The sequence below is a fragment of the Solea senegalensis genome, linkage group LG11 (assembly GCF_019176455.1).
Source record: "Solea senegalensis isolate Sse05_10M linkage group LG11, IFAPA_SoseM_1, whole genome shotgun sequence".
NCBI classification, from domain to species: domain Eukaryota; kingdom Metazoa; phylum Chordata; class Actinopteri; order Pleuronectiformes; family Soleidae; genus Solea; species Solea senegalensis.
The window spans coordinates 7,395,024-7,515,729 of record NC_058031.1 but is presented as its reverse complement, the minus strand read 5'-3'; the positions used below and the strand labels follow the sequence as shown (position 1 = coordinate 7,515,729).

Genomic DNA, 120,706 nt, shown 5'->3' with positions numbered 1-120,706 from the left:
GAGTGATTTACAAAGATGAGGTTTATTTATTTTATTTGACAGGAAATGAAAAAGAAAAGCATCCAACTTTTATTTTCCCTTTTATAGTTTTCCCTACTTTGACTTTATATTCTGTGTGCTTTGCAGGGACAAAAACAACCAATAGCTTATATGTTATTTCTTTTATCCATCTCTTTCTGGGTTGTCTTCTCGTATTGAACATTCAAGTAAAAACATACATTAAAGATCTTTGTAATATTATTACATGTTTTTATGGTTTGACATACCAAGTGTCTACTGCAATGTTGGTATGCTATTATTCAAAAGGTACAATGTTCCATTGCTGTATCTTTCACAAACTCAAAGAAAATTTTCAAAGTAAATAACGTGTGTGAGGTTTTATAGTTAATCTGCAGTATTTTACATTTCAACTGAATAAAAATGACATTAAAATAGATCTTGATGTAGATGTTGGTGATTGTAGTTTTGCTAGTGATGCCACAACTTGTAAAAAACAAAAAAAATATTATTTTGCAAACTTAACTTCAAACTTGCCTTTTTTTTTACATACACCATTCATCACACTTTGACCTTCCAAGTTGTCACTAAAGTGCAAATAATTCATGAATCAACAAAGAAAACTGAAAACTGCCACAATATCGTTCCGACGCATTATAACTCCATACTGCACATGCAACGCTCTTCTAACTCATTCAGATTAAAAACATCATTAACAAAATCTTAATTTGTAGTTACAGATACTTCTTCTTTTTTAGTTAATCAATTTGATTGATATTAAGTTAAGTAAAAGTTTTTTAAAAAAAAAGTTACACAAATGTCACACACGGGCTGTCAAATCATTAAGTGAGGAGACAACATAGAACAGAGAAAACACAGCATACTCTCAGAGTACCATATAAACACGGGGGACAGAAATCATGAGAAGAGGACACAGAAAACAGAATGTGTTTTAGCTCAGTCACCAACATACACGAGAAACAAAGCAGGGCATACATTAAGTGTTTTTTTTCTTTCAATAATTATTATAATAATTTTAGCCTCTTAAATGTGAATATTTTCTGGTTTCTTTGTGCCAAACAAGACATTTGAAAACATCATTTCCAGTTTACAGACCAAACAAGTACTCTGTTAATAGAGAAAATAGTCATTAATTGTAGCCCTAAAACAAAGTATATTAGGCTAAAGTAAGTGGCCCTAAATGGCAATAGCTTGAGCCACACTTTTACTTTGAAAAGCACCTTTTGTCTGTGTAATATTAGAAATGTCCCTCTCATTTCTGATTTCACATTTTAAGCCCATCATTGTGATTATCAATATCAAAATGATGATTGTCCATAAACATTTGTCACAAAGTTATGAGTCGATAAAGAACAAAGGGATTTTTGGCGTTCATTAGAATTCTGATGAAAACTGGGATACAGATGATTTTTTCTTTTTTGTCATTACTATTTATGTTTGCAGCAGAAAGTCAAAAGCACATGATTTAAATACAAGCATAATGTCAGCCATTGTGCAAAAATGATATAAATGTAATGAAACTCAACGTTAATCAGTGCTTGTTAACTTAAAATAATTCAGAGGGGCAGCCTATAAAACCACATGTTCATCAATTTTTTCATCAACATGACCTGTTTTAATCACTGTGTATGAAAAGCAGATCATGCAGTTTGACCTAAAACACAAAAGGAACCATTTTGAGGTACTCTCCTAAGATGTTAGTCATGTATTTTCCATGATTTTCTCAGAAAATGTCATATTCTATTAGCTTTAAAAGCATTTAATTCATATTTACAACACTATCTACAGCTGTGTCATTGTATTAAATGTTCTGCTTTCCAAAAAATCAGGTGGGAACCTGGAAGACATTGATCTTGCTTGTGTTTTTCAGTGTCTGTCGTCGATTGCAGAACCATACTCGAACAACCTCTCTGTCGTAGTTCAGCTCCCTTGCGATTTCAGTAATCTCTTGACCTGTTGGCAGTGCGTTCTTCTCAAAGTACGAGTTGAGGACCTCTATTGCCTGCGGAGTAAAACTAGTGCGCCGCTTGCGTTTTTTGGACGGTTCTCCGCCTACAAACTCCATCAGATTCTGCTGACCTTTCTGATTCCAGTGCTCAGCTTCAGCCAGCCACTTCTCCAACACTGGCTTTAGCTTCTGAGCACTCTTGGGCGTTATATCCAGCTTCTCAAACCTGCAGTGCAAAGCAAAGTTATTTTTTTAGTAAGTAGGCATACATTAGGCAACATTAGTTTAAAGCTGTAGTGCTTAATGTTATAATTCTGCTTCTGTTTAGTCTGTGACACTTAATAACATTATTTCTATGACGCGTCCATCATCTGAAAGCGGGCTCTGTCAAGCAGTACTATCAGACCTGACTGAGGAAGTATCATTTAGCCTTTATACCATTTAACTGCAGAACAGCCGGTAGAACAGAACAGAAAGTATTAATTTCTTTGTGGGTGTGTCTTTACAGTTTTACTAGCTAAGTGTTGGTGTCACCGGGCGACACAAGATCTGAACAGTATGGGCTGTGAGAGAAGAATGACGTCATTAATTTCTCACAGCCCTCGTTTGGGAGTTCTTGCAGCTTGTGCTTGACATCATCTTCACCTGGGCAGAACTTTTTCTTGTGTGGTGTCTCACAACTATTGTGTGATTGGCCAGGAATGTGAAGTGGGTAATGGTTTATGTGGAAATGTTGTCATTCCCTATGAGGACTTCCCAGGAGTTCTGCACTTGTGTTTCTCGTGAAGTATGAAATGTCCTGGTCAGAACTTTGTTCTTGTTCTTGAGAAAAAGAACACGTTTTTCTGTTCTTGTAGAGTAAGTACAGGGCTTTAATTAACATTGTGGAAAGTAATTTCACAATGGTTTGAATAATACATCCTCATTTATGCTGTATTGTCACTGACAGACTGGCGATCTGTCCAGGGTGTGACCCGCCTTTCGCCCTATGTCAGCTGAGATTGGCACAGCACCCCGTGTGACCCTCATGTGGAGGATAAAGGGGTAGAAGATGGATGGATGGATAGCGGAAAGCAGAGAAACCAAACTTTGGGCCCATATACGTGTCATTACGGTAGAACCTTAGGACTGTCCACTCACAGACAAGATTCACCAGCGCGTCACACGTTTGTGATATCAGCTTTTCAGTACTGCGATTACTAAACGGTTGAATAACTGCCAGATATCGAAAGTGAACGCTATCATGGAAAAAGGGGACGAAAGAAGCACTCACTCATTTTTTTTTACAATACATCAGCCATAAAATCAAAATAAATCCAGTCAGCCTGATTATCATGATGGTCATTAGAGGGTTAAGGCCTAGCTTCAAGTTATGCACTGCAAGGAACTAAATTCTAGTCTGTTGGACCTTTGAATGACTACCACACCGGTCTACCAGAGAAGAAGAAGAAAAAGGAGCAATGCCACTTATCACACATTTTCATCACTTTACATACCAGACTTCTCTTGATAAATATCATGGAATGTGTTACCTTCTATCACAAAGTATGTAGCAGGAACTCACAATGATTCTTGACCCTTGGTGCTCACACGGCACAGATCTGTGCAGCAGGTGAACATCCTGGTGGTGTGTGTTTACAGGTAAAACAAAATGTGTTTTTTTCGTCTTGTTATGTGTCATTGAGTCAAAGCTATGATTCATTTTCAAACATTTTGAGTACTTTTTGCTCAGTTGTATTTATAAAGTTGGTGAAAATTATTATTTTTTTCATCAGATTGCCTAAGTTGTGCTGAAAAAAGGATATAAGACACTCTATATTGCACATTCTTTTAGCCTCTGTTTATACTATATGTTTAAACATAGTAATGGAAAAAAGCAGCCGGAATGCTCTGTGTTCTAAGGGTTAAAAAACTCCTCATCACACACAAAGGAGTGTGAATTGCACAGTCATACTGACTTTGAAAGTTAGGCCTCACACTCACTCCACCAAGCATGCTTGAAAGAACAGATCAGTCGCCCTGATTACAAGCAGTAATTCACCTGCAAATGGCAGACTGGCTGTAGGCCGGACCCTCCGTTGCAGTCAGAGCCTGCCCTACTTGTGTCTGCGTAAGCCCCAGAGACAGCCGACGGATCTTGAAATTCTTGGCGAACTCTCGAATTTCCTCCAGGTTAATGCCTTCCTCGCCGCTGACTACCTGCTGCGGTTCTACAAATGTGAAGAGTCTGGTTAAAAATATCCACCTACTTGCAGTGGATCTATGTTTAGATAAGAAAAGGACTTGTACGTACTGCTGACAAGCTGGCCCACTTTGGCGATGTCTCCACAGGTGATGGGCACCGTGGAGGAGAGCGTGGGGGCAGACTTCAGTACAGACGGCTGTGGAGCAATGACAACTGGAGACTGAGTGACAGTAGTTACCGCAGCCTGGGAGGGAAAAATGAAGAATATTCATAAATGTAAATGTGTAATAACACAAATGACAAATGTGATAACGGATAACAGAGTTTAAACATAGATCTTGCAGTTGTTCTGTTTCATATTTTAGGTAGTGATTTAGTTTGTTTACCTGTGTGTTAGGTTTAGCAAGTGTTAGAGGAGCAGTGGCTTTGGGCAGAACTGCAGCAGAGGTCACAGCTGTGGCAGGTCCGTTCCCTACAGTGGCAATAATCTGACCCTGAGTGTTAAGAAGCAGTTGTGGGGAGACAGTCTGGACCTGGAGACCCTGGAGGGGGAGAGTGTGAGTTGCAGCCCCTCCGGCTAGAGAGGCTGGGTTCAGCAACAGTGGGAGGGTTCCTATAACCTGTGAATGTGGTTTGAATTTTGGAGAAATACACACAAATAATTGAATGAAACATCTGTGCCAGTTTTCAGATTCAAGACATTTAACAACCTGCCATGGCAGCATGTTTAGCTCTGGTAAATAAGGCTTAATACTGACTTCAATAAACGTAGGACTAAGCGATGGAAGAGCCTTTTCTTTTTGTTTCACAGAAAGTGTGCTCCACTGACTTTGAAAGCAGTGCTGAATAGTGTCAATCAGAGGTTGGAGCCCCTTATTTCCAAAAACAGAAGCACACTATAAAAGAAATGTAATTGTTCTGAGCAATGTGATGACTTTCTGGTGTCATGAGCATGACACCAGAATCAAACCAAACAAGGCAATCAGAAATGGCAGACTTCACCCCATTTACGCAACAAGCCTCTGTCTGCCTGTATGTGCAACAGACTCTGTGGCCGACTCCAGATCAGAAGGTTGTGTGTTCAAATCCATGTCAGGGTCAAAATTCTTGGGCAACGTGTGTGTCTATCACAAATTCTAACAGGCTTCTGTTGCTCGTATTGCAGGCAAGTGCGGAAGCACAGACACACAGACAGAGCTCCGTGGGTCAGTTAAAAAGACAAATCTCAAAAAAAACATGCATTAATCCAACATTTAGCAAGGATTTCTAAAATGATGATATTCTGGTGAAAGCTGGTGATCATGAGCCAAATCACAACCCGTTTTTTGTCCAGCGACTGGGTCAGACGGAGCCTGTGCTGTGGTCATGCAGGAAGTAATCTTATTGATTAACTGATTCTAATGATTCAGTACACCGGAAGAACAACCGCTTTGCTCGTCACTAGTTTGTGCCACGTATCAAAACGACATTGCGGAATTTTCGCCCATAACTCCGCCCATGTTGAGGAGGTGTTACAGTGATGAAAAACGACCCCATTCACGTAGTCGAGCCATGCTGAGCCGTGCTACAACTGTATAGTGGCAAAGCACCAATACTAAACCCCCCTAAAAGTCACACACTGGAGGTTTAATAGATCTTCCCTTTGACTAGAACACAAAAGTAGGGAGAGCATTGGCAGCTAGAGAAATCACACACAGAAAACAGCAGTAATAGCTATTGCAGTGTGAATGGCACACACCTGTCCCTGGGCATTTGTGATGATTTGGCTGGTGATGCCGGCCATGTTGGACATGGCATTGGTGAAGATGGGAGTGGAGGCGAGGGAACTGAGGAACTGTGGCTGTGCTCCCAAAGAAGTCGCACTGATCTAAACAGAGAATGGGCAATAGATCACAGGGCAGTACAATTAAACGACTGAACCTGATGTTCACAGCACAGCAGCTGATTACACAGGAGAATCATTGCGGCATCATTTCTTACAAAGGCAGGGTTGATGGAGAGTCCCGCGGTCTGCAGTGCTGCCACAGATATGTTGGATTGAGAGACGCTGGTGGCCGCCGAGGTGGCTTGCGCTGCAGCCATCTGAGCTGCAGTGACCTGGGCGTTGGTGACCTGTGTTGGCTGAGACGTCACCTGCTGCACGGCGGCCTGGACCTGCTGCATGGAGGCGGCTTGAGGCTGAAACATTGTCTGTGCATTTGTCTGCAGCTGGGGCTGGACAGAGTTCAAGACTGTCGCAGCTGAAAGCAAAGGAAAAGATCTTTATTGTCATTACACAACAAAATTACAAGGTCGGATGGACTGAGCACACGTTTGGATGGTGAGAGGAAACAGTCCCAAACTGGGAATCAAGCCTAGCACCTTCTTGCTGTGAGGCAACAGTGCTAACCATTAATCCACCGTGCCAAATGAAGGTATGATTATTTGTTGACATTAGGGTTGCCAACCGTTCTATAAAATAAGGATTTGTTCCATATTTAAAAGATATGTACTGAACAGATAAGGAACACACTTTGTTGCATATTTTTTTTTAATCATCAACTCAGTGCAAAACCATGACAGAAAAAATGACAGATTAGTCCACTAATGAAGAGTGCACGGTTTGTATTAGGGAAATAAAACCCTCCTGCTGTCAGGCCCTCTCCATCTGTCTGTAATTAACTATATTACTATAACAGAAAATGGGCTCTTTTAATTTGTTGTTCAATTCGCTGTGGGTCGTGTGCATTGTAGCAACGGAGACGCAGCAAGATCGGGAATATACTGCTGCTCAGGTGAAAAAAGACTGCGTAAAAAGTTATTACATCGACTTTAAACTCATATTTGGTTGACAACTGCATCTTTTACTCTACTGTGAAAGTGTGCAGTGTGTGGAGTTGATGTAGCCTATGCAAAGTGCAATGTGTAGTATGTGTAGTAGTAGTAAGAGTATAACTGAAGAGCGATTTGTTGTGATTTCAGTTCCTTATTTTATTTTCCTATCAGGAGCTTGGCAACCCTTGTTAACATGCTGGCATTTGGAATTAGTAGTAAGGACAAATATTCCGGAAGCTTATGTCAAAAATCTTACTGACCCTTTTGATTTCATGACGGCGCTTCAATGAAAGAATGCAGAAATGTAGTTTTTATTGTCACTGCATTCCAAATAAAAAAACAAAGGGCATTTTTCAAGTTTAAAGCACAGGTAACTGTGACAATATTATTGCTGCCTCAATTCACTTTGACAGGTTGCAATAGTGTAAATAATGAAATTAAAGATGGCTGAGCTCAATTCAACATTCTCAGTTTCAAGGTGCTTGCAGTCCATGTGCTTCTGACGCACATGGACTGAACCACCTCAGCCATCATTAATGTGATCTAACGCCTGCGCTTTTCCTACTAAAACATGTCGGATGGCTGCTGTGCAATAAGCCCCTTTCATCGGGACAGCAACAGTAAACCAACATGCACCCTGAGGCTAAGTACACACACACACACACAGCTAGGTATCTGGAAAAAACACATTTCATTTAATGTGTTTTTACCTTTCCTCCACACAAAAACTCCTTTTTAGATCACTGACGAAGGAATAACTCTGAAAACTCTGGGCCAAAGTGGAGATTCGGGAAACCCTACTTTTGTGTTTGCGTGTGTACAGAAGAAAACAAGTCACCTGAATCATTCATTGTTGTTTTTTCCAGTCTGCAAAGGCTTTACTTGGCCAGTGGAGATACAGGTACCCCAGGGTTAAAACAACAGGTTTAAATTCTCCTTTGTCCCTAACTCGCACTCCAGTCTCGACTGAACTGTGACTTTAAACAGAAGAGCTTGTTCTTTTTTTTTATTCTATTTATTCCTTTTATCCTTAAGGATGTTTTGTGATACGTTGTGATGTTGTGTTGTTCTACTGCAAATCAATTTCACTGCAAAACAATAAAGATCTTAACTGAGTTGAACTGACCTGATTCTGATTGGCTAGCATGGCCATGGCGTGTACGATGATATTATTCAAAGCACAGGGAGGAGAATATTTGTTTCTATAAATACCAGGCTCTGCGTGTGTACATGGCCTAAAACTGAGCTGCCATTAATTTGAATATTTACACCCGTGCTTATCCTACTGTGATCTGCCATGAAAAAGGCCCAATGACCAACCTGCTAATGTTACCATCTGTAGAGCCAAAGTGCAAGCACAGTTATTTTTAATGACATCAAGAGAAAATGATGTGTGTGTTGTGATTCTGTGGCGCAACAATGCCAATTATACAGCAGGATTAAGTGTCAAGGAGTCAGATAACAATTCAGTCAGCTATGATCAGTGTTTTAATGTAACAAAGTACAAATATTAGTTACTGTACTTACGTACAAAATTCACGTATCTGTATTTCTAGCAGCTTGTACTTTGACTTCACTACATTTCCTCTAAATTTCTTTGTTACTCGTTACGACCAAATAAAATCAGAAGAAGAAGAAGACTTGGTAACAGTCTGTATTTACTGTATATAGAGCTTCTCTAGTCTTGATGAACTGCTTTACACTTCAGTTTTCACATTCACACGCTCCAAAGTGTCAAGTGTCTTTCTCAAGGAAATATATCCCTCAAGGATATATTTTGACTTCTAAAATACAGTAAATGTCATAAACTTTAAGACTTTTACACAAGTAATATTATATAAAAGTGACTTCAACGTCTACCAAAGTCATTTTCTGGTAAGCTATGTGTACTCAAGTATCCCTTTGAGCTACAAGACTGGCTATGATACAGCCAAATTACAATCTTTTAGCACACATGCATGGACATTTTGGTATTTTACCTTGAAGGCCAGCAAACGGCAGCTTGAGGAGGTTTCCAGCCGCGTTAGCTGCGGCAAGCCCAGGGAGAGTAGCCACATTTGTGGTAGGGAGAGTGAGAACAGCCAGGCTGCCTTGGCCACCGATGGAGCCGGCCATACTCAGGGGGATGAGCAGGGGCTGGCCCAGCGAGCCTGTCTGTGCCATCATACCAGTCATCAATGTGGCCAGACTCTCCTGCGTCAACACCTAACAACATATTGGAAATTATTTCTGTGACAGAGATATGTGATGTTTTTGAAAGGGTACTTTCAGTATGAGGTATCCAGCTATACAGTATATCTTCACTGCCTTTGGACCGAAATAACTTTTCATTCTCTGCTGCACTACTCCTTTTTTTTAATCTTTTTTAACAACATAAATTTAGCAGCACTGAAATTGAATTTCTTCCAATTGCTGGAAATTTTATGGCAACAATTTCTGCAGCCTCAGGTTGTGTTGAAACGTTTAGGATCAAATTTGTTCCATTTCTCATATCCACATTGCACAAGAGACATCTGCTTCAGTCAGTAACAGGGAGTAAATCACCTGCAGCCTGTGGGTGGCACAGTGACAGTAATTCATGTCTCAAATGAGTATAAGACAAGAAATTGCAAACAGGGTGAAATGCATACAGCCTGTTTTGCCTCAGCACTTTATAGTTTAGACATTTTCTACACTTTTAAAGGGGGAAAAAAACTTTTTTAATATTGGATTGGATTGGATTGATTTGGATTGGTGCATTTGTGATTCACTTGTGAAATAACACACACAAGGAAAGGATAAAACAGCCAGATGTTTCATACAGCAGAGATAAGTAAGTCGACAGAAATCAAATTGCCCAAAATGGCCCATTACCGACCAATGTAATGGCAAGACACTCATTATTTTTAGATATTTTAATGCACAAAACCCAAAACTCCATGGTTCACCATACCTGTGGACAGCCTTGTACAGTGATGGGCATGGCAGCCTGAGGCTGTGACAGGGCCACACTGATGGGAACAGCAGGAGTCAATGTTTGGACAGTGGGGGCTGGAGCCTCGACAGACACCACCTGCTGCTCACCCAGCACTGCAGGAGAACAGCCAAGGGTAGGTTCTTACTGACATTTTAGTGGGTTTCACAGCTGCCACTGGCATTTCAGTACAACTGTGTCATGTACACATGAAGAATAAGTCATCTTTTATCCTTTGCCATCTGGCAAGGCCATGATTTACCTATTCCCCCAGTGCTCTGGGGCACAATGGGGCCATCCTGGGTGCTGCTGCTGCCCTCAGGTTGATCTGCGGCCTGTGCCACTCCCTCCTCAGCTTTGCCTTCACTCTTCCCGTCGGTCACTGAAGACGGCAGAGACGCATCGACCTCTACCTCTAGCACACGAATAGTCTCATGGCCAGACATCACAATGACCTATGTGGTGATAATGGATTGAAGCAAATGCAAAATTAGGTGTCGGTATAGGTCCAACACCTGAAAGAACATGAAAAACTTGCCATCTCACTATATGTTTTTGAACTAAACAGTGGTTTAATGATATGCAATAATGAGAGGCTTAGAGGAGAGGCAGCGAGACAACCTGGGCTGGAGGACAAACGCAGAGAGACAATGCAGGAAGAGAGAGGAGGATGCATACCTGGTTGTCTTTGGCAGGGAATTTCAAAGTGCAGGATTTAAATGGCTGAAAAAAGACTTCTGCTGTCAGACAGTGAATGGCTAAGGAGAACAGAGAAGCCAAGCACATATTAGGAACCAATGACCAAAAAAAACACACACACACACACACACAGACACATACACACAAAAAGACAGAAAAACACAAATGAAAAGAGCTTGAGTACACTCAAACAATGACGTAAGCATCAGCCAACAAGCGTATCAAGCAATGCTCTTTAGAGAGAGAGAGAAAAACAATTAATTATTAAGCACGGCTGTTAAACGACTGGTACACCTCACAGGCATAAGGGCGGCATGTTATTATTAGGCAATACAACAAAAAAGGTGGTTCCTGATCTCAGTGAACTGTGCACATGGAGGTTATATCATTCCATTGTGATATGGTATGTTGACACATGGAGGGTGACAGGAGCAAACAGCAGCAAAGAACCTGAAGACGACATGGAGTTACAAAAGGTTTGGCTCTGAGGGAGGGCCTTCTTTTTTTTTCTCTTCTCAGACAGGTGAGTTTTTACCTGCTCATTCACAGTAAGCGGGGCATCTTTGGCAGGGAGACCCTGGGAGTTCATGGCTCTCTGCACCACCACAGTCACTGTCTTCCCGGCATCCTGAGCAAACAGGCAGCACAAACACAAGCATCAAATGCAGCAAATTCAGGACTTGGATATGTGGGGGGACCACAAAACCTTCAAGGCAAACAAATCTATTAATTTGAAACTCCACTATCGCATTTATCTCAACCCTTCATTTAATGGAACGCTCTCATGCTATTTTAACTTCAACAGTAAAAACCACAGGAGCAGTTTTTATTCACACAATATACTGCTGACCTAATTCTAAATTATTTGGATGACACTGCCCTTAAATGGTCTAGTTAACCAAGGCAATGATCCAGACCACAACAGAGAAACTTTTTCATTAGCTTGTTGGGAAGACCAAAAAATTAATTGCTTCATTTCAGATTTCAGAAAAAAGGATGAGGATGTCTCCCCAGTAATTATTTAGGGTCCGCCGAAATTGTGCAGTCTGAAAAAGTATTTGGACAATAAGTTAAGTAGGAATAAAAAGAACAGTGTCGCTGTGTTCAAAAGTTGCTCACGAAAGATTATTCTTCCTGAGGATACAGAAAAGGACAGGGTTTCAAACTCAAATGAAAAAAAGGCCAACTTTATGGGAAAAAAGTATCAACATTTATAATGATATTTCACATCATTTCAAAATAAAAGTGATTGTTTTGATATGGAATGATAAATAGTTCACAATATAAACATATTTATGATGCAAAATTAATCTATTAATGTACAAAAACAGACAGAAATAACTCATGAGGGCCGTGAGTTTGAGACCGCCTTGACAAGTTTTTCAAAACAGTGGCCTCACCCCTCACTCACAGTGGAAAAGAGAATCAAAGCCAAAATAAAATAATTCTAATGGACTTTTAATGGACACAGATGCTCATTTAGTGAGTGACTTGTGCTTCAGTGTTCTCAGGAATAACTCATAGTCTTTTATTCCAGAAGCAGTCGTATTCTTTAACACACACTTTTATCTTTACAGCTGATATTTATGTCCTAAAATAGCTTTTTAACGTGTTCTTTTACAGTACGCAATACTGTTTATACGTTTGTATTGCCATATAACGTCCTTCAAGTGCAACATAAAAAGGGTCATTGAGTATCCATATAATGTTTATATGCACTGTACAAATGCAACTCGAGATACAACATAATTAATTTAATATTTCTACTTCAGACTTCTAAAAATGTTTCTCTCTCACTCACTCATCATCGTCTGCCGCTTTATCCTCCACATGCATGAGGGTCGTGGTGCCAAACTCAGCTGACATAGGGGCCAAAGACAGGGTATATAAATAGTCTATTTATTATTATATATAACATTGTTCTCTCTTAATGCCTTACATAATCGATTGTATTGAAGTTTTGGGGGTAACACCTATAAAAATCAAACAAAACCTATTTTTATTTAGTAAAATAAAGGCTATGAAAATGATCACTTATTCTACTTATAATGAACCAAGTAGTGCATTATTCCCGAACCTGTGCACAATACAAAATGTATGACTTTGTGGACCTGTGCACTTTGAACATGTGAAAAATGTATGTTTAAAATAAAATAATACAGAATCTGTTCACAGGGCCATCACAGAGACAAACAACCATTCACTCTCACAGTCAAAGTTATCCCCAAATCTGCACGTTTTTGGACTGAGGGTGGAAAGCGGGGAGAACACAAGGAGATCCTTGTTTTCCGACCGGGTCACGAACCTGTGTCTTTTTGCTGCAAAGGCAAGAGTGCTAACCACTACACCAACCACGTGGCCCCTGAATTTATTATCTCCACTTTTATCTAAAATATTGACTTTTTATGTACAATACAGGTTTGTTTGGAGAAGAACAGTTTCAATATTTGTTATTGGAATGAAAATAATGTAAGCTATTTATTTCGTGTGTGTGTGTGTGACCCTACTGTCAACACTTCATTTGCAAATGTTGACTTACAATGCAGTGATTTTTTTTTAATTTATAATTCATGGCTATTTCTGTCATTGCAGGACCAGACTATTTGGAGGGGGCCTATAAACAGGCCACCGTGTGTTACACTTGGGCTGCAGAGACAATGTGGGGGTGAAAACAGGCTGACGATCACGAACATTCACAGATTTAACCCCGCGATCGGCAGAATCACATGGAAGTTGACGCGTTTCGCTTGCTGCAGTGTCCCGTCAGGACTGAAAAGATCTGTCAAAACTTCAGCGGCTGTTGGTGATGGTCTCCCCACCCCCAACATCATCATCCTGCCCAATAAAAGTCTCGCCGCCTCGGCCACTTTTGAGGACAAGCACGAACCACCGAGCACAGGCGACGGAAACCACCCCCGACCCGCGCCTGGAGACCGAATATTATATATTTCCCTCTCTTTATCATAAATATATAAATTATGCTAATTACGAACATTGCATATTAACCAAAACTCATTTCCTCTCGCCATTTCGTTCGCTGCCGCCGCTGTGCGTAAAGCGCAGATCTACACACCAAAGTGTGCGGTCATTATGTTCAACTTACCGCGTGTGTGCAGCTTATTTTCTGTAATCCCCCGCTCTTATAAAAGGTCCTTGTCACAGTTTGTTTCAGTCACACATAATTAAAAATTCATCTCAGCTCCCAGACAGGCGCTGTGACTGCACACAAAAGAGGTATTTGCATTGATAAGGAGGGGTTGCCAATGTTAGGCTGAGCTCTCCTCTTAATATTTAATGACGATGCCCTCTCCGCAACAGTTCGGGTCCTCGAGAATCCTCCGCGGGGTCTCACGAAATCCCATTTGAGCCGCAAAGTCGCGCAAAATTGCCTCAAAATTGGCCTTTTTGGTACTACGTCATGAACATAATTTATGCAAGAAAAAAAGCTTGCATTGAAAAATGTCTGCCTCGACTTCAGAGGTGCCATGGTTCTCTTAAAGGGGACGTGTCCGAATAAAAGCTGGGCAGTGAACCGCTGACACACACACACACACACACAGGAATAAAAACATGAGACACTGTTCTGTCACTGCAAATGTTTCATTTTAATTTTTTCTCCTGTTGGCGTCCATCACTTACTACCAGTGTTGTCATATGACGATGTACAAATACTCCATTACTGTAGGTAAGTACAAAATGCATGTATCTGTGCTTTGTTATTTGTATTTCTAGCAACTTTTACTCCACTACATTTGCTCTAACTGTCTTTGTTACTCGTTACTACCAAATAAAATCAGGAGACGAAGAGTTGATAATGGTCTGTATTTATATAGAGCTTTTCTAGTCTTGATGAACTGCTTTATATTACAGTTTTGTCATTCACACATCTTTCATAGCCATTCACACTCTACAACATGGGGTTAAGAGTCTTGCTTAAGGACAAACATAGACTAGCAGAGCCAGGAATTGAACCAACAACCTTCCAGTTGCAAGACAACTCATCCTACCACTGAGCTACCATTCATTAATCCTCACTTTCTTGACACTTTTACTTCCAAAACTGAAGTATCGTTAACATCAGGAAATGACTTTTGATACTTGAGAACAGTCAATGCCATATACTTTAAGACTTTTACTTAGTACTTACTTTAACATTACTTAGTAATATTATAAAAAAAAGTGACATCAACTTCTACCAAACTCATTTTCGTTTATACTTATACAAGAGCAGTTACTACAGCATACAATATAGAGTTACATAGAATATACATGTGGTATAATAATATATAGATTAAACTAAATGTATTATTTTCTCAAACAGCCAAGTTAAAAACCAATGCTAAATTGACAATAAGTTCACTTGAAAAATCACATTAAAACAAGTAATTGCAGAGGGAATTAAATGTTCTGGGTTTTAAAAAAAACCCACAAATAACAAGAAACAGCTGCACAGAGGAATTCAAATCAACTACTTCAATTTTCAAACTTGAAAATCATGAACAACTTTGACTATTAAGAGATTTATGAAGAATAATATTTTGTTTGGGGATAAATGTTTTTTTCTTGTCTTGATTCTAAGGGTTTTGTTTTATAAACCATGAAATACTTAGGGTAGGCAGAATAAACTTGAGCTTCAGTGTACAGCTTTTCAGTTGATTTCCTTATGTGCAGAATGCTGCTGTTTAATTCATCCGATTGTGTTTAATATGTAACAAGACACATGTAATCTGCATTTATTTGTGTGACCGAAATAAACTAACTAACTGACATTTTAAAAAAAACACATCTTATTATGTTACTATGGAGAGTGCAATATTTTTCTCTTTGTATGTTGAATAAAAGGAGTCTATTCATTGATCACTCTAGGCTGCACTTCCTTCTGCTCCAGCGCAGATGTCTGGCTCTCTATTTGCTGTTATTGCACCAATATATTTTGAGTTAAGCAAAGCTTTGTGACATTGTTAAAACCAACCAAACTAGCAAAAAAAACACACCAATGTTTTAACAATGTAATTACAGAGCCACACAGAATAAATTAATGAATACATAAATAGTATAAATAAGGTTTGAACTTGTCAATTTCATAAGTCATGAGGTACAATAGCATAAGCAGCATGACTTTGAACGGATAAATGGTAAAACGTCTAATCCAGTCAAGAACACTGAATTCAAGTTTATGAATTCAAGTTTAAAATCACATCATTTTCAATATATATATGGCTGTATAATGAATAAAAAAATGGCATCTGTGTGTATCTACTGTACAGCATATGAGACGATTGACAGAGAGTGAATCTCATAATATGAGGACACAGCGGTGGTTGTAGAATGATATTAATGGCACTGGTGTTACATCATCATGAGTTAAAGAACCCGGACCCTGGCAGAAACCAGAGAACCTAAATGGAATTCAGCCATAATTACATTTGACCATTTTTCCAGATTGACGTGTCACAAAGTTCTCTGTGAAACCATGTTTGGACTGTTGCATTATCTCATTGGAAGCTGATACCGTGATATATACTGTACATGACTGTATTAAATGTTTGATAGTGTTGTCATTTTTGTATTTCCTGATCTCATTAGAGCATGTGTAAATACTTTTATACACACACACACACATATACAGTATATATATATATATATATATATATATACACACATACAGTAAGCACATTATGGCAAAAGGTCTATCTGTGTCTCTAATTATACCAGTCACCCCTTGTTGGGATTTTTGTCAATTTTGATACATGTTTGTATGAATAACCACTTAAATGTGAAGATGATGTTGTTGCTACCGGTGGAGAATGTTTAATTAAACATTGTGTGTAAACAGAGAATAGCATGTTACTGTGAGCTAAAACACAATCTTTTAAGACATTGTTTTCAGAGAGACAAGTAGGATATAATTTAAAAAAGGGGTTAGCTATATTTATGTGCTGGGACAACTTTAAAAAGTATGTGTGTTGAATTGAATTGAATTAAATGAATGAATTAAGCAGACATAAATCAGTTATATAAAAAGAATATACAAAATACACATTTTAAATAAATACAAGGATGAAGAACAGCAGTTTAATCCAGGTTGGTGATGGAAATGGTCGCTTTTTAAGCCAGACATGTTGTGTTGTACTGAGAACATTGTATAAAATACTGTAAATGTGTAAATATTTGGTGATGGGATAAAGTAGTCTATAGATGTAAATGTGTTGTCGGTGTGAATGTTGCACATGTGTTTGAAATAAAACCATCTATCATCCATCATCTATCTTATTGTGTCAGTCATCATTGATTTTATTATTGACACCTGTGTTTTTCCTACTGCGGCTGTGAAAAGGGCCCTTTTCTTTTCTAGATTAGACAGACCAACATTTTTTTCTCCCCTCTCTCTCTCTCTCTCTGTCGTGAATGAGACAACAACAGTTCACCTTCAGTCACTCGCCTCAACTGTGCTCCGCGACAACCTGTAGGGGGCGCGCGAGCGGGCGAATCGCCGAGTGCGCGAGTCGAGAACGACTTACGTCACCACTTCCACAACAACAAGAAGCACAGAAACAAGGAAGTGGGTGATCGCGAAGCAGCCGTAACCAGTTCGTAAGGCCGTGACTACATACGCAGCGTCTCTGTCTCTCTGTGTGTTTTTAACCTGATATTGCCCAGCCTCCGGACCACTACACAACAATGAACAACAAAGGTATTTGTGCACACACGGTTGCGGCGATAAGTCAGTTGTTCGCTACGCGACGCTGACGTTTATTATAACAGAAGAGCCGTGGTGCTTGTGGCCATCTGAAGCAGCGGACTTCACGTTTAGCTACGTACATGACAAACCGACGCTTTTCTGGTCAACACACGTCCATGTTTAGGTTGCCCGTTTGGCTCGTCGTCTCATGCTAAAGCTGTTAACGACACACAGCTTGAAAAAAACTGTCAACGTGCGTAATTTAGTAGCGTTAATGGCTAAGTCCCATATTTTCAGTTAGCTAGCATCCCTGAACACATATAGGGTTTGAAAGCAAAGATAAAGCCTCGTGATTCCTCTTGTTTTGTGTGACGCAAGCATGATCGTTTAATCCGTGGCATGTATTTTATTTTGTTAATGTGCTCGTTAGATCAAGTGTCTGGTAATTATGTTTTTTTTTTGTGTATTTATACATGTATTATTAAACAAAAAAACGTGTTTGGTAACCATTTTGATCATTTCTAATTGTAAAATAACGTGTAAGACCACTGCAAATGTGTTTATTCTTAAACTACTCAAATGTGAATAATTGAAATAATCTATTGTTCTATTGTTAGACTTACTTGAATCCATTAAAACTACAATAAAGGATGGGACAAACCACGATGTAATCGCGATATAATGCGTCGATCGGATGAATTACCGTATGTGTGATACTCCTGATTTGTGTGTGTGTGTGTGGGGGGGGGTTACACTCATACTTGAGTGTAAATGCTGTCTAGCTCACCAACATGCAGTCCCAGTGATTTAAAAGTGCCACAAGGGGCAGCATGCATGTGTTATAAATATTTTATTTATTTATTTTACTTTATAATGCACAATCAACATATATCCCTACAAACATTTTATTAACTTATTTATTAAAAGGGAATAAAAATACATTCCTATAGTTGTTTTTTGTAATATAACCCTGATTTGTTGTTTGGACAGGAGATATTCATCTTGTCAACAGTGTAACTACAACTGAAATACATTTTTCTTCATGATGTAGAAGCAGGCTATTGGCAACAAAAGTAGAGCATCATAACTGCAAACACGTAAAACATTCAGTTGTTTAATTAATTAAGTAATTTATTTATTAATGAATTAGTTGATTGGTTGATAAATTGATCAGTCAGATTATTTAGCAGCTAATTACACTTCCACGGCACATTACAATGCCTTAAAGTCTTGTTTTCTCTCAACAGAATACGATTAAAAGGAAAATAAATTTAATTTTTAGTGGGTATAATAAAATGTACTTTTACACAATGTTAAATATATGGTCATTTTCACTGTATTCATTATGTATGTAAACAATAAATGTCACTCACTCTGTCCGGGAGCTCAGTGTTAGTCGTCTGTTAACAGTAAAGGAATTGATTAAGGTGAAATGATGTTTTGCAGGTTCTTATCCGCAGCAGTCTGTGTATCCTCAGCAGAGCAGTGCGCCTGTATATCCTCCTGCTATGCAAATGTCCCCTCAGGCACCTCCATACACAGATACACCACCTGCTTATTCTGAGGTAAGTTATCAAGACTATAGGTAGATCCAGGTAATATACACCGTAATGGCTCTGATCATGTTTAAATCTGTGTGTCTCTGTTCCTGCAGATATACCAGCCCAGATACATGCTTCCACATCAGGTGCAGGGTCAGATGCATCAGATGTCCTCTCACTACCCTGGTGCTCAGGTGTATATGCCCATGCATCAACCACACATGGCTGTTGGGCCCGTGGGTCAGAATGTCCCCATGGCCTACTATCCCATGGGAGCTGTGTACCCACCTGGTTCCACAGTTATGGTGGATAGTGGCTTTGATGGTGGCGCTCGCTTCACAGCAGGCAGCAGTGTTTCCATCCCAGTGAGTACCCACCAAGTAAAGAGATTTTCTTTTAAAAGGGTCCACATCAGTCACAGTTAGCTTGTTATTGAGGCTCCATACCACTACATTTTCATTAGGAAAAAGGTGTTTTCTGATAAAAAAAACAATACACGTCCAGCTGAGCATTTCAGCGCCGCATCAGAAGTTATCTGCATCCATGCTAACACACCTAAAAACATTTATTATGTGACCATTTGGGTACACATGAGTATGTCGATGTAAACAGGAAGCCGAGACTCTCGTCTGCTGTTAGTTTCAGAAAGTGCAAACTCGTGAGAAAAGTAAGAGCACAGATGTCTCTTATGATACTGACATGTTGATGAAATTGAAACAGAAAGTAAGTGTTTCAATTTGCTGGTTGTGACTTCATCCATGAGAATCATATTTCCGGTTTCAAGGTTTCACCGGTGTCCACTCATGTGTGCCAAATGTGAGCTAGAAACATGTTCACGTTTTTCTCTGCCGGATAGTATGGACAACAGGTGTATGCAGTAAACAAAAACAGAGTAGTGTGGGTCTGATCTGCTGTGTCCTCACATATTTGTTTTGCTTGTTTCTCCTTTTTTCTTTCCTAGCCCCCACCTCCTGGACATCCCCCCAACGCAGCTCAGTTGGCTGCCATGCAGGGTGCCAACGTTGTAATGCCACAGCGTAAGAATAACTTCTTCCTGGGTGGATCCGGTGGAGGATTTACCATCTGGTAACAGCAACTCCTCCACCATGCCTAAAACCACATCCCCGTCCCAACTGATGCCCCAGTTTTACCCACATCCCTTACACCTCTTTCTTCAGGCTGCTTGGCCACGCCACAATACTGATATCACCTAATAGAATGTAATATTTTAGAGCCCTTGTAAAAGGTACAGTACTCCACTTGTGACATAGAGATGAGATGATAAATGCCACTGCCTGGATTGAATAACCGCAATTTTTTTTTAATGTTGCCAAATTCATGCCCACAATGTGTCATTGGCTCTAACCTCTTTGGTCATTCCAGACTGGACGATTTCTTGAGCATACCTGGTCTCTTTTGATTAAATGAATTACTAATTAACTTTGAAATGTTCTTGTTTACCTTTTAAATATTGAAATATGAGCCCTGCATTATTTAGTCTAGCTGCTTTATGGTGAAAGTGAAATGCGGTAACAAAGTTGTAGGTGAAGTACAAAAAAAAGAAATCTCCACATGTCTTTTTTGAATACTTTTAGTGTAGTTAAATTAATATCTGTGTAATAGTTTCATGTAAATACCAGTATAATGACGATCAAGAGAAATTACATCTTGACTACACTCAAAAAAAAAATCTGCATCTCGAGTGCTTTTAGTTAGAATTGTCTTGTCTTTTGCACAGTATCCAAAATACCACAGTAAATCTCCTGCACAGTGAACTGCCCATCTGACAGTTGCATTTAAATCATGTGTAAATTAAATAAATTTAAGTGAAGCAAATAATTCAAGAAAAGATTTCCATGCAATATTGTAAGTGAATTACTGTACCTTGTTGGGCAACTTGTAGATGAACATAGTCAAGTGCCAAAGAGCACTGGGGATAGCCCTAATTTAAAGCAAATTAACTTCAGTAAACTTAAAGGAAAGAAATTTAAAGTAAATCCAAATAGTGAGATGAGTGGGGAAAGTGGTGGTTGGTGTAACATTTTAGCTTTTTTGTCTCCTGTTTCTGTTTCACAGTCGGATACCCAGCGTTTTATACACTAAATGTTTATTGTACAGGTTTCATCTGTTGATTCTTCCTCACACATGTTATATAATTTGGTTACATCAAATGGACTTTTTTCACCATAGAATGAAGGATGTCACCTTTGTGACAGCATTCGTTTTGTTGTCAACATTCTCTGAGGTTGAGGGGACTATATTTCAGTGTTTATTTTATTCCTTTGTAACTTTTCCACCCTCAAGTGATTTTTCAGGAGTAGTTAGGTTTTTTTTTTAAAACAAAAAAGTCATTAGTATAACCAATGAGCTGGTTGTACCAAAGATTTGGTCGACAATGCACTTATGTTTGGTTGTGACTTGATGTTTTAAACGTCACAATTTAAAAGCAAACATATCCTCGAAGATGCAGTCATGAGATGGTTGGTACCTCGAACCATCTCATGTGACTGCAGTTGTTTTGTTAATGTGTTCATGTCACTTTACGTGGGTCAGCTGCGTCTCCTAAGTTGTTGCATACTTTTGCACCTTTGCTGAGTACAAATTTGAATGAATACTCGATATTTGAGATGCACTGTTGAGCAAATCTGAGAGGTTGCAGACAAGGGGCTACTCTTTTTTTTTTTATGATTCTGGTTTCATGTCTTTTTAAGTGAACGCTGTGAACATTTTTGACCATTTATTTTTCCGTTTAAAAATGCTTCTTTTTTCGTCAAGTCTATTCCATTTTGAACAACAAGACGCGTCGAGATGTATCGTGATGTTCAGTAGTTTGAAAACAAATGCAGACTTTTTTTGCAATGAGGCTAAATCACTGTTGGTAAAAAAAATCAGTTTCCCACAATATTTCTGTGCTGCTAATTCAACCTTCTTTCCGAATATTTACACAATCGTCATGCAAACTTAAATATTTGGAACTAGCCAAGTCTGTATGATATTAGTGGATATTCATTTTGGTGTCTGGTAGTGTCAATGTGTCACTGGGTATCCGACATGCCGTACTAAGTTTTAACAGCTGTGGCCTCCGCTTAAACAAATGCTGTCTGCCAACATTGAGTGATTTCAGTGTTATTTTAAGTGGGTGAGAGCAACTGTCTTTAAATCCTGAGTGAACCTCTCGTGTGTTGAATCTTACCCGTGCGACCCACACACAAAGCTGCTGTACCATATTTGACTGACATGTCACTCAAGTGTTTTTAGAAATGGCTTGGTGTGTGTATTCTCACTCGTGCTGTCATTGAATACAGCTTTACTGGGGAACAGAGGCCACAGCTATCAAAACTTGAGAGAAAAAGAGAAGAAAAAAAAAAACATGATTCAAACTTAAATATTTTCTTGAATTCCATCTCTGCTCTGATTGTTTAAGCAGCATAACAGTGACTTTGTCCCAGCAATATGAAGTACTGTAAACCACAGCTGACCAGTCGATGCTATGCCAACCACAGCCAGCAAATGATCACTCTCTGTTGAAGGATTATTGACATTTATAGTTCAGGGATTCTCTTGACAATATTTTGTAAAAAAAAAAAGTAAAAAAATAGATGTATGTACTAAAGTGATGTGATGGGACTTTGGTACACATTCTATCTTTTAAGATTACTAAAGGAGATGAGTGTCACTCCAGTTTGCTGAGACATGTCAAAGATGGAATACTTTGGGGAAAAAAAGAACTTAGGTGCACTTAACTTTTTTATACTAAACTTAAAATTTAAAATGTAAGTTTAGAATAAAGGTTATTTTGGAAATTTGAAATGTGGTGTGTCATTTAATTTCTAGAGATTCATCCGAGATTTGGGTTAAATCGTCATGGCCACAAGACCGCACTGGTAATTTATAGTTTAATCAACTTTTGTGATTGAGTGGGTCCTTGTGCTTCCTTGGCCCTTATCCCAATATCACTTAAATTTTATCCATCCATCAATTATCTTGACTGCTTATCCTTTAGGGGTTATGAGGGGAGCCGACGTTGACTGAAGCATGGAATAACCAACATTCAAACAACTACACTGGTCTTCTGCTGCTGTAGTCCATCTGCTTCTGTTTGACATGAGCATGTGTTGGTTGTAACAAGTGGTTACTTGAATTACTGTTGCTTCTCTATCAATTTGAGCCAGCCTTTTCATTCTCCCCTGATCTCATCAACAAGGCATCGGCAAGGCATCAACAAGGTATTTTCCCAGAGAACTGCAGCTCACTGGATATTTTCCCTTTCCTTGACCGTTCTTTGTAAACCCTAAAAAAAATAAAAACTCCAGCACATCAGCAGTTTTTGAAGAACTCAGCCCTGCCTGTCTGGCACCAACAAACCTGCCACATTCAAAGTCCCTTAAATCATCTTTCTTAACCATTCTAATGCCTGCTTTGAACTTCGGCAGGTTGTCTTGAACACGTCTACATATCTGAATGGTCTGATGTGCTGCCATGTGATTGGCTGATAAATATTAACGTGAACAGGCAATTGAACTGGTGTACCTAATAAAGTGGCTGGCGAGAATGTACAAGTGAAAATCTCAAATTTCACCTCAAAACAATCTGCATGTGTTTAGCTGCAAAACACACACCTCCAGCTTTATCAGGATTTAAACCAAGAACCTCCTTGTGATAGTTATCTTTGTAAGAAAGAACTGCATGCCATACCCAAATACAAGGATGTGCAATTTTGGAAAAACTGACCTGGCAGTTTGCTGCCCACAATAAATCACACCACCGTGAGACTCCTTATACTTAATGCTTTTTAGGGGTGGGTAAAAAAAAATTTTTTTTAATTAATATTAAATGAAGGTGCTCTAAACAGTCACTGCCACTTTCACTCACCGGGCGTCGCTACTTGACGTCTCCTTGTGCTGGCGCTGCTCAATTGAATGAGGGAAACTTTCTTCCATTCCAAGTTACCTGGCCGAAGAAGAGGGAGTTTACAGCGGGATGATGGTGGAGAAAGCTACGTCAAAAGATGCCCCATCAACGTTGAGTACATAGACTTTATACATTGTGTTCTCTAGATTTGAATAAATTGTAAAATCTGTCATGTATTGCTTGCAATTGTCTTGCAAAATATGACAGAATCGTATTGTGATATTATTGGTACTGTGGACCATGCATCGCGTTTTCAGCTCTCGAACAAAGCACAAACAAAGGCTGAACAAAAAGCTTTTGTGCTGGGCTGGTTATTGGGTATGGATGTAAATAATTGTTTGCTGAACTATGTCATCATTGATCATCACAAACAATTAGTACATTGTCAATTTCAAAATACATTGGAAATCACTGTGAGCTGACACTTTATAAAGACACTAGACAGGTTTTATTGTCTTCCTTGTTTATCTCAAACAGGGAAGTCACCAGTAACAATGTCTGCAGAGGAAATATCGTACAAAAAAAAATCCATGTGGAACAAAATCACATGCAACAAATACAGTTTGCTGTCCTTGACTCAAAAGGAGGACATTGTTTTTGACTAGCTTATAAAAGAACAAATATAATTTTAAAAGCAAATTAAAATATAAAAAGGTTCCTACCCTCATTGGCACCAGAACATTGGCAAACAAAACATCTTGTACAAGGATTGTTTAACAAAAAACATACAGTATGCCTGAACATTGTAGATACTGAAAACTGAAATACAAGTGATAAATAGTGTAACATCCAGGCTAATCTTACATTTTAACAGTTGCTGAACGTTAACTGATCATGTAACGGACTGTAGACTCTTTGAAATCCCACCACCTGTCTCACGCCCGGGCTCCACTAATCTGCACACGCCTGTCGTATGTCACCTGCTCCACATCCATCAAAATTCACTCTGACAGTAACTTCATCTTTGGTTTAACTTGTGCACTTAAAAAAAAAATTTAAACAACGTATTCCTCTAACCAGAGTGCGACAAGTTGCAGTTCTTCCCTCAAAATATGCATACAACTAACAGGGAAAAAAAAAAAGGTTTATTGATGCCTTCACTGTTTTCCTTCCACAAGCTAAACTCAGTACGTGCAAGACATCCACCGTGTTCATATGAAGTATTCCTTTTTCTCACTCACTGCCTGGTTACTTTGCTCGTCATCGAGATCCTCTCCTGGAGCCAGCTCCCCCGTCGTCCTGTAGTCTCCCTTATTGTGGCAGAGGTATCGGTACAGCAGGAACCCAAAAACAGCTAGCGTCAACAGGATGATGGCAACTACCACTGGAAAAATAAGGCGATTAAGAAATGGCTGTCGTGGGATATGTATTTCTTAAAAACATTCTAATAAAATACTTCCAAGATAAAACTAAAAAAGCAGTTACCTGCAATCACTGCGCAGTGCGAATCTGGGGGGACTGCTGTTGTTAACACTGAGCAGAGAGAATAAAACGAGTGGATTACGTTTTAAACCACGAGAAGACAGTTTGAGTCTCAGCCATAGAATAGAGAACAACAATAATGTGCAGTAGTTACCCTGAATCACTGTGGTGTCTGCTTGTGTGGGACGTGATGTTAACGCCCCCATGTCTGATGGTGGAAAAAAAAAAAAACATTCAATTCATACATATGATCATGACTATAGTACTCAAATCCAACAAAGCAGACTGTACTTACTCTCGGTCACATTGGTGCCTGGCATGTCTGTTGTTAAAGGCACCTTATCTGAACCTGGAAAATGAAAAAAGAGCATGTTAAAAAGGTTACAAGCCTATGTAACTGCATAGCTACAGGCCAAGGAGGGAATACTGAGTGTTGAAAACATGGTAATCTGATTATTAAGGTCTGATGTTGAAACAAAGCTGTCAAATCCCTTATTTATTTCAGAATACTCTTGTGATGCAAGGTCTTAAACCAGAGAACATGCACCAGTTCTACTAAGATCTTTTGTAGTAGCTTAAGCACAATTGTAAAAACACACAGTGACAAAAAAGCCTCTTTTTCTAAAGGAGTAAACATGTAATCAGCAACAGTCTGTTAACTGGTCATTTGACAGAAAATCATATTTATACACAAGTATAAAATGACTTTCCTCAGTGCTTTGACTGTTGGCACCATTAAACGTATTTTCAGGCTGTAGATATAGGTATATTCTTTATTGATTCATAGTAAAGTATTCCAGTCAATGAATACACTTGTACTTGATCAGGAAAACTTCTCTGCTCCAACTACAGTGATCATTAGAGACAAATTTACCTCCTGAGATTGGACCTGAGCACCAAAAAACACTCAAATCACTAATGGGGACTTGTCATTTTGGTGAAATTTTATGTTATTTTCAAAAGGTTACAGAGGAGAGAAGTGATGCATGGCTCCAGCTGATCTGACAAATGCTCTTTAGAGCAGTAGAAAACACACATTTCTGTTTTCCAGCCTCTGTTGAAACCTAAAGGCCCAGAATGTAAGATTTAGGAGGGTTTATTTGTAGAAATCAGTATGTTTGAATTGTTAATAGTCAATTTAAAAATAAAACAATTGAATAAATTGTTTTCAAAGCCTTAAATTATGTACTTTACAGCCTTGTTTTGTGTCATCATGTTTTTACAGCAGCCCGGATTTCGAAGCAGAATCTTACTACGCAAACATGAAAGAACAGCACTCTTTCTGCTATGACAACGTCGTTTTCTGACATGTGTGGGAAAGAAAGGTGTGAGTGGAATCCACCATTAGATGTCACCAACTCTTATACACTTCATCTTTAAGCACTAATAGCCTGATTCAAGGACTGTGAGAATACAATTAAATTGAAAATGAATGGAGTATCTTGATTATATGATACAGTTTCATAGGTTTTAACTTGATATCGCGTTTACAATCTGAGACGGATACACTCCTCAAAACAAACAAAACAGGTCAACAACGCACAAATAAAGATTCTAGTTTTGAGCAGAGTCATCCATTTTATTACAATCTGCAGTCTCACCATTAGATGTCACTAATTATTAACACCCCATTCAAGAGTTGGTATGCGTTTGTTTGCCTATTTGAAATCCGTATTATATCTTATTTTTTCTCCACCATTGTCTCTGCTAGACGAATAACGTCATGCACAATGATTTCTGAACGTTTTTACATGAATGACACGTATTTGCACAGACCAAACAACCACAATAGGATTAAATTCAACAACAGGTGATGAACAGCTGGGGTGAACTTTAATTCATTGACAATACAAACAAATGGAGAAAGATGATTATATAAGCACTTACTATTCATGGCTGCTTTATAATGGAGTGACAACCTGGAAGAAAAAAAAAACAAATTTGTAGAAATTATAGTAAACTAATATCTCTATATTTAATACAGGGATTTTTTTTTCCCAGACTCAAGATTCTTATAATTGAACGAATCACAAAGTTTTGTTTAAGTAGAAAGTTTTTTAGACTGATTATATGGGCTGGGGGATGTTGAAATGACTTATCAATAACATCATTAACTGCTTAATCTTGAAAATAATCGATTTATTAGATAAAGTCGTGGTTGAATCACGTTTATCGAAGCCCTACCGTCACGTCTTTGTTTTTAAGGTTAACACACAGTCGCCTGGTGTCTCAGCTGACTTTCTTTGTCTTTTCTTTGTCACTGTAGGTCTACGCTCTCACTCTGACCTTTTAAAAAAAACCTCCATGTTCCTACTCGTGTTCTCTGGACGTGAAATGAACTTGTGAGACGTGATAGCTTCCACCGGGGCGGCAGCAGCAGCGACAACGGCTGAGCTCACGGTGAACTCGCCATAGTTTAAGAGTCTGAACAAATAACCGGACATTGTCAATCACCATCCTCACCGTCACCTCTGCTGCTGCTGTGGAGTGAAGAGCTTACCTGGGCGCAGCGGAGCGTCTCACGAACGCACAGTTCCAACTTTTACCAGAAGAAAAGTTCCGACGTGGTGGGGAAGTAACGCACACTGTCAAGTCGCCAGCGTGAAACGAGAACGCTGCGTGTGACACCGCGGAGTCTGTGTGAAACGCGGTGAAGAGACGAAGAGCTTCACTTTACTTCACCACGCCCCTCCCAGGCCTCACCGGCCTCCTCCCCCTCCCGGCATTCGTGAGTCATTCAGGACGCGCTCTCGATTTCCGCCCCCTCCTTTTCCGTCACGTTAAGTGTGGAGTATATGACATCAAGGTTAATCACAAAATTGGTAATTAACAATAATTTAAAAAAAGCAGTAAATAATTTCTTATACATGTCATTCTCACAACTTCCGGGTTTTGCAGGGGGCGCTCGCGAGGTAACACCGAATGATTTAGACCAGGGGCGTGCACGGAGGAGGGTGGGGGGGCTTTTGATTCACAAGATGCACAATAAAGTACCATCCAGAGTGGTAAAAACATGGCTGCCATTCATATGTGGCCTCTAAAACAACATATATATATTAAAAAAGATAATTCATGATTCAGTGTCCTATACTTTGTTACCTATGGGTGTCCTTCCAATCAAAAATGTTATGTTATGAAGTTCCATACTGTCTCTACACGACAGTCAGTGTCCCAAAGAGTGTCCTTAGTGGAAATTATATTTTAGTTACCTCACTGTAGGAGGGGTAACCACAGATATATACTGTAGGTCCACTGGATTAGATTTGTTAGTATTGTGGCCCTTTTGCATGTCAGATATTTTGATGGGTTTAAAAGGTACAGGTGTTAGTCATTACCACTGATTACCAATGATTACCAATTAACAATGGCTTTGTGAAGTTCATTTAAGTCAAGACAGTGTGTGTGACAGTGATCCAGTATGTGCCCTGAAACTGAGGAAGCTAAAAGTAACAGTCATCATTTATTTGATTGTTTACACGTGGGACTTTCCCACTGTGATCTGTCAAAATGGCTAGCCCACTGTGGCCATGTATACAATCAGCAAAGTCAGCAAGTAAAGATATCTGTGTAAATGATAAATTGATAAAAAAAAAAACAATATGATGATTTATCCACAACACATAACAGAAAACTCACATTTACAGTGATGTTTTCTCAAAAACATACAAGCTAAAGCAAAACTATTATCAATAGATTCATCATCACTAAACAAACTAGTTTAACCCTGGAACTGAAGAGTATATTTTATAATTTGGTCCAAACCTTATATGAAGGATCTCGCAGCCATACATTTATCTGTCTGATTGTCCATTAATGCAATCTAAACCTCTATTAACACAGAAAGCCACCACAACTTTAATTAAACATTTGTATTATTTATTTATGTTATAATGAAAACATTTTCCCACAATAATTATATATCTAAGCCTTAGGTGTACATGAAATAGTGAACTCAAATTTTGTGAGTAGAAAGGATCGAGCATATCATTAAGAAATCAAGCTCAAAATGAATTCCCTGCCATCAAATATAAAGGATAAAAAAAAAAACCTAAAATGTCAGTTTAAATCCACTCTTTTGGTCAAAGGCAACATTTGCATGGAGTTCAACTCTGTTCTCTGTGAAACTGAAACCGAAGCCAAAATTTTATGTAATGTAAACCTAATAGTGCAACATTAGACAAACTGATTTTAAAACCTGAAACAAGAGAAGGCTATTTCAATAATTATAGTGAAATCTATGTATCTGCAATTTAATTAAATAAAATATAACATATATTTCTTAAATCTAACAGCAATATGTCTCAGCACAGGACATCATTCATGACACCAGTTGGACATTTCAGTACAGCTGTATCCAGACATTTTTCTCTCTTGTGCAGCTGTTCACTTGAGTCTCCTCTGTGCTTCTGTTCAGGGAAAGAAACATCAATGAGTAAAACAGAGGAGCAACACAGAAGAGGGGTAATGTGACATGAGGAAAAATACACAAACCTTACGTCAAAAGTTAAACCTCTGTGCTTTTTGGGTCTCGGGTTTCTGCAGGAGCATCCTGCATAGACCACAAAGAGAAACAATGTAAAAACAGATACACACAGAACAAGGGTGGAAATACAGGAAACACCTGCAGGCTGTGTAATAATCAAGTGTCAAACCTTCAAATTCAGGTCCTTAGTGTCAGTGTTGAATCCAGATACTTCACCATTCTCCAGGCCATTTGATTTAGGAGAGTTGAGGATTACTGGGCTGTCTTCTCTTTCTTCGATGTGCAGAGGGCCGTTGTCTGCAGGAGACAGCTGCAGATCCAAACTCTCTGACTCATACGAGTTGTTCAGTTCGGAGCTGCTGTCACTGGCTGGAGCTTTCCGACCGTTTCCTTTATCATCACATTCTGCGGGAGGCTCAGTCTCTGGCACCTCTCCTTTCTCTACATTCTCCTCTTCCACTTTATTGATGTCGTCTCCTGACTTCATCTCACCTCCAGACGTCCCTGCTGCATTGTCGTCCCGTGCAGCATAGCTGTGGATCTCACTATGGCTCGATTCAGCATCCATGTCCCTGGAATCGCGCGAGGGGTTCAACAGAGTTGGAGTTTGCGGGGAGACGGCGAGGGTGCTGCTCTCTCTGGACAGAGTGCTGCGGCGAGGTTTGTCTGGGGACCTCAGGCTAAACCTTTGGCCAGACGATTTAGGATTGTAGCCTCTGTGAAAGTCAGAGAAACTGGATTTCCAAGCCCTGGGGGACATCAGGGTCCGTCTCCTCAGGGAGCCGTGACTGCAACATTTAGCAGAATAATAATCAAGGACATGGTTTGAATTGACATCAATCCACAACAGTGAATCATACGAAAAAATAAAATCAGTGTGCATTCCAAAGCAGTGAGGAAAAGAACAGAGGAGAATAGAGGAGAGCTTTGGGTCCACAGAGCAACTGTTTGCCCACAAAACATCTGGTTTTTCAACATCCCATTATTTTTGGAAAAGGCCGAGAGAAAAAAAACAGAGGGATAAATTATAGTGTTTTATGATCTGTTAAGTATATTTGAGCTTAAACTGTCATGAATGGATGACATCATTGAGTGGCAAACAGTTTGATTTGATTTTCTCCAAACAAAATGGGGTTTTAGGAACTTCAGATGAAAATAAAAGCAACATTTACCGCTGCATTCCTTTCACCGCAAACTCTTTGTCGGGATGCTGAGCCTGCAGCTCCTTCATCACATTCTGCAGATCAAAATTGAGCTGAAAGAGAAGATGTAAGCGAAAAAAAGTAGTTTATGTCAATAAATATGAGGTGCCAGCTGAGTGTAGCCGCTCACTCGACTCAGGTCAATACGCACCGTGCACATTTCTTTATAGAAAGTTTCTCGTAGGTTTGACACGGCTGAGAAGACGGCGACGTAACATCCAATACGGCTGAAAGATATTGACACATGATATTAAAGAATCATATATATGTATATATATATATACTGTATATGAATCCATACAAATTCACATAGTGATAAGTGTAGTATTTCAGACCTGTCAAAAAGCACAGGCAGCTCGTGTTTTAGCTCACTGTTGATGCCTTCATAGATACTTTTGGTGATAATCATCTCTTCCTTTGCCTGAAAAATGAAAGTTTTTTTTTTGAAAGTTAAGCTTGAAACACACTGTAAAAAGCAGTTATGTGTGTAATTTTTCAATGACCTTATTTATCTTGACATCATCCCTCTTCTTTGCAGTCTGCAGCGCCTCCAGATGGTGACGGGACGAGTCATAGTCCACCAGTTTTCTTCTTCTCTTTGCAATTTTCTCCTGCAGGTTGTAAAGAAACACGATACGCGGTATGTGTGTGTTGTGAGGACATTTTGGCATTATTTTGAGGACATTTTCCACGGGATTCTTGAAGGTGAACACTTGGTTTTCAGGTCAGGATGAGGTGTAGATTTAGGGGTTAAAAAAGGGGACTATGTCACAGTGCACTTAGGCAAGCAGAGGTGGAAAGAGTACTGAAATATTCTACTCAAGTACATTTTACTTGAGTACAAGTAAAAGTACTGGTCTAAAAATGTACTCAAAGTAAAAAAGGAGCTTGTTTAAAATGTACTCACATTAAAAGTTACTTAGTTACTTTTTTAACAAGGCTGGGGTTCTTTCTTGTGTCGTGCAGGACCCTGCTTTCAGGACTTGTATTCAATTATACGTTTGTTGCATACTTAGTTTTTTCTCGGCTTACCTTGACATCTGGGAACTGGCATACATAGGACTCCATGGTGCGTATGGCCTGATCTAATATCTTCACCTCGTAGTCATTCCACAGGAGATCCTCCCCCTTATTAAAATATTGCATTAATTATGTATACATAGGAAGGTTTCGGTTCCCTGGTGAATGCACGACTGCAGCGTCTTTTGTGCCTGTGTTTCAAAAACAACAGTAAAATGTGCAGTGGGAGTTCATATCACTGTGGACTGACCTCTACAATGGCTCCCACGTCTTCCTCTCCCACCCAGTCGTTTTCATAAACGTCAAACAGTGACATGGAAAGGCGCCTTGATGCCTCACGCATGTCTGTGAGACACAGAAGTGTTTTTATATATATATATATATATGAGGATTGACACAAATCTATAGAACAGCAGCTTTAAATCAGAGAATCGAAATAACCTCGCACTGAGTTAACGTAGTTCCTCAGGTCTTTGTATATACGATTCCCATCAGCCTGCAAATAGACAAAGATGTTTGCATGAAAGTCTGTGTTTACACGGACAAAAATGCAGTCAGACAAGTTGACAGTGGACAAATGCTCGTGTTGTACTCATGAAGCACGAGGATGATTATCATTACCTGCTGGTCACAAAAGAGCTGGTGATAAAATTCAAACTGGTCGTCTCTGGTCTCTTCAGCCTTTCCCAGCTTTTGCAGCACCTGCAGAACATTACACACATCTCAGAGCTACAGCAGTTCTATTTTGTTGTTGTTATAGAGGAAACAAGTTATTTCAGATTGTTACCTTTTCTTTGCCTCTGCTCAGCTGTCTTTGGACTTTCCTAGCAAAGTCCCCAGAGTTGCCTTTCGGACTATCTCCCATGTTTGGTCTAGTTCTGTCTTAATTCCTGATGAAGAAGAGAACCAGAGGAAACACAACACGTTTGACAAATGATAGTGTGGAGAATTTCAGAGACATTTTCCCTGAATCTTTTTTAATTATTCGACCTTAAAGGAATACAGAGGTGTTAGTTTTCCAGAAAAGGGCAAAAAAAGAAGAAAAAAGATTAATAGATTAATTATTTACACTCCACTGCCTCTTCTCTTTGACCTTAGACCAGGGGTGTCAAACCTGCGTCCGTGGGCCCCATGTGGCCCCCCAGTAAAGTTCAAATGAAAACTGACCCATGACCAAAAGTGAACAATATCTTTATAAAAATGTATCCCATTATTAAATGTATTATATTCAACATGAAAATGATATATAAGCTTGCCATTATCAATTTCATTTATATATCAGTTATATACAGATTAAATTTGCAGCATAAATATGTTACGTTTTGTGAGCTTTAAATCAAAACAAACAGTTTTACTTTAAAATGGTGTGCAATATAATCCTGAATATGTTTGTATTGTATGTATTTGCAGTATCAAGGATGGGACGATACCACATTTTTGTGTCCGACATAGTTATCACAAACATGACTCAGCTAAAATGCTTTTGCTGATTTTTATTTACATTTGTGATCTACTGTATAGGATTTTTGGATCGTTGATTTTACATTTTTACCTGTCCGATATCCGATGCAGTTTTGGATCGTATAAGTTCAGTGACCCCAGGGTCATTGAACTTGATTTTGAGACTCCAGTCCCTCCAGTTTTTCCATCCACTAAATCCTGGTATTTCACTACAACTCCCAGAGTTCCCTGCGCTCAAGCCTCACCCTGTAGTTGTATGGCAGTTGTGAACTTTACCCACGCTCTTCGGCGTGTTTCTCTGATTGTAGAAGGAGGAGTGGTCTGATGACAAACCAGCAGACTGCTGTGCTGCTGCTGGCCGAGCTGCAGGAGCTCATCATGGGGAGCGTTCTGTTCAGATGTGCGGTGACTGACGTGGGTATCCAGTGGGCCGGCTGGGCTCTGGCTGCTGCTTTTAGAACCGAGAAGTTTTATGACCTGGCAGGTAAAGTGGAAAACAACACCGACCGAGCCGTTTCCCCCGTGTTCGTGCTGATTCATGTTTTTGCAGCTTAATCAGAAGAAAACGACGAAGCGAATCGAAACGACCTAAGTGCGGTTAATTTAACAATAATACGGGTGTTTAGTTTTAGTTTACTTAAGTTAAGCAGTGGCTGTGTCATCGTTACAAAACGCGTGTTATGTATAGCAGCTTTGTTGTGAAACAGCCTCAGAACTCCTCCTTCAGATTACGAGGCGGCACAGATTAACGTGTGTTAACAGCAGGGCCTCAGAGAGAAGGTCTGAGATCCCCATTTGTGGAGGGGCGATTTGCCCTCCAAGAGCTGACTTCAACCTGGTTAATTTTAACTATAAAAACAGTCAAAGAAATATGTATTTTTGTTTTGTTTTGAGTGAATTCTTAAACAGCAGGTGGTGCACAACTTAAAAGTCTGCATCACCACACAAGAAGGTACAAAATAATGTGTTTCGTTAATGCTTCACATCTATTATTGTCGTAAAATCTGCTTCTAGCACTTAGTCACGGATTATTGTTGTTTCCTCCACCATTTATCCAGTGCTGTGACATTTTCTTAATGACATCCTTTATTCACTTAAATCTTCTTCTAATGATACACCAACTTTTCCCAAGTGTAAAAACTGTTATGTGATTTTTTGGGGGCTGGGTTTTCATTAAGGTTTTTTATGTGCAGATAAAAACAGGCTGATGAAAAGCCACCTACTGTGTGCCTCTCCACCTGCGAGTGCACCGGTATCTGACATAGTAAAGCAGACACAGTAAAACTCACAGTCTGGTATCAAACGTGACATAAACTGGTCAGACAGCATGTGCAGCAGCAGTTAACTGAGTTAATACTTACATTTTGGTAGTAGTTTTTATTTTATTAATGTATCTGTTGTTTAGTGAAATTGTATTATTTCAATAATTATTAGGTGGAAAACACCTTACATGACTCAATTCTAGCTTCTCAACTGTGATCTTTTTTTGTCATGTGATAAATTGAATAACTTAAGGTTAGTGAGTAATGGTCCGACACTAAATCTGAGTAGAAAACGCCACTATTTATCTAAATGATTGATCGGGTGTTTGACTAAAATAATTAAAAGATTAATAATCATTAAAAGGTGTGAGTGTGAGTTTTAAATCGGGTACAGGACAACTTAAAACACAACCATTGAGGAAGCTACAGATTTGCAAATAATGATCTGTCAGGATAAGGTGCCACTCAGCTTAAATGCACTCATTCATCAAATAATTCCCTCCCCCTCCCCACATAGAACAGCATTGCTTACCTGTTGACACCAATGTCTGAATTCTTTATAAATTCACAAATGAATCACCTTGACAGTTGTCTTTCACTTCGTCCTCCTCTGGTTCTTCACTCTGCTCCGTGCTTCTGCTTTTTCTTACCCTTGAACTTTGGAACCAATCGTCTGCAGTATCCTGGGTAAAAGATTTATTGAACACGCCTTACTCTGCAACCAGAAGTGTCAGCCATGCCCATGTCCCATCCGGCCTAAGGCTTTTTTTCTTTTTTTTTCTCTGGGCAGGATCTGGGACATTTATACTGCTCGCTCACCTGAGTCGTATCTGGGGAGGAGCCGGTCATCTCCGTCAGAAAGTGCAGACTGGTTTAGTGACTGCATGGGGACTCAGGTGAGTCAAGTGTCAGTGACCAGCCAGTGCAAGCAACATCCCTGCTCAGTTCAATAAAAGTCTCACACTAAAACCAGCAGAGGTTTGTGTGAGTTCAGTCAGTAAGGTCACCGGAGCCGCTGATGAATGAGAAACTTAAAAGTCAGGTTAATGAATAATGGTTGGGTTAATGAGACTGGATGGTAACCATGTTCTTCCTGCAGGCTGGGGACATTCCTCTTCATGCGAATCTTGAAGGACGGTCACGATCGCAGATTCAACAATGTCAGAGACAGCCCAGGGACTTTCTTTGTGTATTGGACTATTCAAGGTACATGGACATGATGTGAAACCTACCTCTTATTACCATTGTCCTTGACAAACTCACCAGCTGGCTGAAGGATAGCTTTGCCTTGTATAAATTAGTGTCTAGCTTCAGGCTCTCTGTATGCATTTATTCTAGTCATGCATTGAGTGTGTATATATAAAAAATGGACATCGTCTTCTGGTTTCCTCCTGAAGACAACCAGGAAATAAGAATGTATTGAATACCCACTGGGGGTGACTTTGCTGGTTACAAAACCTTTTCCTGAGGAGTTTATGGCCTGAAACACAAGATTTAGTTTACTTCTTCAATAAAACATGATGTCGAAAATATAGATGATAAAGCAGTGGACACAGGTGTGAGTGATAGCTGGTATCGTCAATAGGTGAATATGTGAAGTTCTGACCACACACAGGGAGGAGATTCCAGGGATTTGGGATCTCATCAAAACTTGCATGATTTAACATGACTTCAGAATATAAAGCAAACTGTGAGCTAGCTGTTGGGTGTACGTGACGTTTTGTGCTGAGATGCCAAAAAAAAATGTGGATGAAGTCATGGCTGAGAAGACGGTATCAACTCGTCTTGTACAAGTTGCGATTCTGAACAAAAGTATGCAACACCCATTTCCTGGAGAATTACTACGATAAGAAATCTGAAAGACTCTGATGTCGTGTCAGATAACCCCTCACACTACAGGGTAATTTGGTACCCTCGACTGTCGGGAGGGCCAAATCGGGAACAAAACCTGGCCAATGATCCTGTAGTGTGTGGCAGGCTTAAGTTTAAAGGACTATTGACTTGTTTAAAGTGTCAAGACAGGGCTGGTTGAAGATTATTAATTTGTTCCTGTTTGTCTCAGCTCTGTGGATATTTATGACCCTCCTGCCCACCCTCATGCTGAACAGTGAGAAGCAAGACATGCCTCTGGGAACAAGGGACTATATTGGCTGGACTGTGTGGGGCCTTGGCTTCGCTACTGAAGCTATTGCTGATCAGCAGAAATGGCTTTTTAAGAGTGACCCAAATAATGCTGTAAGTTTAGACCTCGGGACGTGTATCCCAAACTACGTATGTGCCTTATTTACTAGGTCTAACTACTGTGCCGTTTCCCTCCCCCAGGGAAAGTTCATCCAGAGTGGACTGTGGGCCTACAGCAGACATCCTAACTACCTCGGAGAGATACTGCAGTGGTCAGGCCTGTGGCTGTCAGCCTCATCAGTGATGCAGGGTCCACAGTACCTGAGTGCAGTATCACCCCTCTTCGTCTGGTTCCTGATACGTTACATCAGCGGTGTCCCCATGTTGGAGAGGCAGGCCATGAAGAAGTGGGGGTCTGACCCGGTTTTCCAGAATTACATAAAGAACACTCCTCTCCTCTGGCCTTTACCTAAGTGTTGATGTTGATCTTAACTGATGCCTCCCACTTTAAGTGATACAAGTCATATTTCCCTCAACAAAACCTAGTAAAAGTTTTGAAGTGTAATTTATCTTTGCTTGCATTATAATTGCACTGTAAAATAAATCAAACTAAAAACTATCCTCCTGTCACATTTTAAGTATTTTTTTTCTTTGTCTTTATCAAGACCCATTTTAACAACATTTTTAAGTGAAGGTGTGAATGTGCTTTACAATGAAAAGGCAGTTTGAACAAGAATTTAACACTTTCGATCAAAAGAAGTGTGTGAGTTTCACACATTCACTCAACAGTCAGGTAGATGACCCACCGGTGACCTCAACCACTGAAAGCGTTTAATTCATGTGTTTAACTCAACCTATAGCGATACTTGGACTTAACCCTTTTATAAAAAGGCCTTTCAGCTTAGATGAAACATTTACAAAACAGAGAAAGTCTGGTATTCTTTAAATTTAAATTTGTACTTGTAGACTTTCTAGAATTTTTTTTTAACATCTCTATATTTAAGAAAGATGTGCTGCTTAGGTCCAACTAGAATAACAGACTGAGAATTCAGACAGTACATTCAAACACAGATTTAAATACAAAGAACAGGAGACATGTATCCAAATGTTAGAAATGTATTTTGTGACATGAATTAAGTATTTCAGTACAAAATTGTGTCTATAGTTAATTTAATGCCACAGTAACTGAACTGGCAAAGCCTACAAGGTAATTGCTTCTTGTACATAATGTCATAAGCAACCTCCCATTGTACAAACAAATTACACAGATCTTTAAACACGGAAGGAGCAAAATAATTTGTGTTTACAGCATAAAAACGTCAAGTCTTTCTGCTGATCACTGGCAGTGCAAGCTACACTGTAAAAACAGCAGCAGCAACTAAATTTTGTCCCTGTGAGATAGATGACAAACGCTCAGTCAGTGTTACAGACAATGACAAAGATCTTCAAAGATCTTTGATCAAAGACAAAGATCAAGTACTGTTTTCTTGTTCAAATATGAACAATTACAGTACAAATTGCAAGGAGAATGATAGCAAAACTGGTTACAAATGGAAATGAAATACACATCAAAACTAAAAAGATACTGTTACAAGCAGTCACACATTCAACTACAAAATAAACTGAAATGCCAACAAATGAGTTCTTCAACTTCTGAGTGACACATGAGCCGAAAAAACTCAAAGGAAATTATTAGATCACACACAGCACATCACAATAAAACTGCAAGTACAACACACCTTCATCTAAGAGCACACTTCTGCAAACGAGTGAGTACACAGTAAATTCCCATTGTGCTAAAGGTGGGACATGAGAATATCATACAAAAATGTCCCTTAAAGACACAAGTGTGCATAGACATGGGAACCTACTATCTGGTTAAAAAAAAAAATCAGTTCACAAACAAAACACAACTCTTATAATTGAGACATATTAAAAAACGATTATAAGTATCGGGAAGACGACGATTACTATGGAGGCGTTTATAGCTGGTATGAGAGCAGTACCTTGTTATGAGTCAAGTGTTACTGCTGTATAAATGAAAGTTACATGTAGCTGCTCTGGATTATTTGAGGAGCGGTGATGCAAAGAACTTTCCTTGGCGAGAGAAGCCGACTGCAGATTTGCTCTTGCTCCCAAATCTGTGACAGGAAACAAACGGTAATGAAATTAAGTGGTACTCGGTAAAAACAGATACATTTAAATATAATGAGATATTGTATATTGTAGATTGACTTATAAGAAAGATGTCCAAAGATGTCAGTTTCTGCTAAAAAAAAAATGGTTCATTCAAGTCTTACTAAATATTTGAACAGCCATTCTGAAGTGAGTTAATCATTAGATTATTGATTGTAAAAACAGTGCGGAACAAGGCCTGAAGAGACAGTGTGTGTGTGTACCTGGGTGTCAGAGTTGACTTCATACGCTGAGACAAGGAGCTGGAGGAGGGGGTTTTATTGAGCTGGTGCTCTGGTGTTGTCAGAGGCCCCAACATGCTCACTGCAACGACACAAACATTGTGATAAGATGTCAGCCACTCTAAACAACTGTGTCCACACTCACACGAGCACCACAGAAGGACACACACAAGGTTTACCTCTCTCAGGAGTGGCATAGCAGTTGGAATTCTCAATGATCAGATGGTCCGCTTTTGGCGGCTCATTTTCCACCATCACAAAGTGGCCCCAGTAACCCACTGGCAGAGCCAGCAGACGCTCCACCACCTGAATAGAATGGGATTAAGTGGAATCGGGGTTATTTCAATGTGTTGCCTCACTCTGTTCCTATTGTGCGGCACTGTATAAACAAAACAGATAGCAATCATTTCAAATAGAAAAGTGTATAGTATTGCAAGGATTTTCTGTAGTGGAATATTATATTGCTAAGAGATCATTTCCTTAATGTGACCATTATTATTGATCACAATAAAGAAAGGTAAACCTTCAGATTAATAACTCCATTCAGACCAGGTATTAACAACCATCCTGGGTGATCTGATCACATCCACATTAATTTCTGTAAACTAAAGATGGGCATTTCAAGCAAAAATGCTAGTTAAATATTCTAAACTCCAGCATGAGAGCTAGTGAAATTAGTGCAGGGTTCACAGTGTGTTGAGCTAAGAGGAGCAGCTAATGAGATGCAAAGACCCTGGTAAATTCCATCACTTCTGCAAAACACACTAACACTAACAACATGATTGCAGCCACCTTGTGATAATAGATGCACGTCAAGTTTGGTTGTCAGTGGAGTTTTGTCAATCAAAGCAATCACTATAAAAACATTGTTCAGTTTCATATCTTTGTATATAATTTACAAGAGATGTGAGAAATTGCCAAGGCCTACCTTAGCCTGTCGCTTGGTATCCTGTAGAATTGTCATAGGATCTGGGTTGGGAACTGCATGACCCACAATAGTCGGACCAAAAATTCGAGCCAGGTTACTGATGTCCATCTTGGTGTCCAAACTGTCAGCGACTCTGAAAGAATTTTATTGGATGCAAACATTGCTTTTGTCTGGAAAGTTGAAAGTTCAATAAAACGATTTTCTTTTTAAAAATCAGCATCATGTTCTAGTATTTGAATATATCACTTAACGATCTGCTGGTACCGACCGCCCACCGCCTACTTTACCTGGCAAAGGTTTAATAAGGGGAGTACCGGCACCTATTTTTTCCCACTTAAAGCACTGGACGCAAATATGTTGGGTATTTCTAGGTAGACCAAGGTACTAGAATTCTAAGCACAATTTTGCCTGAGGAATTTTAATCCAATTAAAGACTAAAGCATTGAACACGCAAAGCATCAAAGCAGGCTGAATGTAAAAATACCAACCTCTGAAGGTGAAGGACTAAGAAAGCCAGTGTGTCTCTGTTGGGCTGCGGCAGGTCGCCAACGGTTTGGTACATCAGAGCTATACTGTTGTCGTCATCTGAAACCTCTGAGGGAGAGCAAAGGAAAACTATTTTGTTAGCAGAGGCCAATAAATGTGAGGTTGTAGGTTTTATAAACGACTTGAAAGAAATTGTTTCTGACTGAAGTAACACAAGTAAACTGAAAAAAGCTGATAAAAGTAGAAAATCAAATTTTTTCTGTTCCAGGCGACTTCACTTCTGAGGTTTCCATCAATACAGATTTCAGAGCAACTTGTACAAACAAAGTAGAGACACTTATGAAACCTGCATTTAATTGGTGTGTTGGGTCAACTTCTGCCGTCTATTCGCCAGCTACAAAAAGCTTGTTATTGTACCGACTTCATTAGTGTAACATTGATGTTTGCTCCGGAGTCATCCAATAATAAACAGCTAATAGAACACTTTCGATCACCAGACACACACATACATACCAGCTGCATCCATGAAAGCATGGTTAAGGCGGAAGGTGAGGAGAGGTTCCTTGAGGTTCCTCAGGAAGTCCTTGAGGAGTCCAGTGATGGCATGGATGTCGTCCACTTTGCTAAGCACGGGAACATTTTTGCTTCGGAGAAACTTCTCCTTCAGCTCCTTTACTGTGCGATCTGCACCAGACAGACGGTACAGTCCAGTCTGAGGATGAGGAAAAGCAATTATTCAGCATGCAATGTTTTCATTTCCTGAGTAAATTTACTCCCAAATAGGGCTACAACTGCTTTTATCCATAAGCAATCTGTTGGTAAATATTAAAAGATTGTAGAAAGAAAGTCACAGACAACTTTCCACAGTCCTAGGTGATACAGGATATTCAAAATGATGGAATAAAGCAGGGACCATTGATGCATTTGCTGCCATATCCCAGTGATCTACTCTTTAACTCTAATAAGTAATATAACAAATGAACAATGAATACTTAAATTAATACTGGATTCTGCGCTGGCTAAATTTATACCAAGTAACTGATTTATCTGTGACGCTTTACTGCAATAGCCACATTACTAAATGATGCAAAGAATATAATTACATAGGTCAATGTTTGTTAACACAATTTGCACGTGTTCACAAATAAAGGCCGTTGAGATAAAGGACATCTTTTACAAAGGCAACAGATGAAGTGTCTTCCTAATTTGTTTTAGATGAGGGAAAAAGACACTCCTTCACTGCCATTTCAGGAAAAAAAAAAGCCACAAAGTGAAATTGAGAAAAGCAAGACAGATTTGGAGGACATTCACAGGCAATTCACATATTTAATCTCCATGGAACAGCTCGTAAACCCTAGTTAAAGCGCTCACTCTCAGCTTAAAGGGATGAAAATAAAGGTAATAAATGGGATTTCTGTACAGTACATGAATAGTCCACTAACCTCACGTAGCCCTCTTTGCTCAATCTCACTGATACAGTGCACCACAAGAGGGGGAATCATGGGTGACATGTCGGAAACATAGTCTGCAAGCACACCCTAGTAAGGAATGAGAAATTAAGCATGAGCACTGTGAAAAGATTTTAAAGAATATAAACAATTTAAATGTTTCTGCTCATCAAGAAAGAAATCAATAAATGTTCCCACACGCACCTCTCCAATTTTGACTGGTGTGGCACCCACGTTAGGGATGCATGGCAGAGGGCAACGCTCGCGACACTCAGGGTGTGAGACCACCCTGCAGTCCCGACACTTCAGTGAGATCTTGCCAAACTTGATCCTCTTTCCACATGGAACACAGGATTCTGGCTTAATGACCTACAACAGAAAATAAGAGGCTGGTGAAGGCTTTTGGCAGATGAAATACAAATTCACTTAAAATACATAAACACTAATAAATGCATAAATAGAGCAACACTGATGCCAAAACATTTCTGCACAATAACAGCTAAATTCACTGCCAGGTTTGATCACATTTATTTAATTATTTATTTATAATTATTAATGAATACAATCTCGCACATATTTCTAGTCACATTCATTCACTATGCAAATCTATCACACAAATGGTATTCTTACAGTTTTGGAGACAAACTCGTGAAGCCGGACACATCCGTTGTTCTGTGGAGTGCTGGGCTGAGCTTTTCTCTCTCCCTCAGGGACGGATGGCTGCTTGAAGACATCCTCAGATTTGACAGACTCAGAGTCCCACTCCATGGCAGCTTGAACAGGAGACACATAAATACCTGTCTGACATACTGCTAACACTGTTGAATCACTACTGCTGCATAATCAGACATCAGATATCCATAACAATAATTAGGGCATTTTTTTATAAAATACAAAGTGGAACACTATTCATTGCATCCATCCATATTTTCTACCGCTTTATCCTCCACAGGAGGGTCGTGGGGGTGCTGTGTCAATTTCAGCTGACATAGGGCGACAGGCGGGGTACATCCTGGACAGTTCACCAGCACTATTCATTCACTAAATTAAAATGTACATTACAATATTTTGGCTACATGTTGACTTGATGGTGATTCGATACAAGCATAAATTGTTAACTTCAAAATATCTGAATACACATCATGTTGTCTGTATAGAGACTGCAGATAGATGCATAGGTAACACTTCGAATCGGAAAATGTCTTGTATCACCTTTGCATAGCAGTTCTATTTGCTGTATATCACACATCATTTGAGCTGACAATTAGCCATGTCTGAAAAGTTTGTAACATCATCACATCTTACCAGTCCTTCTCCTGCTGCGAGTCCAGTAGGGAATTGTTTCAATGGTAGAAACTGCCTCAACAGGTCCTCCATCAGCAGGGACAGTTACTGTGGTCTTTGTTATCAGAGTCTCATTTCCCTGTCACACACAATGATAACACAGAAAAGTCAGAATTACTACCTAAATCAAACTAAGGAGCTGGTTACAATCTTCGACTATGAAAATTGATTGTGAAGTTGCCAAAACGGATTTTGTTTTTTCAAAGCCGTGCTACAGTTTTAGAGATTTAGAGTTGATGGTTACTTGTAATAATTCAATAATCAGCAATAGAAAGTGACGACAGTACCAGGACTGGAGCTCAAACCTTACCTTTTCTGAAGTTCTGCCTGTTGATCGAGACCTTTTGGAGGCAAGTGGAGGACCATCGACATGATTCCTTGAGGTGCGCTAAAATCAAAGATGTAGAACATAAATCTATACCTGCAGTAACATAAAATAATTTTTCTGAAAGCAAAAATATTGACAAGACACAGTTTACATGTGCATGGCGTACCCTTTTTTCTCGTTTCTTAAGGCGAACTGTCTTCACAGTGGATGAGTCCCAATCCTGCATTAGAATTAAATATTATTTCACTGTACATTAAAATGACTTTAACTCCAGAATGATGCTGAAAAGTACTTACAAGAGAGTCATCCGTTTTGTCATAGCTGATATCTGACAGGATTGAGGCAGACTCATCTATCCTCGTCAGTCTATCAAAAGTGAAAGAAACTGTCAGCATTGTTTCCCCACATTTATTATTTGTGTCGTACAAACTACACCTACTTTTACCTGCAGCATCAAAACAAATTCTCCATAGAAAGGCAGCTGAGAGTTGAGAGTGATTTGTGTGTGGCTGAATACAGCATTGATGTGATAAATAGATGGGGACGACGGCTGATGGGGAAATGTCTTTCCCAGTTTAAAGATGAATGTGAGCCTCATGACAAGTGTCAGATGTTCTCACATGCAAATCAACCTCACCAAAAGGGCAACACTGCTAGGAACAGTGGGCTATTTACTTTTCTGAATTATCAACATCACTGATGCAGACAAGCACAGAGGCTCTTTAAAAAAGGTACACTGTGCAAACTATTCTCTTCCCTTCCAAGTCTGTTGGAGATGATGTTGTCTATGTACAGTGCCTTGAGATAATGTATGTTATGATTTGGCTCTATACAAATAAAATTAAATTAAATTGAATTGAATTGAAGAACCTATTGGTATGTTTTGGTTCAGTTCAGTACAAAATAACCAGCCCCGACCATACATTTTTTTGGTACACTTCTGTTGGGGTAGAAGTGTACTATAATGGTACGATACCAGTGAAGCTAGACCCATGACAGTATGCTCATTGTTTGTTTCTTCAATGCCCACGGTCTATTCTCAAACAAAGCTTGATGTCTTGACAAACAGCAGCAAACATTTGTGGCTTGTTGTGTTACATTCAATGTCATTGTTTGTTGTTGCACAGGTACACCGTCACGCTATATCTGATCTGGCTGACACAGCCATCGGGCACAGCACGCACCCAGTCTACCAAATAAAGTAACTGTTCGACAACGACAGTAAAATGCTACTTAAATATGATTGCTGTGTTTTCTTACCTCCGACTGGTATTGATGTTGACTGGTGTTTGACAATTCGTGTTCAGGAAGGCCAGAGCTGAGCGTTGCTCTGCACTTAGCTGGATACTGTTGGTGGATCCCTCGCTGGTCAAGAGGTCACGAATCAACTCAATTTGACGGTCCTACATTACAGAAATGCAATCAGTGCACATATGACAAACCACTTGAACCAGGAGAAAGAAGAGTAGATTATATTTACATATCAGTAAACCATCCAACATACCAACTTCTCGCATTCAGACTCAGCCTTCTGTCTGCGCCGGATCTCCACATCTACTTGGTTGCGGGCATGTTTCAATTTGACCTCCAAAGCTACCCTCTCTGTTTCTGTTTTGGTGAGAATCTCTTTGCAAGACCCCAAATCCTGCTCTGTCCTCAACCATCTGCGACGGCAGTCATCAAAGTTTTGGGCCATCTGAATGAAGTCTTGGGAAAAATTATTAACATAGTAAAGAGCCAGACGTGCACGTGAAAACGGAGATCTGCAGCAGTTTGTGTCAAAAAATATACAATAACAAATGTTTAAAAATAAACTACTCACTGGGTTCAATGCTTTCATTGAGGACATCAACTTGCATCCTCATCTTATCATATATGGTCTGAAGGCTCAGCACAGCGGTGTCCATGATGATAGAGTTTCTGGTCCTTAAAGAGATGCATTATAACTTAGGATATATTCAAACCATAAGATAATGAGTTCTCTCTACAATAGGTTATATGGAGCAAAAAACAACAACAAATTATTCACATTTAATAAGTTGAAAAATCATATAAATTAGATTTAAATACATATTTATATATATTTAGAATCAAATAGAATAGATCAAAATAATTCACAACCAGTTGATCATTGCAGCCCTAGTTTTAATCACTTTAGGCATACATAATACAAGGGGATCCAGCTTTTTTCTGGCACCATACAACCAAAATCACAAAGAACAATCATCAGCAAAACAGCAATTAGTCCAGCAGCAGATGGTGTGGTTTCCATAAAGCCCTGATCTTTCTGGGATTACATGAAGGGAAGGGGTTATGAAGATCACTCGACTGTGGTACAGGACTGTGTTAAGTTCTGTAAGGTGTTTGCAATGACATCTGACCTAGCAGCACAAATCTGGAATATGAAATCCATTGCAGCTTCAAAAACAAAGCGTGGTCACACCAAAAGGTTAAGCTGATTTAAGTTTATTATGCTTATGACAATTAATATCAATTTAACTGGTGTGCAGATGATAATTTATAATGATTTGGTAGGATAGGCATAGTTAGAGAGGATTTAGGTGACAACAATACCTGGGCCTGGATTTGTTTAAGTCATATCACAATAAGAAACTGTTTCACATGTGTGGTTCCAAAATTCATCATAGTTACAACTGCATTGAAACCAACTACCAAAAAACACTTTAGCATAGACAATAATAAAGCAAAAAACTGTACCATTACCAGCATGTGCCAAATAAAGCATGCAGGGAACCTCCGCTAACAAACCTCCCAAACTCAATAGATATTTATGTGAACACATTTCTGATGTATTATGATTTGGCCTCTAACATTTGAACTAGATACTACTGACATACATCTGTGAATGTCAATGAAGGTTTTTCCTGCCTTAAATAACGGTCAACAAGTTAGTTTTAAAAGTCAATTACGGCAAACGTAAATGCATACCTGCATAACATACGAGAGACGAGTTACTGTCGCAAGTTCACCTAATAATATCCTTTCATCGTTCGCTACCGTAGTTCATATATTAAACATGTGTGTCCGTTATAGTGAGATACATCACACACAAACAATAACTACTAAGTGTCATTGACAAAAAAACACGTCGGTTAATACGTTGTACCGTTGCAGATCAGGCGTTAGCTGCTAACGTTGACGACGGACGGCTTAAATCATTTACTTACCGTTACTGTAGTGGAGAAAAGTTGTAGTGTTAAAACCCCACAGAAGTTGGGGTTTATTGTTGCGCTAGTCGCTTTTTTCTTTTCTTATATTTTCTTTTCTTTTCTTTATATAAAGGGACCAGCTCGCTGTTCCACCGTCCTTCCGCAGCCACCGCTTCAATGAGCGCCTTGTATTTCAAATGCCGCCGTTGGCCAATGAGTGACGAGTACTGCCTGTCAAGCGAGGAAGTGTGTTTTCCGACTGCGGACTTTCAAATTAAAACAAACATGACAGCATCGGGTAGTTACACACAGCAGCGGCGAGAATACAAAACACATCATAAAAGTCAGTCATAAACACAGTGTCAATACATCGGCGGGAGAAAAATGAAGGAAACAAGCGAATTGAGAGTCAAATGGTATCAATCAAGAAAACATTTTCACTTCCGGTAAACACTTTCAAAATAAAGTCAATATTAGTGAATGACCGTTGACGGATGTGGTTCATTATGAATGAGACACTGTTCGTGTATTTCCATTTACGTCATACATCTCCAACAGCACATCATTCAGCATGACAGGAAACTATTAGTCAGCTTTGTTGTCATAAAGACAACTCCATGAAATCATCTGAACAACAACTCTCTTTTGTTTATCTAACATTATTTGCGAACGTGTTACTGCTTTCTGTGCATATTCACTGTTGACAAATGACCCATGTTGCATTGTAGTATAATGTTTTTTATTATTATTTTTATATGATGTTGTGTAATGCCACATTGTATATTTGTTATCTATCTATCTATCTATCTACAATAACTGGACCATGTCAAGATCAATTCATCCATATTAATCAAATGGGGTTTTAATTTGATACTAACCCTCATAACCCACATTTTCTTTTTGTTCTTATTTTAATGCAGCTGTGTATAATTTGACAATTTTGTTTTTAGAAATGAGGAATGTCTCATAAGTTCAGTAATGCAACGTGTTCCAAACAGCATCACATATATAATGGACTGTGGACATGGAACTCCCAGGACTGGACTCAGGACAAGAGCACACAGTGTTTACAGAGACTGCACTCACCCTGGACGACACTCTTTGTTGAAACATCTGCCGGCTGGAAAGAGGTTCAACACAATAAAGAAACACACAAACAGACTGAGAAACAGTTTTTACCCTAGAGCAATAGAATCCTTAACTCTGCCTCACTGCAGCCCTACACTGTAACTCCTGAATCAGTCACTCACACAATATGTCCAATTTTACATCCGTGCAATTATTAACATCTGTGCATATAGTTTGTCATATAGTGCAATTTTTATATTTCTATTTGTTCTTATTTATTATTTGTGCATAGGTTCTTATAGTCTTATTGGGAGAAATCCCGCAAAAAATTTAATTGTACCTGTATATAATGACAATAAAGTTAATTCTATTCTATTCTATAGCTGCATCGCATGCTCAAAATCCTTATTCTCAAAAATAAATATTTAAGTCCAAGAGCATGTCAGCACCATCACCAGCATGACAAATCACTAGTAGTCAAAATGTTCAACCATGTCGTGAATAATATAATAGTGGACTATACGAAAAAATTTTATGTAAACTCTGGCTGAGAAAGTGATGCCAGTGACTGAAATGTTTTACACACTACTGTATATCAATGTTACTCATTGCTGTCTGTGAGAGATTGATATTAAGAGATCACCTTCCAATAATCGTCCGAGTTAAAGAGGTAAAGAAATAGATAAATCTTATGTAATACTGTATGAAGTATTACAGTAAGTATACACTATTACAGTACAGTACGGTACACATTATTGAATTATATACCTAGTCTAACAAACATTGATTGCTGTATATTTCTTTAAACACTCCCATTAGTTAGTGAAAATCAAGATGTACCACAGAGCTGTTCACCAATTCAAGGGTGGGGGCTTAGTATATAATTTCCCACATTCTCACACATATACCAACACTAGGACATCCTTTACAGCACAGCATCACTTTCTATCATCAAGATGAGCATTTTCTATACAACGCTGAATATTATTTCCTCTAAGGACTCTCTTTAGGACAATGTCATGTAGGAACAGTATAGGGAACGTCATAACAGCACCCTTTTTGATTGGATGGACAGCCATAGAGAACAAAGTTGCAACTTTTCTCCACTAGAAATCAATCCTTTAGAGACCACAAATTAATGGCAGGCAATCTGCACTTTATCATGGCTTTTAGGGCATTTTATGGCGTGTTTCCACCGAGCGGTATGGTACAGTCCGTATATTTTTGTGTTACCATTAGGAATGGTGTCAAAATAACGGGCCCCAACCACTCCATTTGATGGTACCCTTCCATTGGGATACCAGAGTAATGGTACGGTATGTATGGGTGGAGCTAGACCCACAGCAGTCAGCTGATTGGACATGAGAAAAGTGCCACTCCCTTGTGACCGATGTTTCTTCCACGCCCACTGTCTGTTGTCATACAAAGCTTCATGTCTTGTTGAGACAAACGGAGCAGAATTAAAAGAATCTGGCCTGTTGTGTTGCGCTCAATGTCATTGTTTGTTGTCGCCACACCAGTACACTGTCACGCTACATACCTCGCTGATGCGAGCCTGACCCAGAGCTTTACCGTTCCAAACCGTACCGTGCTGTACCATGATGGAAACACGGCTTTAGTAAGAGGGCACTTTAGCACACAACCATTTTGTCCATTAGGGCACCAGGTATGGGGCACCTGTGCACACCACTGCTTGAGAGATTATTTTGCATATGATGACCTGACACAGCTGACTGACACTGTAGAAAACAGCAGAAACTGATACAGGATGAAACTGCCATGCACAAGTGGAATGAGGGGGTATGGTGTTGAGAATTCAATGAAATACAAAAGTGTGAAAGGAAAAACTATATTCAGTCACATAACGAGATGTAATTGTTGTAATAATGGAATTAGATGAGTCATTTTGTGCCATTATTCATATCTAGAAACAAATTATAAAAAGAAAAGAGGTAATTAATCATTTCTCACTCGCGCGGAAAATCCAGTTTGACTGAAATGCTGAAGCAGCTGAAGTTACCGAATATATGTTAACATCCAACACCCTGCTGTCAAGATTCATTTCTGAACCAATCGATAAGCCATAATAAGCAGATTGGAATTAGGCGAGTGAACGGACGAGTCTGTCAAGCAGAGAGAGAGAGAGGGAGAGAGGGAGAGAGGTAGAGAGAGAGAGAAAGGTAGAGCGAGCGAGAGAGAGAGAGAGGCAAACTTGTAAGAAGCAGAGCATGCAGAAAAAGCTCCGCAAGATTTCAGTGCAGCTGCTCGGCGGGTGTTGAGGCTTCAGAGGCAGCAGAGCTTGTTGCGGATTACAATGATTGCAACCACTCAACAAAACATGACCACGGAGCTGGTATGTGCACATGTTCACATGCTTTTGTTCACTCCATTCTTTTATTTATTCATTTATTTATTTTAAAACATTTTCCCTGTGTGTGTGTGTGTGTGTGTGTGTGTGTGTTGTGCAGCAGAGGGATTCCTCATGTGTGCGCCACTATATCGATTAGTGCTTTGGTAATTTCGCCCATTCAGACTTTCTCGTCAATATCAATCCTTGAGGTCGCCAGCTGACATCGTGCACTGCGGTGCAGCCTGCTGTAGTAAGTCGACGTGCAGATGGAGCCTCTCACTCTCATGTCCCATTCAGACTTCCAGCACCATTATATCATTTTTCTTCTAATATTCACACACATCTGGGGGGGCTGCACTCTGACAAAGGGGCTGCACTGTACATGATTGATTATCCCTCTGCTGTGTACTGTTATTGGCAAGGAACAAAGACCAGGAATCCTCTGTTTAATGTTCACAGCATCATCAGTCCTCACTGTAGTCACACATATGTAATGCTTTTTGACAGTCAATGCACATTCCTGGTAGAATTTTTTTGGTTTATTTAAAAAGGCATTTCATTGTATTTTAAATTAAGAACTTGTTAAAAAATGACTTCAAATAGCTGGATTTTGTGTGTAACTTATTATCAACGTATGTTGAATGATATTTGCATTACTAATATGTTTGGGAAGGTTTCTATCCCTACATAAAAGTTGACCGTGCACTGTCAGGCACCGTCTTGAATTGTTATTGTGATGCTTCTCTTTATCTACAGGGCAGTGAAAGAATTTCAAAGCCTGCCAAGTCGACTAATTAACAAATCTCATCAAACTGTCACCCTTGGAAATCATTACAGCTTCCCCAGTGGCTAAAGTGCTCAGGACTACACTGTTAAGTCATTAGTTAAATAATGACTCATTGGTATATGTAATACAAGCACGACTGACTTGCATGAACTGACTGACTTCAGGTGCTGTATTCACGTGTTACTGTGATTGAATCTGTCGTGAAACCTGCCTGAGATGTCTCCTTGTTTCCATGCAAGGACCACACAAGGCTGCAGGGCTGAACAGACAATTCATCACCTGCAAATGCACAAACATCTCATTTTGTTGTCGCCAATCAATGTGCTTTGCAGAGAAAAACAATTAATAATATTTTTAATTGTTGTTTAGACACTGGGTGAGAAAATGCATGTGTTTTGGGAATAACACGGTTTTCCCCCTGTGTCACAATACAATTTTTATAGTTGGTGCAAAGTCAATAAAGAAGCGTGTCCTCCTCTATAACAGCGATATCACAATTTCATGCCACAGAAGCATGACGCTGGAGTTTAGACATAAATAAAAGTGATTTTATTTCAAGGGCGTATTGTTTTAATTTTCATTCCCAGCACGGATAATGTGACAATCTGACACAGAGAAGCCCATACTCTGAGCATAAGCATATAAGGTGCTGATACAGTATTTCTGTAAAGTCCCAGCCGTGACAAGTAATTCATTCTCTCATATTTTACTGTAACTCCACAACATGTTGTCACAGCATTCCCACACGTCTTTTGCAGATGTTGCATGTTTTCAAAGCCACACTATAACTCCGTCAGCGTGTGCGGTTGGACATGCTGAGGAAAAAGCTATTTCATGTTGAACCCCCTTTGCACAGTAATTGTCTTATGCGTGATGGGGAGCATGAAAAAGAATAAGGCAGCAGGGCAGCCTTGCAGCAGCAGAGGCTATAAGCAGCAGGTCTTTCATTTCTTTGAGGCGTGTGCTGCATTGTGTCTGACAAAAGCCTGGAGGGCAAAAAAAAAAAAAAAAAAAGATCTGCCCTGTTTGTCCCATATGGGGCAACTACTGCTTTCTAAGTGGGGGAACTGTGGTGCAGTGTGTATAGCAGCAGAAATGTGATAAAAGATATGAATCAATACGCTGGAGCTGTAGTATCCCATTACCACTGCTGCTTGGTTACCATTAATTCTAACCATGCTTAAGCTACATCCTTCTCTAATGATGGACTTCATTTTAAATGAGGCAGTGAGAGATATTGACAGGGAAATACATACGTGGGTTGCTTTCTAATCTATGGCTTTCCCTTGTGAGCCATTACAGTGAATCATTAAAATCAGGCACATGTAGGTTACATTGAGGACTACACATGTCCATCAGTGGATATCCCTTTTTTTTATGTTGGTGGAGATTTCATTGATGGCTTTGTCAATGTCATGTGTGTAATAAACATCATTTCCTGTTGTCAGAGAGGGTGGGGGTATAGGTCGAGGGCTTTAGAGGTATGCAAATCCAGGACCAGAATCTTCACACGGCCTGGTTCCCTCTCTTCTCTCCATGTGATTTATTGTCGGATTCGCTGCGCCTCAAAGATACAGAAGATGGAGTTAAGGAGGTCTCCTGAGCCCAATTTACGAATTCTCAGCACCGCCTGCATCCAACACCACAGAGCGCTGGTTCATGTCGCACAGATTGAGTAATTGCGTTTGGCGTGGTTTGCTATTCTTTAGTGGTCAAACTCAATCAGTACAGATGGAATGTTTTGTTTGTTGCTTGTTCCATGTGCAGTGCTCTGACAAAAAAAACGAAAAATAATACTTTTGATTATTTCTAAATGTAAGAGAGCTAGGTCTTGGTATTCCACAAGGATTCAAACTTTGCGCGGAACAACAGAGGATGTCTGTCTAAATGTCTTCTTTATGGCTGTATTCGCACTAGTCGTTTCCCTTTAGACCTTGAAAAACTGCACATCTTATTGATTCTCCTTTTTTTTGGATGAGTAAAAATGACCACTGCTCTGCTGCCAAATGTAAGAGCCCTCTTTAAGTTCTGCACAGCTTGGGGGAGGGGGGGGGTACCCATAAACACCCACACCTTTGATTTGCATTCTTGCACCCTTTGTTGTTTGCCTGACACCTCATCTTGGCTTCCCCTCCAACATCTTTGAGATCAGGCAGACTGAATAAAATAGATGGTTCATGGTGGGGGGAAGGTCAATGTGTGATTAATTTTTGATTTAACTCGAAAAAAAAAAAAACTAGCTCTGAGATATACTGAGATTGATATGTTGTGACATTCCTGTCCATCAGACTGCTGTGTGAATTGCACCAGGTCAGTCGAACAGCCCAGCTATGGCAGCTGATTATTCTGCATTAAGCCCCTCATGCATCGTGACCAGGAGCCGGTCTACACCCGCAGCTTTTCCGCTTGTTTACTCTGGGGATTCATATTCTTACCTCATTTGCAAATGTGACAAAACTCCTCATTTACACAAGAGTGCGGATTCTCCTTGTTCGTACAAACAGCAATGCATTCTCAATTGGAAGTTATGGTTGAATGTGCGGGGGCTCAGGGGAATGATAGGAGCTGTGCTTGCCATTAGAAGGATGTTCAGCTCTGCACACAGTAATTTGATGGTGGATTTAGAAATTAAAATACTGTGTGCTGAAATCCGTCAAGTGGAGGAATTTAATTTGAAATGTGTCTTATATGATTCTGGAGTAATTCTTTATGGGTTTTATGATATGTGACCATTATATGTGGCCATTGCTTTTAATGTTAGTACACATGGTGTATACACTTGACTTCTCAGATCCTCAAAATTGATGCTGTAATGACTGGATCCTCTTCCACCAAATCCTCCACAGACATTACTGTACGTTTCTCTATCTGATGGAGGGATAACAGAGGGATTGGGTACAGAGAGAGCACAAGAATGATAGAAGGAGAGTGCTAGAAAGGCCAGTAGATACAACGGCATGGTCATCAATCTCCCCCAGCTCTAACCTGTCAGAGCTCAGACAGCACTTAAAAATGTTCCCTGCAGGTGCAACTGGTGGTGATTTTAATTTGAACATGTTATGATACAACAGCCAAGGATGTCCATCGATTAAAGATGAGGCCTTGGCAGGAGTTCTGCGCTGGCAACCGGTCAAGATAAAGCAGCACCCCTTTGTCTGCCATTCATAACTTAAGGCCAACCCGTTTCCTTTATAATAGAATGTCAAAAGTCCTGGAATGAATTATTGAAAGTTATTGTGAATGATTTATGTGAAGGATTTTTTCTTCACATTAAAAAAAAAGTTCAAGAAAGACAAAAGTTTCAGATTTCTGCAAAACTCATTTTAGTACAACGTTTCACTGTAATACTTTTCAAGGGGCTTAAAGATACCTTTTTGTACACGTCGTCATCAACAACAGCAAACATATTTTTTGAGACACTCGGTATTAAAGTGATGGCTAAGATAAGATGTACCTTTTCTTGATCGAAGCACATTTGCGGGTGAGATTTAGACGACGCTCTTGTTCAATGTTTGCTTGATTTTAAAGCAGGGGTGTCAAACATACGGCCTGTGGGCCAGAACCAGCCCACCAGAAGTTCATAATGTTTTGTTTTTTTGTAAAAAGATACTTCACTAAATGTCAAACAAAGGGACTACATTTGGAGTTCTTGTTTGTAGGTTATGATGCTGTTATTTTACTGGTTCGGCCCACTTGTGTACGGTCCCTGAACTAAAACGAGTTTTAAAGTGACACAAATATGATTTAAAAATCAGAACAGATTGTTGGAGATTTGGGTCTGTGAAGCCCTGAACAAATCAGATATACTGTAAGTCACACATCAACAACAAAAATGAAAACGAATCACTTTGGCTTGGTAATGTAAACATGGCTGAAGTGTATCTCATTGTATTTGTCAGCAAAGTACTGTATATTGTAAGCAAGAGTGGCTAGTTGCCCAGATTTGGGGACAGCTGGTGTCACCCAGGGAGCGTGATGGAGCAGCAATCTGTTGACCAGCAAACCGCATAGATTCCCCTCCTTCCGCTGTCGGCCTCCCCATGGCCCAGAGGAAGATGACAGCCCGTGGCTGGGGTTAAGCCAAAGGGCTGGGCAGCCATAACCAAGGCTGAGTTTTATGTTTGCGCTGTGATTTAACTCTCACACTCCAGCTGGCATGTGGCTCCAGCAGTGCCAGCTGCTCATTATGAGGGAGTGGAGTGCAGCCTGGAAACAGCATGCTATTGTGTTTAATTATGGCAGATATGGATGCCAGCTCTTTCCATCAGTTCCCCCTGATCATATTTACAGATGGCATGCAAGGAACTGAGCCGAAACTTGAAGTTCTCCACTCTCTAGCTTTGTCTATACCCAGGAGTATATATATATATATATATATATATACACATGTACATATACATATACATATGTATAGATAGATACAGTATATAGATATGTGTGTGTGTGTGTGTAGTCTCCATCTCCTTCTCCCTTTTTTATGGCCTCGTTAACAGTTTCATCCAGAGCTGTTAAATAAATCCTAATCCCCGAAGCAACTCTTTGCATCTGAAATAGGCAACGGCTTTCCCCAGCAGAGGCACATTTTCATCATTTCAGGCTTCGCTCGCAGATAACTTTGCTCACCCTTCTCTGTTTTAGCAAAATCACACGGTCCGCCAGTCGTGTAACAGGTGAAATGATGAAGACAAAATCATGGTGCAGATTTTTCTCCAGTCCAGGCTTTCCTAGTGAACATTTATGTGCAGTTGTCATGTGGAAAATTAGTCTAATCCAGTGAGGTCCCTCTGATGCTGAGGACTGGTCTCATCCCCTCCTGAGGCTGATACTGTTAAATGTCAGGGAGAAATTTTTGTGAGCATGTGGAAATGAAGCAGCACTAATGTCCCTCTCCTCCTCCTCCTCCTCCTTCGCCTCCTCTTTCTCCTCCTTGGCTGTATTCTATAGCATTCATCACAGTCTTTGTGTGTTTGTCTCTGTGTGTGTCTCTTCAATATCAGGACCTGGGAAGTTCAGACGGTCCTCCGCGGAACTGGAAGGGCATAGGCATTGCCTTGGTGGTGATCCTGGCTGTTATGTCTCTGGTGATTCTTTCTGTCATCCTCCTCACGCCTGGTAAGGATGCAGAGGGAAAAAAAAGAGAGAGAAAGAAAAAAAATGTATGAAGCGCTGGAGGGTAAAAGTGAGAGAAACAAAGCCGAGATGTGTTGTAATGTGGAGAATCAACTGATTAGTTTGACATTGTGGAAAATATGCTTACATACTCTGCGGTGGAGAGTTTGCAGAGAATATCAATATCAGCAGCTGCAACTGCTTATTTCAAAACAAACACTGGAAACAGGGGAAAAGAGCCACTCCACAAATGAACACTTTACATCTTTGTTTGTTTTTTATCTATGCAACAACTGCATGATCAAAAACGACAATTCACCGCTTTATGGAGGGGTGTATATACTCTGTGACATTTTCCTGGCTCTGAGCAGTTGCCAAGCAACCAAAAAAAATAGTCTCTTAGAGATTATAACCCCTCCAAAAAACACTTTACATGTTCCACTTCAGTGTTTGCTTGGAGTAAACAAACAAGATATAATGACTTAATCAGTGGGCAGAGTGAAGTTGCTTGTTTCGCCCCCCCTCACACACACACATCTAGTTTGATGTTAAACTCGGAATTTTAACTACATACCAAAAATTGAATTAGAATGTTTATCAAATTGTCACAAATTTGCCAAAAGGGAGGGATAATGTGGGCAAGCTACAAAACAAAAATAAACAAAGACTGCAAGCCTGAGGCAGAAATAAAGACCAGGCTGTATGTCTTTACACAGAAAAGGGTTTTCTAATGAACTAACTCGCCCTTCTCTGCTCTTAAAGATGAATCTCACCTGTTACTCCATTCCCATATCACCATGGAGGACCTAGAGAGTGAGGAATTCAAAGTTCATGACCCTTGCGTAGCGTGGTTGAACGGTAAGTATCCCTGTTGAGACTCACAAATTACTCTTTTAATGATCTCCACCTGAAACTGAGCTGCCGGCGTGCAGACACCGCAGGTATCTCTGTAAATGTAATTCATCACACTAATAACTCTGGACACCTACCTCTCCTTAATTGTCTCAACCCGCCGCCAGAGAACGAAGTGGCTGTGCGCACCACAGAGGGACACGTCCTGTCGTTCAGCCTCAACAGCAACCTCACCACAGCTCTGCTGGATAACAGCTCCCTGGTGAGTCACCACACACGCAGCCGATGAGGACAGAGCACAGGTGGCGGTGCCGAATGTCTCCCCAGACAAATTGACTATGTTCAGAGTAACCAGGCACATTGTTGTATTAAATCAGATTAAAAAACAGATCAGATTTGACTGGTCACATTCATAACTACAGGTGTCTTGCTTCTGAACGCGATTGGCACAGATGCACAAACACAGTTTTACATATGTTGGCAGCAACAATATGAAACGCCATACCTAAAACATGGCACTTTCTTTTACACGGTGGAGTAGTGGCTAGCACTCTTGCCTCACAGTGAGAAGGTCACTGGTTTAGATCCCAGTTCAACTGAGGGCCTTTCTGTGTGGTTTCCATCTTCTCCCCATGTGTGAGTGGGTTTCCTCCAGGGACTCCAGCTTCCTCCCACAGCCCAAAAACATTCAGATTTGGGATTAGGTTTAGGTTTTGGGATTAGATTTATTGGACAATCTTGGCCACATATCGAATAAATATCTGATCTAGGACCACGTACTAAAGGTTCCTGAACCAGAGACCTCCAGGTGTAATCCAGCGACCACCCAAGGGCTGGAGGGCCTAATGAGAAGGGCCATACATACATCTTTTCTATAAGTCATTGAGCATTGACGTCATCGACCTGCACTGTGGCAGTGCAGGAAAATCCAGCAACAATAGAGGATAGAGTGCCATGCTCTACTACAGCTCAATCCCACTTCCAGATGTGCTGCAATACCTCGATCTTATATAACATAACAGCGATTTGATTAATATGATTTTAAAATTGGAACTGACGATCTGTGTCCATGCAGCCCCGATTTAAGTCACATCAACCGAATAGGATAAGTCACTTGGAGCATGGTTATCTTTATGATTCCAGACTGAAAGATAGGAAAGCTGTAGAGTCCCACTGTTCCATATCCCGCAGCTTCACGACAAACAAAAAAAGATTTGGCAAAGTGACAGTATCAGCTCATCCCCCCCCCACCAATCTGGCTGCTCTGTGAGCCCTCAACATGTGCCTTCAAAGGGAATCCTCTGCGAGGCACTGACAGACTTATATGGGTCATCACACAGAGACGCTTAAATCAGGGTTGTGTTCAGGTTGAGACGAACCTTTTCCTCTTTATGGTTTTTGCCATCCCTTCTGCTGTAGACAATTATTGAAGAAGATATTTTTTCACACGAATACTGAATTGCTGAGATGCTTCCGTTAAATATAATGTCAAACTTGGAAATTTAGACTCACAGAAGGAAAGAAACCTCGGCAATAAATTTAATAAATAAATTAAACATGGGATACAAAGTGCTTCATAGTCATAAAAAGGATCATAATCATACAAGGCATCTGAATAACCAATTAAAAACCAAAGCCATCTAAATAGAGAAACCTCAGCATCACACAACCTGGAACTTGAACTATAATTTGGTTGCGCATCACAGAAAAGGCTACACAACAACAAATAATCATTTTTTTAATGCATTATTTAGTAGACTAGTGCGATTTTTGGACAATCATCAGTGGAAAATGTGGCAATATTATCACTTACAACAATCCCCCAGAGGGAGACTCTTTCTTACCTTGGTACATAGGCCCCTTGAATCACCCGGACACTGTATACTGTATGTTGGAAACAAATCGTGTATAAACGGGTATTCTTATTTCATAAATCAAATTATTATTGTGCTACGGTCTCTTGGCTCAAACAAGTATACAGTGGAGTACCTACTGTATTCCACTGTATTCTTGAGATGTGACTGTCAGCAGGATACAGCACTGTCAGGAGGATACAAATGTTTTTGGTTGTTGTTCAACATTTTACAGTACATTTTTCTACTCCTGGGATGCTTTGATCTTTGTGGGGCTTTTCAGTGTTTATTGGACTCAGCCTTCACACAACCTTGACAAACTATACATTGTTAGAGAGCTGTAAATGGCCTGATTCTGTCTGTGCAACGTGTTTAATTGGTGTCCCTGCAACAGCTTGGACACAATTGTTTCAGACCTGTGGCTCTTTTTTTTTCTAATTTTGGGAATATACACGTGAACAAATACATTGGGTTGAGATGAAAATAACGGAACTCAATGACCAAAGATAGATGTGTTTTTCTTTTCATGTAAAACGTCTGAACTTCACTATTATACTGCAGTGAATCTCTTTTCTATCTTTTTTCTATTCAAAGTTGGTGCTTTGTAAGAAACACAGTCCTCTCAAATCTAAATGATTTGTATTTGAATCACATTACAAAAGTTTAGAAAGCTTTAACTCTTACATTGCTACTACAACTGACAGTTATTTTAAAAATAGAGGTTCACCAGGTTTGACAAATAAACCTGGTCATCATCAGCATAGAGTATATATACAAATGGATGTAGTCTTCTGGTTTGAAGACAGAGCATGTTAACGGCGGAAAAATAGACTGAATAGACATCTCTGATTGAGGGTCGTTTTAATTCTTTCTCTCTTCGTCTACAGGATCTGAGTGCTACAAAATTCCAAGTGTCTGCAGACAAGAGGTTTGTCCTCTTGGCGTACAACATTCAAATGGTAAGTTTCCCTTAAATGCTGACTTAGATTTAGCACAGTCAAACTTTTTACCAGGAGAAAATATCTAGGGCCATAAATTAAACCATGCAATAATATCAAAGGGAAGCTGCTACTGTTCACAAACCTATACGTATGGCAGACCAACAGTGACTGTGAAACAATGGTGTCATGAATCTTAGTCACGGAGAGGAGTGAAACACAACTCTGTGTGTGTGTGAGTGTGTATATACTTGTATTTGTGACCTCTGTAGGATCTTTTCTGGTATAAACACTGACCTTGTCAGGACCAGTAGTCCTCGTGGAGATCAAAACCTGGTCCTAATGAGGTAGAACTTAATTTCTGAGGAACTGGTTAACCCTTAGTGCTCATGTGGCACAGGTAAATTGCCATGGGAATAACACACAACTCCTTATATGGACATCCTGGGGGATTTAAAATAAAAGGTGGGGTTTTTGTCACCTTATGTGTTGTTGAGTCCAAGTTATGATTAATTTCATATCACATTTTTAGTAGTGATTTAAAGCAGCAATAATTGTGCAGAAGTCACAAAATCGACCGCATTTCGAAGTGAACTTTGAACTTTGAACCACCCCTGGCTGATTGTACTCAATTCCCTTGTAAGTCGCTTTGGATAAAAGCATCTGCTAAATGACATGCAATGTAATGTAATGTAATGTAACTGTGACATATTTCCAAATTTCACAAATTCAAGACACTCTATATTGCACATTCTTATTTTAGTTAGGGGAAGGTTAGGCATCAGCTAGTTATAGGTAAGATTAGCGATAAACACTTTGTTTAGGTTGTCCAAATGAATAGAAGTCAAAGCAGCGTCCTAAAATGAACAGCTGCGCAAACCTGTGCGCGTCGGTGTCTTTGTCCATGTGTCTGTGTGTGATTTCTGCCGCAGAAGCAGCGTGGCAGATTACACCACATTACGCGGATAACATATGGGGAGTTGAATATTTAAACGAGCTGATGGTGGAAGGTGCAGGGGTTGAGGAAAGCTTGATCACAGAGTGAAGAGAGGGAAACAAACAGGGATCAGGAAAGGTAATCAAATCACTGTGCTACTTCAGAAGGCCACTTTTAATGAGACGCTGACGAGAATCACAAAACACAGGTGGTTCTGAATAAACACTGAGGTCTCACATGCTGTAATCCCTTTACTTCAGCTCAGAGGTCAGGCAAGTTGTGTAATGTGCACGTTATCAGCAAAAGCAGAAAACACAATTAGGGAATGGGAATCTGAATGCATATTTTTGCTCTCTCTTTCCTTCTTTTATTTGTTCAGTTACTTTCAAGAGACCTGTTTTTGCTGTAATCACATATTTTTCTGTTTGTGTGTGGAATGAATGGGCCTGTTGCTGTGTTACAGCATCCGTCACAGAACACAGTGGATACCTAACTGCATTATTGAGCAGTTAACGTATATTTAATCAGTTTTCAGACATCTCTGTAGGGAACAGGCTCCGCTCGTTGCCCAGTTTGTGGGTTGCTTTGGTTGATTTATGCCACGTCATTAGCATATTTCCTTTGATATCAGCAGGAATTGTCTCGTCGCATCTGTACGCTCAGTGTGTGTGTGCACGCTCGAGGAACTCCGAGGCAGCGGGCATGCCACCTGGAATAATCTGTGTATTTAGAAATGAGTGTACGTATGTGTGCAAACAGGGTTGGCATTTTGTATGTTTGCAGGCGATTCTTCCTTCTTTCCCTTTCTCCTGATTCATCTTCCACACTCTCACTCACCTTTTTCCATCCATCTCTGGGGGGGGGGGTTTTGTGCTGACTGAAGCAGTTTGCGCCAAGCACCATCTTCACTGTTTGGAAGGCGAGGGGCTCGCTACTGAGAGTGGCAGAGAACATGAGAGGGGAAATAAATGTGGGGAAAGCCACTTGTGACGGAGGGGGAGAAGAATAATGGGATGTGCACCATTTTACTTACATACACTCCCGGTTGAAATCAATCAGAATGGTTACTGGAGAATGACAGAGATACAAAAAAAAAAGATAGAGAGCTGCAGTAAAGAGAAATGGATGAGTAGGCTGTGGGTAACATTAAAAGGGTTTTAAGGATTGTGTGTGTATAGCTTGGGAGGCTTTAGGGAGGGTTTTATTCTTGGTGGCTGAAAAGTAAATGGATTTTGATAAGAGGGTATACTTAGAAGTGAGTACATATACATATAGGAAGGAGTATTTTGGGTTTGACAAGCACAACCAAACCACGACCAGTGTCAGCCGGTGCAGTTTAGGAATATATGAAATGCCAAGGGAGTTGTGTCTGCACCAAACACTGATGGGCGCGAGTTTGAAAGGCAGCATATTCAGGGGCTCCTAAAAAATAAAATGCTTGTGAGATAGGAACTACATGTACATATAGAGAAGGAAGGATGCTATTATCTCTGCGGTGTACAACAGATCCCAATACCTCTGCTCATGTACCATGCTGTAATCTCAAAACCGTTCTCTTTGTCATATCCCACGCTGTAGCCTTCTGAGTGTGTTGTGCCCCCTCCTGTTTTGGCAGCAGCATTGGAGGAAGGGGCGGAGAGTGCAGGGGGTGACAAGCAGAGCAATCTGGAGGATTTATGACAAGCTACTGGCAGCCACATTAAAGTTCCATCTGCCTCCCCGAGACAGATGCTTTCACTCTTGCCGGCTGTTTATCATACACAGGCTCACAAAAAAACACACACAATGTAATGTACAGCCACTGCCACTGACTTTATGATGGTAAATCAAGAACAGAATCACTGAGTTCCCTAACAAATCATGAACAGCTGATTAGAAAGATTGTGCTCACGGCAATGCTGCCCCCTTTGGTACTGAAGAGACAACATCGCCTGTAACTCATGATCGGTCCTCGTTGTGTGTGTGTGCGTTGGGGAACCTGTCAGCTCTGGCTTGCAGTCAGCGCCTCTGCCGTGTCAGCATCCTTTCCTCTCTTTGTTTCCTTCTCTCTATCTCGGTCCCTCACATTTCCCTGTTTGACCGGCTCATTCCTTCCTGTTGTTTTTCTGCCGTTTACCCATCTGGTTTTCTTGTACACCCAGTTATATACTGTAGCCTCAGCAGTTGTTTCTCTCACTTTACTTTACCCCAGTAGCTTTAATTCCTGTGTCACTCCATCCATGCATTTGAAGAAAAAAAAAAACGAAACAACAAAAAGGAGAAATCCAATTTCACTGCTAAGTGTGCTGTATATAGGATGTGACATTTAATTTCTTTGTAGGAACTAGGTTTCCAAGAGGCTAAAGCTTTCAAATGGCCACTGGGAAAATAGTCTGCCTCCAATCATTTGGTTTAAACAAAAAGAAAAGAAAATCTGAGAAATCAATGTAATACCCAGAACACATCAGGTAATGCTGTGATCAAATGCAGTGAGCACACACACACATTCATGGATTCTGGTCCCCTTGTCTTCTTCAGCAGGTTAATTAAATTATTCATTGAACAGCTGTTGCTTGTACCAGGTTTGCAACACAGTTGCCAGCCACAGTGGGAGGTGTACTATACTCGCTGTAATGATGCTGTTTAATGAGAATCTTTGCCCTGAATTCTGTTCATGTTGATATTTTATTGTTTAGTTTTTGTACACTTTTGGTACTCGGATCCGCATCATTCATTCTACTGTTTACTATAATCACAGTAATTATGCGATATGGATGAAATTGCGAGCCCTCGGTGTAATGAGTCTTTGAGTTTTTATTAAGCTGTGAAACAGTCAAAGCAATATTAAGATACTTGGTCGACTTAAAATGACCACATATATACAAACAAACACGGTGCTATTTGCTTTTTAGGGAAGATCATAACACTGCATTGTTATTGACCTTTTAATAATGAATCAATTTACCGATCATTTAATATTTGTCGTTCTGATTTTCTAGCACTGCATTTTGTCACTGCTCTTTTATGAAAGCAATGAGCCTCTTGATGCTGTAATTTGCCGTTATTTATGAAGAATGTAAAAGATACGAACACCTTCACGTTCCTTGTTGTTTAAGATCGGCCTCACCACTGTTTCCTTTACTTTTTACGTGTATGAGCATGTGTGAGTACCAGCATAAATGTGGTGTTAGCACACGTATATGCATGATATCCTCTACCTCTTTCAGGTATTCACTCAGTCCTTCACAGCCTCCTATGCTATCTACAATGTGACTAATGGGTAGGTGGAATTATGAATGCTAATGCATGGGCTGCACTGGGCATGAGCGTTACCAATGCAAGCCGATCTGCCAACTGAATAAAACGTCCCCTCAAAGCGTCTCTCTCATCGAATCAGAACCTCATATATTTGTCAGATATGCATTCATTCATCAGTGTCCTTTCCAGGTTGCATAACCCGACATATGGTTTGTACTCTACGTCAGATTCCACTGCCTGAGATTCATATTTTTGCATTAAATCGATGGGGAAACTCCATGGTGGCTTTGGATGGTCCCCCGAACTTCTAATGAGTCATTCTAGAGAGGGTTTCAGGAAGACACACACTTTAAATTGTTGCCTGACTATGCTTAGGAGGAAAATGTTTGCCTGTCCACAGGAAAAATTGCAGCCAGAAATGTGTTGCACCCTTGCATGAACCAGCCCCATTGTTTCCCTTCACTGCATCTTGCTCCTTTTGTCCTCACAGTACATTATCCCTTTCTCAAGGCCAGGGCATGGATGGACCTCTGAGGGCTTTAAACAGGACAGTTATCCATAATGGAGGGATTATGTTTGAGGTTTTATGTGTGTTCCAGGGACCTGCTGGAGCTGAACCCTCCGCAGAGGGACAAGGCAGTGCTACAGTATGCTTCATGGGGGCCTCAGGGGAACCAGCTGGTAAGCGAGGCACTGATCAGTGTGTTTCAATTAGCATCATATATGCAAGTTGTTTTTCTTAACCTTTACAATCTATATTGCTAGTGGATGCATAACTCACCATCATCAATCGTACCATGTCTTTTTTTATGGAAAGACCTCCAGCTGAAAGGTTATTGAAGAGACTGTGCTGCTAATACTGGGGGTCCCTTTACACTCATAATATGATTCATCTATCTTCCCCACAATGTAATTGGCGTTTGCTGCTATGTCAGTGCTCATATGGAGCATATTAACTGGCAAGAAAAGACAAATTGGCTCTCCACCGTGTGCATGCTGGCTGGTGATTCATTCACTCTTGGACGACATCCGACGCTCAAATCGGGAAGCCAGCAATGAAGCCTGCAACCAAACTGTCTTTGATAATGGATTTGAGCTTGTGTGTCTGTGCTCCTCGTGCCAGGCATATGTGTTTGACGGGGATATCTACTACAAACCGAGTGTGACCAGCAAACCCCTGCGTCTCACAACCACCGACCAGGGCCAGAATTTGGTGAATGGGATCTCTGACTGGACTTATGAAGGTAGGGTGACTTCACAGACAAACCTAAAAGTACCAGCTTGATAAATAAATACATTTTTGACTTTAAAATGGTTGTTTTTTTAAAACAGAGGAGGTGCTTTTGACATATGTTGCCCACTGGTGGTCTATGGATGGAGCCAGGCTGGCATACCTCAGCATCAACAACTCTGCCACACCTGTGATGGAAATACCTCAGTTCTTAGGTGGTCTTTATCCATCCAACATGTTCTTCCATTACCCCAAGGTAAGAAAGTGGTGAAAACAGAATGTTATATTTCTAAAGCCACATAAGAGGCTCTGGAATGAGTCTACACACCATATTTCATGGTAATCCAGTCCATGGCAATTACTTCATTTGCTTGAAATGCCCATCCCTACTTCATAGCAACTACACAGGAAAAGCAAATTAATCACCAAAATCTTCAGAATACATCATTTGTCAACCCGCAAATATTAGCCAATCCACAATGTAGATATTCCACTGAACTGGAGAAATAATTGACCTCCAAAGTCATATTTATTTATATTCTGGTCTGTCTACATTAAAGATAAGGTGGACCTCAGGGATGAATTGATGTATAAAGGTTTGGGGAAATTCTCACTTGGTGCTTGTATGTGTTTATCCGATTTTTCCACTTTTGCTTGTGTTCAAAGGCTGGATCAAGTATCCCATCAGTCAATCTGTTTGTGGTGAATCTTTATGGTCCAGCTCACACTCTGGAGATGATGCCTCCTGACTCCCTTAGGACCAGGTAGTGTTTCATTGTGGATCTAAAAGCAGAATAAACCTTGAAGACTTCAGACCGCACATGTCAGAATTTCCTGCTCCTCCCCCCCATTCCTTTGCATCGCCTTTCAATCTTTTCCCTCATGTATCGTTTCCTGCATCGCCCCTTCAGGGAGAACTACATCTCTATGGTGACTTGGATCAGCAGCACTCGCCTTGCGGTGCGTTGGCTGAATCGTGTCCAGAACCAATCGGTGCTCTGCGTGTGTGAGGCCACCACAGGGGCCTGCTCAGAGGTGAGCACTCCTCACCACTCGTTCCACATTAGTAATCCAAATGGCCTTTGCTGCAATCTGCAGCTTAAATAGAAATTGTGCTTCTTTTACATGTTGGGAACACTGATTTTTTAAATTTTTATTATGCTTTTATATCTCTGCTGGCTGAATGAATATTTAAGGTAATTTGCAGCGTGAAAGGAATTTTCTGTGATGTACTGCAGGACTTTATTATTTGTTCCCCTTCCTTGCAGATTTCAGTTTGCCCACTGGCAATTATTATTAATGCTGTCTCTAATTATTAATGACCATAATTTGCTTTATTTATACAAAGATATTCATATCAGCTTTAGATGTTGATGTGAGTGCATTTTAGATTATGTGACCAGTACTTGTGGGTTTAAATCCACAGAAACACAAAATGGCCATGGACATAATGCAAAACCAACGACAGGTTAAGTATTGCTTATGTCTCACATATTTTTGTTTATAACCTGTTTATCAGGGCGGTCTTTTATTTTTGACTTCATACGTTTCGTCAACAGGACGTCCCCCTGTTTTCAGCCGATGGCTCTGTGTTTTATACAATACTGCCAGCAAAACAAGGAGCTCGTGGAGAGTTTCACCACATCGCCGGACTCTCAGCGCAGGTCAGTGTGAGAGCTGTTAACTTTAAGATCTTGTTAACACTTTGACAAGAGTCGGATAAAACGGTGTGACATTATAGATCTATACAGCACATCAATGCCTTAGGTCTGGTTTTTTTTCCACACAATCCCCTCCTACCTGTAACATTATCTATTTTCACACTAGTTTTACACGTTCCATAACACCAGATGTCAGATCTCATTTATTAGATATAATGTTTTCACTGATTAATATTTCATTGTTATTTGCTTTGTACATTTTTCAAACAATTCAGTTCATCTCACTTTAACAGCTAATTAATCTCGAGTGGGGCAGTTAAAATTGTTAATTGCCTTCTCTCTCGTTAAAAGCTGTGCAGTTTTATAGTGTTTTATATTTGTTGGTTTCAAAGTCCCACACATATGGCCTCATGAAACCCATTAGCTTTCTGTTATGTATGTCTGAAATAAACTAAAACCCCAATTTACTTTTTTTCTGAACTCTCACCATAGCCACCATCATTTAATTTATTCTATGGACTTAGCTTCATATTTTTCCCTCACCTTCTGACACACATCGCTGTGCCTATTTTTATTCTGTATATTTTCCAGCTTCTACCTTCCAGTTCATCTGTTTCTCTTTGTAACACAGCCTGCCATCCCATCTGTCCCTCCTCGCTTCTTGACATCGGGGAGCTGGGATGTCACCTTGCTCTGCACCCTAGACGAGAAGGCTGGAAAACTGTATGTGAGACAGTTTGTGGACAGTCAGGTTTAATCATCAGTCAGTGAATTTATCAGCTCACAGCACCCTCGCTATGAAGAAACGAGTTACAGGGAGGTTGAGCAGAATAGTGCGGAACGTTAAAAATGATCGTCTCTTGTTGTTAGCAGAATGCTAATTCTAGACCTGTCAGCTGCTGTGGAGCAATTGTATTTGTTAAGTTAGACTCAGGGTGAATGTTATGATTATGTTATGATATGAGGCAATTCTTACATGAAAGAAAGAAAATGGTTTTGACTGTGACTTTGCTTCTGGCAGTAAATTGCTTCAGAGGAGAACAAAGGACTTTACTTACTCTTGAGCAGATATATTATATCTCTCGTTTGGGGAAGAACAGAACAGATAATGAATAGATTGACTGGCGTGTGAGCACGAAATTACGGATCTTGACAATTGTTTTCAGTACCTAAGCCCATGGACTTAAGTCAAGTCAACCTAATGATACTGCCAGGTACATCCGCTGCTCAATTACTTCGAATCAGCATCACTTAATTACAAATTAAATGTGATACAAAGCTGGTTTTATAAGCACGCTGAAAGTATGTAAATATATGTAGAGAAGGGTTGACGTAAATAATTGATGTCCAGAATAATTAGGATGAAGATGCCCACGGGTGATGTACAGCTCTTGAATAACTTTGCTGTGTCTGTGGTTCACATTTCTCTTCATCAGCTATTTCCTGAGCACAGAGGAATCCAGACAAAGTAGACACCTTTACAGGTAGGCCTGTTTCCCTGGAAAAAAAAAAAAAAACAACAACCCAAAAAAACTGTCAAACAACAGCCAAATACTGATATAAACACATATGTATAGTTCCATTTTGAGTCCAGTTTATAAGAGTTAGTGACATCTAAGAGGACTTGACCGCTCACTCCTACCTTTCCCAAGCATGTCAGGGAACTACAGTGGCCTTCACATATCAAAAAGGATGTCAAAATGTGGGCAAAGCCATTCTTCTTCATTTTTGTAGTGAGCTTTTGCTTCAAAACACAAAACACTGCTGTAGAAACATGGATGAAAATCAGTCATCAGTCATCATCTAACCGCTTTATCCTCCACCAGAGGGTCGCAGGGGGTGCTGTGCCAATCTCAGCTACATGGATGAAAATAATAATAATAATAATAATTAAAACAATAATAAAAAAGAATTCCAAAACAATTTTACATTTTTATGAACATACTCATTGGTACTATATTCAATTTCGGCCAATATGTCCTCCTAAATGTTACACACTGGACCTTTAATCAGACTTTGTCAGCTTTTGCAGTAGCCAATCCTAATGCTAATGCTAGCATGTCTTGTTATTGGTTGATTGTTGGTTCATGTTTATCGTGTACACAATGATCTGTTCATTGTGCACGCAATAAACATGAACTCACTGTATACTGGGTAAAAATGTTGTAAAAATACAGTCATTCATTCATCGTGAATGATGTCAGTAATTGATCTGAATTAATAAATTACCTCCACAAACTGCATTAGACTATAGAGTATCACAAAAGGTCATTCTGAGGGTAGCATACATCACAAAAATGTCAATCTTATGATGATATTAGAGGAAAGAACAGGCACAAACCCACAGGATGCATCACACAAGAACCATACATGTAAAAAAAATCATTCTGAAGCTATTGAGCTATTTCACTAAAGAAATTACAACTTTGACCCACTTTTGATGAATAGTCAGATAATTACTTAAGTGATTAAGGGCTTTCAATAACATTTGACTTCAGACTTATTAAGCAATGTAAATATCAAGGAAATCAATATCATAGTTTGCAAATTAAATAAGTCTGGACTGATTAATCGACAAACCATCCCATTGATATCACCAACATCTCAACCACAGTGATCTTTGTTGTTGTGTGTTTTATATTCTTCTGGCCAACAAGTGAATTGAGACATTTATAACTAAAATCCAATCTCAGAGGACAAGGACCCTGCATGCTGTGGAGACTTATAGTCCCTTGGGTGATAAACTCACTTGCCGGTACCCTGATCCCCCTCCTGGATTTCATATCCTTTCATCAGTGGACATAGCTTTGTGCTTCACGGAGACAGCTCAATATTATGGAGGAGGGAAGATGGCTTGTTTAAATTCGGTCTGTGATTAATCCTGTATGAAATCAGTAGGCAGTGGAGTGGAGAAGGACATTTAGAGACTTGACAGAGTAATCTGTATTGCAGCTTTTATGTCCAACCTTATTCAACCCAATTTTTTCTGAAAAGTCAGCCGGCTGAATGGTTTGACTCTAAATGCTGACACTTTTCCTTGAGACCTTAACAATCATTTGCCCCTTTCCTGGAGCAAATCAACCTGTTTAGACAGTCCGATTTTTCTTTAATGTGGTCAATAAACTCTGTTCTTTTACTCTACCAAGTGTGGACCTGGATGGGGTGTTTCAGCGGCGATGCGTCTCCTGTAACCTCATCGAGGGATGTCGCTTCTTTAGATCTGAATTCAGCCCCAATCAAACCTACTTCACACTCCATTGCTTAGGTAAATGAGACGCACAGACACAATCACAGTGTGTGTGAAAGCAACACGCTGCTTTGACAGTTGGTTTTATAATGTTGTCTTTTGCAATAAATCCCCCAGGCCCTGGGATCCCTAAAGTGACGGTTCACAGTACAAAGGACCCCTCCAGTGAGTATTACAACTGCTTATGTATCTGCTAATGTGCTGGCACACAGAGACTGATACACCAGCTCTCTGCAGTGTCCTATGACAGCCTGCAGAGTGCAATGTATTCAAGTAGACAGGAATGTAGATTCATTCATTTCATGCTTGTGAACACTGCCCTCTGTCTGTGGCTCTCAGTTAGAGCTGTATATAATGAGAATAGAATGTGGGTCTACAACACTGTGTCTGTTTTTATGTTTAAGATGAAAAATGTTTCACAGTGGTGTTTTATGTCCTGTAGGATATGTTGTTTTGGAGGATAACAGCCCTCTATCTAGGGCCCTGCAGGGCAAGAGGCTCCCAGAGACTTTGTTCAGGACACTCCCAGCAGAGAACCATGGTACAACAAAGCAACTATTAACTGTATTTGTTCTTATTCTATCTGTCCCTTAATTAAAGGTACAGTGTGTAAGATTTAGGAACATCTATTGATGAAGTTGCATTTTTTTGCAGATTAACCCTTAGTGCTCACACAGGCACATCCTTGGTAAATTGCCGTGGGAATAATAGACTAATCCTTATATGGACATCCTGGGGGTGTGTGTTTATACATCTTCAGGCTTTACAAAATCTCCTAATGTGTTGTAGAGTCAAAGTTAGGATTCATTTTATATCACACATTTTTTTAAAAAACAACAACACAGGAGTAGTGATAATTGTGCAGAAGAAACTTTGAACCATCAAATTTCACAAATTCAATCATATTTTAGAAAGTTTGAGTACTTCTAAAATATGTACAATCTGATGAAATACAATTTCATCAGATTGCCTATAGGCTGTGCTGTACAAAAATCTGTCATAAGTCTATATTGCACATATTCTTATAGTCTCTGTATATACGTTTTAATATAGTAATGGAAAAAAGCAGCTCTAAATGCTCTGTGTTCTAAGGGTTAATATTTCTTACTCCCTATGGTAGCCTTTAGTTATCACTAAACTAAACACATTTTGTGTTTAGTTTGTTCATTATAAACATAGTGGTCCAACATGGCAGCCTCTCAAGAGAAGAGACGCTCCTCTAAATATAAAGGGTCCATTCTGTGGTAATTAAAAATAACCATTCATTCATTCATTCAGGTGATTGTACACTTAAAAATAAACTTTAGTATCATTATTCTGTATTTCCTTTTACACACTGGACTTTCAAGTAACTCAATCAATTGGTCATGATTACCTTTAGGATATTGGCCCCACAAACACAGTCACAATAATCTTGAGTCAAGCATGACCTCTGGGAAATGTATGCAAGTATGTTTGTAAAGGATACTCTATGTATGTCATGTTTTTAGTTCAAATAATATTGTGTATAACTGTAGATTCAAACCATTGTCAAATTAGTTCACACAATGCTGAATAAGTCTATCAACTCCACACGACTCTCTCTGTATTTCTCAGTATAGCAAGGTGTTGGAGTTTCAGATGCTTTTAAAGGTAGTGGTAATCCAAACATGTCCGTGTCGGTCACAGTTGACCATTTTTGTTTTCCTCAGATCTGCACCTGAAGCTATCTCTACCTCAGGGTTATGAGGCCAACCTGCATCCTCTCCTCATCATTGTGTATGTTCCACTTACATGCTACACAACAGGCATGCTCAACTATGATCTCTGGCTTTTGTTGTCACTCTCTCAAACCAAACAACTGCCGCCACACTCGCTGATCCTGTTCATCTTGTTTAGAGATGGTGTACCCGGTGGTCAGTCGGTGACTGAGGAATTCTCCCTTGACTGGCCTCAGGTGCTCTCCAGTGCACAGAATGTGGCCCTGGCCTGGGTGGATGGCAGGAGTGGGGTTGGCCGTGGACAGAAGACCTCTGCTTTGGATCCACGCAAGCTTGGCTCACTGAGAGTCAAAGATTATCTGGCGGTTATTGAGTCAGTGCAGTTGTGCAACAACATAAGGCTGTTTGATTGTCACATGAAAATAAAGCCAGTGATCTGATAAACTAATAGGCTTTTATGATGTTTACACAGGTTTTTAATGCAACTGCCATACATTGATGATCGCCGGATGGCCCTCTATGGCAAGGTTACAGTATTTTTTAATCAAAAAGCACGTTTTTTTTCTCCATTGATTCCATGCAATGTTTGTCACTTTTCTGTTTCCACCCAACAGGCATTTGGTGGATATTTAACTCTCAAGATGTTGGCTGCGACAGATAAGCTCTTTCAGTGCACAGCTGCTGCTGCACCAATAACTGACTTCAGGCTGTACAGTGAGTTGCAGTTATGTCATTGACTGTTCAAACAATTTAGCTGTGAAAATTTGAATTGAAATGTTATTCCTCTCTTTTAGGTGCCGCATTCTCTGAAAGATATCTAGGCCTTCCAGCAAAGGAGGAGCATGCTTACTCGGTGAGGCTCTGAAGCAAATACTCTGTGCTCATATGTTCTTGTGTTAATAATTGTAGAATATCAGTTGTGGATTAAACTCAGTTGCAAGTTTATTACTGAGAGGTAATGCAGTCTGATACAGGAGTACTTCAAAGATATGCCTCTATAATGGTTGTGTAGTTAAATTTTTTGTTGAAAGAGGTGTTAATTTAACTTTAGAGTCATTCAATCATGTTATTATAGTCACATGATTCAGGTGTAGATTGAGGCACAGCTGTAGTCATGTCACTGACGGTAGTTAAATTTCAATCCAAATTCACCACAATCTGCAGCAGCCTCTGCCATGAACATAAAGTTTATACATCACCTCATTAAGAGCAAAGTTTCAATTAAAACTGAATATTAAAATTTATGACGGTGAGATCTGTTGCAGGGCAGTTGTGATACACTCAAATAGTTTTTACCAGTGTGCTTACTAACTCTATTTTTATGACGTATCTTTTCAGACTGCCTCTTTGCTGGAGGAGGTTAACAAGCTGAAAGATGAGAATTTCCTTATTCTGCATGGAACTGCAGACGGTGAGGTTTCTTTAACTTTCCTGCTGACTGTTAGTGTTCATTTGAGTGTGTTTTAAAAACTTATTTCCACTGTGTGTTTGGTGAAAGCGAGGGTACACTTCCAGCATAGTGCCGAGCTCCTGAGCCGACTGGTGAAGGTGGACGCCAACTACTCACTGCAACTGTACCCAGATGAGGGTCACGTGCTGAGAGAGCCCCGTAGCATGCAACACTTCCAGCGGACAGTGGTGAACTACCTCCAAACCTGCTTGAAGCACAGCGTCCTCCTAGATCCCATAGAGGATGAAGAGGAGGAAGACGACTGAGCCTAGAGTTTCCCTTTCCTTCTTCTGCATGGAAGGACTCTCTAAGGACTGTACGCCATTTTATGCATTACCTTGGGTCGGCTTACCAGACACAAGAGCACAGGAGTGGGGACCAAACACATCAGATCACCTCCTACAACTACTGGAAACATTGATGTACTGTATATCTTGTTGCACACACTTATTTCTGTTCAAGACACTGTTTGTTTACAAAAATTGACTTGAGATGATGTGAACTAGAAAACTGCTGATTCCGACAAACGTTTACAAAGACTTGAAAACATGCATGTCTTAATGGCTGCATGATGTGGATTGGTTTACATTGCATTGTCTGTACTCTGTAAATTTTGAATATCACCCATCATGTGTATGGAGTACAAAATCTGCCAGCAGCCAGGAACACACTGGAAGACTTAAAAATATATACTGATGCAGATAGATTTCAAGACAAACTTGGTTGACAATATCACGTTTAGATTTAAAGCTGCAGTCAGCAGGGTTGCTTGAAAAGTAATAGATTGGGGAGTTCCATCCATAGGTTATTAAAATATTCATGTTTCTGTCTGACCTGAGCTCCTCTCATCAGCACGGATATATGCTCTCGTTTCATACCCGACAGATGACTTGAGGGAATCTCTCCGTCTCTGAAACGCTTAACTCACATTGACACGTGTTTTTTTTTGTGTTTATTGTCTGACCGTTTTAGACTCTTAACTTTCTTTAGGTTTCTTTGTAGTGTAGGCAGTTGTTGCTGGTGCTGGAGTAGCAGCCACTTGGGGACATGCATGCAGCCAGTAGGAGCCCTCACTCTTTACTGCCCTGTGACTGGTCAAAGTCTGCTGTGACACCAGAGATTTAGTTGTGACGCTTTAATCAGAGCCCAGAAGAGGTGCAGAGGTGTCGTGTTTGCTCTCAGATCACTTGTTTTACAGTGTGCTGCAAAATAAATCTTCTTACTGTAACTTAATGTAGATTTGTGTTTTATGAACATCATGTCCTACATATTCCTGGGGTGGACTGACTTCTCAGTCCATAAAATTGTATCTTTTTTGTCAAAGTCTTTTGTACAGTGTGTTCCTGACTTAATGCAGCATATGGACACTTTGTGGGTTTTATCCACTGGTATTATTTGCATTATGTGATAAGTATACAGCTGAATTCATTTACACCACCAGCTCCAGTTCAAGAAATATTGAAATATTAAGAACTTCTATGTAGGTCACTACAATATGTTTCTGTTTGTAAATGTCTTGGCATTTTAATCATTCCTAGTGTTCTGCAGAATTAAATTATTTCTTTGCACACAATGTTGAGCCATTATGATAGTAATTGGATTGACCATTAAAATATCAACCATACCACACTGGTAAACTGCATGCAATTTGTAAATGAATGCCCGACTCTAAACAACCAGCTTCTCCTTTCTCTTTTTTCCCTCGACGTTGTTGACAATAAAGATTGAGCTTCTCATTTTACAGCAAACCTTATTTGGTGTCTTTACTAATCACCATGGCTGCCATGGCAACAGACACACTTGAGGGTATAAATACTGACTTTGATCTCTGCAAAAGTATCGTTGCAGCCTTCACAGCAATTCTAATTATCTGCTGCTGCAATATATGCTGATAATGACAGATATATAGCTATTAAAACTATTGAGAGCTTTGTTTTTTGTCAACTGTTTTTAAAGAGGTGATGATTGAACTATGTGGTTATTTTCGAGTATGCAGTTTGGACTACTGTGCTGAGCTGTACGTCTCATTTCTGTCACAGAAACCGTACTGTTTAACGTGTAACCTTTACAAAGGGAGGACTGTATTGCACATTTTGGTTGCATAAGACAGACTTTTAGTTATGTGTAGCTAATAAACTTCAACTGGTGACTGTAGTTTTTTTTGTTGTTTTTTTTAAAATAAGGTTGGGCCCCATCATACATCCCCCCCTCCATAGGTGATGTTATAATTAAAGTCGGATAATCTTATTTTGACACAACATTTTGATATTGGTGATTGAATTTGATTTTCAGAGGCAGGGTGAGGCCACAAGGAGGCACAGGGGGTACTAAACTGTTGTAATAAAACAGAGCAAAGAAGACACAAAGCTGTAACCCTAACCCTAACCATTTTGACTGAAAGTCATTCATATATACAACTAATATTTTAGTGGATAAAAAGTTGAAACCTTGCAATTTAAAAAAATATCGCTCAGTCACTTCACCAGGATATGGAAAAACATTGGTCACATTTAAAACGACACCTGTGTAGTTTAAACTTGATTTAACAGATGAGTGAAAAGTAGTCCTTTAAACCAATGTGTCGCTTCGTGACGATGCAGTAGTTCAGTGCAGAATAGAGGGTTGCTCTTGAACAGACTTTGATGATCAGTTGTCGTCACATACAGACGGGAGAGTCTTTATGCAATCAACATGCTCGGAGCAGTGCTCTAGCCAATCAGATGCGCCTACGCTGTGGCCGCGATTCCGTGCATCCACCAATCAACGACGCTGCTACTTGCGGGCCTGAATCCCTCTTCAACCTTCTGCTATCCAGAGGGGCACCTTCAACCACCTCCGCGGTGCACTGGGAGCGGCGTTCTTAGTTGTGAAGAAGAAGTGGGGTAACAAAACACGTTTACACAGACAAAATGTCCTTCCTCGGTGTCAGCAGGCTAGCGCCAAGACTTCTCAATTCAAAGGTAAGATGAAGATTAAATGGCCTCGACGCTACTTTGTGTTTGTAAACTGTAGACTTCACACAGGAAGCTATCGGCTAACGACGTAGCGGCGTATACCAGCTAGCTAGCTAGCGTAGCTATTTGAGCCACATTGTTAAGTGCTGTCGATAATGATTGTGGCTAATAAGTGACAACTAGGTAAGATGTAGATGTTTTAAGAGTAGTCTTTGCTCATTTAATGTTAGTATAATGCTGTTTTAAGATGTGACTTGCATTGTTCGTGAACTTGTGCGTTAGTCCCCCTGCTCCTTACGCCGGCCTGGTGCTGTTACGCTCCGGCATGTTTCCTCAAACACCAGTGATCGCTTTCCAGTTTCTTTCCTATTTGAGCGCAAATGCCACTTTTACAGACGCGGGTCGTAGTCACAGTGAAGTATTTGTATTAAACCTATTGTGTCTATTGTCATCACCCCAGTTGACCTTCACATTGTGATTCGATTTACAAACTCCATGAAATTTCAGTTGTGTAATGTGGTCCATATAAATGTATTTATTTCTATATATTCATGTTTTCCTTGATATTTAACTTGGTTTAACAAAAAAACAAACACTCGGCTTCCAGGTGCGTTAGATTGTATTAAGCTTTTTTTAAAAAAGGATCCACAATCCACAAGCTGCTGTTGCAAGTTAATGGCAGTTAATTGTAATGGTTGTAATTTGATTGTGTGTGTTAGTAAACTTATAACTAACCTTCCTTTGACCCTAACCCACTGTCACACTCTACTGACCTCTCAGTCTTTACACTTAATAGCCCTCATTCATATCAACTTGTGTCACCCATTATGTCATTGTTAATTAGATATTTCTTCTAATCAATGACCAAGTGATTAACTTCCTTGAACTGAAACAACACCAGTCGGTGGCTTGATTTTGTCAAGCTTGTCAGTAGGAGTTAGTCCAGATTACCTGTGCCAGTCTCATCCTTTCTCTTATCTTCATAAGCTTAACTCTAGAAATGTATTAGTAAGCTGTTTTTGTTCTTGCACAACACTGACAATAAAATACCATATCTATTACTGAAAATCCTATGACTTTTATTGCATGATCATAGCCATAGGACAGTTTACATGTCCCAAGATTATGTTACATAATCTCACACTCAGCAGTGTGTGTGTGTGGTGACGCAAGAGCCTACCTTTTGTTTCGGTGAGCCTTGTAGGTCTCTCACAACTTCAAACCAGTTGTTATGGGGAGGGGATCCCATTCTGAACACAGCCAGCTGTCACCTTCCCCCCCCGACTCCCCCTCAAACACTGATAATTTTAATAAGACGGCAGGGGAGTCTTGTTACAGTGTAAGCAGCAGCAGACTCAAATTCTCGCTACTGTCACCAAGCTTACAACACAATTGCAATTCACAAACACATTTCTAACGTTGTCTAGCAGTTTCTTTTTAGTATTTACTACATCTCCTAGGCTTATCCCAGGAGATGCCTGTGAATCATTAATTTAAAGAAGTGTATACACTGTGCATTTTTATTTAAATACACAAACCTCTAATGAAGGTCATCTATAATAGAAGCATTATATATCAACAATAAGCCTACATAAAATAATTGTTCTCATCACTAGGTTTTCTTATGTTTTTAATATCAATACAGCATGGAGCATTTGAAATTTACATTTTAGCTGAAGAGGTTGATGTCATTAAATGTCTGACCAAAGGGTGTATACACCAAAACTTTTAAAATGACTTGGCCATTTTAAAAGAAATTCAGCAAGTCCTCACGTTTGAAAGTAGAAATGTCAAATTCTGACATTTCTTGAAAAATGCCCTGAAGCTGAAGAAGTTCTTTTAACACATTTTAACAAGCTAATCAAATGCTCTTAAGTATATTTTTACTCATTTTGTGTGACTGACATCACAGCATTTGGATTTCAGCCAGGAGTGCTTGTATTTCAGTGTGGTCTTGTATTTTGACAGTGTCATACTGTAAATAGTGGTGGGAGACACAAATATCGCTAAATGGAGTATTTGCAAAAGCCTATATTGTGATGTACTCGCACAACAGCTCAAGAGGGAGTGAGCACCATCTACTGGACTGAATACTTTTATGCAAAGCCACAAAAAGTTTGTTTAAATGTTAATGTCAGTTAAAAATCTGATGCACGGTGTCTCAAATGTGATATAATACCACCACACAAAATGTTTCATTGTATCGGAATTATCTTGTTCTATTATCGTTGTCTCCTGCAATAGCAAATGGAAACAAAATCCAGTGTGTCAGTTGAGCGATGTACACCAGGAATAGTCGATGCATGTAGGTACATGTTAAAGATGTTAGTTGCCTGTTTTCATTACCTGTCGTAACACTCAAACACTCAATACAGCAGGATATGACAGAGGAATTAAATGTATGCAGAGTTGAAATGGGGTAAATGTGCTTGACAATAGAAGTGGTTAATACTGCTTTTAAGTTTTTGTGTTTGTGGATTGTTAATTTTATTTAGTTCACAGAACAAAAGGTCTTCTTTTTTAACGAGTGATAGTTCAAGTAAATGTTTTGGGCTGCTATACGGTTGTCTTTCTTCAAACAGACATGCCTACACATAGCTTTTTCTTTCATGGTCGATAATTCTCAATTTTTCAATCCACAGAATGCCACCTACTTCCTTGTGGCAACCAGAAATGCCAGCGCATCAACAACAGTAAGTATCCTTGTCATTTTAATGTTGTCTGCTAATGTACTTTTATTTTGTAATGTAAGGGCATATTTGTGTGTGGTAGTCGGACTACACAATGCTTGCCACTGTCAAACGACATTACTTGTTTTCCCTTGTGGTTTCACGTAAGAGTTCAGTGTTCTATTTATTGATTAGTAGTCTGCTCCAGGGCATCACTGATTTTTAATGTTTTTTTAACAGAGTCTGAAGGATGTTCTGGCAGATCTTGTACCCAAAGAACAGACCAGGATCAAGAACTTTAAACAACAGTATGGCAAAACCAACATAGGACAGGTTACTGTTGACATGGTGAGTATGCTGTGATGCTAGACAATTGTTTTAATGAATTCGAATAAAAATGAGAATTACAAATGAGCTAGACACCATGCCATAGGCACGTGGGCCATCAGCCATGTTGCAGATAAAATGTGGCATGGCTGTTTCCTAATCTGTCTAGCCCTGTCCATCTGTATTTACTGTCTGGTGTCACTGTTGGGTCACTGTCACAAGAACTCTTTCCTGCCAACAAGAGACAGTTTAGCTGTGTCAATAAACCTCTAGTGCCAAACACCAGCATGTATACATCACTGCAACACCTGTGTCATCCACCTTCGTTAATGTCACTTTGCCTCTTACTACTGACGAAGCCAAAAGAATGTCTTGGGTCATGTGGGTTGTCTCGCTTTGAACACACAAACTTTTAGGTGTGGCCTGTTTTTCATGTAAATGTATTAGGGTTCAGGCAATAGTCTTTTATCCTAATGGTAGTTAAATAGCATTATATTTTTTTAATGTAAAATACTGACTGACTATATATAAAAACGGTCGGTGAGTTTTTGTTTTAAAATGAGTATTGCACCACTATCGTTTTAACAAGCCGCTTTTCTGTATTTTCCGTGTATCATGGTCTGTATATTCTTGTGTTCTGATTGTGTTATTTTTTCCTATCTGCAGGTCTATGGAGGTATGAGAGGGATGAAGGGTCTGGTTTACGAGACCTCTGTTTTGGATCCTGATGAGGTCAGCAATAGAAATGGTCCAAAAAATATTGAACTGATGCATCGGCTAATGTATTTATATGAGCTTGTGTGTTGAAAGATCTGTAAAAAGAAATCACAGGACTGACATAACAAGCGAGTATATTATTAAAAAATGTTTGCAAACGCTTTGTACTGGGGCTGCACGATCTATCATAAATCTATCCTCATCACGATATCAACATGCCCTATGTATAAGTATTACAAATGACTGTTTAAACTTTGCCAGACTGTCCCCCACAGCAAACAGTGCGCCACGCGCCTCACTCCTGAACTCACATGATCATTAATATCAATGGGCTGAGTGTTTCCTTATTTCATTTGGAGTAGTGCTTGTTTTCTTGCAGGTTAGTGTGTGTTTTTAGCATGTTTCTTCCCAGTTAATGTGTCTCACAAAGTGGAGTGAAACTTAACTTGGGTAAATGACGAGTTAAATGCTTCTCAAAACGTACAAACCAGGCTGTGAATGCCTCCATGAACCAGGTACACTGGCTGCGTCCTTGAAACACACTGTGGCTGTGACATTAAAGTATTAAGAAGTGTCGTTATGAGCATCTCCTTAGGGCACCAATCTTTTTGAGACTGAGAGCTACCTTAAGGATAGAGAATAGACTTGAGGGACCTTGTTTTTGCATTTTATCATTATCCATTAAATTGAGTACAAATACATTCAGTGCTGAGGCCTACTAATGATTATAACAATGTTTTTGTAAGGTGTACAAGTTTATCCTTTCATCTCTTAATTCATCATGAGTGTTTTTGTCATTTCAATATTTAGCAACGTTATCATGTATCGCATGATTTCCTAATATCTTGCAGCCCTCCTATATACCAATGAGCTGTAAAAAGGTTTTCCCCTATGAGATGCATTTGTCCCTACCCTTGGATCTATATCAAGATTGATGTTACATTGAAATGTAAAAAAAAGCCCCACATCCTGTGTGTTTGCTTAGCTGGTGTGTAGATATGTGTGTATTGCATTTTTAAAAGAGCAAATATTTATCAGTCTTGGTTTCAAAAAAGTAATATTCTCAGTTTGCTGGGAAAATATAACCCTTATTGATGGTAGACAATTTTACAGTGGCTATAATTTGAACTGTCTTGGTTTCTTGGATACCAGACTGCTGCATAGGCACTTACCATGATTGCTTTCTTACTGAAGCTGAGCGCTTTTAGTGGCAGAACTGCTGTATTTCCTAGTTTCTTGTTATCTGGCCATCACACAGGAGTGTGATAGTGAATCATCCAGATGCTTTGGTAGAACCAGAGTACTATGTTGGCAGTTGGCCCTTGTTCACTTATCACTGCCAGCATTTAGTTTTATGTTTTATTTGTTTTTTTAATTGTCTCTCTTCATTCATGAACAGGGCATCCGTTTTCGGGGTTACAGCATTCCAGAGTGTCAGCAGTTGCTGCCTAAAGCTCCAGGAGGTGCGGAGCCACTGCCTGAGGGCCTCTTCTGGCTGTTGGTCACAGGGCAGGTGCCCACTGAGGAGCAGGTGAGTTGGAGAGAGTTGTTGGTGTTGTTTGTTGTACTTTAGCAGTATAGTGTGAGAGAGAACTATGAAGCTGTTCACCTGTTAAGTCAGACTGTAACATATTCACCAAACCCCCCTACACTTTTTCAGCATAATCAAAACTAATCAATGCTGCAACATAATGTACAGCATTATATTTAGCCTGTACAATGAACAGCATTGGTACCCTCATTTTCTAGCATTTGTTGGGAAAGCATAAAGGCATGAAACTTTCTGTGAGTGAGTCTGTACCACACATTAACCCCCTTTACACCTTGGATCACCACATGCATTTACACGTGGTATTGACATGTGTCCACATCAAGATCTGATCGCTATCCGATCACAGTCATCTTCCTTACCTCCCCTTCTCTTCTGCAAATATTTCCAGCAGCAGACTGCAGCATCATGTCATGTGCACTGCTATATCAACAATAGCCAATGCTTTCATGTTTGCTGTGCTCAGATCCACCAACGTATTTTCACTCCCGTAGTTGTTGTGCCTGGATCGGAGACACACTGGAAATGCTTTGGAGACGCGTCGAATTTGCACTACTGTTCAGTGAGGTCACAATATTTTTTCGACCACCTCCGTGAGTGCTTTGGTAGATCGGATAACAATCTGTCCTAGATGTATTTACACCTATCCAATCACAGAAAATCCATTTTATTGCCAGGTGTAAAAGGGGCCATTGTGATCCAGAAAGAGCAGAACAGAGAGACTGTCAGGTCACTCTTTTTACCATGTATGTTTTTCTGCCCCCAGGTTAACTGGGTTTCCAAAGAGTGGGCAAAAAGAGCTGCACTTCCCTCTCATGTTGTCACCATGTTGGACAATTTCCCCACAAACCTGCACCCCATGTCTCAGTTCAGTGCTGCCATCACGGCTCTGAACAGTGAGAGCAACTTTGCACGGGCTTATTCTGAGGGTGTCCACAAGTCCAAGTACTGGGAGGTGAGTTTACGTCTCTTTCATTTCATCTTAAATCCTACATCCAGTCGGTCACCAGGAATTTAATAACCTTTTAGTTCAGAGCTGATTATCTTGAGTATCAAAGGGATTGAGATTGACATTGTTCCAGGCATTATTTGTTTTCAGATAATCCAAAAACTGGTTCTTTTGCTGTATTAAGAGCAGCTAAGTTTTGTATAGCTGCTAGAATAACTGTACTCTTTCAGGTTGTCTGTGGGGTCTTAAAATGTATTAAAAGTTGATAGATCAAGAAAATGAAGGCCCTTAAAAAGTCTTAATGGCGATTTCATGAGGTATTACATTTTTGCATATACCCTGTCTTTCCTAATCCTTTTACATTTCCTCTGTCAGTTTGCCTATGAAGACTCCATGGACTTGATTGCAAAGCTGCCATGCATTGCAGCTAAGATCTATCGCAACCTGTATCGTGAAGGCAGCAGCATTGGAGCCATCGACTCCAACCTGGACTGGTCCCACAACTTCACCAACATGCTGGGCTATAGTGATAATCAGTTCACTGAACTAATGAGACTCTACCTCACTATTCACAGGTGTGACTTAAAAAATATAAACCACATTTATGCTTCATTTCTGTCTCGGGACACACTTAAATCAAGTTAAAGTGACAAGTGGAAATTTCTTATTTAATTTCACAGTGATCACGAAGGAGGCAATGTCAGTGCCCACACCAGCCACTTGGTGGGCAGTGCCCTGTCTGACCCATACCTGTCCTTCAGCGCTGCCATGAATGGTCTGGCTGGGCCACTGCACGGCCTGGCCAATCAGGTTTGTACCAAGCAGATTATACTGTAACTGGCATAGAAAGTGCAGTAATAGTAAAGGCACAACTGCAGCTATTAAGTCTGAGTTCCTCTCAGCTACAGTTGCAGGATCTTGAAAAAGGCCCTTTGCACAGTAGCCATTTTGAAATGCCACACAGTAGGAGAATCACAGATGTAAATATCAAATCAATGCTGGCTAAGTTCCATGTAGTTCCCTCTGTTTCATTGTATATTTTGGGTCACTGACACACTGTCCTGACTTGCATTGACTGAACAGAGCCCTCATTTATATGATCAGTAACACCTGTGCTTTTCCAGTTAAAACATGTCAAAATGGTGGCTGTGCAAAGTGCCCGTTGTGCATGATTGGTGTTTTTCCTACTGGGGTATGTAATCTGTGAAAAATGCTTATGAATGTATGAGATACAAGTTTTGGTTGTCATTCTTCTCTTAATTTTTTTACTTAATAGTTTTGACACATGGCCAGTTTTACGATGAAATTACCTGGGGCTTTCTCTGATATGATGCCAACATTACGCAATGTTTACTCGTTTCTGCTGCCCTCCTTTGCTGCAGTATTTTGTTTTATTGAGCAGCCACAATAAAACAAATATATGTAATCTTCATATAAATTGCAATAGCTACTGTATTTAGTTGTCACCAACTGAAAAGCATTTTTCATGTCAATAAAAACTCAGATGAATGAACCTTGTCTTTTGTGTTATCGCAGGAGGTGCTGGTGTGGCTGACTGCACTGCAGAAGGAGTTGGGAGGAGAGGTGTCTGATGAGAAGATGAGGGATTACATCTGGAACACACTCAAGTCTGGAAGGGTAAATGCATTCCACTTCCACAGCCAGTGGCTCATGTATTCCAAAAATTCTGTAGGTCATCTGAAGATAAAATTGTCTGAATAACTTTAAAACACCACATCAATTGAGCTTGGGTTTAATTTGATTAAAAATTTGATGTGAGGCTATCTGTGATTGTTTGGCTTTCGGGCACTTAGATCACAGGTTTCTCAGCCATAATTTAATTTGTATTAAAATAACAAACTACAGATTATGATTATTTATAAGTAATAGTTGCATATATAGTTATTATAATAGTTATTATATTTATAGTTTTCTGTTTAAGTCTATGTTGTGTTACAGTCAGTAGAGGAAGGATCCTGTCACAGTTCAGAAGTTAAGGAAGCTTTGCTTTCTCTTGGCTGTAGGTGGTGCCTGGCTACGGTCACGCTGTGCTGAGGAAGACTGACCCGCGTTACACCTGCCAGCGTGAATTTGCCCTGAAGCATCTCCCCAACGACCCCATGTTCAAGTTGGTTGCTCAGCTTTATAAGATTGTACCTAATGTGCTGCTGGAGCAGGGCAAGGCCAAGAATCCCTGGCCCAATGTGGACGCTCACAGTGGAGTACTGCTGCAGGTGAGACACATGTGATATGGTTTGACACATGTATGTAATGTTATTGGTTGCAAATACAGCTTCTGACGTGTTTCTCTCCCGTCTGCAGTATTACGGAATGAGTGAGATGAATTACTACACTGTGCTCTTTGGCGTGTCCCGAGCCCTCGGTGTGCTGGCTCAGCTGGTATGGAGTAGAGCCTTGGGCTTCCCCTTGGAGCGCCCAAAGTCCATGAGCACAGATGGACTGATGAATCTGGTGGGAGCCAAGTCAGGCTGAGGAACCATCTTAAATGAGCTTGGGGGTTAGTGTGAAGGGTGGGAGGAGGTGAAAGTATCAAAAAGGCAGACATAAGTTGACCCCGTCATTTCCAACCCCAGGGATTCAAAGAGACGGTACACTTTTAAATGTAATTGTACTTAAGAAGGGCCTTTTAGTGTTTAAATAAATATATTTAGTTAACTACAACATTTTCCCGCCATGTCTCCATATTTCAAATATGTGAGGGGAAGGCTTCAGATGCATACATGTAAACCCATAGTAAGCTCAAACGTCTGCTGTTATCACAGAGATTCTCACCTTTGCAGCACCCATGTGTTTGTTATTGAGCACTGGGTCTCAGCTATGACTAGGCAGTGATATTCAAAGGGAATTGTGGGAGTAAATTTGTTTGTTAAAACATCTGAAGTTAAATATCTGACTCAGCCTTCCTTGCTTTTGGCCATTGCACTGATTTGTTTTGGATTTGAAGCAAAAGACCATATCTTTTTTCAACTCATGAAGATTCTCAGCTTTGTTTTTCTGCTATGCAACATTCCCAGATGTCGCCCCACTCCTGTTTCACTCCCATGTATGAACACTCCAGTTTAAAAGAAGGTCCTCACAAGTAAAATCAACAAGCTGTTCAAGATCAGCATGGGCAATTGATAAGTTCATGGCTCAAGGAAAGACGAGTTAAATTTGTAGAACCTTGCACATTTATGTTTAGAAGTCATCTCACTTACACACTTGGATCTCATCATTGTTCTTCAATGTGGTGACCGCAGTCGTCGTCCAGGGTCTTTCTGCTAAATTTGAATTCAGCAGCCACCCTCCTCTTCATCTGGCTCTAAGAAGTTTCCTCTCCTGAAGATGCCACATTTTCCTGGTGGACTTTTTCAGGTGAAGAGCTCTTGAGACCAAGGTCAATGATGTCCATTTTGTCTAACAGAAATACCACAAGAATTGCTGACTTCATTCTTTTCTTTGTAGTCTCTCATAAGAGTTGAACTCTATGTGCAAGTAAACGGAGCCATGAACTTATCACTCGCCAGTGGAACATTAAAAAGCATGTAAATCAGTTAAAGATATTGCCCATTTAAATCTTAAGTCTCCCTACATTTGTTTTTTTTATTTAATGTTAACCTACATTACCTCTATGATCAAAATAACTGTATTGTCTATTTTCTTAAATAATGCTTTCCTGTTTTGTTTCTGCTCTATTGGTAGAGATGACAATAATGTACAGTAATCATGGTCATAATAGCATGGGTGTTGTAATTGGCAGCCTGTAATAAATCCTTAAGAGCAAGCTTGAATACATGGGAGGGGTGGTATGGGGTCTCTAGTAAAGTCCTGTCTTAGCTGAGTGTGTGTTTGTTACTTTATCCCCACAGGAGAGCGCTTTAAACATCGAATACTCCAAAATGAGCACTTGCTTGATTGGTTTCCCTTATTTATAGAGGTAGACACCCCCCCTGGTTGATTGTGCCCAATTTGTTTTGGTCTTGAATATGTAAAAATCTATAATTTTTGGGTTCTCATTTTGTGGTTTTATTTATACTTGTGTACATAAATATATGTATAAATCTATGTATAGCTTGAATGTATGAGCTCGATCACATGCTGATAATAGCCACAATGATTACCATAGTTTAGCCACAGTGTAGTCGTGCCCCGCCTCACTGTAGTGTTCAGTCTCACTGGTCACTGAAATTTTAGACAACGAACAAAAAGAAGCTGCGGCTGCATTGTATACATATAATTTTAATGCGTAGCTCTGTGGGCTTAGTCGGTGCTGTTCTTTTCAGGTTTTTCACTTAAATGTTTCAAGCTTGCTCTTAAGCCCTGGGTTTGTCAGCACTCCATTTTTTTGTGTAGGTCAAGTTGTTGCATCTTGCACCTACTCTTGCTGTGTTAGTCGGTAGTTCGCTCAGATATGTGGAGCTCTCTGCTCTGCTTTCATCTTTCTTCTGACTTTGTCAGGTGTGATCTGTGTGTTTCATCGTAGTGTTACTTCCATGTGGCGATTTGGTGGAGAGATGAAGTTATTTTGATCATAGAGGAGCATCACGGTTGTACATGATAACTGGTAGAATTCGTTTGCGGATGGATTCGTGAAAATAAACACTGTGGGAATGGGGCTGGGTGGGTCAAATGGAGAGAAAAGTTTGAAGAGCAAATATTGGAAAAACCTAAAAAAAAAAAAGGAAAATAAAGGTTTTTATTAACATCTGTTCAGTCTAAAATGTTTTGTATTTGTGCCACAATGCAGATCAGACCACTGGGGTCATTTTGTTAAGTCTCAGGAGACACACCAGAGATAGTAGATACTTAAACTAATGATGGCAGCAGTCAGTTTAGCACAATCAACACTGATATCAGTAACACCTGTGATTTTCTTACAATGACTGTTAGAATTGCCAGGTTTCTGATCTGTGATTAAAAAAACCAAAACATAGACCTAAATAATTTTACTATTTAAAGTTAGGTCAGTGACCTGTTCACTCTTCTGATTGATGTCAAGCTTTTGTAATAACTCCTGTCCCATGCAACATAGAAGAAACCCTTTTTTACAGAGAAATGTAATAGGATGACACTGTCCTCTCTGGACTACTGTAGCAGGCTTTGTTTGAATTTATGCTCCTCCACTTACTTTTTTCACAAGCCACATTATTCTGGTGAAGCCTGACAAGTGCGTAATAAATGCGTTTGACAGGTTCAAGGCAGAAGAGCATACCCACCTCTCCAATGTGACCGTTATTAATAACTGGCCCACATACCATGACCCCACTCTGGTTTCTTTCCAGTCCATCTCCTTTTGGAGAGCCGTGTACGTCGTCTTATCTCTGTGCCCTCTGCCCATTTACACTTGCAGCAACAAGGCCAGACTTGAACATGGCTTAAAACACTCTTGGTAAGCTTAGCCTAACTGTATTATAATACGACAACTCAGAAATATTAACACACAAAAAAAAGTCATACCTAGGTTTTTTTTTATTTAAATAAAGATTTTAAAATACACCCACAGTATTTACAAAGATACATTTTAGCTTGCAAAATAAAATGTGATGACTGCAAAATCATGGCAATATTTTCTTTCTGTCAAAGTCTGTGTGCGTACTGGAACACAACTATTCAATCTAGGGCTATTTGTGTGGAAATACACTGTGAAACTAAGGTTCAACAGTTTGACCTGTTCTCACTCTCCTGTGTTGGCACCTACAGTAATACAACTTTGCATGGAATAGTCTATGTGCAGCACAATCAAAACACCCATAGGCAAAAAAGAAAGTAAGATCAACAGAGTGGAAATTCAGGATGCAACTTGAACCCTGATTACTGGATAGCATGACAATATGATTTCAGTTATTAAATAGATCCTTTTTTTTACCTTTTAAAAATATAACACTTGAAATGGCATTTAAAATATCTTAACAGGTACAACTATATATTAAGTATATTATAAGTAACAGTGATTCACAGCCCCACTTGGATTGAACACTTCATGCACACCTGATTAAATGTCTTTATTTCTAAATCACCTTATTAACGGAGCAAATAAAGTGTGATCAAATTTAAAAGTAGTGAACCACAGTTGGGTCCTGATGGAGCACAAGACTTTGGAGCATGTGGACGAAATGAAGTGCATGAAATGAGGAAGGTCACACAGTGGACGACCTCTATCTGAACTGTTACCTATAAATATGGCAAATACAATCATCTTAACTCAATATGTATTCATAATCCGACAATGAAACAGCAGGAGCATGTCTATACATGCATCATAATGAAAAGTTGAACCTCTCTAAAAAAAATAAAAAAAATAAGCATGAAACCTACAAATTCTGTTTTATTCTACAGCCCAATAACTGAAATTGTACATGACGGGAGGAACATCCTGCTTGTGACCGTCAGACATTGGACCACAAAACAGAAAGAAATATATATATTTTGTTATGTTTATATTATTCATTACTAATGTTTTCTGTTTACAACAGTGAGCCATTTGATTACTGTAACTGTGTCCTAATCAGATTACTTCACTTAAATTGGTATTTAATATGATCATACTGTTAACACTCCTAATAACCTGGAAGCTCAAGCTCTTATCAAATGTGACAATGCTTTTTTTGATAAATTATATTTTATCACAGTATTTCACAGAAGTCTCCAACTTCTCTGTGGAATAATTCAGGTGCTATTCATGCAGAGTTTACCCACCTCTACGTGTTTATTTTTTTATTCACTTGGTTTCTACTCATGCTGGGCTGTAAAATAAGGCATTATTAAGATTGGCAGAGAAATTCTCCATGACCAAAGATACAACTATGGCAGCACAACAGCTGGGATAAAGCTACATCTCCCAAAACTCAAGTTTAAATGAGGCCACAGCCGATAACTCATGCTTAAATTAAATTTCTTCCCTTCGCAGCATGTTGCACTTCAGTGATATTGTCACAGCAATCAGTGGCAACACATCCACATCCCAAATATGACACATTTAATCTGGATCCAATAAAATAATACACATTTGCACATAACCACTGAAAATAAGAAAATACTAAACCAAATATTGTTTTTGCACCAGGTTCACTACTGTGTCAAATAATGTATTAAAACTTCCTCTTGAATTAAAAAACAAGTGGTATAAGCAATGTTATTCTAAAACGGTATAACAGCTGATCAAAGTGCTGAATTGAACTAAAAAACTGGACACAATTGTGATAAAGTTTCAGTGTGCTGACGGCAAGACAAGAGCTGATGCCTGGATCAAATGGCCTCTGTGCCTCTCATTAAAAAGTAAATAAAAGTTGGTTTTGTTCAGTGTCACTTTGCTGTTAATTTAAAACATTGTTTGCTTCTCAAGCATTGGTGACATGGTGTTGCCATAATTAAAAAACTGCCTTGTTTACATTACTAGTGCTGCCATGGTGCAAAACCAATCATGGGTTCCTTCTGCTAAACAAAGAACCCTTCAGTAGAGGTAGAAAGAAAGAGGACAGACTTAACACAAGGAGGAGGGAGATAAGCAAAATATTGTTGAGGGTGCAATAACAAGAATTATTAATATTCCAACATAATGAGATCAAACAATGGGACGTCTAACATCTTCAGGAGCCTCGCAGATGTCTATGTGGCGGCAGAGGCTTGAAGTCGGGTGGTGGGGCGATTATGCAGCATCATGCAGGTTTGTGTGGATCAAGAGTATGAATGTTGGTATATTTTAAGGCCAGATGGAAACAATACAGCTGCTGAGATCACGTCTGATGCACCTCATGAAACATTAGCTCCCGTGGGATGCGAGTCTCTGGGCCGTAGATCTTACAAGCTCTCCTCTCAAACGCAACAACATTCTGCTTTACGACCTCGTCGAAGAACATGGTGGCTAACTGGGAGTGCAGCAGTGATCGGAACTCAAAGGATATCTGTGGAAGATAAAAAAAAAAGTTGGAATTATGTCATTGCAAGTTACATAATGACAGTTAGCTTTGTGTAATTAAAAAAAAGCAGATAAACATTTACCTTAAACAACAAACTATTGTCAAGTGTCAGTAACTTACAGAAAAGTCTACGGTGCAGGTGCGAGGGTAACCAGGAATGCCAGGACTAAAGCGCCATATTGTTTCCAAGTGATTGAACAGCTTTCCATCTGTACACACAGCCTAAAATCATCCAAAAAGAGAAACTTTGCGATCAGAAATGGGTGTTAAAGTGACATCAATAATGTAATTTGCTTCAACTAAACTCTGGACTTGTGTCTCAGTAGGCTTTGCTTTTAGGTGATTGCCAACATTAAAAAATGTTATTCAACAATATCAAACATCCATCAGAAAAATCAGACATACATTGTCATTAACAGGACTGTCAAACGCAAACCGTGCTTACCTTGACTAGATGAGGCCGGACACTAGTGATCATAGATGTGTATCTCTCCACCACTGGAGGGAATCCCACTTCGAGTTGAGCTTTGGAGTGGCCTGCTCTTTTCATGATGGTCTGAGACTTTGTACACCAAGGCACAAAGTTCTTGTACTCATCAACATTGGCCACTACATCATACATTTCCTGCATAGAAAACCTAGGACAGCAAGCATTTTAAAGTTATAGAATAAAAATATAGAAAACAATTAGAGATACAGTTGTAATCAAACAGGATTATTACCCAAGTATCCTACGCTCTGAGTATTCCTTCCTTTTGTTGGTGAGGCTGATGAAGTTTCTGCTTTGGGGAACAGCTGTCATTGTGTCCAGGTCTTGAAGGCAAAGTGCTCTGGGAGATCTTGTCATCAAAATGCCACATGACGACAAATGTCTAAAAAGGTAAGAGAAAATATACCGTAAGCCACATTCTGGAAAGAGTTCAGCTGAACACAGCCACAGTGCAAAACAAAAATAGGACCAAAACATTCCTGTTCTCAACAGGTATGTATAATATGCTGGATGTGAACAGAAGGTCTGTGTTGTGTGCTTGTGCTTTCATGAGAGTTTGGCCTTTCATGTGAAAAACAAAGAACAATGTAGTGTTTTTAACCCATTTACATATGTGTTTTCCAATAATAACAGTCTGGGCAAATGTGTTCCATCTTCTGGCTGCATGATGTTAACAGAAAAACATTATTATTCGCTGAGGCCAGTGAAGGACAACACCACCCTAAATCAATAATTCAATTGTATGGGGAAGTCTTTTTCGTTTGATGTAGTTTAAAATAACGTAATAACGCTCTACCAACAGCAGTTTGGCCTTTTCTTTTCGTTGTACCTCATGAAATAATCATGTTGTCTAATGTTCCAACAGTGCTTATTTGTAACCTCCTCCACGCATTTGTCTGGATACTTTAACCATTTCAACGTGGAATATAATCTCGTTTTTGTTAATTTAATCGATTAAATTTAACATAAAGAAGATCATCAGTCCTCCTACACTGCCTCAACAATACTGAGTGATATCGATCATTCATTGTCAGGGTTCAACCAATTTCGAGGTTTAGACGTGGCTAGTCTCGCAGATTTAAACAACATTTTTGTCGACTTTGTGTTGCAGGACTAGCTGTGTGTCACCATGTCAGTATCCGGCCCACCTGATATTTTGCCGCAGGCATTCTCTTGACACAGCTGTGCGACAGGAGCGAGGTGATCCCACAGTGGCGATATGGAGAAAGTCACTGAACGTCCGCACACCCATGGGTAAACGCCGGGCACTGGCCGCGGCTGCCATGAAACCAGCCGCTCCGTTCAAGGAAGAGGGATCCTGAGTTTGAGAGACTCAGCCCGAGTCCGAGACCGGGGCCGTGCGTTCTAAGCTTCTGGCCCAAGCCTACTGCTTCAGTCCAGCGTGATACAACCACACGTAGCGTTTATTTTCGTCTATGAGAGAAACTATTCGACGAACTTCGTTGTCTAACTGCGTCTCCCGTCGCTTACACAATTAACTAATATTCACCGCTAGCGTTAGCGAACGTTAGCTAGCACAGCGTTAGCTTGTTGACAGCAAACGCGACGTCAAGCCGCGTCCTTCTATCTATCCAACAATACTCACATCACTCCTCGTTTCGTGTCATAAAATGACAGCCACGTAAAATTATTGAGACTGGTTTTGGAGTGGAGTAATGTCAAATGTCGCCCAACTGCCTACGACCTTCTGCGGCTAAATAAAACGCCGGTGGGACAAACTGTCCAATTCTTCTGCTCTTTGGTCGGTTTATCCTGAACAGTCTAAGGTGAAATGCTGCCTCCGACTGTGTGGGAGGTTTAACTGCATATAATGACCTTTTATTTTGTGGACTCAAGGTTGCATGTCACAATACATACAGTACATGAATAAATGATACATAAATTACATATTGTATATAACATAAATGGACATACATTGCACTAGTCAGTGTTGCAATCTAACAAAGTACAAATACTGCACTTTTACTCCGATACATTTCCTCTAACTATCTTTGTTCCTCATTACTACCAAATAAAATCAGAAGAGGTAGAGTTGGTAATGGTCTGTATTTTAGAATTTTTCTAATCTTGGTGAACTACTTTACACTACAGTTTTATAAAAAAGTGACTTCAACTTCTACCAAAGTCATTTTCTGGTAAGATACAATTATCTCTTTAAGGTACTTAATACAAAACTGGCAGTAGTTTGGTCTTCCACAAAGCACTTATCGACCATCTCTACATCCTCACCCACATCTTGCAGCAAACACAATCAGAACTGGGGTTCGACATCAGGGGTTGTTCTCTCTGACTCAGCAGACACTCAAAACCAAGCAGGGACATAAACGGAACAGACACAAATATTGATTGCTTTGAAAGTACACTTTCACAAAACACAGAATAATATAAATACAGAAACAATACATATACAGGGTAGTCCCTGTAACGGCATCATGTTGCAACTCAGTGTATGAAGAATAAGATGAAGAATAAAATAAGAAAGAAAATACATGTAAAGGTGCAGTCACAACAGACACTACAGTGAGTGGAAAAGTCCAGGAGATAAAGTAAATCCATTTAATAAATAATTCTAATTAAATTAAATAATCTAATTAAATGAATGAAAAATGAATGAATTTGGGATTAAGAGGAAAAAATGAAATGATGTACAAGACCAGGATGAAATGTAAGGAAAGGGACAAATAAATACTTAAATGTGCAATATTACAATTTCAATATAATGAGCGACATTCCAATCATTATTTTGTGCAAAAATACTTTTAATAACGAAAATATTTTGAATATTTTGAAATATTATGCAATATGAATATTCAATATTACTTTGTTATAACCGTGTTGCTATCAATCATTTTGCAGTCACATTGTATATTTATGGATGTTATAATTTATTTTATTTGGTGGAATGTGGAGCAATCTATTGTCCAAGAATTTTCTTCTGAATAATTACATTTCTTTTGATTCGGAGTCTGAGATAAATTATACCCACTTAACAGGTGGATATAACTGCAAAATCTATAAAACCAAATCATATACGAACAACAGATTTTGTTAATATGGCTTCAATGCTGTTCAACCCCCAATTCTTCTTTCAAAGGTCTTTTTTGTATTATTTGTTAGCAGTGATTAAGTAAAATAGCAATGTTTGTACAGGTGAAGATATTTGTGTTTTCTTGTAGGAAAGAAAAAACAAACAAAGGAAACACCCTCAAAAATCAAATAAACAAAAAACACCCACAACAAAACAAACAAAACCCCACCCCCACAAAAAACAAACAACTAAAAAACACTGTGAAAACTGTGGAACACAATAGTAGCAACATCAACAATAATAGACTAAAGAATATATAATGTTTTTGACCTCTGAACCTCGAGTTATAAAACGTATTTTCTCTTAATTTAAACAGAACATGTTGTCTCTAATCCAGTTCGTCGGCCAATAAGGAGGAAAATGCCAAAAACATTTAGTTTAGATTTAACATGTTCAACTCAAAACCCCAAATCGACCTTGCATCCCCTGTTCTCCCGCAGTGTAGCGGCAGCTGCTGTCCTATTTTCAACCACATGGCGTCGCCATTTCCCTCAGAGAGTCCAGGAGCAGGCCGCCACGCCTGTAGGCGGACCAGCACAGTCGTAGCCAGTATCGTCAGACCAGACACTGGATAAAGACAACAACAGTGACAGATCAAGACCGCATTTCTGTTTGCAACCAGCTATGGGTGTAGTCTGAAAAGTGTACACAGTAGCGCACCGCAATATACCTCGCAGTTTTATCCTCATGAAGGAGCTCCGTCCTGGCTGAGTTTGGGAGATGGGAGTACTCAACATTGCAGACCAGGTACCGCTGAGAAAGACGGCGCTCCGTGTTTGTGATGTGGCGCAGTCTATTTGCTGGCAAATACCTGCTCTTGTGCGCAGCTTACTACGTGTAATTCGCTGTACTGTTCAGTATATTGTTCTGCTTTTTGAGGGTGCATGTTCAATAGTGGGGACACAACAATATTCAGACTATATTTCCCTGCCAGTAGCGGGGCTAGGCGTGCAATGTTTGCGCATTCGTTGTCGTAGCCCCGGAGTAGGCCGCGCTCTGGGTCCGGGCCAGCGCTGTAGCAGAGGCAGCTTGCTAAAGCTATGCACTGAAGCCGTCTGGCTAGCTGATGGAAAACGGCCTGTAGGCCACAGGCGGGGCTCTGAGTATTTGCTGGAAGGAAGCAAAAATTTCACTTTGTTATTCCGAAGTGAACGCTTTAAATAACAAGCCTTAACATCGCGATGTCATGCGTGCAATTTTCCAGAACAGTCGCTGCCCTTAACTGAGATGTAACCCGCTTATAGGAAGCGGATAGCATTATGATGTTCAGTTCAGATCAACGCAGGTTTATGCAACGTTACTGTGACGTTTATCGAAGTGGTGTTTCTGTGTTGCAGCCTCCTCTGGTCCAGGCCATCTTCAAACGTAATGCTGAAGAACTTCAACTACTATTGCACAAAAAGGAGGATGTCAATGCACTGGTATGTGTAAAGTTCATTGAATGTAGTTGCATGCTAAATGGGTTGGTGTCGCTTAAAGGCCCCGGAATACTTGTTAAACAAGAGCTTGTAATGTCATAATTCCCCCGTGACTTACATGCTCTCTCCTCCAGGACCAAGAGCGCCGTACGCCACTTCATGCTGCTGCCTGTGTGGGGGACGTCCATATAATGGACCTCCTCATTGAATCAGGTAAAAAAATAAAAAATAAAAAAGAATTACATGTATTACAGACACCTGGTACCCTGAATGTGTCTATATGTTGTTGTTGTTAAGTTGGTGTTACAGGAGTGTGGTGCACACTTTCTCCTCTTTAAAATGAAGCATCGGCAGCATCACTGTTGCAACATCCATGATGTGTCACCTCTTTGAAATTGTTGTTTGATTGCCAGGTGCCAGTGTCAACGCGAAAGACCACATATGGTTGAGCCCATTGCACAGAGCAGCTGCTTCCAGGAATGAAGTAAGCATTAAACCAATATAATGTTATTATTTCAGTCCAATTATCTGCACTTGGGCGATTGTTCAGCTGCTAGGCAATTGGATTTTTTCACTAATCACACATTATAGGCAGACTTTTTGATTATTTCAGGTGTTCAAATTTGATTTGTCTCCAGACATAACCAACACATTGGCGTGGATTGTTTTGGAAACAGTGTAGGCGTACCTATGTTTGTCTGGGTGCAGAACTCCGTTGCATAAGAAAAACCCAGCTAGTTGCTGTGGTTGCTTCATGGAAGGAGTGTAGTGTTTTTGGCAGTTCTGTCAAAATATGTCAATGTACTTTTGTGTTAAGGAAGAAGCAAAATACTATTTGAAGTTTGAGCACACAGATCTTTCAGACACACGAGGTGTTTTTTGCTGCTCAGACTTTAAGACCTAAATTAAAAAAAAACCAATATCTGCAAAATAAAATAATACATTTCCTACAATCTGAAAAAAAACCCTCAGTGAGTTGATGTGTCTTGCTCTGTACCTTTTAACAATTCATATTGTTTTTACTGTGGGAAATACAGCAAACTGCTGCAGGTATGATATGTGCTGTAAGTACTTGTTATTTCCGCTTTCTCTCCAGAGAGCAGTGGGTCTGCTGCTGCGGCGCGGAGCAGAGGCAAATGCACGAGACAAGTTTTGGCAGACACCACTGCATGTGGCTGCAGCCAACCGTGCCACACGCTGCGCAGAGACCCTGCTAACCCAGCTGAGCAACCTGAACATGGCAGATCGCACAGGCAGAACTGCTTTGCACCATGCAGCTCAGAGTGGGTTTCAAGAGGTGAGATTTAAACTATTAATTTTGCATTTTGACATTTTCCCCAAGTTATGACAATTCAAGAGCAGTTCCTTCATATTTGTTGTTTTCATTCGTCTGCCACACAGATGGTGAAGTTGTTGCTGAACAAGGGGGCCAACCTCAGTGCCATTGATAAGAAAGAGAGACAGCCTATCCATTGTGCTGCTTACTTGGGTAAGCAAGTTTTGCACAGCACTCACTCGCGTTATCAAACAGCAGTAAAAGGTTTTTATTGTTCAGAGACAGTTTTACTAAACAAAAAAATGAAGAGCAATATCATGGGCTTGTCTGTAAGTGTGGTCTTCTTTATATTTTTGTTTCCCATAGGGCATGTAGAGATTGTGAAGTTGCTAGTCTCTCGCAGTGCAGACAAGAGCTGCAAGGATAAGCAGGGCTACACACCTCTCCATGCTGCTGCTGCAAGTGGTCACATCGAAATTGTAAAGTATCTACTGAGGATGGGTGTGGAGGTGAGTCATTTTTTTTTTTTAATCATGCAGATTTTTTTTGTTTTCAAAATTATTATTTTTTTTGTTAATTGGGTAAATTAGTCTGTACTATTGGGTTTTACACATGTCAGAATATATGGCTTTTATCATGGTCACCTGAAATGTGTCTGAAAGGATACATCTATGATTTCCACAGTCTGATCTTGTGTTGCTTTTTTGGTTGACCATCAGATCGATGAGCCCAATGGCTTTGGAAACACTGCGCTGCATGTGGCTTGCTACATGGGGCAGGAGGCTGTGGCTACAGAGCTGGTAAACCATGGAGCTAATGTTAACCAGCCCAACAAGTGTGGCTACACCCCACTGCACCTGGCTGCCGTCTCCACCAACGGTGCCCTCTGTCTGGAGTTGCTGGTCAACAATGGGGCAGATGTCAACCAGCAGGTATGAAACTGTCTCGGATTGAAACTTCTTTTTTTTATTTTTCTGTTAATTTGAATTTTTGTTAGATATAATAAACAAAAATATAGAATCTTAATGCTTGTACTGCACAAAAACATGGGGAAAAAACATGCATTTTCACATAGAATGTGATGGATTGAGTTGGTACAGACTCATTCTCTAAAGTGGCAGTTGCGGAAAGATTTTTTTTTAATTGTAAATACATCACTATACGGCTGTGGACATCATGTGACTCTGATTATCATGGATCAAACAGTGTGTCGCAGAACTTGACAGACTGAATATAAATGATCCTTATAATGCAAACGGCCATGGTGGCTATAATTCTAGACATGCAGTTTTCCGACATCTTCAACTTACAAATACTTTCTCTCACCTTATTGTGGAGAATGCTTGGATGTTGCATTAAAAGCATGTTAAACAAACAAGATACTAAAGCTCTGGATTCTGTACCTGATAGGAAGTGATTAATGCACAAGTGGAATACGTTGCCTGTGGGTTCCAATCATTCTGTCTTCTGTTAAAGTGTGTTTTACTGTAGGGATCCAACTCTGCTGTCTCTGGGGACATGTTATTTGGCAAGGAGACTGACATGTGGTTCAGTTTAGACCTGCAACTAACGATTATTTTCATAATTGATTAATCTGTTGATTAATTTCTCAATTAATCATTTGGTCCATAAAATATTAGAAAACCTTAAAAAAATGTTGATCGGTGTACAAACCTGGAAATGATGATGTTCTCAAATGTCTTGTTTTGTCCTCACATCAAAATGATTCACTTTTAATGATTTCTTTATCTACATTAAAGAATTGAAGAAAATATTCACATTTAAGATCAATCGGAAATCTTGTTTAAATCATGAAAAAAAGCTTCAAACTGATTCATTGATTATCAAAATAGTTGTCGATTAATTTAGTAATCGTTTCAGCTCTAGTTCAGTTCGTTATGGTTTGGTACCCTTCCCTTTGGGTATTAGAGTTATGGTATGGGTGGTGACTGGTGTTTCTTCAATGCCCACAGTCTATTCTCATACAAAGCTTGATATCTTGTTGAGACTAAGAGACACAAACTGAGCAGGGGGAAAAAAAGGAGCTGCTGGATGTCCTCTATTGTTGTCTTTTGTGTCGTATTCGATGTTGTTCATTGTTGGTACACCAGTACAACACCACACTACATATCTTGCTGACACGGCCTTTGGGCACAGCGCACACCTTGTCTGCCAAGTAACGGTACTGTTCTCCATCTAAACACAAGCCTGACTGAAGGCTTCACCATTTTAAACCGTACCGTACCGCGATGGAAACAGATTTGAACAGAATGCCTTCCTGCCAAAATGGTGGTGTTTTGATTCTGACTGTTTCAGGGATAGTGTGACATCAGCTAAACAGACTAACATTTTTTATTGAAATTCTAACCCCTGCACTGAAGATTGGAAAAAAAATGATTTTTATATTCTGTCATATTCTATTCTTGTGATAGAGCAAAGAAGGAAAGAGCCCCCTGCACATGGCAGCCATTCACGGACGCTTCACACGCTCTCAGATCCTCATCCAAAATGGTAACAATGGCTGTGCTGCCTAACTGAGCTGTGAAAATATGTTGCTGCAGTATTGTCTCTCCACTTTATGACTTGTTTTACTCCCTCTTCCCTATTTTTCATCAGGTGGGGAAATTGATTGTGTGGACAAGTATGGCAATACTCCTCTCCACGTTGCTGCTAAGTACGGCCATGAACTGCTGATCAGCACTCTAATGACCAATGGAGCAGACACGGCCAGGTATCCGAAGCTTTTAGTGGTATTACTGATGAGAATAATAGTGCCATGAGCTTGGTAATCCTCACTAAAGCACAGCCTTTAATACTAAGACGCATTAATGCATTTACCTCATGATTTAAAACAGTTGGGTTTTAATGTTCTGTGTCTCTATGCATTTCTAGACGTGGGATCCATGGAATGTTCCCCTTGCACTTAGCTGTGCTGTACGGGTTTTCTGACTGTTGTCGCAAGTTACTCTCCTCAGGTTTGTGCCATGAATGTGTGTCTGTGTTGTCATTATTTAATCTTCTATACTTTATTGTAGACATTACAACTGCTTTATCTTTTTCATTACCCTACAGGGCAGCTGTATAGTATAGTTTCATCCATGAGTAAGGAGCATGTACTATCAGCTGGGTTTGACATAAACACCCCTGACAACTTTGGGAGGACCTGTCTACACGCTGCTGCCTCTGGAGGGTAAGAAGCTCAATCAGCTTTGGCAGAGGAATATTAAAGAATTTTATGCTGCCACGAGTCATCTGTTTCTCCATTGTAACTCACTGTCATGGTCGTCTGTCTTTGCAGAAATGTTGAATGTCTGAACTTGCTCTTAAGTAGTGGTACCAACTTAAACAAGAGGGACATAATGGGAAGGTGAGTTTCCCCTCATTCCTTTTTAGAGATGTGCGTGTGTGTGTGTGTGTGTGTTTTTGATTTGCCTCCAACGTTGATGCTGCAATACGGTTTAATGAATCACTGACTGTATTCTCTCTCCTGGCATCCTCCTGTAGGACACCGTTGCACTATGCGGCTGCTAATGGGAGGTACCAGTGCACTGTGACCCTGGTGAGCGCTGGCGCTGAGGTCAACGAGCCTGACCAAACGGGCTGTACTCCCCTGCACTACTCTGCCGCATCACAAGCCTTCAGCAGGTTGGAAAACAGGTCTTACTTCACTTTTCTACCTTTTTCTGAAACTTGAGAAGCAGCACAACACACCACATTTTGTACCTCTAAATCTTACAATTATCAACAATTTATTGTTTTGTGAAAGTAAATGTCCTGAGTATTTGGGCTTGCAGGCAGCTAACTTCTGAGGTCACCATGTTAAATTACTTTCTTGTTTATTTAGGGGTGGGCATGAATATTATTAGATGTCTGATCATAAAAAAGCTGATCAGGTCATGTGAGTTTATTAAATGGATACATTGTGAGACTAATGATTATGTCTCTTTAGCCCTCTGGTCATGTGGTGTGCCTTTGCTTTAAGATAAGGTCAAAGTGTGTGTTTGTATACTTTTCTTTTTTTAAAATCTCTATAGGACCTTTTTCTGGTATAATCTAGGGTTGAATGATTTTTTAATAAATATCTAATTGACTGAAATTGTATTTGAGATATGATTTTCAAATGGTAATTTTTACATAATTGTTTTCATTTGAATAACATATTTTAAATGGTTACTGTGATACATTTGTGCAGATCTGTGAGAAACTGATTTCTTCAGTCTGTAGAATATGATGTGTATAGGTCAGGACAATATTTAATCTAAAATGATTATTTTACACATTTTGGCTTTAAGAAATATTGCACCACCTGTGATTTGGCCATATTAAAATGATAAAGTTTTGATTTAATAGTTCAGCTGTAGTACAAACACTGACAAACAGGCTGAGATCCTACGATGTGACTAATGATTTAAAACTTTTGTGTTTTATGTATTTTGCACAATGAGGAAAATGTATATCTACATCTGCTGCAAAATAGATGTAGATTTACACACACACCACGCGCGTGTGTGGAAGGTTCATTGAATAAATTAATTTCTTTTCAGGGTTGATCGTCATTTTTCTGGGAACCATCAAAATGATGAGGATGAGGCAAAGGAATCGTACTTGTAAGTTCATTTGTTGCCGTCTTGACTCATGAACAATAATCAAGGTTGAGAATGCAATAAAATGACAGAAATTTAGTTTCTTAGTTTGTGCCTTAAGGCTGTTGAATAAAAAGTTGCTATTCTTCTCAACCCTTCTCTACATTTTGTGTCATCTTTTTTTATCGCAGCTGTTTGGAGCATCTTTTGGACAACGGTGCTGATCCATCGATGGTCAACACAAAGGGTTACAGTGCTGTTCACTATGCAGCTTACCATGGCAACAAACAAAACCTGGAGCTGGTGTGTCCCTCTGCTCTTGCTTCACAACATAATTATACACAGCCAAATATGGCTCCCTTTACACCTGACATTAGAATGTTTTTTCTGCGATCAAATGACTTAAGGGGGAGGGTAGTGACCAGATTGGGATGTGGACACAGGAGATGCATAATACTGTGTGTAAATACATGTGGTGAAATTCAATCAGATCACAGAAAATTCATTCTAATGCCAGGTGTAAAGGGTGCCTATGTCCAAGTCTAAATAGAAGTACTCCACTCAGATATTTTATTTTTAGTTATTAGATACTGCATCAATTACCATCTGTTTTAACCATTTCTCTTGCTCTGATAAATTTAATTAATTCAACTCGATATATTTCTTTTCAGCTTCTGGAGATGTCCTTTAATGCACTGGGAGACATAGAGAGCAGTATTCCAGTCAGTCCACTGCATCTTGCTGTAAGTTTCTCCACAGTCAACTTAAACTTGAACTGAAAAGCAGGGTTGTGACTGACCTCCTGTGTTCCCTCAGGCTGATAAAGGCCACTGGCAGGCGCTGCGTGTGCTGACTGAGACTGCAGCCTACGTGGATGTGCAGGATGCTGCAGGGCGTTCTGTGCTCTACTTGGCTGCTCAGAAAGGCTATACCCGCTGCGTCGAGGTGTTGTTGGCGCAGGGTGCCTCCTGTCTCCTCAATGACAACCGCCTCATGTGGACTCCAATTCATGTTGCAGGTATATTTCTCTCAGAATCTGATTGTTACCTTGTCGATCAGTGTTTTTTTAAATGTAACTTTCACTTTGTTTCCTTTCAGCTGTCAATGGTCACTCAGACTGCCTGCGCATGATGATAGATTATGGGGAGGATGGGGATCTCACCAATGTCGCAGACAAATATGGCCAGTAAGTTATGTCCTGCTGTGTTGTGGCTTCAGTTTGTCCATTCTGCTTCAAAACCTTTAATCTTGAAGTCTTAATGTTTTCCTTTTCACTTCTAGGACTTCTCTGATGCTGGCTATTCTGGGAGGTCATACTGACTGTGTTCGCTTCCTTTTGGAGAAGGGTGCCTTGCCAGATGCCCAGGACAAGAGGGGCAGAACAGCTTTGCACAGAGGGGTAAGTCTGTAAGCTGCCTCATGTGGCTACTACAATTCTGTACTTGCTGCGTAATTGGTGGGTGGAGCTGAAGAGTTGCTTTGTATTTCTGTTAACATTTACAATTACAATACTCAACATAAATGTCTCTTTAACTACATTATCTAAAGTACCATGTTTGCAAACTAAAATTACAAGGAGTACACTAAATGAAAAGCTGCCTTTTACCAAAGTTGTCATGTCACCCTGTGAGTTAACAATGAAATATTTAGATGATTATTTAAATTCCGTTTACTCCCAGTTGTTTGGTCGTCTCAGAAAATAGAACAACAGTTGCAAAGGCATGCTAGGTGTCTGGATTTAGGATTCATCTTATTAAGGGATTAAACCAGTTGATGATTACCTTAGGTGTGGGTGTCACCAGAGGCTTCATGATGCAATGTTAGTGATACTTATGCCACTATACAATAGAATGTTGTTATATTTTTGGAATATATTACTCTTTTTCTACAGTAAAGTATATTCCAAAATTAAAATCCCTGAGCCATAAAAAAGCATATTTATTGTACATATAATTAAATGTCTTATGTAGTCGATGTAATAATGCAGTGAATATATTTTATTCTAAAATATTGATCTCTGCCAAGTGGTAATGGCATAATTAAGAGAACTGGTCGTAGACAAAGTGACTTTTGCATACTCTGCTGCCCTCTATTGTCCATCTTAAGTTTACAGCAGGTTTTTTCCATGTTTCGCACTAAGTTCACCCTCCCTCACTCTGCAGCTGTTCTAATTTCGTCACTAGTGCGCAGTTTCAGAGAAGCAGCCTCTGCTGCAGCACCTTTGTTGCTGCGTTCTAGCTGAGTGGCTAAAATCTGGGATGAGCAGTTAAAAAGATTACATTGGGGCTGATGTGGGTCTGTCTTAAGTTTTTAGAATTATTTATTGCTTACTGTTCATCACTCCTCCACTGTGCAGCAGCATCTGTGTGTGTTTCTGAGTGAAGCCTCATTTACATATTAGAGTGCAGAGGGAGAGAGAGGGGATACTTGCTGTCCACATATTGGTACACTATCGCCACTTTAAAATGGAGTGATGCTATGCTGTATCAATAAGTGTAGGATAAATATTTAGTTTTGTTAAAGTGTGATGTGTTCCTCATGTAATTTTGCTGTTTTTTTTTGTACAGGCGATGTTGGGCCACGATGACTGTGTGACAGCTCTGCTGGAGCACAAAGCTTCTCCATTGAGTCGGGACACCCAGGGTAGGACACCGCTGCACTATGCTGCATCCAGAGGCCACACAGAGATCCTGGCCAGTCTGGTGCAGGCCACTGTGGCAACAGACCCACAAGATAAACTGCTGGACAACAAACAATACACCCCGCTACACTGGGCTGCTTACAAAGGTTTGATGATCCCCAGTCATAAATGGTGTAATTAATCACTATGACATCTGTCTATAATGCTTGGTATGTGTTTTCTTATCAGGGCATGAAGACTGTTTGGAGGTTTTACTTGAATTTAAAACATTTGTCCATGAAGAGGGAAACCCTTTTACCCCCCTGCACTGTGCTCTGTGAGTGTTCCATTTACATCAACTTACATCTTATGTCTTTTAGTGTGTCAAAACTCAAAAAGTTAATTAAGTGTATTTAGATGCAACCAACATTTCATTAATTCTGTTGTCTTGTTTGTAGGATGAATGGCCATAGCGGTGCTGCAGAGAGGCTGCTGGAGTCTGCTGGGGTCCAGATGATAAACACCAGAGATGCCAAAGGAAGGTGAGGCCACAAAATAAGACTTATATTATTTTTGAAACACATTCACATTCAGGAAGAAATCGTATAAAGCTGTAAAATGTTAAATATAAGTTCTGCATTCCTCAGCACTACATAGTATATACAGTACTGCACCTGTTTCCCCTAAATCATAAATAAGTCATGATGTTCCTTTCTGTGTGCGTCTGTAGGACCCCACTGCATGCTGCTGCATTTGCTGAGGATGTCACAGGTCTTCAGCTGGTGCTTCGCCATGGGGCAGAGATCAATGCCGTAGACAACAGTGGACGCTCCGCTCTGATGGTAGCCGCTGATAAGGGACACAGTGGCACTGTGGGTATGTGTCACTCTTTTTCCTACGATATCATGAAGAACTAGTTGTTTATTTTTTTGGCTCATTCATGGCTCCCACATGCTAAGATTGAAAATGTCTACTCTGCCAATGTCGGCACAACTGTAGTCGCAAGAAATAAACTTTTTGTGTTTTGGTGTTGTCCAGCCATCCTCCTTCACCGGGCCAAGGCTGACTTGACACTGCTGGATGAGAACAGGAACACTGCCCTGCACTTGGCCTGCAGCAAGGTACACATACTGTAATTATTGTTAAGATGCTACAAGATCCACAGTGAGCATTACCACCACACATTTTAACAAGTACAAGCACATCATTTTTTCATGAGCAGTATGTTTATGTTAAACAAAAATATATGATGAAATGCATTTTGTGGAAGACCACTGACTTTCTCTCTCCCCCCCCACCCCCTTAGGCTCATGAGATGTGTGCTCTGCTGATTCTGGGCGAGATCCACAGTCCCACACTCATAAATGCCACCAACAGTGCTCTGCAAATGTGAGACCCTTCTTTCAGTTTAAAAGCTAATAATAAATATGGGGACAACTTAATGAGGTTTTTTTTGCTCAGGCTTGTGGGTTTTAAATTTTTGCCAAGCTACTTTTAGGTCGGTGGTCTGGACATACATGCAGCCTTAGTTTTAATAATGCAGTTTAACTATGTAAAAATCCTTCATGGGGGAAAAAAAGGCAATTTTTGTTTGTGTTTCATCACACGGTTATACATGTTAACGTTCTCTTCTCTAGGCCCCTCCATCTTGCAGCACGTAATGGCCTGGCTACGGTGGTACAGGCACTGCTGAGTAGAGGAGCCACGGTGCTGGCTGTGGATGAGGAAGGTAAGATTGATGGCAATTGTTAATGATCAGGATACCAGTTAGTAATATTTTGAGCCCATATACATTTTCTGCAAAAATAAAATCCTTGATGTCAAATTAAAGCATAAAACCAACTCCAACACAAAGCCACTTCCACATAAACCCCATGGGCACCTGCTAGGATGTTTAACATTTTCAATTTTGTCCAATTCATTAATATAAGTAAAGGATGACTAAAGGGCACAAAAACCTCTGTGTAATGTGTTCCAGCTAAACAGCTCCACAGACTGCAGCCTCCAGCCTGATGAAACTGCTGATTTAACACCTCCAAGTAATTTTAATAAAAACTCAACATTGCAACCCTTATGGAGTTGGATTTATCGCAGAACTTTTGGATTGCATTCATTTTAGCAAGGTGTACTTAATCAACTGTCAGCCGAGTGTATATTTGAAATTACCACACATTTTCACTGGCTGTAAAGTGCTTATTAGTTTCTTTCAGTGCAGTTGTCACCTGAGAACACTATATGTTTTGAAATAGGAGCACATCCATGTCTGGCACCACGAAGATATTCTTTAATTTAATATTTTTATGATAATATTGTTGTCACCCTCCCCTGTTTTAAAATATGCTCACTTGGCTTACATTTTCTTGACTTGTGCCTTTTGTCTTTAAATGTTCAGATATAGGCCATTGTGCTCACATGCTGAATTAACTTTGTCTTATGTCTGAAGTAAATACATGAAGGTTGCAAGGTTGTTCAAAGTTGTAAAACCTAATCAGATGTTAAGTAAAATGCTCTTCTGGGTGAATCCCTCACCTTTTTAAAGCTACACAGTTCATTTCCCCATCTGGTTGTAACAGTATTAAGATGTTTAGTGATGTAATTCACCTGATTTTACAAGCAGTAAGCATGCACTAATGGGAATGTGCTTTTGTCGCTCAGGCCACACCCCAGCTCTGGCCTGTGCTCCCAACAAGGACGTGGCTGACTGCCTGGCTCTGATCCTCTCTACCATGAAGCCTTTCCCCCAGCGGGACCCTTCCTCCTGCTCCTGCTCCTCCCCCACTGTTTCCCCATCCCCGGGTCTCAACTTGCTGAAGCACTGCGGCATCACCGCCACCTGCGCCCCCCTGCCCAGCAACGGCCTCCACAACGGCTATGTCAAAGACCGCCACGGTGCACCAGTTGGCCTGGATGGGTGTCTGTCTGAGTGAGGTCCCATATGCCTCCTCAGTCAGCTGCTATCGCCATCACCACCACCAGGGGGCGACTCCCTTTAACATGGCCCAGAGGACCAGGAGAGCACCCACCCACTTGTCTGTTCTCTGTGTATGTATGTGTTTGTGTGCGTGTGTGTGTGCGTGTGTGTGTGTGTGTGTGTGTGTGTTGGTCTTCTCTTGAGGTGCAGTCAAACCTAATATGCAATTAGATCCCATTCCTCCATCTCCTAGTAGTGCTTAATATGTAGAGGCCCATTTCTCTACAAGGTCACTCAGATGAAGTGTGGAATCCAAAACAGACACGAGCAAATGAACCATCTCGAAACCATTTAACCCTTTAAAATTATGTCGACATAATTATATAACCAACATCTAAAAGCATGGGAATCTCTGTATCCTCAACTGTCTTCATATCATTCACTATAAACGTCATATCATGTTTGATCAGTTTTGGTGACCTTGTAGAGGAATATATAGCCTTCCCAAATGATTGATCAAAGAGTTTTGTTTTTTTGGTGATATTCTTTACCTTTTTTCTTTATTTGTTTTTAATTGTCTGTTAGCTTAGATTTTTATGAAGGAACCACACAAGGGAAAATCAAAATTTTTGCTTAAGAGTGCAATGCTTGTGTACTACAGTACTATCCGAAATTTGGAAAAGGGTCACAAAGATGTTAATTCCATAGTGTACTTTAAATGTACAACATACAATAGTTTGGCGTTTTAAGATGAATTTGGTAACGCTGCTGAATACGTTAGCATGTCTCCTTCCAAAGGAGAGCCATGCTTGGGTCAGCATTGTAACATCAATTTGTTCTTAATGCTGACTTCATGTTTTAAAGATGCTAAATAAGTGTTTGTTAAGCTAGAATGTTTCTAAGCATATAAGTTATGACCAAAGTTGAGCAACACTACTATGGCTATAAATTATTTATTTGAGATGAACTGTACTGTATAGAGAAAGACAATAGATCTTGATATACCTCGTCAACTCGTTTAGCAGCTGCTTCATCTTCACCCAGGGTCTGTAGGCCTAATGTTCTCTTTTTGTTGGACTAGAGAACTACTGTAGGATAGTGACTGACTGAGGCCTTGTTTATTTCTAGATGAAGGCTTTACTAGTAATATCTGCCAACAACACCTCATCAAAGCATCATATATCTGAGCACATAAATGAACAAGCCATTTCAAGTTGTTTCCCCATCTCCAAGTGTTTTTTTTTTTTTAATGAAAAGATTTCAGAATTCAAATGGCCTAGTTATTGATAGAGAGCAGTCGGTTATGGTTTTTAGGCACTAACGACATTTTGGTCTCTGCTTTTCCGACGTTGAACTGGCCATCAGCATTGTTGTTTGTGGGGTTGCTGCAACTCCACCGTTATGTTCTGTGGTGGCCATTTATTTAACAAGCTCTCCCTAGGAGTACTACTTGGAGCTGGTAAACTAGTTTTAAACATCTAATAGCTTATATCTCAGCTCTTCAGTTGTCAACTCTGATCAATTATTAGAACTGAACGATACAGAGTAGCTTTTTTTTATTGGGCAATTTTCAAGCAATATTTTTCATTTGACCTTTTTGTTAACGTTATTGAATAGACAATCACTGTCACAAGGGCTTTTGTTTCCCTGGAATGTGTTTGATTTTTTTTTCTGATTTGTTTATATAATTTCATAAAAAATGACTAAAGACTTAACGAATGGCTCTGTGTGTGCTGGGCATTTTACTGTCAGTGTCAACGCAAATGCACTGGACTGCCTTTATGGCAACTCATGAAATGCCTTTTGACCCATGCCTTCCGTAATACATCATTTCAGTTGGATTGCATAATGATAGAGTATGACGAGCCCTGAGACTGATTATCTTTCCACCCATTTCGATAGTAACAACGTCGAACCACGGTTGTATCTAGTGGACAGACATTGTCGGCACATCTTAATATGTAACGGCATTGTTAATGACCAGGGAGCTGATTTCCCTTATTGAAGCAAGTAGGGCTAAGAAGAAAAGGAGAGGGATGTTTGCTTAGGCCAATACCTGTTGTTTAGATTTCAGGAATAGCAGAAATCCAAATATGTGCTTTTTTGGTGTTAATTTTGTTGTCTCCTCATCCCATTTCTGGTACTAAGCATACTAAAGATGATTGTATCGGACCACTAGAGCTGTTTGTGACTTATAAGATGTTATATCTATGCTATTTTGTCTTTTTTTTTTTAATGATTATTACACTGAGTAAGATTGTTGTCATTGGCGTGAGGACTTCATATCCATTGATAATGAAGTGGCACAATTGCACACATTAGTTGACTGGATGAGAGATGAGGACCTAGACAAGGCTGTGTTGTCAAATTCCCCTGCAGAAATAGTCTTGGACGTTATTGTAAAAGTTGTTAAGTAAGATTTGTTGTTGACTTTTCAATTGACTGAAATGAATCGGAGATAATTAGTGATGTCCAGCCTTTGGTCTCTTGATCAATTTCTTATTTAAAGGAGAACAGTGATATACTTGTTAATATTAGGGATAGGTGCATACTTTTTTTTTGTGATCTCAGGATCTGTGCTGAAGCTGCAGTCAGAATTTACTAATCCAATCAGATCTCAGCAGGATAAATATGTCTACATTTTTAATGGGATGTTCCACAATTTAATTGCTTTTTTTAAAACCCTAATCCCACAGCACTTAATTAGATAGTCAAGCACGCACTTTAGTACATTCAGGTTCTAAGTGTGCAAACGATGTAATGTATGTACATATGTTTACATGCATGTATGTTGCTGCTGAATACAGGAAGGTAGGGTTGCAAAAGACGACCTAAGGCTGCAACTAAATTGTACTAACAATGCATTATTTGAAATGAGTAAGTGTCTCCAAGCACTTAGGGACAGTGTCCACTGCCCACTGACTTTTTCGAGTTGTCCATTTCTGGGCAATGGGGCCCAACAAAGTGACAAGGTTGCATTACCCAGCCTACTGTTAATAATACAGACCCTGGCCTAAGTCACTTAAAGTCAGTCCAGTGATTCAACAGACACCTCAGGCAGGCTCCTCAAAAATACTTTACATACTCTCTCTGCCATCCGTAGGTGCTTTCTCTTGTGATGTCCTTATCTGACCAGTAAACGGAGCCATTGTCCCTTGCAACTATACAGGTTGTAAGTAACTGAATTCTTTTGTTGTATTGCAGTATTCTTATACATGCTTCTTATTTTCTTTTCCTTTTTTTTTCTCTTTGTGTGTGTTACCAGTGATAATTGGGTGATTGTGCATGGAGCTAGATCATAATTTTGATTTAGTTGACGATTAAACAAATGGAGCATATATAATATATCTGGAGATAGAAAGCAATGAAAGGTCCAATTGTAGCAATAGCGCGTGTGTGTGTAAAAGTGTGCAGCACAAATATTGCACTGCCATCCATTTAGGCCAATTCAGTAAATCATAGCATAAATGCCAATGGAAGATTTAAATGCGGGTCAGATGTTATAATGATCTTTGGTCACAAATAAGGCCTGTTTGCCAAAACATGTGGACAGGGTGGAACTTCTAGTAAAACAGCAATGGATTTATGCATATGTTCAAGCAGTTTACAGTCAAACCATCAAATCTGAGCCATGAGTTTTCTGACTGATATGAATGTAGTGTCAGTTTAGAGCAGGACAATTTCCTTTCTCCCGACTTTAAACTGTTGCTCTTCATTTGTCTTGCGTAGATATGATTATACTGGTAGCATGTCATAACCTACTTCTTGACATAATATACAATATGTGTAGTAGTCTTCCTGCATTGATGGTCTGGAAAGGGTTTTTTGGCATTCTTGTTAGAGTATAGGCCTGTTGTTTTATATCACTTTGTCTTTACACATTTTGTGTGTAGTGTAGCCCAAAAGGTGAAAGAGCTGAAAAGAATTAAACATTCATGCTCATCCATTCCATTGAGTCTGCCTTAGAGTACAATAAAACAAGAGGGACAAAAAGATCTGCAGTAGATGGCATCATACATACTCATAAATAGCCTATATTTGACAAAAATGCACCTAAGCTACACCCATTTAGTGCCATAGAAACCTTTATTTGCCTTTAGACATAAATCATATTTACTTGGTCCGTAACTTATTCAAAAGAAGGCAGGATTGTTACAAATTTGTGTTTGGTGCTGCATGTCTTTTCGCCAGTTAAATTATTCAAAGAAAAACAATTTAAAATTTTGCATGGGATATTGTAATTTAATGCGAGTATTCTGTTAAAATTTAGTGTTAGATTTTTATTATTGGGCTTTTTTGAAGAATATAGTTAGTTTGGTATTGGCAAAGCAATCCCTGGGTTGTGTGTTTATTTAACAAGCTGGATTATCGTGTGTGTATGTGTGTGTTACCAGGAAAAAAAAACAAGTTTTTGATGTCCAAAAGAAAAAAAAATAGCATGGTATATACAGTTGAGAATTGATTTGCCTCAGTTGATGTCTCGGTTCTTACTTGAAGTAAATGGCAAATTTCAATTCATTTCTGATCCACTGTTGAGCCTTTTGCCTTAAAAGCTGAAAATGGAAACGATACCTGGCAGTACCTAAAAAGTTGCATCACCTGTACAGTTATGCTACTTGGTTGGATCGCTGAAAAAATATATTTTTTGGCTAATTTTGGACTTTCAAGACATTTGTGGGTGTCGAGAAGCACACAAATCAATTAAGGTAGCACATAGCTCAAGGTTGCCATGGTGCAGAGATTGTTTTGAGAGGTTAGGATTTTGCCATATTTGCCACTGTGAAAGAATGAATTCAGAATTCACTTGTAAACAATCAGCTTTGGCTTCTCTGTTATCCAGAGCCAAATGACACTGGGGATAATAGTGGTGTACCTCAAAAAATATTTAGATGGATAAAAGGAAATTCTTATGGAAAAAAAAAAAAAATTGTGTACAGCTATGCTAACAAAGAGTTAAACTTTGTGATCCATCTTGTCATGGGTAGTGTAATTTTGCTTAAACCAGCCTAAATCGGAGATGTAGTATCTACGCAAAAGTGTTAGATTAGTGTCGGCAGATGTCTCATGTTTCCTACCTGATAAAGGGGCAGCCAATGCACCTTGTTTAATGTTTTTATTGGACCTGCATTTTTACCTCATCAGTGATCTTTTGTGTGAATCCACTGACATTGATCCTCTGTGATTTCTTGCATTTCCTAACAGTGTAGATTTCTCTCTTACTGTGTGTGTGTGCGCTTGTGTGAGAGGGAGAGTAACTTTTCAAGATATGCATGTCCGACCTAAACATGCACAAGTCCCTGTTTTCATTTTAGCACAGAAATGCGTTGTAACCCTGTTTGAACATGTTTCTCTTCATTAAAACCAACACATAAGTCATTTAAGGTGGAGGGTACAGGCTAATTTAAGGTAGAAAAGGAAGGTAGCTGTAAACCTTTACCTCTGTATGTCAAAACAATACAATTATACTGTATGACTAATGCTAGTTTGACCACTTTCCCTGCCTGAACACTTGGTTATTAATTTTCCCACCACCAATAGGAGCTGTGTAATAATGAGCACAGCGGTGGCATGGTGCCTTTTATTTGTTACTACCGAAAGGTACGGTCTTCCATTTGTATTTCTCAGAAGCCTTATAATGGGAAAAAGAAATTACTCTGAATATACATGACTACAGTGCATAGACCCATATGCCCTCTTAGCATGTCTATCTCAACCCTATCTATATGATCGGAGTAACTTGTTCTGCAATAGTCTGGATTTCATAACACATCTCCTGTGACTGCCCTTTGGGTAGCAAAATAAATTGCACAGAATGCAATTTCATGCTCATCACACATTGAATGGATGGATCTCAATTGTTTGAAAGCACAAATCCAAAGAAGGCACAGGCGAGAGAAGGAGCCTTTAGACCAAATTTAGGCAACAACATGAGGGAAAAATATCCAACTCCTCTTTAAGAGCAGAAAACAAGGAGGATTGATTGTCGGTAACACTTTAACTGTAGAGAGAGACGAGTGTGCATTTTCAGAGCTTCTTCTGATTGTTCTCATCTTTGTTCATCGATGATCAGACATTCACAATAAGACCCACGTTGTGAAACAATGCGGTACCTGCATTCAAGATCAAGTTTAGGCAAACTGTCGTGACTGTGTTGCAAACTGATTGTGGAGATTGTTTTGTATTATTTAGGGTAGACTGACTACAAGTAGGGTTGCAGTAGTAGCTGTGTGCAGTGTTAATAACCGTGTGATCATACTATAGAAGTGATATAACATTTTGTTGTCTTACAACATTAAGGCATGAATCATCTCTAATGCTGACCTCGTTTGAAATAGACAAAAGATGAAAGTGCAATAACCTAGTGTTTTATCATTGCTTCCTTGGTTGAAAAAAAAAAAAATTAAATATGCCCTTTCTGTTAACACCAAAAGTCACTTGTCTGTAGCAAATGAAGGATTTCAAGTGGTCCTCTTGTTTGTTATCAGGGAGGTGGCATTTGATAGTGGAGTTGGTGATATTCTGTTCTTAAAACTGTGATCAATATCTGATTGCTGAAGCTGCCTGCTCAGAAAGAATGGTGTACAAGTTTCCCGACAGATTTGAGTAGGGGTGTGTGTGTGTGTGTGTTTTTTTTTTCTCTAATAGATGGACTTGACGGTGTTGTAGTTTGGACTTCTGGTTTTTAGCCAGTGGACATGTTAATTTGCATGTGTAGATGTGTATATGCATCCTCTTCCTCCTTGAATGAAATGTTTTCTCTAAAATATTTAGACCTGCTGTCAGTGATGTATGCGGATAAAAGGAAATATGAAATGCCTTATATTTGTTTTCAATGTTAAGCATTAAGGGTTCTTTATGTGTCCTTCCCTTTTCAGTGTGTAGCCTAAAGCTTGTACAGTTAAGATACTCATGAGATTTATATCTACTGAATAGCCTGTGTTTTCAGAATTTGTTCTTTGGAGGTCCTGTGATTGTGGTGTTAGAAAAACATTCCCTTTGAAAGTGCCGTTTGTTTTCACCAGCAAAAGATGTGGTTTTTTTGGGCGGGGAATGTATTTACACGAAGGAAAACAAATGTTCAAAACACTTTGCAGTGTTTTATTTTTGAACTGAATGACGCAAAGTATTTGTGCAGGTGAAATAAGGCAGCAATCTTCTGATGGAGCACCTTATGGACTTGCTCCTTCCTGTGAGCCCATGATGGAGGTAGTCTCACATCAAGCTTGATAACTCTAAAGCAGAGCCATATCACAGAATTTTGCCCATTAGGAGCCCCTTGAATGTGCTATTAGGAATAGCCTCTACTGTAGACGGATGGTTACTGCATGTTCTGTGACATTTTAGTAGTGGTAGTATCTTTTTTTAATGTTATATTTAGTCCGCTTCACTGTAGATGTTGCTACCCACCTCATTGCAGCCCACAAGCTATTAACAATCCTTTCACAACTGGACTTAAAGCAGGCATTGATCTGCTGCTGAGGCAGCCTTAATACCTTGCAAATTAAAAGAAGAAGAAAAAAAAGTTGATAGTTGCCTGGTTTACTTTTGAGTGGCTTATCTGGAGGAGGAGCCTCTGTTTTGAGTAGAGGGACTCTGAATCAGGGCATGTGATGAGTAACAATCAAATAGTTTCACAATGCACCTTCAAAAAATAATAAATAATGAAAAAAACAAAAAAAAAATAAAACAAGTTGGCTCGTCCACCCAACATTCCAAAGTTGATTTCATTTTCCACAGTCCTTTCCCACTGTTTGAGGAAACCTTTTTTTGCTTTGCTGGTGAATGAAAAGGGCATGTGTATCAATGACAGGGTTCCCTATTTAGCCTAACGCTAATTACCTCATTTACAAATCTGCAAATATACTACTCTACTGTGTCTAAAGGAGTCAATGCCATCACCAGCAGTGTGGTCTTTAGACCTGTGATGACAGCAGGACCAATGAAGTTACTCTGTTGAAATTAGCCAATCTAAAAACATGACTGGTCTGGAAAAATAGGGTAAAGTAATATTACAATTTTGCAAGATTTTCTTCAGTAAACGGCTGCTACTCCAGTCAGCATCAGACTGTAGCTAAGATTGGATTTGATTTGATTTTTATGGGTCATCATTTTGGTGATAAAAATACATACATTTCAAGTCAACGACGAAAATCTGAAATTACAGTTGTCGCTGTTTTTGAGACGTTGACTGTAGTAGCAGCTGGTGGCAGTAGCATGGTTCAAGATCTGGGGCTGGTTCACGCCTGGTGTATCTCATGATTATTTAAGTGAACGATCATGTTGGCATCACTTGCTGTTTTTTCAGTAGCATTTCTCCTACCTCCTTGTTTTTGCAGCCTTGAGTATTTGTTTGTCTCTCCACCTGTTCTGAAAAAATAAGTGTATTGCAGTAGGGGAATACAGATTTATCATAAGCAATGGTAGTAATACTTTCAGAAAAAGTGTGCTTGGTTGTGTTGTGTGTGTGTATATATGTCTACTTGACGTTGGAAAAAAATATTTATGAGAAGCATTTATACGACAAAATACCACTGGAATGTGAAGCCAGAAAATGTTAAGATGCATAATATGATGATAGTCTATCCCCTTTAACATTCAGTGGCGAATGGTCAGAGGAATCATCTTATAGAGAAAAAAAATAACCATGCATTGGCTGTTTTTTTTTTTCTTCTTCTTAACACCGTGTATTTCTTTGGTTTCCTCTTGTACGTATGCTTCCCTGTCTTCATACGTATACACTATGTCAGCCTTTACAGCTTCATTCTGGGTCAGCCATCGATTGCCCTGAAGTTATAATGATACCACAGGTACCACAAATTTTCACGAGGAAGATAATAAGGTGGATTTGTAATTCTGAATGAGGGCGAGTTTGAACCCCTCGACTGTATGCCTTTGAATCCATCTGTCCGCTCCGAACCAAATTCTGCTTCTTAGTTTTTCGTCTTCACGCTGCCCTGACATTTTACATCCAGTTTAACTACAAGGGGTACAGGACAAGGTGAAAGGTTTGAGGTTTTATGCCCCCTCCCCCACCCCACACTCTCTCCTCTGCCCACTCATGCTTTTTCCATGACTCGATCACCTGTACTCCCCATCACCCACCTCACATAAACCTCAAGCCATTCATTCTCAAGTTTTGTTGTTTTGTTTTTTCGACAATGCAATCCTGAAAGCACTTTGCCTTGTTATTCCTTTGTGTGAACATGTGAATGATAATTTGTTACAAAAATGTTAAATATGTAAAAGATCATTCACTGTTTTGGAAAAACCTGCATCTGTCTTTCTGACGTTAAAAGAAAAAAAAAAAAGAAACAATTTAGTGACATTAAACCTGAATCTATTTTATAAAATGTTTGCTGCAGCCAATTGGTCTTGTCATTCAGTATTGTGGCTTAGGGTTGTTTGTGTTCAATAAAGTGCTATTGCTAAATATTTCCAGAGCCTGCTGTTGTTTTTGTTATTCTTCTGTTTATTGATCAGTGAGTTGTTTGGTCCATAAAATGTCCAAAGATTTAGTCCACTAAAATGCTGTGTTAATTTTCTGGAAATCAATTGGTTAGTTGATGAGTAAATTGACTGTTGCAGCACTAGTTTTAGTCCCTTTATCCCCTGCTTTCCCAAGGGAGCAATGTCAATTCAACTTTATTTCTAGAGCACATTTAAAAACCAGGGTTGATTAAAGTGCTTTGCAAAGTAAAAGGCATGACAAGGTGTAAAAAAATAATGAAAAAATAAAAAACAATGAAACAAAAGTAAAACAGTAAAATGACCATCCCAAAGGTAGGACGTGGTCTATCTTCTTTTTTCCAGTAAAAAGGTAAGTGTCAGTTTTACATTTCTGGCCTTCCCATACCAGAAATCTAAAACCAAAGCTCTGGCTGGTTTGTCCATTTTGGCTGCTGTAGAAACAGCTGTGTAAAGTTTATACTTCTGCCTTCTAAGTTTATACTTCTGCCTACTAAGTTTATACTGCCTACTCCTTTTCAAGCATGTGACAAGATGGGAATGTAAATGTATAATGTCATTGTATATGTTGAACATGTTTGAAATAATTTATCTAAGACTGACTATTGTCGTCCTGAAGTGAAGGCCAGGGAGAAGATGTGGGTCTTTAAAAGTGATTTAACATTTCCAATGGTCGGGACAGTTGTAATTTCAATGGGTAAATCCTTTCATAGTTTGGGGGTAGCTACAGAAAAGGCTTGGTCGCCCCAGGTTTTTAGTCCAGTTTTGGGGTGTGGAGATGAACAACTTCAGAGAGGTAAGATGGTGCCAAACCCTTATGAACTTTAAGAAACAACCTAAAACAAATAGGGAGCCAGTGGAAGGAGCGCAACACATGTGTGATGTGGTGTCTCTTTTGTCCCAGTCAAAAGGCGAGTGTTGGGGAACTCCGTTGACCCTCTCATATCAGGAATGATGTCTTTCTTTGTGCAGTGAACTTTAATTTAAAAATGTAAAACACAAACCTCTAGCAAATTTGTCCATTTGGGCTACTGTAGAAACAACAGTGTAAAACGGTGGCCTCCATAAAGCAATGCCCTTGCCTAAAGTACATGTAAAAAAGCCTACTTTAAGGCAATTTTACACACAAACATACTGGTGATAAATTCAATCGCTGCCAGTAAACGCTGTTATACACTTGACCTTAATAAGATTTTATTTTGAAAAAAAACGGAAGTTGGATGTTATTTCCGCATGATTGACAGTTGTAAACTTCCGGCAGCAGCGACAGACCGAAAAGGCGGAGCAACGGCTGAGCAGAAGGATCTTCCTGGTGCTGAGAACGGACCGATGGCTAGGCTTTAGCAAAGAGAGAAACTCTTACATTGCTGGTAAGTTCGTACCTTTGGGATTTCACGCCCGCTTTCTTTTCTTCTTAAACAACATGTGCTCTCATAAAGGCAAGAAGTGATTAACTCTGCAGTCAACGAGTGTCCGTGTAGTATTTAAAATGCACCAGTCACTAGCTATGTGTGACGGTATGACAGGACTACTGCTCCCACAGCGAAATATTGTGACGACAGGTTTTCAACATTAAAAAAAAAGAAGAGGAAACTGACCTTTGACGGTTAATCTAATGCTTTGGACTTCTCCTACTTGAATAACTTTCAGTACGTATTGCTCTGTAGCCCCGTTTTAAAAAAAGGCGACACTACCCATGGTCACTGTGCTTGTGTCATTTTCCTCTATCTATTAATTACGTATCTCGATTAACGGATTTTTAATGTCTCGTGTCACAGGAAATTACATAAAAACACTGTAATGTAACTTAGTGGAGCTGAAACAATATAATCCACATCGAATTATTTTTAATCAGCTTATCAAGTATGAAAATATACTGCTTGCACTGGTTACACCTAATAATACATTTTTTGTTACGTAATTTTTTTTCCCAGCCTGGTACATTTTAACATGCTTAATTTTTTTCTACACAATCAGCACTTTTATAGCGTGTTTTTATTCATTTTAATTAAACTGTTGGTCCCTAAATATTTTGTTAAACGATTTAACCTTGTCTTGTAGTATGTTTTCTTGGACTCTAAACATTATGGTTTTGATGTTTCTTTGGACCAAATGATGGCTTTGTCAAGAAAACTAGTGAGTACATTAGTCAGTAAATTTAAGTTTGAAGCCCAAACCTGAATATCAGGGGTTATTGATCAGTCAAACACAAAGAATAATAAAACACATGAATCAGTCAGTGAAAGCAAGTGGTTCTTCACAGCGGTCACCAACAAACAATATAATATTATACTGCTACATTATTACAGCTGGAAATATCAATCTGCTATTTCCTGCCCATTAAGAAACTGAGTGATTGACTCATAATGGTGAGTTCACTTGCAGTGAGCTCATAAAATGTCTATTGTGGTAACTGACTTGATATTATTACTTTATAGTAGATCTGTGTTTCATGTGTCTCTTCACCAGAGACATGCTGACCTCATCATACCACTGACTGTAGTTTGTTGTCCCCACACCAACTGAGACAAGGCAGCAGGACACAGAACCATCATGGCTGCCAAGCAGCAAAAACCTGCTTCAGCTGCTTCAGGAGGGCAGGTGGATTCCAAAAGGACCAATGAGAAGAAGTGCTGTGAGTGGTTTGTTTTTTTTCTTGTGCCCTGCAGATGAAACGTTGACTCATTACCCCAAGCACTGACCTGTTCTATATTAATGATTGAACACTGATTGTTTGCTTTAAAAGTTAATATCATACAATGTTATGCAGTAATATTCTGCCGCTCTGGTTCTATTATGGTTTGAACAGGCTCTGTTCTCAGCTTTGACATACTGTCTTCAGTGTGTACAGGGCGTGTTTGCATAGGAAAATACTGCTATACACACCTATTTGAAGGGAACAACCAGCATTGTTTAACAGTTTAACATAACAACTCTGTAGATGGGCCCACAGTTTCCCACCCGAAAAGAACGGAAGGCTCCTCATAGGTGAGAGGTGAAATGTCTTCAAGAAAACTCTAGCAACTCAAGTTTCCTACTATATACCATACATTCATGAGGATTTGAAGAAAGGCATTGTTATAATTAGCAAGGTCAACACTCAAGAGTCAGTCACTAGAAAAAGTCACCCAAATGCCTTAAAAATTTGACTGTGAGGCATACTTTTAACAGAAAGGGGAAATTATACGACCAGTACTAAAATATTTCTCCTTCCTACAAGGTCTCATACTTCAAGTCATGTCTGGTCTAGCCTGGTCTTTGTTTTGACATAGTTGTTTTCTCTGACTTGATGGCTATCTTTTGTGGAAAAATGTGGGGGGAAAAGCAGAATATTTTCCACTTAATGTTTAAGCCAACATGGTTGAATAACTACACTTTGGTTTGCCAAGCAACAGGAAACATTATCTATTAGTGTAGAGTTAACAGTGACGTGATGGACAAGTCATACTGGGACGGAGGGTGATGCTGGATTATTTCACAACCCAGTAACTCCTTGGTGTCGGTATACTGTATATTTGTATATGTTTGCCGTTTTGTGTAAACAGTGTCATTATTGTGTCTTTTATCACCTCATGATGAGGACTCATGATAAAAATAAAGTGAGGGTAAATATGCATAATTAATGTGTTAATGTGTCTCTGTGCATGTGTATGTGTATGTGTGTTGCAGCTTGGGCCTCCTACATGACTAATTCCCCGACTATGATAGTGATGATTGGGTTGCCTGCAAGGGGGAAGACCTACATGGCCAAGAAACTGACACGCTACCTCAACTGGATTGGAGTGCCGACGAAGGGTCCGTGCAGATGCAGCACATTTTTTGCATGTTCCAACATATTTAATGTATTCACAGAAAATATACATGTCAAAGGATATTCAGTGCAAACATGCGTCTGCACTCTGTAGGTAAAGAAGGGTAGTACATTGCTACTGAAAAAAACTAATGGCATTGAAAGACGTTTCTTTTGAGAAACGTGTGTTTCAGATAATACGGTGTTAATCTGTTGTTATATTTGTGTGAGTGCTTCCTATTACATGGTTTTATTTTCTGCCTTAAGCTTTTGTTTTCATGTAAATGGATGCAAAAGAGCTGGTTTAGCAGACGCAGGTGACATGAAGGTCACCACCTTGATAGAGCACAGCACAAGTACAGTTGATACAATTGTCCTTCTCATGACTTTCTCTGACTCTCTTGCAGTATTTAACCTTGTAGTTTATAGGAGAGAAGCAGTGAAGTCTTGCAAATCCTATGAGTTTTTCAGACATGACAACGAAGAAGCAATGAGAATTAGAAAGTGAGTAAGGGTTCCTCCTTCCCCTCGTCATCTCCACACACCCATTTACCTTTTATGTAGGTTAGTCAAGTGTTTTCATTAACTGCATGTTGTCAGTTAAATGCGGATGTAATTATGGCAGCACAGTATGTGCTACAGATATATTTAATGACTTTAATTGCGTGTTTATATTTCTTATCGTGTTTCCACAGACGGT

General features: G+C 39.7%; 10 protein-coding genes across 16 annotated transcripts in view; 6 read left to right on the top strand and 4 right to left on the bottom strand.

The window, feature by feature from the left end:
* Positions 1–800: 800 nt before the first annotated feature.
* On the bottom strand, positions 801–14,097 carry pou6f1 (POU class 6 homeobox 1). 3 transcript variants are annotated; one of them, XM_044038277.1, is made up of 11 exons: positions 13,721–14,097; positions 11,153–11,245; positions 10,181–10,373; positions 9,898–10,034; positions 8,945–9,170; positions 6,132–6,391; positions 5,890–6,018; positions 4,538–4,771; positions 4,260–4,395; positions 4,008–4,176; positions 801–2,192 (listed from the first exon to the last, which is right to left on the bottom strand). In XM_044038277.1, exons 2-11 carry the CDS (start codon positions 11,204–11,206, stop codon positions 1,844–1,846), a joined length of 1,887 nt encoding a protein of 628 aa, XP_043894212.1. In that variant the 5' UTR covers positions 11,207–11,245; positions 13,721–14,097; the 3' UTR covers positions 801–1,843. The 3 variants fall into 3 exon arrangements, with proteins under 3 accessions (XP_043894212.1, XP_043894211.1, XP_043894213.1); XM_044038276.1 differs by lacking the exon at positions 13,721–14,097 and adding an exon at positions 10,597–11,067 and having other exon boundaries at positions 11,153–11,220; XM_044038278.1 differs by lacking the exon at positions 13,721–14,097 and having other exon boundaries at positions 10,181–10,676; positions 11,153–11,215.
* Positions 14,098–17,154: 3,057 nt separating this feature from the next.
* dazap2 (DAZ associated protein 2) lies at positions 17,155–22,650 on the top strand. The gene is made up of 4 exons (XM_044038306.1): positions 17,155–17,311; positions 18,746–18,864; positions 18,954–19,205; positions 19,802–22,650. The coding sequence occupies exons 1-4, from the start codon at positions 17,299–17,301 to the stop codon at positions 19,928–19,930; spliced, it is 513 nt and encodes a 170-aa protein (XP_043894241.1). The 5' UTR covers positions 17,155–17,298; the 3' UTR covers positions 19,931–22,650.
* A 6,377-nt stretch (positions 22,651–29,027) lies between these two features.
* On the bottom strand, positions 29,028–35,374 carry bin2a (bridging integrator 2a). Of its 3 annotated transcripts, none has more exons than XM_044038288.1 (13): positions 35,134–35,374; positions 32,666–32,768; positions 32,500–32,580; positions 32,320–32,374; positions 32,129–32,223; positions 31,891–31,986; positions 31,362–31,469; positions 31,194–31,279; positions 31,010–31,085; positions 30,829–30,911; positions 29,826–30,444; positions 29,665–29,722; positions 29,028–29,579 (listed from the first exon to the last, which is right to left on the bottom strand). In XM_044038288.1, the coding sequence occupies exons 2-12, from the start codon at positions 32,741–32,743 to the stop codon at positions 29,678–29,680; spliced, it is 1,422 nt and encodes a 473-aa protein (XP_043894223.1). In that variant the 5' UTR covers positions 32,744–32,768; positions 35,134–35,374; the 3' UTR covers positions 29,028–29,579; positions 29,665–29,677. The 3 variants fall into 3 exon arrangements, with proteins under 3 accessions (XP_043894223.1, XP_043894221.1, XP_043894222.1); XM_044038286.1 differs by having other exon boundaries at positions 35,182–35,373; XM_044038287.1 differs by having other exon boundaries at positions 29,670–29,722; positions 35,182–35,373.
* On the top strand, positions 33,443–37,341 carry si:ch211-210c8.6. Its single transcript, XM_044038304.1, has 5 exons — positions 33,443–33,823; positions 35,392–35,497; positions 35,701–35,807; positions 36,664–36,836; positions 36,924–37,341. Exons 1-5 carry the CDS (start codon positions 33,664–33,666, stop codon positions 37,200–37,202), a joined length of 825 nt encoding a protein of 274 aa, XP_043894239.1. The 5' UTR covers positions 33,443–33,663; the 3' UTR covers positions 37,203–37,341.
* Positions 37,342–37,822: 481 nt separating this feature from the next.
* racgap1 (Rac GTPase activating protein 1) lies at positions 37,823–47,041 on the bottom strand. Its single transcript, XM_044038279.1, has 17 exons — positions 46,862–47,041; positions 45,496–45,599; positions 45,178–45,380; positions 44,934–45,076; positions 43,970–44,039; positions 43,840–43,893; positions 43,656–43,733; positions 43,307–43,424; positions 42,632–42,774; positions 42,206–42,370; positions 41,996–42,091; positions 41,067–41,265; positions 40,556–40,661; positions 40,068–40,200; positions 39,319–39,445; positions 39,122–39,221; positions 37,823–38,863 (listed from the first exon to the last, which is right to left on the bottom strand). The coding sequence occupies exons 2-17, from the start codon at positions 45,578–45,580 to the stop codon at positions 38,788–38,790; spliced, it is 1,896 nt and encodes a 631-aa protein (XP_043894214.1). The 5' UTR covers positions 45,581–45,599; positions 46,862–47,041; the 3' UTR covers positions 37,823–38,787.
* Positions 47,042–50,174: 3,133 nt separating this feature from the next.
* On the top strand, positions 50,175–75,417 carry LOC122777201 (inactive dipeptidyl peptidase 10). Its single transcript, XM_044038270.1, has 25 exons — positions 50,175–50,264; positions 56,046–56,160; positions 56,920–57,015; positions 57,177–57,271; positions 59,750–59,821; positions 63,944–63,996; positions 64,574–64,655; positions 65,098–65,218; positions 65,307–65,461; positions 65,872–65,969; positions 66,117–66,240; positions 66,632–66,673; positions 66,765–66,869; positions 67,498–67,589; positions 68,303–68,350; positions 70,013–70,131; positions 70,231–70,278; positions 70,556–70,654; positions 71,805–71,871; positions 71,992–72,186; positions 72,286–72,340; positions 72,428–72,527; positions 72,608–72,666; positions 73,152–73,224; positions 73,312–75,417. The coding sequence occupies exons 1-25, from the start codon at positions 50,226–50,228 to the stop codon at positions 73,527–73,529; spliced, it is 2,370 nt and encodes a 789-aa protein (XP_043894205.1). The 5' UTR covers positions 50,175–50,225; the 3' UTR covers positions 73,530–75,417.
* A 636-nt stretch (positions 75,418–76,053) lies between these two features.
* On the top strand, positions 76,054–87,136 carry cs (citrate synthase). Its single transcript, XM_044038290.1, has 11 exons — positions 76,054–76,223; positions 78,860–78,910; positions 79,127–79,234; positions 79,880–79,945; positions 81,330–81,461; positions 82,246–82,434; positions 82,804–83,003; positions 83,109–83,238; positions 83,965–84,066; positions 84,453–84,662; positions 84,751–87,136. The coding sequence occupies exons 1-11, from the start codon at positions 76,173–76,175 to the stop codon at positions 84,919–84,921; spliced, it is 1,410 nt and encodes a 469-aa protein (XP_043894225.1). The 5' UTR covers positions 76,054–76,172; the 3' UTR covers positions 84,922–87,136.
* Positions 87,137–87,879: 743 nt separating this feature from the next.
* On the bottom strand, positions 87,880–92,601 carry coq10a (coenzyme Q10A). Its single transcript, XM_044038305.1, has 5 exons — positions 91,983–92,601; positions 91,067–91,216; positions 90,790–90,982; positions 90,465–90,566; positions 87,880–90,329 (listed from the first exon to the last, which is right to left on the bottom strand). The coding sequence occupies exons 1-5, from the start codon at positions 92,117–92,119 to the stop codon at positions 90,162–90,164; spliced, it is 750 nt and encodes a 249-aa protein (XP_043894240.1). The 5' UTR covers positions 92,120–92,601; the 3' UTR covers positions 87,880–90,161.
* Positions 92,602–94,456: 1,855 nt separating this feature from the next.
* On the top strand, positions 94,457–116,183 carry LOC122777197 (serine/threonine-protein phosphatase 6 regulatory ankyrin repeat subunit C-like). Of its 2 annotated transcripts, none has more exons than XM_044038263.1 (28): positions 94,457–94,690; positions 95,281–95,364; positions 95,496–95,574; positions 95,775–95,845; positions 96,458–96,658; positions 96,763–96,850; positions 97,004–97,146; positions 97,357–97,569; positions 99,070–99,148; positions 99,254–99,368; positions 99,530–99,612; positions 99,710–99,827; positions 99,936–100,004; positions 100,142–100,282; positions 101,182–101,244; positions 101,412–101,523; positions 101,892–101,963; positions 102,037–102,238; positions 102,319–102,406; positions 102,502–102,619; positions 103,788–104,007; positions 104,090–104,177; positions 104,299–104,382; positions 104,571–104,716; positions 104,879–104,961; positions 105,147–105,229; positions 105,478–105,569; positions 106,496–116,183. In XM_044038263.1, exons 1-28 carry the CDS (start codon positions 94,664–94,666, stop codon positions 106,765–106,767), a joined length of 3,234 nt encoding a protein of 1,077 aa, XP_043894198.1. In that variant the 5' UTR covers positions 94,457–94,663; the 3' UTR covers positions 106,768–116,183. The 2 variants fall into 2 exon arrangements, with proteins under 2 accessions (XP_043894198.1, XP_043894197.1); XM_044038262.1 differs by having other exon boundaries at positions 100,142–100,294.
* Positions 116,184–117,493: 1,310 nt separating this feature from the next.
* Positions 117,494–120,706, top strand: part of LOC122777209 (6-phosphofructo-2-kinase/fructose-2,6-bisphosphatase 2-like) — a 10,877-nt gene continuing 7,664 nt past the window's right edge. The window contains exons 1-5 of one of the 2 annotated variants that reach the window (XM_044038282.1): positions 117,494–117,586; positions 118,686–118,851; positions 119,886–120,011; positions 120,414–120,510; positions 120,702–120,706. The exon at positions 120,702–120,706 is cut by the window's right edge and continues 62 nt beyond it. In XM_044038282.1, coding sequence (XP_043894217.1) covers positions 118,770–118,851; positions 119,886–120,011; positions 120,414–120,510; positions 120,702–120,706 — 310 coding nt within the window. In that variant the 5' untranslated portion in view covers positions 117,494–117,586; positions 118,686–118,769. Of the gene's footprint in view, positions 117,587–118,657; positions 118,852–119,885; positions 120,012–120,413; positions 120,511–120,701 lie in introns of both variants that reach the window. The other variant, XM_044038283.1, reaches the window with a different exon arrangement.

Excerpts from the sequence above, each read along its gene's own strand:
- pou6f1 (XM_044038276.1), bottom strand. The coding sequence starts at position 10,704 with ATGTGCTTGGCTTCTCTGTTCTCCTTAGCCATTCACTGTCTGACAGCA. Across the intron at positions 10,374-10,596 it reads TCCCTGCCAAAGACAACCAG|GTCATTGTGATGTCTGGCCA; the intron begins GTATGCATCCTC and ends ATCACCACATAG. Across the intron at positions 10,035-10,180 it reads CCAGAGCACTGGGGGAATAG|TGCTGGGTGAGCAGCAGGTG; the intron begins GTAAATCATGGC and ends GTTCTCCTGCAG.
- dazap2 (XM_044038306.1), top strand. Across the intron at positions 18,865-18,953 it reads CACCACCTGCTTATTCTGAG|ATATACCAGCCCAGATACAT; the intron begins GTAAGTTATCAA and ends CTGTTCCTGCAG. Across the intron at positions 19,206-19,801 it reads GCAGCAGTGTTTCCATCCCA|CCCCCACCTCCTGGACATCC; the intron begins GTGAGTACCCAC and ends TTTCTTTCCTAG.
- bin2a (XM_044038288.1), bottom strand. The coding sequence starts at position 32,743 with ATGGGAGATAGTCCGAAAGGCAACTCTGGGGACTTTGCTAGGAAAGTC. Across the intron at positions 32,581-32,665 it reads TGAGCAGAGGCAAAGAAAAG|GTGCTGCAAAAGCTGGGAAA; the intron begins GTAACAATCTGA and ends AATGTTCTGCAG. Across the intron at positions 32,224-32,319 it reads CTACGTTAACTCAGTGCGAG|ACATGCGTGAGGCATCAAGG; the intron begins GTTATTTCGATT and ends TGTGTCTCACAG.
- si:ch211-210c8.6 (XM_044038304.1), top strand. The coding sequence starts at position 33,664 with ATGACAAACCAGCAGACTGCTGTGCTGCTGCTGGCCGAGCTGCAGGAG. Across the intron at positions 33,824-35,391 it reads GAAGTTTTATGACCTGGCAG|GATCTGGGACATTTATACTG; the intron begins GTAAAGTGGAAA and ends TTCTCTGGGCAG. Across the intron at positions 35,498-35,700 it reads GTGACTGCATGGGGACTCAG|GCTGGGGACATTCCTCTTCA; the intron begins GTGAGTCAAGTG and ends TTCTTCCTGCAG.
- racgap1 (XM_044038279.1), bottom strand. The coding sequence starts at position 45,580 with ATGGACACCGCTGTGCTGAGCCTTCAGACCATATATGATAAGATGAGG. Across the intron at positions 45,077-45,177 it reads AGTCTGAATGCGAGAAGTTG|GACCGTCAAATTGAGTTGAT; the intron begins GTATGTTGGATG and ends TCTGTAATGTAG. Across the intron at positions 44,040-44,933 it reads AACATCAATACCAGTCGGAG|ACTGACGAGGATAGATGAGT; the intron begins GTAAGAAAACAC and ends CACTTTTGATAG.
- LOC122777201 (XM_044038270.1), top strand. The coding sequence starts at position 50,226 with ATGATTGCAACCACTCAACAAAACATGACCACGGAGCTG. Across the intron at positions 57,016-57,176 it reads TTGCGTAGCGTGGTTGAACG|AGAACGAAGTGGCTGTGCGC; the intron begins GTAAGTATCCCT and ends ACCCGCCGCCAG. Across the intron at positions 66,674-66,764 it reads TAATGCAAAACCAACGACAG|GACGTCCCCCTGTTTTCAGC; the intron begins GTTAAGTATTGC and ends TTTCGTCAACAG.
- cs (XM_044038290.1), top strand. The coding sequence starts at position 76,173 with ATGTCCTTCCTCGGTGTCAGCAGGCTAGCGCCAAGACTTCTCAATTCA. Across the intron at positions 78,911-79,126 it reads ATGCCAGCGCATCAACAACA|AGTCTGAAGGATGTTCTGGC; the intron begins GTAAGTATCCTT and ends TTTTTTTAACAG. Across the intron at positions 83,239-83,964 it reads TGCACGGCCTGGCCAATCAG|GAGGTGCTGGTGTGGCTGAC; the intron begins GTTTGTACCAAG and ends GTGTTATCGCAG.
- coq10a (XM_044038305.1), bottom strand. The coding sequence starts at position 92,119 with ATGGCAGCCGCGGCCAGTGCCCGGCGTTTACCCATGGGTGTGCGGACG. Across the intron at positions 91,217-91,982 it reads TGCCTGCGGCAAAATATCAG|ACATTTGTCGTCATGTGGCA; the intron begins GTGGGCCGGATA and ends TTACCTTTTTAG. Across the intron at positions 90,983-91,066 it reads TCAGAGCGTAGGATACTTGG|GTTTTCTATGCAGGAAATGT; the intron begins GTAATAATCCTG and ends TTGCTGTCCTAG.
- LOC122777197 (XM_044038262.1), top strand. The coding sequence starts at position 94,664 with ATGGGAGTACTCAACATTGCAGACCAG. Across the intron at positions 99,149-99,253 it reads TCAGATCCTCATCCAAAATG|GTGGGGAAATTGATTGTGTG; the intron begins GTAACAATGGCT and ends ATTTTTCATCAG. Across the intron at positions 104,178-104,298 it reads ACCCCCCTGCACTGTGCTCT|GATGAATGGCCATAGCGGTG; the intron begins GTGAGTGTTCCA and ends TCTTGTTTGTAG.